At 39.2% G+C, this 144,179-nt stretch overlaps 1 protein-coding gene across 5 annotated transcripts; it reads right to left on the bottom strand.

Moving 5' to 3' along the window:
• Positions 1-60,609: 60,609 nt before the first annotated feature.
• RESF1 (retroelement silencing factor 1) lies at positions 60,610-121,987 on the bottom strand. Of its 5 annotated transcripts, XM_077170459.1 has the most exons (7): positions 88,189-88,301; positions 86,816-86,914; positions 77,185-77,234; positions 75,254-75,384; positions 67,170-72,330; positions 65,463-65,546; positions 60,610-61,338 (listed from the first exon to the last, which is right to left on the bottom strand). In XM_077170459.1, the coding sequence occupies exons 5-7, from the start codon at positions 72,274-72,276 to the stop codon at positions 61,175-61,177; spliced, it is 5,355 nt and encodes a 1,784-aa protein (XP_077026574.1). In that variant the 5' UTR covers positions 72,277-72,330; positions 75,254-75,384; positions 77,185-77,234; positions 86,816-86,914; positions 88,189-88,301; the 3' UTR covers positions 60,610-61,174. The 5 variants fall into 5 exon arrangements, with proteins under 5 accessions (XP_077026574.1, XP_077026573.1, XP_077026572.1 ...); XM_077170458.1 differs by lacking the exons at positions 75,254-75,384; positions 88,189-88,301 and adding an exon at positions 121,887-121,987; XM_077170457.1 differs by lacking the exons at positions 75,254-75,384; positions 88,189-88,301 and adding an exon at positions 121,883-121,983.
• Between the last annotated feature and the right edge of the window lie 22,192 nt (positions 121,988-144,179).

Here is a 144,179-nt window from a genome sequence, read left to right as displayed (position 1 = left end):
ACTACAACCCTTTCTGGGGTGTCCTCGAAGGGCAGTGATGAGAGGAAATCCTCCCAGTGGGCAGAACTTCGAGCAGTGCACCTGGTTGTTCATTTTGCTTGGAAGGAAAACTGGCTAGAGGTATGTTTGTATACTGACTCATGGGCTGTTGCTAATGGTTTGGCTGGATGGTCAGGGACTTGGAAAGACCATAATTGGAAAATTGGTTTTTACAAAGGAGTCTGGGGAAGAAGTATGTGGATAGACCTTCCTGATGGGCTAAAACCATGAAGATATTTGTGTCCCATGTGAATGCACACCAGAGGGTGACCTCAGCAGTGGAAGGTTTTAATAATCAAGTGGATAAGATGACCTGTCTGTGGATACCAATCAGCCTCTTTCCTCAGCAACTCCTGTCATTGCCCAATGGCTCATGAGTAAAGTGGTCATGGTGGTAGGGATGGAGGTCATGCATGGGCTCAGCAACATGGACTTCCACTCACCAAGGCTGACTTGGCTACAGCCACTGCTGAGTGCCCAATCTGCCAGCAGCAGAGACCCACACTCAGCCCCTGATATGGCACCATTCCCCGAGGTGACCAGCCAGCTACATCATGGCAGGTTGATTACATTGGACCACTTCCTTCATGGAAGGGGCAGCAATTTGCTCTAGCTGGAATAGACACTTACTCTGGATATGGGTTTGCTTTCCCTGCATGCAATGCTTCTGCCAAAACTACCATCCATGGGCTTACAGAATGCCTTATCCATTGTCATGGTATTTCACATAACATTGCTTCTGATCAAGGAACACACTTCACAGCAAATGAAGAGCAGGAATGGGCACATGCTCATGGAATTCTTTGGTCTTACCATGTTCTCCATCATCCAGAAGCAGCTGGATTGATAGAACGTTGGAGTTGCCTTTTGAAAACTCAATTATGGTGCCAAATTGGTGGCAATATTTTGAAAGAGTGGGGTAATGTCCTCCAGGAAGCTGTGTATGCTCTGAATCAGCATCTGCTGTATGGTGCTATTTCTCCCATAGCCAGGATACATGGGTCCAGGAACCAAGGGGTGGAAATGGGAGAGGTACCACTCACTATTACCCCTAGTGATCCACTAGGAAAATTTTTGCTTCCTGTTCCTGCCACCCTGAGCTCTGCTGGTCTACAGGTTTTAGTTTCAAAAGGGGGAGTGCTTTCACCAGCAGAAACAACAATGATTCAATTGAACTGGAATCTAAGACTGCCACCTGGTCACTTTGGGCTACTCATGCCCCTGGATCAACAGGCCAAGAAGGGGCTTGCATTATTGTCTGGGGTGATTGATCCTGACTATCAGGGGGAAATAGGACTGCAACTACACAACGGAGGTAAAGAACAGTTTTCTTGGAATATAGGAGATCCCCTAGGGCATCTTTTAGTGATACCAAGTGCTGTGATTAAAATCAATGGAAAACTGCAACAGCCCAATCCAGGCAGGACTATCAGTGGGTCTGAAACTTCAGGAATGAAGGTTTGGGTCACCCCACCAGGCAAAGAACTACAGCCAGCTGTAGTGCTTGCTGAGGGTAAAGGGAACATGGAATGGATAGTGGAAGAAGGTAGTGACAAATATGAACTACGACCACATGATCAGTCACAGAAATGAGGACTGTGATGCTGTTTTGCTCCTATTATATTATTTTAGTTGTAAGATATCAAGTTTAAGAATGAATATTACCCCAGGACTTGCACCCTATTCTGGAGAGTGTTACTGTGTTTCCAGTCATAAGCAGGACAATTGAGTATTGTTAGGTGTTAGGTGAAAGAAAAAAATGTGTGCTTTAATATTTTTTATTTAGAAATTAGGTATGGTTTAATGTCATATATATAGCTTCCAAGTTGACGAGGGGTGGACTGTCATGATCAGGTTCATGTGTCAACTTGACCAAGTGATTGTACCTGTTTGTCTGGTTGGACAAGTGCTGGCCTGTTTGTTGCAATGAGGACATTTCAGAGAATTAGATCATGATCACGTCAGCTGCATCCACAGATGATTCCATTTGTAATCAGCCAAGGGGAGTGTCTTCTGCATGAATGATGCTCAATCTAATCACTGGAAGCCTTTTCAGGAGGATTCAGAAGAGACAGGCTTTCTTCCTGCTTCAACCAGCAAGCTTCTCCTGTGGAGTTAGTCCAGACTCTCCACCAGAATTGTCAGCTTCACAGCCTGCCCTGCAGATTTTGGACTCTGCATTCCCGTGGTTACGTGAGACACTTTTAGAAATTTTATATTTGCGAGTGTTCCCTGTTGATTCTGTTTCTCTAGAGAATTCTAACTAATACAGTTGGCAAAAGATATTTCATGCAAACAACAATCAGAAAAGAGCAGGAGTAGCTATACTAATATCCAACAAATGAAACTTCAAATGTAAAACAGTTAAATGAGACCAAGAAGGACACTATGTATTAATAAAAGGAACAATTCAAAAAGAAGACATAATAATCATAAATATTATGCACTGAACCAGAGTACTCCAAAATACGTGAGGCAAACACTGAAAAGAGAAATAGGCACATCTACCATAATAGTTGGAGACTTCAATCCCCCAATTTCATCAATGGACAGAACATCTAGACAGAAGATCAAAAGAAACAGAGAATTTGAAAATACAATAAATGAGCTAGACTTAACAGACATTTATAGAACATTACACCCCACAGAGCAGGATACAACTTTTTCTCAAGTGCTCATGGATTATTCTCAAGGATAGACCATATGCTGGGTCAGAAAGCAAATCTCAATAAATTTAAAAAGATTGAAATCATACAAAACACTTTCTCAGATCATAAATGAATGACATTGGAAATCAATAATAGGCAGAATGCCAGAAAATTCACAAATATATAGAGGCTCAAAAACACGCTCTTAGCAAACAGTGGGTCAAGGAAGAAATTACAAGAGAAATCAGCAATATCTCAAGGCAAATGAAAATGAAAACATAACACCAAGATTTATGAGATGCATCAAAAAGCAGTGCTAAGAGGGAAATTTATTGCCCTAAATGCCTGTATCAAAAAGGAAAAAAGAGCAAAAATTGAGGACTTAACTGTTCATTTGGAATAACTAGAGAAAGGATAGCAAACTAACCCAAAGCAAGCAAAAGGAAAGAAGTAATGAAGATTAGAGCAAAAATAAATGAAATTGAGAACATGAAAACAATCAAGAAAATCAACAAAACCAGAAGTTGGTTCTATGAGAAAATCGATAAGATTGATGGACCCTTAGCAAGGTTGACAAAAACAAGAAGAGAGTGGATGCAAATAAATAAAATCAGAAATGGAAGAGGAGACATAACCACTGACCTTGCAAAAATAAAGTAGGTAATGAGAGGATACTATGAACAACTTTATGCTAATAAACTGGACAGCATAGATGAAACGGACAACTTCCTAGAAAGGTGTTCTAGTTTACTAGCTGCCAGAATGCAACACACCAGAAATGGATTGGCTTTTAATAAAAGGGGATTTATTTTGTTAGTTCTTCAGAGGAAAGGCAGCTAACTTTCCACTGAGGTTCTTTCTTACGTTGGTCTCTGATGGTCTTCTCTCCAGGCCCCTGGGTTACAACAACTTTCCCAAGGGTGACTTCTCTCTGCATCTCCAAAGGCCTGGGCCGAGCTGCGAGTGCTGAGATAAGGAATGCTGAGCTGCTTAGGCTGTGCTACATTGCGCTCCCTCATTTAAGCACCAGCCAATTAAATGAAACATCATTCATTGCAGCAGGCACACCTCCTAGCCGACTGCAGATGTATTTAGCAACAGATGAGGTTCACATACCATTGGCTCATGTCCGCAGCAACAAAACTAGGTGCCTTCACCTGGCCAAGTTGACAACTGAATCTAACTACCACAAAAGGCATGAACAACCAACATTGACTTGAGAAGTAATAGATGACCTCAACAAACCAATCACAAGTAACGAGATTGAATTAGTCATTATCAAGCTCCTCAAAAAGAAAGTCCAGGACAAGATGGTTTCAGATGTGAATTCTACCAGACATTCAAGAAAGAATTAGTACCAGTCCTGCTCAAACTTTTAAAAAAAATTGAAGAAGAGGGAAGGCTATCTAGCTCATTCTATGAAGCCAACATTACCCTCATACCAAAGCCAGACAAAGATAATACAAGAAAAGAAAATTACAGACCAATCTCTCTAATGAATATAGATGCAAAAATCCCCAGCAAAATTATTGAAAATCTAATCCAGCAGCACATTAAAAGAATTATGCACCATGACCAAATAGAATTCATCCCAGGTATGCAAGGATGGTTCAACATAAGAAAATCAATTAATGTAATGCACCATATCAACAAATCAAAGCAGAAAAACCACATGTTCATCTTGACTGACACAGAAAAGGCATTTGACAAAATTCAACATCCTTTCTTATTGAAGATACTTTAAAAGATAGGAATAGAAGGAACTTCCTCAACATGATAAAGGGAATATATGGAAAACCCACATTTAACATCATCTCCAATGGGGAAAAATTGAAAACTTTCTCCCTAAGATCAGGGACAAGACAAGGATATCCACTATCACCATTGTTATTCAACATTGTGTTGGAAGTTCTATCCAGAGCAATTAGATGAGAAAAAGAAATACAAAGCATCAGAATTGGAAAGGAAGAAGTAAAACTCTCACTGTTTGCAGATGATATGATACTATATGTCAAAACCCCCAGAAAATCCACAGCAAAACTATGAGCTAATAAATGAGTACAGTAAAGTGGCAGATTACAAGATCAACACTCAAAAATCTGTAGTGTTTTTATACACTAGTAATGAGAAATCTCAGGGGGAAATCAAGAAAAAAAATTCCCTTTACAATTGCAATCAGAAGAATAAAATATTTAGGAATGAATTTAACTAAGGGTTCAAAAGACTTATACAAAGAAAACTACAAGAAATTGCTGAAAGAAATCACAGAAGACCTAAATAAATGAAAGGGCATTCCGTGTTCATGGATTGGAAGACTAAATATGGTTAAGATATCAATTATATGCAAATTAATTTGTAGATTCAATGCAATACAAATTAAAATTCAAAAAATTTACTTTGCAGAAATAGAAAAACCAATAACCAAATTTATCTGGAAACTCAGGGTGTCCTGAATAGCTAAAAATATCCTGAGAAAGAAAAAGGAAGTCAAAGGTCTCACACTACCTGACTTTAAGGTGTATTATGAAGCTATAGTGATCAAAATAGCATGGTACTGGCATAAAGATAGATATACCAACTATTGATTCAAATAGAGTGTTCAGAAATGGACCCTCTCATGTATGGACAATTGATCTTTGATAAGGCAGTCAAGCCAACTCACCTGGGACAGAACAGTCTCTTCAATAAATGGTACCTAGATAACTGGGTATCCACATGCAAAAGAATGAAAGAAGATCCATATCTCACACCCTATACAAAAACTAACTCAAAATGGATCAAAGACCTAAACATTAGATCTAAGACTATAAAACTTATAGAAGAAAATGTAGGAAAATACCTTATTAATCTTATAATAGGGGGTGGTTTCCTAGACCTTACACCCAAAACACGAGCAATGAAGCAAGAAATAGATAAATGGGAACTCCTCAAGAACTTTGTCAAGAAAGTAAAAAGACAGCCTACACTATGGGAGGCAATATTTGGAAATGATATATCAGATAAGGGTCTAGATTCCAGAATATATAAAGAAATTGTTCAACTCACCAACAAAAAGACAAATAACCCAATAACAAAATGGGCAAAAGACATGAACGGACACTTCTCAGAAGAGGAAATACAAATGACTAAAAGGCACATGAAAAGATGCTCAACTTACCTGACTATTAGTGAAATGCAAATCAAAACTACAATGAGATATCATGACCTTGAGGACATTATGCTGAGTGAAATTAGCCAGAAACAAAAGGACAAATACTGTATGTCTCACTAATATGAACTATCATTAATGAATGATCTTGGGGAATTTCAGTTATGAACAGAGACCATCAAGAAATAGAAATGGGGTAGTTATTGGGTAATTGGAGCTAAAGGGATACAGATCATGTATCAGAACTGATTGTAAAAATTTAGAAATGTATAGCACAATACTACCTAACTGTAACACAATAAGGTCAGTACACTGAATGAAGCTGAATGTGAGAATGATAGAGGCAGGAGAGGTGGGGGTACAAATGAAATCAGAAAGAAGATCGATGTTAAAGACTGAGATGGTATAATCTAGGAATGCCTAGAGTGTACAATGATAGTGACTAAGTGTACAAATTAAAAAATGTTTTTGCATGAGGAAGAACAAAGGAATGTCAATATTGCAGCGTGTTGAAAATAGATGGTAATTAATATTTTAAAACTTTAGCTTATGTGTGAGACTAAAGCAAAAAATGTTTGTTTGGTACAAAATTTAATTTTGACTAATGCATCTCCTAATATAACTTATATGGACAGTTTAGTTGAACACTATAAGTACATGGAACCTTGAATAGGGCTTGAGATTTTGTAGGTTTGTCCAGAGTGATGCCCCAAACAAATCTCAGAGTGATTTGAACAGTGAATAAAAAAGTATTTGTAAAGGCCCCTTGGGGGAATGGTGAGAAAGAGGGAAAATTCAACTTCCCCACTTGGAGAAGGTTTGATATTATCACAAGCAGCAAGGACAACAAAACTAAAAGGCTGAACCTTCAATCTTGGGGTTTCTTCAAATGAAACTTATCCCCACAAAGGATAGGCTAAGCCTACTTAAAATTAGGGCTAAGAGTCACCCAAGAGAACCTCTTTTGTTGTCCAGATGTGGCCTATCTCTCTCTCAGACAGCATGGCAAGCAAATTCACTGCTCTCCCCCTCTCTACATGTGACATGACTCCCAAGGGTGTAAACTTCCCTGGCAACATGAGACAGAAATCCTAGGATAAGCTGGGACTCAGCATCAAAGGATTGAGAAAACCTTCTCGACTGAAAGGCAGAAGAGAGAAATGAGACTAAATAAAGTGTTAGTGGCTGGGAGATTTCAAATAGAGTCAAGAGGTTATCCTGGAAGTTATTCTTATGCATTATAGAGATATCCTCTTTTTAGCCTGAGGTGTGTTAGAGAGGCTAGAGGGAAGTGCTTGAAACTGTAGAACTGTGTTCCAGTAGCCAGTTTCTTTTTTTTTTTTTTTTGTGATTGTATAATGATATAGCTTTTGCAAAGTGACTGTGTGATTGTGAAAACCTAGCTCTGATGCTCAATTTATCTACAATATGGACAGATGAGTAAAAAATATGGATGAAAAATAAATAATTAATAGGGGGAACAAATGTTAAATTAAATTGGGTTGAGGGAAATACTAGTGGTCAATGGGGGGGTAAAGGGTATGATATGTATGAAGTTTTCTTTTTATTTCTTTTTCTGGAGTGATGTAAATGTTCTGAGAAATGATCATGGTGATGAATATACAACTATGTGATGATACGGTGAGCCATTGATGATATTGTGAGCCATCCAAGTATGGAATGTTCATATGTTAAGAATGTGTTCATATGTTGATTGGTTTTATTCACAAAAATTTTAAAAATTTATATGGAAGGGGGAAGTGCAATCATGGTTCAGTGGCAGACTTCTTGCCTGCCATACTGGGGACCTGGGTTCGATTCCCAGAGCCTGCCCATACCAAAAAAAAAAAAAAATTATATGGAAGGGAAAGAGACCTCGAGTAGCTAAAGATATCCTAAAAAAAGAAGAGCAAACTGGGACATCTATCACTTCCTGACTTTTAAGCTTATTATAAAGCCACAGTGGTCTAATCAGCATGTACTGGCACAAAGACAAAAGGACTGACCTTCTGTGGGATATTCAGTGGAATAGAATTGAGAGTGCAGAGATTGACCACCATATTTATGGACATTTGATCTTTGATAAGGCCCCTATATCCACTGAATTGGGACAAATAGTCTTTTCAATAAATGGGCATGGGTGAACTGGATTTCAATAGCCAAAAGCATGAAAGAGGTCCCCTACCTCACACCCTATACAAAAATTAATTAAAAAATGGATCAAAGACCTAAATGTAAAAGCCAGTACCATGAAACTTCTTGAAAAAAATGTAGGGAAACATCTTCAAGATATAGTAATAGCAGGTAGCTTCTTAAACTTTACACCTAAATCTCAAGCTATGAGACAAAAAATAGACAAATGGGAATTCCTTAAGACCAAAAGCTTCTGTGCCTCAAAGGGCTTTGTTAAAAATGTGAAGAGGCAGGCAACTCAATGGGAGAAAATATTTGGAAACCCATATCAGATAAAGGCTTGATATTTGTACATAAAGAAAATGTTCAGCTCACCAACAAAAGAACAAACAACCCAATTACAAAATGGGAAGAGGAAATGAATAGACACTTTTCTGAAGAGTAAATACAGATGGCTAAAAGGAATATGAAGAGCTGCTCATCTTCACTGGCTATAAGGGGAATGGAAATTAAGATAACAATGAGATACCCCCTCACAGCTATAAGAATGATTGCTATTAAACAAACAGGAAACTATAAATGTTGGAGAGGATGCAGAGAAACTGGAATACTTGTACACTGTTGGTAGGAATGTAAAATGTTTCAGCTGCTGTGGAAATCACTTTGCGAATTCCTCAGAAAACTAAATATTGAGTTGCCCTATGACTCGGCAATACCAATACTCAGTATATACCCAGAAGAGTTGAGGGCAGTGATACGGACAGACTTTTGCACACTGATGTTCATAGCAGCACTATGCACAATTGCCAGGAGATGGAAACAGTCTAGGTGCCCATCAACAGATGAGTAGATAAACAAAATGTGGTATATACATACGATGGAATATTATGCAGCACTAAAATGAAATGAGGTTCTGAAGCGTATTATAACATGGATGAACATCAAGGACATAATGCCGAGTGAAATGTCAGACACAAAAGGACAGATACTATATGATTCCATTATTATGATTCTGATAAAGAAAAATCTGAGTTGAGGGCATAGTAGCCCATGACAAACTCTGAGAACTGTCCTGTTGCTGCTTGTTGAAGTGTGCTTTGAAAATTTTTGCTTTCTTCTTTCTTTTCTTTGTATATATATAATATTTTAAAACTAAAAAATGGTTAAAACAAACTATACACAGTTATAGTAATGTTAGAGAAAATAAATTCCTGAAATAAAAAATTTGAAAATGTCTAGTAACATAGCTCACCACTATAGCAAAGGTGATCTTTGTAATAATTTTTGCTTGATATTTTGAGAATGCGCACAGCTTTTATAGTTAATCAAATGTTTTCCTGTTTGTTTTTTTAGGTGCATGGTCCAGGAATCAAATCTGGGTCTCCTACATGGAAGTTGAACATTCTACCACTGAACCACCTGTGCACCCTCAAATGGTATTTAAAATGCTGTTTAATATTTAGAGTTCAAGTAACTCTGATGTCTGCGTTTACAGATTTTTTTTCCTTCCTTGCTGTGTTAGTTAGATTCAGTTGTCAACTTGGCCAGGTGAGCATACCTAGTTCTGTTGCTGCGGACACAAGCCAATGGTTTGTGAACCTCATCTGTTGCTAATTACATCTGCAGTCAGCTAGGACATGTGTCTGCTGCAATGAGTGACGTTTGACTTAATTGGCTGGTGCTTAAATGAGAGAACGCAATGTAGCACAGCCTAGCAGCTTGGCATTCCTCATCTCAGCACTCGCAGCTCAGCCCAGTCCTTTGGAGATGCAGAAAGAAGTCACCCTGGGGAAAGTTTTTGGAACCCAGAGGCCTGAGAGAAGACCAGCAGAGACCATCCTGTGCCTTCCAACGTAAGAAAGAACCTCAGTGGGAAGTTAGTTGCCTTTCCTCTGAAGAACCAACAAAATAAATCCCCTTTTATTAAAACCAATCCATCTCTGTGTGTTGCATTCCAGCAGCTAGCAAACTAGAACACTTGCTTTAATTTTAAATTGGTTTATGAAACATATTGTACAAACAGGCTTTACAGTGATTACTTAGATTTTTTTAAAATATGCCTATGGATAAGCTAACTAATACATCTATTTTAGGTGGTTAAGATTTCCATATGTTAATGGGAAAAATATTTGTATCTTCATATTTTCCTGAAATAAGGAAAATATTTAGTAACATAGGTCATTATTATAGCAATGCAGGTATTTGTAAGAACTTTCTACTTGATATTTTGAGAACACTCAGTTTTGACAATGGTATCTAAGTTAGTTTTCAATACTGTAACCAAGAAATCAAGATTTAAAGGATGATTTTAATTACTGAACATTATATAAATGTTCCTTTTGCTTTTTTTGGATTTTGGAATGGACAAGGGAGAGTACCTGGAAGCCCTGAACTGTAATTAAGCTGTTTTGACATCTGGAAGGATTGTAAAAGACTTTACCTTTTATCTGGTGCCTGTGTGGCTGTGAAAGTTGTAATGTCCTTTATCTGGTTATTTTCTTTATAGGCATAAACTAGCCTCAGTTCCTTACATTTATAAATTATATCTGCTGGACCCTGCCATTAACAGATAGATAGCTCTGCCTTCTTATGTTAAATTGTGCTAACAATGTTTTCTTTTCAGATCCACTAGGCTCTGCCATTGAAGGATAGAGTTCCTTTCAATTATGTTAACTTATGTGAACAATGTTTTCTTTTCTGCTTTGCTACTTTGAATTTGCTATCTGAAATGACCTCATCTCCTCTTGCTAGAATCCTTAAAAATAGTGAATCCCCTTTGTTCAGGGAGATGGATTTGGGGCCATTAGGCTATCTGCTCTCCTACTATCTTGTAATAATAAACTCTTTCTCTCTTTGAAACCCTGGTGTCTCAGGAATTGGTTATTGAGTGCATCGGGCAGAAGAATCCATGGTCTTTGTCTGGTAACAATACTTAGAATTTAAGGACTTTGCTATCTGAATAAGTAGATTTTTTCCTTATTGCCTTAATTTTAAATTGGTTTATAACCGTACTGTGCAAACACAGGTTTTATAATGATTATATGGATACTTTATTTAAATATGCCTATGGGTAAGCTAACTAAGATATCCATTTTGTGGGTTCTAAATGTATTGTTTGCTTTCTTAAAAAAAAAGTAAACAGGAAGGCAACCAAGTAAAGATAGAAAGGAGGCAAAATGTGGCTTAATCTAGTGTTTCTCAAACTTTCATGCATAAGGATCCCCTAAAGAACTTTTTCAAACAACCCCAGTACTTTTGATTCAGCAGGTCTAGGTTGGAGAGTGACAAGTTCCCACACAATGCTGAAGCTGCTAGTCTGGAAACCACACGTTGAGAACCACTGTCCAGATCCAAGAAACCAGGCCAAAAATCAAGTGGGAAGAGTTGGGAACTATGAAGCATTTTTGGCAGATTAGTCATCTCTAATGGTTAGAGCTGGGTGAGAGTCAGTTACTCTCCTGCAACCTCCCTACCAGGCCACAGTGAAAGCCAGCCTGCAACATGCAGATATTTATTTTCAAACAAACACTAAACAATACAGAAAGCCCACTCTAAATTGAACAAAGTTCTGCTACCTGTCCCTTTAAGTGCTCTAACACACTTAGCATATAAATGTCCCTCTGAAGCAAAGTTAACAATGTTCATTTAATCAGGATGAGAGTCAGCCTCAGACACACCAGGTCCCTTGAACCAATGGCTGGGTGAAAGAGGTTTAGCAATCAAGATTTATATGCTATCCTTAGGGCTCTTAGCTTCCATAACTCTGAATTCTTATACCTTGTTCATGCAAAAATGGAACTAATAAATATTTCAGCCAATCCACATTTCTTAAATTTCACTAACTTTATCAATAAAAAACCATTTCTAATATTCATTTTGATAATTAACAAAGCCTCTGGGTTTGTTCAGAAGCAAAAATAATTCAAGTTTATAGTGGCCTCCCCTGGATGATAGTCTTCCTGATTAGAAAGTCAGATAAGCATCTCTGGTATCAGCATTTTAAATGTAACCTTAAAAACTGTAAGCAAGCTGTGTATTTGAGTTTTGGTCTCACAGAGGGAAAATTTGTAAATGTAAAGTCTGCACCTAGATGTAAATAGGCTTTCATCTTTTGCCCCAGACTTGGAGGCACCAGGCTCCAGGTATCTCAGAGGATGTAAATCCTAAAGGAAGTTGTAAAAAACCAAGATAAGGAACTAATGAAGTTCCCCAGATCCCATGTAATTTACCCAAGATGATTATCTTTCTTTGGCTTTAACTTCTATAAAAGCCATGTGAAAAATCCCTACAGGGAGGCCTGTATTTGGAAGTCTTCCCTGCCCTTCCACAGGCATAAATCAGCCAGTTGGGTATGTCTGTGCATTTAGCTGTGCAGAGCAATGAATCCAGATTTGTAGGGGCCTCAGTAACCCCACACTACCCAGAGGATACCTACTTGAGATCATCCTGCTTTGGCTAATGTGTTTTAACAACAATTGCATTTTAAAAGTCACCCACTATAGTAAAATTTAAAAAGCAGAAAGTGGTTTTTAATGAAAGTGAAGAAAGCCCTAATATTCATGGATTTACTAGGAGGTGGGATATACATGATCTGATTTAACTTAGCGCATTGTTGGTGGCCTAAGGATGACCTGGGGTATGAAAGACAAAGACCAAGGAATTGTCCCAGATTGGAGGAGACCAAGGTGACATGACAACCAAGGAAATACAATGTGTGATACTGGACTAGGAAAGGGACTTTAGCGGAACTACTGCCAAAATTTGAATAAAGTCCATAGATAATCAACAATATCATATCAATGTTAATTTCCTAGTTTTCCTCCTCATCCTGTGGTGAAGCAAGATGATGATGATCTTTGAGAAAACTGGATGAAGGGTACATGGGAATTCTGATCTATGGTTATAACTTCTGTGAGTCTGAAATTACTTCAAAATGGAAACTTCAAAAGTAAAATAATAAAAAAGATCTGGAAAAGGGGGACCTCTTAAAACACTTCCATTGAATTTGCTCTGTAGTAGGTGTGTACTCCTGCTCTTCCTCCTGTGTATTCCTGCTCTTCCTCCCACTTTCTTCTCCCTGACTCAACTCTCTCTTGTCTCCTTTCAATAGCCTGTGAAGGGGTGTGTTTGCTTGTGCCTTCTTTCCATGATTCATCTTGAGCGAGATAATGTGAGAGGCCAGTGAGGCAGCTGCCTAGAGCGTGGATCTATGAAAAGGGAGCGTTATCCTACTATAACAAAAAAAAAATCAGGATTTAAGGGATGATTTTGATTACTGAATCATTATATAAATATTCCTTTTTGCTCTCTGGCATATTGGAGTAGACAAGGAAATACCTGAAATCTCGGAATTGTAATCTGGCTGCCTAGTTCTCTACTAATGGTGGTATAGCCTTTATCTTCTGCCCCTGTGATTCCAAAAATCTCGTGACTAACCTTCCCCTGTACCTAGTTATCCAGTTTTTCACTTTAGAGTCTTGTAATCACTAAAGACAGTGCCTAATGTTGGTGAGTGAAGGGTCTTGAGTCCACCTGGAATGAAACCATCCCAAGTCCAAAATTATCTTGATGATGGAGACAGGATTTAACCTAAATGGGCCCACCTAACATGCACAGTAGCTTAGATTTTAACCTAAAAGTCACCTTTATCTCATTCTGCCATTTTCTTTCATACATTCTCTAAGCATGTAATCAATCTGCACATGCTCAATAATTAGATCACCTCGAATTACATCATCTGGGACCACTGTAGTCATTATCCTAAACTCTGCCCACCTTTTCTGTAATAAAATTATGTGAAGTTTTACTTATTTATTGCAGTTTGGGGAGACAGATTTGGGGCCATCTGCTCTCCTACTGCGTGCCTGGTAATAAACTCTGTCTTTGAAACCCTGGTGTCTCAGGAATTGATTATTGAACACATGAGGCAAAAGAATCTACAGCCTTTGTATGGTGACAATATCATTTATCTTCCAAATTATTACAAACTTGAGATTAAAAGGGTGCCCAAAGTAATAATAATTCTATAATTTTTAAAATATTTTTCTCTTGACCAAGAAATTGGTTTTTATTATTTTGGTGGATCTAAAAATAATTTAATTCCAAACCCATTTTCAAAATAATACTCCTCTTAAGAAAATAAAAAATAGCATATGTGTGTGTGTGGGTGTGTTAAAGTACAACTTGAAACACTTATGTTCATTAGATGAACATTAAAAAATAACATAGGCAGAATAATTATTTTAAATATGTGTTTGCCGTGGTCCAGCCGCAGCAGAGCGAACGGGCTTGAAGGTGTGGAGGATCGTCGGCGCGAGAAGAACACCAAGAGACAGCTTAGAGTGTTCTGAGAAGAGTTGCTTAGATTTATTTTTGCTTAACTGATTTTATACCCTTATTCTTGGCAAAAAAAACAGGTATCACAGGATCATGGTTGTGTCATGGCTTACATTTTAGGTAAAGTTACAGGTTCAGGGAAGCAAAGTGAAAGTACACGTTCTGATTTTCTTAGGAATATTTACACAAGATTTCAATAGCAGCAAGGTATTGGCTTAAACCGCAGACGTTGTGTTTGCAGTTTTCTGAGTTTAGACTTTCTGTTCCTATTATTCTACAGGTGAGGCTATATGTCAAGACCTATTTTAATCTGGTTAAAGGTTAGCTTGTTTTGATTAAAAGGTTACATTGTCTACTTAGATTTTTTATTGTTTCATAGCAATGGACCGGCGCCGTGGTGGGGGAAATTGGGTGGTGATAGGTATCAGTTTTTCTAATTCTTTTATTTCCTCTTGAAGTTTTAGGACAGGTTCCCTGAACCAGGGGCAGCATGTTAAACTCCATCTTAACTGTGATTTCACTAACTGTTGTAAAAGATCTCGTTTCATTTTAGGCCCCAAAAAGACACCAAGGGGGGCTTGCTTTTCTAAGTTTTTCTATAAATGATAAAGAGTTAAATCTAACGTGCCTACCGTTGACATTTACAATTCTATGGCCATCTTCATTGTAAACTCCTGTGTATGGTAATGGAGGGTCAGGGAATCTTTTCCCATTGACATTAGCTCCTTTAGGGGGTTCTCACCATCTGTCTCCAATTTTATATTTCACATTAGGTGGTCCTTGCGCGGTGGGAAGTAAATTTCTAGGATGGTTCAATGCAGGGTTTTTAAATTGTAAGTGTTTACTCTCTATGGGGTACTTTTCTGTGACTTGTTCTAAAAGCGCTTCTGCCTGCTGCATCTGCAGCATGACTTGCTTAATGGGGGTATCCCAACCTAATTTTTGCCAAACAGTCATTAACAAAGTTTTGTAATTTGTACAATTTGTATCATTTTTTCCAGTTCTTAATACAAAATTTTTGCTTTCTGATTCGTTTTGATATAATGCTTGGAGCACAACCAGCAACAAGAAACACACAATTAGTGTCGTTAATCCCAGTATTTTTCTATTACACCATTTTATGCCTCGTCCTCTTTTGGGGCGTTGAAGGCCTTGCCACCGCCCTTCCTTCCAGGGAACCATGTCAAACCGGGGAGGAAAAAGAGGACGCGGCATGTGTTGAGATACCTTAATCAGTTTCTTAACCTCATCTGAATCAATGTTTTTTCAGTATAACATTATTAATGTTTTGTTTTCAGTATAGCATTATTATTTTTAAAACTTTCTCATCGAGTTAACTGCAATTGTCTTCAAGGTTGTATTTCAGGGTTAATAAATTTGAAATCATAGACAATCAATTTACTGCTCTTTCCAGTCCACGTGCTGAGACACTGGGTAAACTCAGAGCAAATTCTGCTAATGGAGGATGTACTTGATTCTAATTGTTTTATATATTGAAATGTGTTTTTTAATATCATTGTGGCAACATATATATTACCATTTCAACCATTTTTAAGTGTACAACTCAGTGACATTAACTACACTTACAGCACTGTGCTACCCATCAACTGTATATTACTGAAACTTTGAAATATGTTAAGTTTTTTAGCCCAAAATTTGTACAGGTCAGTTCTTTTTGCTTCCACTTAGACTTCCTTTGTTTGGCAAATATTTTTTACAGAGTAAAGCATATCAAATAAGTGTTCTCTGTTTATAATTGCTTCGATTGTTTTGGATTTTATTGCTTCACCAAATATAGGCGTTATAAAACTATACACCTTCTCAACTTCATTCATTTTGGTCCAGAATATAATATCAGTTAAAAATAGGAGCTCCATTAAAAGATTTTTCTCAGAAGTCAAGGTATTTTAAACCCAAATCATAGAATTTCAAAGTTAAGCTGTTAAAATTGTTCAGCTTGCAAGTTTTATATTCAATAATTGCAATTTGCTAAAGCTGTGCAAGCTGAATTTTTTGGCACTCTATTTCAGAAATGCTTTGATTAAATGTTTCTTTCTCATTTTAAACAAAATGTACTCAAAGTGGATTCACAAAAAGGTTCAGTATCATTATAGGACACTTGGTCTTACTTACAAATTAGTTCTTGCAAGGCTTTATATTTCTCATGGTGTATGGTAGGGTCACATTTCATTCTTTTTCCATCTAAGTATCCTGTTATTGCAGCACCATTTGTTGAATTTTTTGTTTGTTTTTGTTGGTTTTTTTGTTTGTTTTTGTTGTTTTTTTTGTTTGTTTTTGTTGTTTTTTTTGTTTGTTTGGGAAGTGTATGGATTAGGAATTGAACCCAGGTTCCCCTCATGGCAGGTGAGAATTCTACCACTGAATTGCCATCACACTCCCCAAGGCTCAGATATTTTACATTTTTAATTAATAACAATTTTTATTTGAATTCAAATAAGGTTCATCAACATTTTGTAATTAGTATATGTATAAAATATGTATACATTTGTATAATTATAGCTTCTATTTCTGTTGGTAGATGGTTTCCGCTTTTTTTTGAACAATTATGAATTATGTGTACACTTCAACCAATTCCAAAACCATTTCTGATATACTGGTTTCTAAATTTAATAAGAACATTGTTTCACCATGAAACTATACTGCATTTAAATGTACACTTATATTATCATTGAAAAACTAATCATATTATCATCAGTGCTGAATTTTTTAACTGAACCTATGCTCTACATCATTGTAAATACCATTATATACCATTGTATACTAAACTGCTAAGAGAGCCAATATGTCAGCTGATATAATTTCACTTTTCATAGGAGTACAAGAAAACTTACAACTGAAAAGGAGCAATATTGATTTAAAAGAGCCATCACTTAAACAGATGGTAATTAATATTTTAAAACTTTAACTTATGTGTGAGACTACAGCAAAAGTGTTTATTTGGTACAAAATTTATATTTTGACTAGCGCGTTTCCTAATATAACTTATGTGGACTGCTTAATTGAACATCATGAGTGCATGGAAACTTGGGTAGGGCATGAGAGTTTGTAGGTTTGTCCAGAATGATGCCTCAATAAATCCCAGAAGGATCTGAACAGTGAATAAAAAAATATTTGCAAATTTCCCTTGGGGGGAATGGTGAATAAGAGGGAAAATTCAACTTCCCTAAGTGGAGAATTCTTGGTAGTCTCACAAGCAGTGGGGACAACCAAACCAATAGGCTGAGCCCACAATCTTGGGATTTGTTCGTATGAAATGTAACCCCGCAAAGGATAGGCTAAGCCTACTTAAAATTAGGCCTCAGAGTCAACCCCAAGAGAACCTCTTTTGTTGCTCAGATGTAACCTCTCTCTCTCTCAGCCAATACAACAAACTCACTGCCCTCCCCTCTCTACATGGGACATGACTCCCAGGAGTGTGGACCTTCCTGGCAATGTGAAACAGAAATCCTAGAATGAGCTGGGACTCAGCACCAAGGGTTTGAGAAAACCTTCTCAACTGAAAGGGGGAAGAGAGAAATGAGGCAAAATAAAGTGTCAATGGCTGAGAGATTCTAAACAGAGTCAAGAAGTTATCCTGGAGTTTATACTTATGCATTAAATAGATATCACCTTTTTTAGTTAAGGCATAATAGAGAGGCTGGAGGGAACTGCCTGAAAATGTAGAGCCATGTTCCAGTAGCCATGTTTCTTGAAGATAATTGTATAATGAAATAGCTTTCACATTGTGACTGTGTGATTGAGAAAACCTTGTGTCTGATGCTTCTTTTATCTACCTTATGGACAGATGAGTAAAACATATGGATTAAAAATGAATAAATAATAGGGGGAACAAATGTTAAAATAAATTTAGTAGATTGAAATGCTAGTGATCAATGAAAGGCTAGATTTAGAGCTATGGTATATATGAATTTTTTTGTTTTCTTTTTATTTCTTTTTCTGAATTGATGCAAATGTTCTAAGACATGATCATGATAATGAATATACAACCATGTGATGAAAAAGAAAAGAATGTTCATATTGCATGTTGATTGGTCTTATTAATAAAAATTTAAACAAGAAAAAAGAGCCATCATTTGATCTAAATGAAAAGTCATACTTCCCAGAGTGAGAGGTAATACAATTTCTGCATCTATATGTTATATTGTGATCTTCAGATAGTCTTAAAATAACTACTAATATTAGAAGTAGATGCTGATTCTTCTTCAGAAAATGGTGTCTTCTACTTTTTATGTAGTCAGTAATATTATAATAGCATCCATGGAGGATGGTTAATATTGATAAATATTTTATGCAATTAAAAAATTCATCATGAACTTTCTTGAGAAACCAAAATTCAAATTTAATTTTTCATTCAATAAAAACTATTTTAAAGTTCATTTCTGCTGATAGAGTTTATGGGGAAAAATTAACATGCAATATAACAAATAAGTGATTATAGATTTATATCATACAATACATAATAAAACCACTAAAGCAAGAGTGTCCAGGACCATTTAGCCTATTTTCTCTACTAAACAATCATATACACTATAACATCCTGGTCTGTGGATGTGAACTCATTTGTAAATAGGATCTTTGAAAATGGTATTAGTTAAGTTGAGGCCAAGTTGAATCCAATATGACTTGAGTCCTTATAAGCAGGGGAAATTTGGGCACAGTAATGTAACTGATATATTAGGATTTAAGGGATGATTTTGTTTACTGAATCAGTATATAGATGTTCCTTTTTGCTTTCTGGAATATTGGAATAGACAGAGGAAATATCTGAAATCCCTAAACTATAATTCAGCTGCCCTGATATCTGAAATAATTGTAAAAGCCCTTATCTTGTGGCTTTGTGACTGTAAGAGCTGCTACTCCTTTATCTGGTCATTTTCTTGTAGGGCAAATGCCCTATAACTAAAGAAGAATTTGAAGCCAGCCATTAACTAGTTCCAGCCCCTGACATTTGTAAATAATTTTGGCTAGACTCTGCTCTTGAAAGATAACTTGTCTCCCTTCCTTTTGGCTTATACCTTTAGTACTGAAGTGATAGCCCAGTCTCCCCTCCCTTCTTATTATGTTCTCCTGGTGAAATGATGACTATAACACTGTCTCCTTTTCTGCTTAGAACTTGCTATTTGAAATTGTAATGACCTCATCTCCCCTTGCTAAAATCCATAAAAACTTTGAACCCCCTAAACTCAGGGAGACAGATTTTGGGCCCATAGGCCATCTGTTCTCCTACTATGTACCTAGTAATAAATCCTTTCTCTCTTTGAAACTCCGGTGTCTCAGGAATTGGTTATTAAGCATGTCGGGGAAAAAGAATCCACAGCCTTTGTCCTGTAACTGTGATAGGAGATAGATAGGGAGAGCAACAGCTACATGACAGAGCCAAAAATGGACTACTGATAAGTCAGAATGTTATTGACTTAGGAGAACAAATGAGCCTGTCATCACCCTGATTTTGAACTTTTAGCCTTGAAGACTGTGAAGCAACAAATTCTTGTTGTTTAAGCCATCTAGTCTGTGGTGTTTTGTTACAGCAGTTCTGCAAACTAAGATATAGGCCCAATCTATAATTAGGTGACCTGGAGGCTTTGTGTGACTCTTACACCAAAGCATGGGCCGGGGCCCAGCTAGCAGATGCACCAAGTGGTCAGCAGCAGCAGCATCCAATATTTCTCCCAATAATGCCTGATACCTGTATGAATTCATTGTTCCTAGCCACCAGTGTTGGAGGCTATACTTTATTTAGGGCAAGCACTCTGTTTCTGTCCTTGAAAAGGGTGCTATTAATTAGATAATGTCTGGCAATGGTTGGGAAAAGAAAGACAAGTTTTTGTTCTTTTTAAAATGAATATTCTTATCATGGCACATGTACCTCATGCACTACTAAGTGAGACTATAATAGAGGCTAGAAATGCAAAATGTGCATCTAATAAGCCAAACACAGATGTTTAAATAAAATTTATTAAGATCAATATTTTGTTAAAATATATTTTCAAGAAAAAGTATGAGAGTAAACCATAACTGTCCAAAGCAAACTTCCAGGGACCTAGCAATGTAAGCCATCATGGAGACCTCTTAGGAATGTCCTCTTTGTGGATGGAAGGGATCCTTCCATGAACTGCTTTAGATGGTGGGGTGAAGAGATCTCCCAAAGGTCATATTCAAATAACCAAAACCAGTCTCTGAGGAGCAAAGATCTGGTAACTGTGAGCCATCTGTTTCACTGAGTATCTGCTCTCCAAGTAATGCTTAGCATCTCCTGTAAGAATATGTTGAACATATATTTAAACATTGTTTTGAAAGGGAACCAAATTGACAGTGTGTTGCTTTCCTGACTCCAGCCCCCATATTAATACTGAATGATTTTCACAATATTTTCAAAATATTTCTGTCTCCCCTTGGCATCTCTAGTAATTTGTTCCTATTATAACTTGTCATGGTCAGGTTCATGTGTCAACTTAGCCAAGTGGTGGTACCTGTTTGTCTGGTTGGGCAAGTGCTGGCCTGTCTATTGCGATGAGGACATTTCATAGAATTAAATCATGATCATGTCAGCTGCATCCACAGTTGATTGTGTTTGTAATCAGCCAAGGGGTGTGTCTTCTGCAATGAGTGATGCTTAATCTAATCACTGGAAGCCTTTCAAGGAGGATTCGAAGAGACAGGCTCTCTTCCTGCTTCAGCGGGCAAGCTTCTCCTGTGGAGTTCATCCAGACCCTCCATCAGAATCATCAGCTTCACAGCCTGCCCTGTAGATTTTGGACTCTGCATTCCCACGGTTACGTGAGACACTTTTATAAATTTTATATTTGCAAGTGTTTCCTGTTGATTCTGTTTCTCTAGAGAACCCTAACTAATACATAACTCAATCATGAAAAGAAAGGGAGCTGATTTTCAGAAGTATTCTTTTTAAATGAAAAAGGACCTGGAAAGAAGGGATGATGCCATTGACAAGTGTATTGAGCTTGTATATGCTTTAAAATGAGATAGACTCAAAAAAAAAAAAAAAAAACACACGTAATTTGGGGCTCAAAATAACTTTATAGCCAGTTAAATTTGTTGGACAATAACCAATCCTGCCCTTTACCTTTGATTGTATAAAATATAGTAAAAAAAGAAAATGAGGTTTAAGAGAAAGAATATCATTCAAATTTATTTCACAAACATTCATTGAGCATTTTCTGAGTGCCAGGAGGAATAAACTGTGCACCCTACCTAAAAAGACTTCACACTCCCTCAGAGGATATAGACATTGCCTGAAAAACTATAATAGGGTTTAAAAGGTTATGCTAACAGCATGAGTAACATAATAGAATCTCAGAAATGAGGCTCAATTAATTCCCCCTTGAAGGGTTATGAAATGCTTCACAGATGTGATTTTTGAGCTGGGCTGTAGAGTAGAATGAGTAGGATTTGTTCCATCAGCTGGAGAAATAATAATTGGGCTTTCTTAGCAAAAACAACACCCAACATAAGCAAAGACAGGCAGCCCATACATGCCAGGAGCTGGTTTGCTGTCTTTGGAAAAGTGAAAAGTTTAGTATGGCTGGCACAAAGAGGATGTAAGAAGAAGATCAAGGGCATGAGACTAAAATAATTTTTCCTACATTGGGAATGTAAATAAATTAATACCACTAAATTTGCTAAAACAGGAAATATTATGTTGTATATATGCTTCCATAATAAAATTAAAAAAAAAAAGTTAGTCCTGAATTTTCAATAGCCCTCACTGTCATGATTGAGTATTAGACTTGAGGTGGTTGCTTCCAATCTTATCTTCAATGGGACCCATAAGAAGTGACAAAATATTTTCCAGATCCTGCAAGGTAAGCTGGAATTCCCACCCTTACTCTAGACCAGCTCTGACCAAAAGAATATAATGCAAGCCAGACATGAGAACCACATATCTAATATTGAATTTTCTAGTAACAACATTTAAAAAGATAAAAAGAAATAGGTGAAATAAATTTTAATAGTATATTTAACTGAAGATATAAAATATTATCATTTCAACATGTAATCAAGATAAAAATTAAACTCCTTTTTCCTGATTCCACACTCAATCTATCCCTGAATTCTTAAAAATGCATCTCAAATCCTTTCACCAAAGTCTAAGTTTCTACCTGGACCACTTCAAGTCTCCTAAATGGTCTCTGTGATGGTTAGGTTCTGGTGTCAACTTAGCCAAATGATTATGCCCAGTTGTCTGGTCAGGCAAGCCTGGCCTGGCCATTGCTGCAAGGATATCTCATGGTTGGCTGATAATCTGGAGGGCTGGTATATTAAATCATCAGTCTGTTGATTGCATCTGTGACTGATTACATCTGTGAGCAATGAAGGCATGCCTCCCATGATGAGATAATCCACTCAGTTGAAGGCTTTAAAAGAAGAAAAGAGACTTTTTCATTGCTTCTTCAGCCAGCAAGCCTCTCCTGTGGAGTTCACCCAGACTCTTCATCAGAGCTGCCAGCTTCACAACCTGCCCTATGTATTTTGGACTCTTCCATTCCCACAGCTTTGTTAGACACCTTTATAAATCTAATATTTACAGATCTCTCCTGTTGATTCTGTTTCTCTAGAGAACCCTGAGTAACATAGTCTCCCTCTTCAACTCTTGTCTGCTTCAATATTACAAATGTCTGCCCTGAGTTAAATGCCTGGCTAATTTCCAACTGCCTGAAGGTTTTCTGTGTTGTGGCCTGAATTTAAACTATCCCCCATCTCCAAGTCTTCCATGACCAATGTCTGCAGCTTACGGTATATAAATACCCCAGCTTCCTCACTCCTCTGGTAGGATGCTCTAAGGAACTCTTTCTACACTGAATCCCAGTTCCCTAGCAGGATTAAGCTCCCTTGTTTACAGCAGTAGCTAGCTTGGTCTCTCACTCTTTTCTTAACTGCCTTCTCTTTTCTTCTTTGTCTCCCTTTCTCATACTCTTATCAGTGTTTCTAGTTATCACCTTCCAAACCAATTACTTGCTCTCTATTCCTTTCTTCAGGGTCAGGTTCTGTGGAATCCCCAGGTGATAAATAAAGTGTTAGAATTAGAAATGACCTGTGCCATCTTTATTCTAACAACTAGCAACTACAGAGGGAAAAGAAGACTAAATTCCCCACTCCCCATAGGTTTTGACTGATATATGTGTTTGGGGAAAAAAAAAAGAACAGAGAGAAAAAGGGGAGAAATTGGTAATTCTATTTACATATAAATAATAACAGGTATCTTGATCATTAACATTATTTTCCAAAAGTTAGTTAGTTTTATTACTGGCAGACTCAGAGGAATTCTGCCCAGAGTTTGAGCTCTGAATTTCCTTTACTCCAGATTATATAGGCTTGCAGGATAGGAGTTGCCATGGGAACAGACAGGGGTGGTGCTATAAGCTCTGGCTCAGGGCTAGTTTCTTTTGTCTGGAAAATAGACATTTCATCTTGCTATGCAGGCAGGCCTGAGCATGCCTGGGCATGACTAGGCAGATGTAGCAGGAATTTTGTTTTACTACCTGTTCTAGTTTGCTAGCTGCTGGAATGCAACACACCAGAGATGGATTGACTTTCAATAAAAGGAGATTTATTTAGTTAATGTATAGGTTCCTCAGAGTAAAGGCAGCTAACTTTCAACTGAGGGTCTTTCTTACATGGGAAGGCACAGGGCAATCTCTGCTGGCCTTCTCTCCAGGCATCTGTTGGAAAAGTTCTAACAACTTTTCCTGGGGTGATTCCTTTCTGCATGTCCAAAGACCTAGGCTGAGCTGAGAGCGCTGAGATGAAGTATGCTGAGCTGCTTGGGCTGTGCTACGTTGAGTTTTCTCATTTAAGCACTGGCTGATTAAATCAAACATCATTCATTACAGCAGGCATGCCTCCTAGCCAACTGCAGATGTACTCAGGAACAGATGAGGTTCACATGCCATTGGCTTATGTCCACAGCAATAGAACTAGGCACCTTCACCCAGCCAACTTGACACCTGAATCTAACTACCCCTCTACCTTTTTCAGAAAGCATGTTTTCGCACATTCTTGAGAGTACACAAATTCAAAAAGTCATTTTAGTAAGGAAATACAGCAGTAATACTGGGGCCACTCTTATGAACTACCTCAGGATGAGGGAGCATGGGGGGTTATTATTTAATGGGATCAGGGTTTCTGTTTTGGGTAATGAAATAGTTCTATTAATGGATGGTGGTGATGATACCACATTTTAATGTAATTAAAACCAATTCATTGTACCCTTAAAAATGGTTAAAATGACAAATTTATATATATATATCTCCACATGTTTTTAAAATCCTAACACAGGGCTGCTGAAAAATATTAAAGAAGAACCTGAATAAATGAAAGACATCACTTGTTCATGATTAGAAGACAATATTATCAAGATGTTGTCTCTGTTTGCTAAAACTGCCAGAATGTAATATACCAGAAATGGATTGGCTTTTACAAAGAGGACTTTTAAAGTCACAAGTTACAAGTCTAAAGCCATGGAAATGTCCAAATTAAGGCATCAATGTGATGATGTGTTCACTCAAGAAAGGCTGATTGTGTTGGAATTCTCTGTCACATGGGAAGGCACAGGGTGATGTCTGCTGTCCCTTCTCTCCTGGGTTGGTTTTAAAATGGCTACCTCAGCTCCTTTGGGTCTTTCTGGCTTCTGAGCTTCTCTGGGACAAACACTGGATTTCATTTCTTAGTTTAGCATCTCCTGGGAGCATTTTCTGTCTCCAAGCACCTGTACTTTCTCCAAAATATCTCACTCTTAAAGGACTTTTGTAAATGGATTAAGATTGTGGTATATACATCAGACTACTGAGTGGCTGCAAGAAAGAATGAAGTTGTGAAGCATGTAACTACGTGACTGACCTTGAGGACAGTATGTTGAATGAAATGGAACAAATGAAAAAACAAATATTATCATACCTCACTCATATGGACTAACTATAATGCACAAATTTGGAGAATTAAAGTCAAGAGCACAGGTTATCAGGTTGGGGCCTATTGTAAAGGCTCCTAGATTGTAAGCTCTTATAGCAGTCACATCTAATTCAGAGTTGCAACTATATTTTCTAAATTCTGAAATGCTAAGCTCTTTGTGTATAACCTGGTCATTCACTGGAACTTTGGGTATTTGTATGACACCTAAGACTCAGAGTTAGAGCTCTGAAGCTATGAGAGTCAATATTACCCCATACAGCAACTGTTAAAAACACTGAAAAAGTGATGAGACTTCAAGTAGAGATACAAATGAAGCTGATTTGGATAAGACTAAGGTAAATCAGAATACAGGGTAAAGGATGATATGGTCTATATTTTAAAACTTCAATTTCTATGTATGACCAAAGCAGGAGACATTTATTTGGTGCAAAATTTATATTTTTGGTAGTGCATTATCTAATTTAACATGTATGGTCCATTTATTTGGACACCATAATTATATGGAATCTTGAATAGGGCATAGGATCTTGTTGGTTTATACAGGTTAGTGTGATGTCCTGAAATGTCCCAGAGGAATCTGAGCAGAAAATGTAAAAGTATTTGCAAAGTTCCCTTAAGGGACTAGGGAGAAAGGAAGAATGATTATACTTCCCCACCTGGAGAATTCCTGATAGTCTCACCAGCAGCAGGAACAACAAATTTAAACAGTTGAGCCCTCGATCTTGGGGTTTGCCCCTATGAAATTTATTCCTGCAAAGGAGAAACTAAGCCTAATGATAATTATGCCTAAGAGTCACTCCCAGAGAACCTCTTTTGTTGCTCAGATATGGCCTCTCTCTCTAAGCCAAAACAGCAAGTGAATTCACTGCCCTCCCCCCTACATGGGACATGACTCTCAGGGATGTAAATCTCCCTGCCAACATGGGACATGACTCCCAGGAATGAGCTGGGACCTGGCATCATGGAATTGAGAAAGCCTTCTTAACCAAAAAGAGATAAATGAGACAAAATAAAGTTTCAATGGCTGAGAGATCTCAAACTAAGTCGAGAGATTACCCTGAAGGTTATTCTTATGCATTATATAGATATCCCTTTTTAGTTTGTGGTGTGTTGAAGTGGCTAAAGGGAAGTACCTGAAACCATTGAACTGTGTTCTAGTAGCCTTGATTCTTGAAGATGATTGTATAATGATCTAGCTTTTACAATGTGACTGTGATTGTGAAAACATTGTGTCTGATGTTTCCTTTATACAGGGTATGGACAGATGAGTGAAAAAAATAAGGACAAAAAATAATAGGGGTAATAAGAGATTGAAAAAATGGATAAATTGCAATGCTAGTGGTCAATGAGATGAAGGGGTATGGGGTATGGGATTGTAGGGGTTTTTACTTTTGTCTTTTTATTTCCTTTTCTGGAGTGATGCAAATGTTCTGAAAATGATCATGATGATGAATACACAACTATATGATGATATTGTGAACCATTGATTGTATACATTGGATCGACTGTATGGTGCATGGAAAGGTCTTAATGAAAATATTTTTTTATAAAAAGACTCACCTTGAATGGGCATAATCATATCTCCATGGGGCCAACCTAATCAAAAGGTCCCACTCAATAATAGGTCTGCCCCCACGAGAATGGATTAAAAGAACATGGCTTTTCTGGTGTACATAGCAGTTTCAAATCAGCATATTTCACCCTCTGGCCCCTGAAAAGACATGTTCTTACCATATACAAAATACATTCATTCGATCACAGCATCACAAAAGCCTTAAACCATTTCAGTAACAATACAAATAAACCCAAAGCCTAAAATAGTACAAAATCTCATTAAAGTCAGCAACAGGCATGGTCTGTCTGTGCTGGTTTGAATCTGTGGTTGACTCCAGAAAAGCCATGTCCTTTAATCCTCATTCAACATTGCTGGCTGGGAACATTTTGATTGTTCCCATGGAGATGTGACCCACCCAATTACGGGTGGTAATTTTTGATCAGATAGCTTCCATGGAGATGTGACTCAACCCATTAATCCTTTAAAAGAGGAAACATTTTGGAGAGAGTCCCTTATAAGAGCCATGAGAAAGCCACAGTAGAGCCTTGAGGCTGAGAGAACCACAGAGTCCACCAGCCAGTGAGCTTTGGAGATAAAGAAGGAGAATACCCCGAGGGGAGCTTCATGAAAGAAGAAGCCAGGAGAGAAAGCTAGCAGACTGTCACCATGTTCACTATGTGCCTTCCCAGTTGAGAAAGAAACACTGAACCCATTGGCTTTACACAGTGTGCCCTTCTCTCTCCAAACATAGGGGCAACCATTCCAATATTGAGGAGCACTGGGGAGACATCTTGTTATTGACCCCACCCTCCTCAAGCATCTGGGAAGACTGTACTCTTGGAGCCCTGCTCTCTCCAAACATTGGGGCAGCCATTCCAACATTGGGGAGCATTGGGGAGACCATCTTTTCTTGGATGCAACCCTCTTCAAGCATCTGGGAAAACTGTTTAGCTACACACAAAACAACAAAAGTGAATTCCTACCTTATACAAAGCTACACACAAAACAATAAAAGTTGACCCTTACCTTATACAATATACTACAATTAACTCAAAATTCATCAAAAACCTAAATATAAAGCTAAAGCCATAAAACTGTTGGAGGAAAACAGGGGGAAATCCTTAGGACCCTGTACTTGGCAATGGATTCTTATTTATTACCAACCTCTTCATGGTGTCTTAATTTGGACTCTTTTATAGTCTTTCTTTAATTGGGACATTTTCTCAGCCTTAGAGCTGTAAACTAGAAATTTATTAAATTACTCTTTTTAAAAGCCATTCCATTTCTGGTATATTGCATTCCAGCAGCTAGAAAACGAGAACACTTTCCTAAGGCAAAATTCTCCTTTGGCTGTGGGCCTGTGAAACTCAGAACAGGCTATCTGCTTTCAATATACAAGGGAGGAACAGTCATAGAATAAATATTCCCATTTCTATAGGGAGAAAATGAAAGGAAAATAAGAGTCACTGCACCCAAACAGTTCTGAAAACCTGTAGGGCACACTTCATTTGATTTTAAGGTCTGAGCATCATTTATAGAATGACATTTTATCCTTGGGGGTTGAAAGCACGGCAGTACCACTCTCCAATGGCTTACACAGTGTGCCCTGCTCTCTCCAAACATTGGGGCAGCCATTCCAACATTGGGGAGCACTGGGGAGACCATCTTTTCTTGGATCCAACCTTCTTCAAGCATCTGGGAAAACTGTATAGCTACACACAAAACAATAAAAGTGAATTCCTACCTTCTACAATATATCACAATTAACTCAAAATTCATCAAAAACCTAAATATAAAGCTGAAACCATAAAACTCTAAGAAGAAAACAGGGTAAATTTTCAGGACCTTGAACTTGGCAATGGATTTTTATTTATGACACCAAAAACATGAGCAACAAAAGAAAAATAGATAAATTGGACTTCATCAATATTAAAAACTTACATGCCTCAAAGGACATTATCAAGAAAATGAAAAGACAACTTCCAGAACGGGGTGGGAGTGGGGCGGGGAATACCTGGAAATGAAATATCTGATGAAGGTTAACATCCAGAATATACAAAGAGCTGTTATAACTTGATAGTGAGAAGACAAATGTCCCAACAAAAAAATGAGCAAAGAGTTTGATTAGACATTTCTCCAAAGAAAATACACAAATGGCAAATAAACACATGATAAAATGCTCTACATCATTAGCCATCAGGGACATGCGAATCAAAACCACAATGAAATACTGCCATACACCCACTAGGCTGGCTATTAATAAAAAAAAAAGTAACAAATGTTAGTGACGATGTGGAGTAATAGGAATCCTAGTACATTGTTGGTGGGAATGCAAAATAGTGCAGCCACTGTGGAAAACAGTTTTGTAGTTCTTTCAGAAAGTTAAACATGGAATTATGACATGACCCAGCAATTCTGCTTCCCTATATGTACCTCAAAGAACTGAAAGCAGGAACTCAAACAGATACTTGTACACCAATGTTCATAGCAGCATTATTCACAATAGCCCAAAGATGGAAATAACCATGTCCACCAAAAGATGAATGGATAGGCAAAATGATGTATATACATACAATGGAATATTTTTCATCTCTGAGAGATGAAGTTCTGTTATATGCAACAACATTGATGAACTTTGAAAACAATATGCTGAATGGAGTGAACCAGACACAAAAGAACAAATATTATATGAATTCTACCTATAAGAAATGTTAGAATAAATAAATTCATAAGGATAGAATGTAGATTAGAGAGTGTTAATTTGTCAAGCTGCTGAAAAGCAATATACCAGAAATGGAACTGCTTTTAAAAAGGGAATTGAATAATTTATGTCAGCTGGGAAGACATGTCATGGCTGGTGCCTCCTGGGGTGTTTGGCTTCTGGACACTTCTGTCAGCTCAGAAGGCACATGGTGATGTCTGCTAGCTTTCTTTTCTCAATTCATAAGGCTTCCCTAGAGGTGTTTTCCTTCGGCATCACCAAAGGTCTCTGGAAATGTGAGCTCTGAAGCTTTTTCCAAAATGTTTCACTTTTTTAAAGAACTCCAGTAAACGAATCAAGACCCACCTTGAATGGGCAGAGTCAGAACTCCATCTAACCAAAAGATCACCCCCACAACTAGGCATGCAACGTCTGGGTACAGATAATCTCATCAAAAGATCAGGCCCACAACCAGGAGTGACACACCGCTGTGGAGATAATCTAATCAGATGGGTTTCCTCCCTACAATATTGAGTCAGGATTACAGGGCATGGCTTTTCTGGAGTACACAACAATTTCAAACCAGCACAAGAGGTTACCATAGGCTCAGGGCAGGAATGAGGGAAGGGAAAGGGGGAATTATTGCTTAATGGATACAGAAGTTCTGTTTCAAGTGATGAAAAGGTTTTGGTAATGAATGGTGGTGATGGTAGCACAACGTTGTGTATGATTAATGTGACCATATTGTATAGTTTAAAATGGCAAATTTTATTTTATATTCATATGTATATGCTACCATGATAAAGCACATGCACACATACACACACACAACAATGCCTGTCTGTCCTGCCAGATCTTAAATTTTTAAAGACTTATTTACTCCTAGGTACCCAGATCTTAACACAGTGATGAATAGAAGATGTGTCATAATCATTTTTTATTTTTTTAAGCAAAGGTTTTATTTCAGGAAGATGGGGGAAACTTTTTGAAATATTTGCTAGGGGTTGGTCACATCATAGGGAGAGGGTCCTGTCCTCCAGGCCTAATATTCCAGTCTATTTGGTGATGGGAGAGAATAAGGATGATGGTCAGTTTTCTGTAGCTGCTTTCTGCTGAAATGGGGTGCAGGAAGAAACAGGACCACCTAGGCAGTGCTCAAGAGAGGAGCAACCACTCTGAAGTGGTGGGGAATAGGGTTTTTATGGTTTGGGGGTAGGGAGTTCAGAGCAGATGTTAGGTAGGTTTTCATTGGTTGGTTTTAGAAGCAGGGGGCTAAATTGGGAGTTGGCAGTCCTGCATTGGTGAAGTTTAAAATTTAAGTGCTGTGTTAGTCATGCAGGGTTGTTACTGCCAGAGGGCAGATATTTGAATAAGGAGAGTTTATCACATGAGTGCAGCTGCTGGAGGTTAGAGGTTGAGTAATGGAAGTAATCACAAGAATGCAGCTGCTGGGGGTTAAAAGGTGTGGGCTGGGATGGGGAAAACTTTTTGAAATATTTGCTAGGGGTTGGTCACATCATGGGGAAAGGGTCCTGTCCTCCAGGCCTAATATTCCAGTCTATTTGGTGATGGGAGAGAATAAGGATGATGGTCAGTTTTCTGTAGCTGCTTTCTGCTGAAATGGGGTGCAGTTGTCTTTGGGGTGGGGGCGTGGAAATTGGGAGCTTGGCAAGAGGGGCTGTGGGATAAGAGTAAAAGTTGCTTCTGCTCCTTCTTATATTGGGAGACATGATTCACATATTCTTGCATTGTTGATCATACACAGATGACTCAGTGTATGAACTGGGAGAGGAGTTGTAAGAGACAATGGCCAAAGAGAAGAATTGATAATAATAACAGTAATGGTCTTATAAGGGGTAGAAGGATTGATTTTAGAGGTTGTTCTAGTTTGCTAGCTGCTGGAATACAATATACCATAAACAGATTGGCTTTTAAAAGGGGGAATTTAATAAGTTGCTGGTTTACAGTTCTAACGCCAAGAAAATGTCCCAACTAAAACAAGTGTATAGAAATGTCCAATCTAAGGCATCCAGGGAAAGATACCTTGGCTCACTGAAGTTCAGGGTTTCTCTCTCTTTTTTTTTTTTTTTCCATTCTACGAATGCACTCAGTAATTCTTAGTATCATCACATAGATGTATGATCATCATTTCTTAGTACATTTGCATCGATTTAGGAAAAGAACTAGCAAAACAGCAGAAAAAAATATAGAATGTTAATATAGAGAAGAGAATTAAAATAATAATACTAATAATATATATATATATAAAAAGGAAAAAGAAAAAAAACAAAAACAAAAGATACAAACACACAAACAAACAAACAAAAACCATATTTCAGGTGCAGCTTCATTCAGTGTTCCAACATAGTTACATTACACTTAGGTATTATTGTGCTGTCCATTTTTGAGTTTTTGTATCTAGTCCTGTTGCGCAGTCTGTATCCCTTCAGCTCCAATTACCCATTATCTTACCCTGTTTCTAACTCCTGCTGGTCTCTGTTACCAATGATATATTCCAAGCTGATTCTCGAATGTCGGTTCACATCAGTGGGACCATACAGTATTTGTCCTTTAGTTTTGGGCTAGACTCACTCAGCATAATGTTCTCTAGGTCCATCCATGTTATTACATGCTTCATAAGTTTAGTCTGTCTTAAAGCTGCATAATATTCCATCGTAGGTATATGCCACAGTTTGTTTAGCCACTCGTCTGTTGATGAACATTTAGGCTGTTTCCATCTCTTTGCAATTGTAGATAATGCTGCTATAAACACTGGTGTGCAAATGTCCGTCTGTGTCTTTGCCCTTAAGTCCCTTGAGTAGATACCTAGCAGTGGTATTGCTGGGTCGTAATCCATTCTGCCATTCTATGTCTTTTGATTGGGAAATTCAGTCCATTAACTTTTAGTATTATTACTGTTTGGATAATATTTTCCTCTACCATTTTGGCTTTTGTATTATATATATCATATCTGATTTTCCTTCTTTCTACACTTTACTCCATACCTCTCTCTTCTGCTCTAATGCTCCCTTTAGTATTTCTTGCAGAGTTGGTCTCTTGGTCACAAATTCTCTCAGTGACTTTTTGTCTATAAATGTTTTAATTTCTCCTTCATTTTTGAAGGACAATTTTGCTGGATATAGGAGTCTTGGTTGGCAGTTTTTCTCTTTTAGTAATTTAAATATATCATCCCACTGTCTTCTAGCTTCCATGGTTTCTGCTGAGAAATCTACACATAGTCTTATTGGGTTTCCCTTGTATGTGACAGATTGTTTTTCTCTTGCTGCTTTCAAGATCCTCTCTTTCTCTTTGACCTCTGACATTCTAACTAGTAAGTGTCTTGGAGAACGCCTATTTGGGTCTATTCTCTTTGGGGTGCGCTGCACTTCTTGGATCTGTAAATTTAGGTCTTTCATAAGAGTTGGGAAATTTTCAGTGATAATTTCTTCCATTAGTTTTTCTCCTCCTTTTCCCTTCTCTTCTCCTTCTGGGACACCCACAACACGTATATTTGTGCGCTTCATATTGTCATTCAGTTCCCTGATCCCCTGCTCAAGTTTTTCCATTCTTTTCCCTATGGTTTCTGTTTCTTTTTGGAATTCAGATGTTCCATCCTCCAGTTCACTAATTGTAGCTTCTGTCTCTTTAGATCTACCATTGTAGGTATCCATTGTTTTTTTCCATTTTTTCTTCTTTGTCTTTCACTCCCATACGTTCTGTGATTTGTTTTTTCAGATTTTCTATTTCTTCTTTTTGTTCAGCCCATGTCTTCTTCATGTCCTCCCTCAATTTATTGATTTGGTTTTTGAAGAATTTTTCCATTTCTGTTCGTATATTCAGCATTAGTTGTCTCAGCTCCTGTATCTCATTTGAACTATTGGTTTGTTCCTTTGACTGGGCCATATCTTCAATTTTCCGAGCATCATCCATTATTTTCTGCTGGTGTCTGGGCATTTGATCAGATTTCCCTGGGTGTGGGACCCAGCTGGTTGAAAGGTTTTTCTGTGAAATCTCTGGGCTCTGTTTTTCTTTTCCTGCCCAGTAGGTGGAGCTCGTGGCGCTCGTCTGTCTGCACGGCAGTCGGCCCGGGAAACCGCGTGTGGAGGGCGGGGGGGTGTCGCCGGCCGCCCTGGCTTGGGGGAGTGCCGGTCCTAATTGCCCAGCTGGCCCGAAACGCCAAGCGTGACAGGAGGGCCCCGCTATCCAACATTCCCAGTCAGACCGGGGAGCCACGTGCGTGGAGGGGACCCCAGTCGCCAGCCGCCCCGGCCGGGAAAACGCGCACCCCTCGGGTATCTCACCGCAGCAGATTCTCCCTGCCCGTTCAGCTGTTCCAGAATGGGGTACGCTGTCTTTTTGGTCTCTGTCGTGACTCCGGGAGCTGTTTCGTATTGTTTCTGTTTCTTTAGTTGCTTTTCTGGAGGAGGAACTAAGACCCGCACGTTTTACTAAGCCGCCATCTTCTCCGGAAGTATCCCAGGGTTTCTCTCTTAAGTGGAAGGGCACATGGTGAGCACCGTCAGAGTTTCTCTCTCATCTGGAAAGGCACATGGCAAACATGGTCAGGGTTCTTCTCTCATCTGGAAGGGCACATGGCAAACATGGCAGCATCTGCTAAGTTCTTCTCCTGGCTTCCTGTTTCATAAAGCTCCCTGGGAGGCATTTTCCTTCTTCATCTCCAAAGGTTGCTGGCTGGTGGACTCTGCTTCTCGTGGCTGTGTCGTTCTGCTCTCTCTGAATCTCTTTCTCCAAAATGTTTTCTCTTTTATAGGACTCCAGTAAACCAATCAAGACCCAACCAAATGGGTGGAGACATGTTGTCACCTAATCCGGTTTAACAACCACTCTTGACTAAATCACATCATCCAGGGAGATGATCCAATCACAGTTTCAAACATGCAGTATTGAACAGGGATTATTCTACCTTTATGAAATGGGACTTTGGTTAAAACATGTATTTTCTAGGAGGCATACTTCTTTTCAGACCAGCACAGAGGTGAAATAGGAAAAGAATGAAGATAGCCATGACTGGCTCCTGTAATTATTATTTCAGGCTTTTTGAATGATTTCTATGTTTTCTTTTTAAATTTTAAGGTTTTCTTCTACCTGTCCAGTTAAGGTTTCATTTATGATTGCACAGGTACCTCCTGTGATGGCTGTGAGAACATCTAATACTCTCCTGTTTCATATAACAACTGAAGCTAGGCTATTTATTTCCTGTTGTTGATTATAAATGCTTGTATGGCTGAATTCCAGAATAGTTTTAATGTGAGGGAGATGTTTAAGATTGATCGTTCCAATAGTAGGATTCCTGTAAACCAAAACAGGCTGCAGAAAATGGTGTGCCCTATGCCAGGTTTTTCTAAGATAGGATTGTAATGTCTTTTTTCCATTTGTAGTTGTGTTAAAGAGTTCTGATTTAGTTGCATAAGGTCATGAGGATAGGTGTTTAAAGAACTTTCTATAGGTTGAGAGTTTTCCATTTTGTTTATAGTTTTAATGTGAGGAAAAGTGAGAGGGTAAGATATAGATTGTTCACTGTTAAATGTTAATCAGTAAAGAAAAGAAAGAGGATGGCAAAACAGAAGAAAAGGATGGTTTAGATAGAGGTAGAGGGACAAAATAAGGACTGAATCTGTTGCTGCTGGAAGTTCTGGAAGGTGCCTTAAAGGAATTAGTCCAACAGGAATGTTAGGAATTGTTGTTTTAAGGGCTCTGGAAAGTGAGGAAGTAGAGAGATGATTTCTGTGAGGAAATAAGAGAGTGAAGGCTGGATAAAATGTCACGGCCTGGGAGTAGGGAGGGACAAGTAAGGATTATAGGGAACTGATGGGAGAACATGAGATCTATTGAGCATATGATTGGCTCAGTAATTAAAGGGAAAAAGAATGCCATCAACCCCTTTATTGATGAGATAATGCCATCTCATCAATACAGATTGAGGAAGTGAATAGAGGTCCTGTGTATTCAAGGAGAACTGAATATATGGCCCCCATATCAATTAAAAAGGAGATCGACTTACCTCCACCCTTGATAATAACCCTGGTTCAGACTTACTGATGGAAAGGTGGGGCCACTTCAAACCAGAGACCCATCAGTGTTCTGTCGTCAATCTGAGGAAGTCTGGAAAGGAAGATCCTGGCTCTAGGTCCATAGGGTGTGCTAGAGAAACTTTCTTGAAGACAGGGTTTTCAGGACGGCTTGATTTCCAATGATCCCTATGGTGACACACCGTTCCGGTAGGGGACTAAGATCTCTGTCAGTGTGGGGAGTCAGAAACAGGAACTATAAATCAGGTCCTATCACAATGACAAGTCCCCAAAACAACTAGGGTGGAAAGTTCCCAAGAGCTAAAACTGACTCAGCTTACCAAAACAATAAAACAAAGGGTAGGAAATGGAAGGAACAGGATGTAGTTTGGCATGAGCTAACAGTATTTTCCTGCTTCTGTGGTCAAGCTTGCTTGCTCTCAGCTATGAACCAAGATGTGGTTTTGGACTTTATAAGCTAACTCTGAGAATCTATCGGGGCTGCTCTCTGAATCTCTTCTCGGAGGTTTCTGAGGCAGTTGCTGGTTGGCTAATAAAGACTCCCAACTGGCTTGCAATTTAAATTGTGTGGTCTCTCTTTCAGTGCACCCCACAACATTTGGAGGCCCCAGTGAGATCTTCCCTAATGGGACATCTGGTGACCACAGGTCCTGGGAACCGCCCCCCGGACTGGGGTTTGGCCTAGGGGAAGATGTTACTCCACCCCAGGCAAGGACCAGAGACCAGGCCGGTGCCACAGGACCCTCCAAATTGTACAAATGTCTGGTGGAGTCATCTGTTTCTGGAAATCTCACCGGTGAGTGTGGGTTTGTTACTGGATCCAGTTGGGGACCTCTGGAAGGCTGGATGCAGCACTACTTCTGAAGTCAGGTCCCAGAGTTAGACGTTGCCCAGGACTTCTGGTTAGGAATCATTTAAAGATTGGGTTTTGTGTGTCTTGGTTTAGTCTGTCCCTTCTTTCAAGTGTTGGTCTTGTCACATTCTGTGTTGTCCTTGTTGTTGTCGCTAGGGGTCAATCAAGCTCGTTTATCTGTACTCCCCTACAATGCTTTTTAAAAATTTTTCAGGAATTTCAGTGGAAGGCCAGAGGCTATGGAGCCCCTGTAAACATCTTTGATTTGGAAAAATTCTGCTCATGAGAATGGCCAACTTTTGGTTCTGGGTGGCCTCCTGAGGGAACCACAGACCTACCTATTGCTTATAATGTCCAAAGGGTAATTTTTGGTAATCCAGGCCACCCTGACCAAATCCCCTATATCTCAATTTGGATCGAAATTTTAACAGAAAAACCCAAGTGGTTACAGTCCTGCCTGGACCCCCAAAAAGAAAGACCCCCCAGAGCCAAAACAGCCCTTTTAATAAAAACCTCTCAAAATAAAAAACTAATGGGATCCCAATACTGAAAGAGCCATCAGAGGACCCACTCTTGATAGATCCTCCCCCATATCCAACAGCCCCTCTGCCCCACCTGAGACCAGAAGGGAGAGATGGCCAGGAAATGGCAGGTAGTCCCTCTAATACCTGGGAGGTGACCTTCAGCCCCACCCCCCCATACCAGGAGTGGCTCTGCTTACCACCCTTCTTCTGGTGCACAATCACTAGATTCTTCCGGAGCTCCAATATTACCCTTAAGGCAGGTTGGTTCTGCCCTGGGGGACCACCACCCACCTTTCATGGTCTATGTCCCCTTTTCCTCCAGTGACCTGTATAACTGGAAAAACCAGAATCCCTCTTTCTGTGAAAAGCCCCAAGGGCTCATCTCCCTCTTGGAGACTGTCTATGACTGCCAACAGCTCCTCCAGGTCCTCTTTACTTCCAAGGAATAAGACTGAGTCAGGAAAGAAGCGAGGAAGTTAATTCTTGGACCTGATGGACAACCGACCTCTGAACCAACCCAATAGGAGGCTGTGTTCCCCTCCACCCATCCTGGATGGAACCCCAACACTGATAGGGGTAAGGAAGCTCTCGATCGGTATTGCCAGACTCTGCTCTGGGGAATACAAATGGCAGCCAAGAAACTGACCAACTTGTCTCAGGTAAGTGAAACCATACAAAAGCCAGATGAATCTGTGGCCACTTTCCTTGAGTGCCTCCTTGAGGCATACCACTTCGTACACCCCTATAGATTCAGAGGCACCCCAAAATAAGTGGGCCTTGTCACCCAGTTGGCCCCAGATGTAAGAAAAAAATTATAGAAAATAGAAGGATTTGAGGGTAAAGTGCTGTCTGAACTGGTAGAGATTGCCCAAAGAACTTTTAATAATAGAGATGACCCCGGAACTACGCAGTCCAAAAACATAGCCAAAATTTTGGTATCTGCAATGGCTGAACAGGAGAAACAAAAAGGTAGGTGGGGAACCTTGAAAGAAGGAAGGGAGACCAAGAAAAAAGGTTGGGCCTATGTGCGAATCAATGCGCCTACTGCAAAGAGACCGGACATTGGAAAAATAAGACTAGGATCACTAACCTTGGGGAAGGAACTGTCACCCACTCATTTCTTGTAATGCCAGAGTGTCCATATCCCCTCTTGGGAAGAGATCTTCTCCAGAAATTACAAGCCACCATCTCTTTCAAAAACAATTTTGCTTTCAAAAACAATACAAATCCCTCGGCAATTCTCCTCACTTGTCCCTTATCGGAAGAGTATTTACTTACTACAGAGGTGGCACTGCTGGCCCCAAGCCCATATTTGCAGGAATTTAAAGAAAAAATACCAGCAGTATGGGCAGAAACTAACCCACAAGGATTAGCCACCCACAGGCCCCCCATTGTTATCCAGCTAACTAGCACTGCCACACCAATCAGAGTCTGACAATACCCAATAAGCTTTAAGGCTAAGAAAGGCATTGCAGTCCATATCAAAAGGCTCCCAGAGGCAGGTATTCTAGTTCTCTGCCATTCGGCCTGGAACACCTCCCTTCTCCTGGTCCAAAAACCCGGGACCAATGATTTCCGGCTGGTGCAAGATCTCTGAGAAGTAAATAAAAGAATTGAAACCATCCACCCTACCGTGCCTAATCCATATATGCTCTTGAGCCTGTTACCTCCCAGCCAGCAGGTCTACACCATTTTGGACTTAAAGGATGCCTTCTCTTCGCTTCCCCTGGCCGCGGTAAGTCAACCCATCTTTGCTTTTGAATGGACTGACCCAGAAGGGGGTTTCTCTGGACAATTAATCTGGACTCAGTTGCCACAGGGTTTCAAAAATTCCCCCACCCTGTTCGATGAAGCCTTAAGTCAGGATCTGGCTCATTATAGACAAAAGCATCCAGAGATAACCCTCTTACTATATGTAGATGATCTCCTACTGGCATCTAGTAACCTGTCAGATTGCAAAAAGGCAACTGAAAATTTGTTACAGGAATTAGCTCAGCTGGGCTATCGGGTCTTGGCCAAAAAGGCCCAACTCTGCACTAATTCAGCAACATGCTTAGGGTATGAATTAGAAGGGGGAAAAAAGCCCTGTCTTCTAATCGGATTGAAGCTATCCTAAAAATACCACAACCAAAAACAAAAAGGCAGGTGTGGGAGTTCTTAGGAGCAGTTGGATATTGCCAGCTCTGAATTCCCAGGTTTGCAGAAATAGCCAAACCCCTTTACATTAGCACAGGGGGAAAAGAGGAAGCCCTAACCTGGACTGAGACTGAGCACAAAGCCTTCAAAATGCTAAAACAAGCGCTTGTGTGGGTTCCTGCCTTAACCTTGCCAGACCTGTCCAAACCTTTTCAGCCACACATTGCTGAAACCCGAGGAATAGCAAAAGGAGTCCTCAGACACTAGGACCATGGAAAAGGCTGGTTGCCTACCTGTCTAAAAGACTAAACTATGTGGTGGCCGGGTGGCCAAGCTGTGTCCGAGCCACTGCTGCCACGGCCATTTTAGTGAAAGAAGCATCTAAATTAACTCTGGGACAGGACTTACACATAATAGCTCCACATTCAGTAGAAACATTACTAAGGAGCCCACCCAAGAGATGGCTCTCAAATGCCTGTCTGGATAACCCAATATCAGATACTGCTACTGGATCCCCCAAGAATCCGCTTCTTAAAAACAGCGGCTCTTAGCCCCATCACCTTGCTTCTGGATGATGACCCGTCCGAGCCCATCCATGACTGTTGTGAGATTTTGGAATCTCTCATGAACCTGAGAACTGATCTCACCAACAACCCCTTGCCAGATCCTGATGAAGAATTATATACAGACGGAAGCAGTTATGTCTTGGAGGGTATCAGGTATGAGGGGGCAGTGGTGGTAACTGTGGACCGGGTCATCTGGGCTCAGGCTCTAGGACATGGGACTTCAGCCCAGAAGGCTTAACTAATAACTCTGACCCAAGCCCTAAGGTGGGGAATAGGGAAGGTTGTTAATATCTACACGGACAGCAGGTACGCCTTCACAACTGTGCATGTTCATGGGGCACTATATCAGGAACGGGGCCTTTTGACATCGGGAGGAAAGGAAATAAAAAATGTACCAGAAATACTCGCCTTGCTAGAGGCTATCTGGTTGCCAAAAAGGGCAGCCATTATACATTGCAAAGGACATCAGACTGTTGAAACTCAAATCGCCAGAAGAAATGCCCTGGCTAATAAAATGGTGAAAGAGGTTGCCCAAAAACCAGTGGGAACATTTCAGATACTTTCTGTTCTACCAGGGCGAGTATTGCTGAGCCCTCCAAAATATACCAGGGAAGAGATTAGACGGGGCGAGACCCTGGGCACTAAAACAGACCTGGATGGTTGGAAAATTCTCTCGGACGGGAGAATCCTAGTGCCAGAGCAGCTGGGGAAAAATTTAGTTACCCAGGTTCACCAAAGTACACACCTGGGCAGTATGAAACTAACTGAACTCTTACAGAGAGATTATTATATTCCCTGATCGCAACAACAAGCCCGGCAGGTGTCATCCAGATGCCACATCTGTGCCCAGGTAAATTCCAGCTGAGGGAAAGAAATACCTCAAGGAACCAGGCTGAGGGGACAAGCTCCAGAACAGTGGGAAGTAGACTTCATGAAAATATTACCTGGTCTATATGGACACAAATACCTGTTAGTCTTCATCGACACCTTCTCTGGATGGACTGAGGCATTTCCTATCAGAACCCAGACAGCACTAATAGTAGTAAGAAAACTAGTTTCTGAAATTGTCCCCCAATTTGGCCTCCTGACTGCAATGGGGTCCGACAATGGGCTGGTGTTCATAGCCTAGATTACTCAATTATTAGCAAAGGTATTAAATATCAAATGGAGGTTACATTGTATTTTTAGGCCACAGAGTTTAGGGCAGGTTGAGCGAATGAATAGAACAATCAAAGAAACTTTGAATAAACTAAAGTTCAAGACTGGCATAAACTGGGCGAGTCTCCTTCCATTTGCCCTCCTAAGGACTAGATGTACTCCCTATGTTAAGAGAATTACCCCATATGAAATCATGTTTGGGTGACCACCCCTGCTAATTCCTAAGTTGGGGGAGGAAAAGATGGCTGAATTAAATAACCATTCTCTTCTAAAATCATTACAGGCCTTTGCAGTCTGCCACTCAGCAAACTCGAAAGCTGGTAAAGGCTGCCCATCCAGGACCAACAAATTCTGTCCCTAAAAAAGATCTATTTCAGGTGCAGCACGGAGACCTAGTCTGGATAAAGAAACTTCAGCCAGCCACCTTGGAGGCCCAGTGGACAGGACCCCTGCCAGTGATCCTCTCAACCCTGACGGCAGTAAAAGTTGTGGGAAAACGACACTGGATTCATCAAATCCCAGATCAAAAAAACAGCCCCAGACCAGTCCCCTGAAAAATGGACCATCCAGTGAACCGAAATCCACTAAAGATAAGACTCTCCAAAAATCCCTCTGGGTCCTTCTGATAACCCTGATGGGGGTCACAAGTAAGAGCCCTCACCAGGTTATGAACTATACCTGGGAACTCACTAGAATTGTAGATGGGATCATGGTTGCTAAGACTACCAGTCTGTCCCAGCCGATTCTCCAATTTGACCTTTGTCGGTTGTTTGGGAATCAATGAAACTCTTATCAGGGAAGTCAGAGGATGGGGGTGCATCTCCAGGCGGAGGGCCAACTGTTATTCAAAAATACAGGTGTGGCATTCTCCCCCAAGAAAGGAGTTTACAGCATATGGACCATTATGCCTGTCCCGAAGAGGGAAGTCCGGAGTGTCGGGGGAAGACAAGTACTATTGCACCAAATGGGATTATGAAACACTCACAAGATGGACTACCCGAGACCCATTTATAGCCTTGACAAGGGCCCCGACTCCCAATCCCAACAGCTGCACCCAAGGTGCTTGTAATCCAGTTGTTATTACAGTCCATTCTTGGCATACCCAAGTCCAGGACAGTGGAAGAACTTGGGGGTTTAGATTGTATGTCACAGGTTATGACCCCAGTGTCAATTTTACAATCCCGAGATTCCTTCCCCGTATGCCAGAAAACCCCCATAGGACCTAATCGGGCTCTCAACCCTGGCATAAAACCGGTACAACCCCCCAGATCCAAGGCCCCATCTCTGGCAGACCCTAGCACAGAGGCTACCCCAAATCCCCAAATAAACTCCTCTCCCCCTGCCAGAAAACCCCTGCTAGACATGTTGAACTCTGTCTTTCAGTTCATAAATCAAACCAATTCATTTATTACTGAAGATTGTTGGATTTGCCTAAATCCTGAACCCCCTTATTATATTGGGATAGGAGCTAATGTTTCCCTAGGTCTCGCAGAAACTCATATTAGAAACCTCTCAGCACAGGAAGCACAAAACCAGCATCTATGTAAATGGGGACAGGAACAAAAATTCACTCTAGGAGATCTCCAAGGCCAGGGAACCTGCATCTATTCCAAAGATTTTAATCTAGCAAAATCCCCCTGCAGTAGCTCTTGTGGACTCCTTATATCTCTAGAGGACATTTTGACATCAACCCCAGAAGAATGGGACTGCTTCCTTGTAGCCCCCGACAGTACTTGGTTTGCCTGTACATCTGGCATAACCCCCTGTATAACTCCCCCCAGTTATAGCCGTTGAGAGGGAGTTCTGTGTTTTAATTCATATTATCCCCCAAGTATATTATTATTCTGGGGAAGGAGGTAAGGAACATTTAAAAATCACTCACCAAGCTAAGCAAGCCCCAATCTTGGTGCCCCTCCTTATTGGGCTGGGCATTGCAGGATCAACTGCAATAGGAACTTCAGCCCTCATCACTGGGGACCCAAATTTTAAAACCCTTAGCAAACAAGTTGATCTAAATCTTAGTGAATTAGAAAAGTCCATTAGTTGATTAGAAAATTCCTTGGATTCGCTAGCTGAGGTTGTCCTCCAAACTGTAGGGGTTTAGATCTCCTATTTCTAAAGCAAGGGGAATTAGGCATGGCTCTCGGGGAAGCCTGCAGCTTCTACGCTAACCACTTGGGAATAATTAGAAATAGTCTATCTCTAGTCCATAGCAGGTTACGAGAGCGGGAAGAACACCAAAAAAGTGAAACCAGCTGGTAAGAAAACTTATTTTCCTGGTCCCCATGGTTAACCACGCTCTTGTCTGCCATAGCAGGGCCCCTAATTCTTATATCGCTAGGCCTAATATTTGGATGCTGTGTGGTCAACTGTATAACCTCATTGGTACAAAAAAAGATACAAGCTGTCAAACTATTAGTCCTCAGAACCCAATATCACCAGATTTATAATCAAAATGAAGAAACCATGATTTGAATCTCTCAAAAAAGCAGTGGGGAATGTGGGGGTCAGAAACAGGAGCTATAAATCAGGCCTCACCACAACGACAAGTTCCCAAAAAACTAGGGCGGAAAGTTCCCAAGAGCTACAACTGACTCAACTTACCAAAACAATAAAACAAAGGGTAGGAAACAGAAGGAACAGGATGTAGTTTGGCATGAACTAACAGCATTTTTCTGCTTCTGTGGTCAAGCTTGCTTGCTCTCAGCTATGAAACAGGATGTGGTTTTAGCCTTTTTAGCTGACTCTGAGAATCTATCGGGGTTGCTCTCTGAATCTCTTCTCGGAGGCTTCTGAGGCAGTCGCCGGTTGGCTAATAAAGACTCCCGACTGGCTTGCAATTTAAATTGTGTGGTCTCTCTTTTGGTGCACCCCACAACAGCCAGGACAGTCCAATTATCAATGACCATCATGATGATACACCGGCAAGGTCCTGGTGGGTGTTTAGGATCAGGGCAGGAATGTGCCTGATGCCTGTCCTTTCCACATTTGAAACAGGGTCTGGGGAGCAGCTGAAGAACCTGAAGGCAGCAGCTAGGAAGGAGGCTTTGGCCTAATCTCATTTGTGTTTTTCTAATTTGACTTCCTCCTCCCTATTATTAAAGATCTTAAATGCTATTTTAATTAAGTCTTTTTGAGGGGTTTGAGGGCCATCCTCTAGTTTTTATCACTTTTTTCCTGATACTGGGATAAGATTGTGTGATGAAGTGAGTGGATAGGTACAGTTGGCTAGAGTCTGATTCAGGGTTTAAGTTAGTATTTTTGAGGAGAGACACCACCAATCCATTACATTTCTTTACATTTATCATAATCAACTGCCTTAAGGGCAGCTTTTCTCATGCCTTCTATTATGCAGGTTAAAAAGTGGGCCATGCAGGTAAGGTTGGGGAGTCTGGTTGGTAATTTCAGGGTGAGCAGTGGTTAGAACCACTGCTGGGTGCCTATTGGGACCTTGGGTATGCATGGAATCTGTGAAAGAGGTAGGAGCAGCCTAAATGCAGCTTGTTTCTTCTGGAGTAGTAGAGGAGGTAATGATGATATATGTGTCCTGATAGGTAAGGTCATAAGAGTGGGTGAGGTTGGAATTTTTTTAATGTATGTGGTAGGGTTTTCAGAGAACAACCCTAGTCAGTTTTCTATTTGACTTAAATCAGAATCAAAAAAGAACATGTACTTTAACTATTCCTTCAGATCCCACTACTTTCTGGAGGGGTACAAGAGGAGCCAGCATCCATGCAGAGTTAAGAAGTGGGGGATTGGGATCTGCCTTTGTGTGGATGCAGGGGTGGTGGTGATGAGGAAGGGGGAGGGCACAGTCCTCACAAGCAGGTATGAGGAGGGGAGAAAGGTGAGGCAGAAAGCTGAGTTGGGGATGGGGAGGAGGAAGTGGGGGTGGAAGGAGAGTCTGCAGGTGACAGTGGAGGTGTGTAGGGAGGAGGTGCAGGAGGAGCACAATCCAGTGGGTTAAAGATGAGATTTCCACAGGATTTAGGGAAGGGGAGAGAGGAAGAGGAAGGTTTTTGAAAGGTTTTGATGTAACAGAAGAAGTTGGTAAGAGGAACAGAACTGGCAAAGAGAGGGATGGTTAAGGTAAAAGCTTGAACATAAGGAATTTCAGACCACTTGCCACTGTGCTGGATGAAGTTCTCGAAGTCTTGGAGAATTTGAAAATTGAAAGTGCTGTTTTCTGGCCTATGCTGGTTTGAATGGATGTATGTCCCCTAGAAAAGCCATGTTTTAATCTAAATCCCATTTCATAAAGGCAGAATAATCCCTATTCAATACTGTATGTTTGAAACAGAAATCTGATCATCTCCCTGGAGGTGTGATTTAATCAAGACTGGTTGTTAAACTGGATTAGGTGATGACATGTCTCCACCCATTTGGGTGGGTCTTGATTGGTTTCTGAAGTCCTATAAAAGAGGAAACATTTTAGAGAATGAGGAGATTCAGAGAGAGCAAAGCAGAACAATATAGCCTTGAGAAGCAGAGTCCACCAGCCAGTGACCTTTGGAGATGAAGAAGGAAAATGCCTCCCAGGGAGCTTCATGAAACAGGAAGCCAGAAGAAGAAGCTAGCCGAAGATGCCGTGTTTGTCATGTGCCCTTCCAGATGAGAGAGGAACACTGACCATGTTCACCATGTGCCTTTTCAGATGACAGAGAAACTCTGACTGTGTTTCCCATGTACCCTTCCAATTGAGAGAGAAACCCTTAACTTCATCAGCCTTCTTGAACCAAGGTATCTTTCCCTGGATGCCTTTGATTGGACATTTCTATAGCCTTGTTTTAATTGGGACATTTTCTTGGCCTTAGAACAGTAAACTAGAAAGTTATTAAATTCCCCTTTTAAAAGCTATTCTGTTTCTGGTATATTGCATTCTGGCAGCTAGCAAACTAGAACATGGCCATTGACTTTCATTATCCAATTTGTATTGTGGACACACAGAGGTTGAATAGAAAATGAGCTGTTTGAGTCTGATGTCTTCCTCTGGGGACAGATTTTTAAGGTGATGGAAGAGACAACTTAAAGGTGTGAGTTTTTTGGGGGGGGGTGTCTGAAATCGAGTTCCCCATTTTTGGTGGCATGGGTGAGACTAAGGAATCTCAAGCTGGGGGAGATTCTGAGTGAGACAGGTGTCCCCAAATCAGTCAGAAATTTCCCAAGAAATGGGAGAACACGTTTGGAACTGGACATCTCCAGAGCCAAGGGGTCTTTCCGACAAGGACACAGGTGTCCTGCTCACTGTGGTCCTCAGGGATGGTGACGATCACTGACCTAGTGTTAGGATTTTGGGTGGGTTGTCCTGGACAATGGAGAAAGGAGAGAAAGAGCAGGGTCCTCTGGCAGAAGAATCCTTAAGAATCCTTAATCCCTTGCCTCATGGACTGCCAGGAGAGATCCAGAGGTGGACTGCACCCAGGACAAAGGCATTCTGGCAAAAGTTTTATTTCAGGAAGTAACAGAACTGCCCAGGCAGTGCTCAAAAGAGGAGCAACTGCCCTCATAATATTTTTAGTTGAATAAATGAGAAGATAGAAACATGAACTCTTATGTTTCAGTTTGTAAAAGCTGCTAGAATGCAATCTACCATATTGTCTCAGAAAGAGGTGGCTTTCTGAAAGGGAATTTAAGTTGCAAGTTTATAGTTCTAAGGCTGTGAAAATGTCCAAATTAAGGCAAGTCTATAAAAATGTCCAAACTAAGGCATCCAGTGAAAGATACCTTAGCTCAAGAAGGCTGATGACATTTGGGGTTTCTCTCTCATCTGGTAAGGCACATGGTGACATCTGCTAGCTTTCTCTCCAAGCTTGCCTGGGCACATTTTCTTTATGCATCTCCAAAGGTCTCTGCCTGTGTGGGCTCTGTTGCTTCTGGTGGCTCTCAAGCTCTTTTCAAAATGGTTCCCTCTTAAAGTGGTCCAATAAACAACCCCACCTTGAATGGGTAGAGATATTTCTCATGGAAACCATCTAATCAAAAGTTACCACCCACAAATGGGTGGGTCACATATCCATGGAAACTATGAAAAATATCCAGCAAAACTGAATGAGGATTAAAGAAAGATGATTTTCTGGGGTACACAAAACAGATTCAAACCAGCACATCTTATAACAAAGCAAAACATCAGCTATTACTTCAAAGATAAAGAGGACTTGGGTAGGTGATGCTGCAGTCTATCGCTCTTGCCCCCTTGCATACATGCTGCTTAAGCTTCTGGGCTCCAGCTTGTGTTTAGACATGTGTAAGTGGGATTCAGTGTTTATCCCTGTCTCCTCTGGGTGGTTTTTAGTTTTTATTCTTTCTTGGTCTATCTGTCTCTGCTTTTCTCTATCACTTTTTATTTTTCCCTCTGGTTGTTTTCTCTTTGACGTATATTTTTCTTTGAGTTGTTTGTTGAATAGAACCATATACTCCTTACTTCTAATATCAAAGCGAGTGAGCAAACTAGCACATGAAATTGTACAATACTTTGCTTAACCCTTGTATCAATAAAGAGACCTCTTTTGCTGAAAGGCAAATTCTCCATAACTCTTTGTTCAATGAAAGAATAGTAAACACCTTCCTAGCTCAGTAACTTTCCCTTTATCTACACTGTGTTAAAAGTTAAGGAATTTTTTTTCTTAGTAGGGTTAGAGAAATAATTATCAGTGATAATACAGAGATAAAAAGACACGAAAATAATCTTAGTTCTATGTCTGGCAGATAATGAGTCTTTTTGATATACTCAGGCAAGATTATGGATGATTTTAGATAGCATTAAACTTAAAAATTTAAGGATTAATACTTTTATTGGGTTACACACTGACTCACTGAAAATATAAAGTTTTCAAAGTATAAAATTAACAATATATTCATTCTTTAAATTATTTTATATAAAAGAATTAGAGTTTTTCTGAACCTGCATGTCTACAGACAAAAATAAGATTTTGGCAGTGCAAGTATAATTCAGTAATAGAATTCTTGCCTCCCATGTGGGAGACCGGGTTCAATTCCTGGTCCATGCACTTCCCCTCCTAAAAAAAAAATTCAACAAATGGTGCTACAATAATGGGATAGTCACATGGAAAAAGAATGAAATGTGACCCCCACAATAACAATAATAATAATAATAATAATACTTTGACCTTTAATCAGGGTGTGGATTTTTATTCTTGAGCTGAACTGACTTCCAAAACTAAACCTATATATATATATTTATTTAGAAACCAGAATTGAATCCTAGCTCTGACATTTACCAGCTGTGTGACCTTGGACAATATACTTTACCTTGCCATGCCTCAGTTTATTCATCTGTAAAAGGAGATTAATCAGTACCTCAGAGGGTTACTATGAGGACAAAATGAGTTCCTATTTGTAAAGCATTTAAGATATGCCTAGCAAATAGGAAGTGGCATATATGTGCTCATTACATAAATTAAAATAAGCACTGGAAAACAAAGCAAAGTTCCTGTTCTCATAAATTTAAATTCAAGTAGGGAGGGAAACAATAAGCTAATAGATATATTATATAATGGAGAGTTGTGATAAGCACTATGAAGAAAATGAAGCAGTCCCAAGGATGAGGGTGTGGCTTGGATAGGGTGACCAGGAAAGCCATCTCTGAAAAGTGACATTTGAGTGCCCCAATGAAGGGAGGGAGTGCCCCATGTAGCTATTGGACAGCGTTCCAGACAGCGAGAACAGTAAGTGCAAAGGCCCTGTGTTGGAATGTGTTTGGAACATTTGAGGGGCTGTGAAGACTTCAGTGGAACTGAAGTAAGCTTATGTAGATATCCAACGAATCCAAAGTCAGGATTTTAGGAACCTGGAAGGGAACCAAGATATAAGCTATTTGAAATATACCCAGGTATTAATAATTGCTATTCCATTTGGTGGGATTCTTGAGTGCTTTTAAAAATTTCTTTTGAACTTTCCAAATCTACTGGGGTCTAACTCCCTTGGAATTAGAGGACAAAATGAACCTAAAATTATGGAGTCAAATACAGTGTTGTTTTTGTTTTTTACAGGTGAAGAAAGTGAAGGAAGAGCACACACATCTCTTGACCTTGCAGAAGCTTAAATACGCGTTGGTTTATTCCTACTCCACAAAGCCCTGGCACCAGCATGAAGAGACTGATAAGCTTCAACTGCTTCAGGAAGGTGCTAACTGGTCAAATACAGGACTCTTTTATCAATAACAGGCAGGCAGGAACTAGAAGACATCAGTTAGGAGAGCAGTTCATTAAAATTGACAAACCAAGAAAGCAAAACACTGGAGAATCTCCTTGCCCATAGTGGACTTTAGAGTTAGATTTTGTAATAATAAAAAAAAAGGTCCAGAAAAGTGAAACTCCCTAGAGTCATTCTACCTAAATGTAGTTGTCGCTGGGCCTTCCAAGAGAACTGTCTTAAATTTACGTCTCAAGACTCCAGGATGGAAAAGAAATAAATTATTTTGTTTAACCCACTTTCCTATATTGAGGAAATTATGAGGAAAAGCACTAGATTAAAAATGAGTAGTAGAAATGCATACATCTACACCACAGATTTCTATGGGTGTCTATGAGAAAGGCAATATGCTGTGCAGTCAATAAAGCACCTTGTAAAACTGAGAACCCAATGGGAAAGAACACGGATTTCAAACAAATCATTATATATGTATAATTGAAGGAAAAAGCAGAGTGCTAAAGAAGCCATAAAAGTTGACTGAGACTGGTATTCTGGGGATGAGTCCTAGGAAGTGGTATTTAAGTTGAAATCTAAAGGATGAGGCTTAGAAGTATAGAAAGGAATGTAGAAGGAAGGGTGAGGTAGGATGTTCCAGGAAAGGAAACTACAAAGATAAAGATTTGGAATCTCAAAGGACTTTGGGATGTTCAAGGAAGAAAGGAGGCCTGTTTGTTGAAAAACTGAGAGATGTGAGTAGTGCTGAGAGAGAAAAATTGATACAGGTAAGGACCAAGGGATGCAGTGCCTTTTGACAGCATTAAGGATATTGAAATTCATCTGCAGATCAACAGAAAGCCATTAAAGATCTTACACAAAGGGCTGCCATAATCACATTTGTACAAATCATATTTGCAAAGACCTCATGCTGAACTGCCATATGAAGAATCACTGGAAAATCCAACTATATTTTAAGATTACCATATGAAGTTAGTAATGAGGAATCTGTAGCTGCAAAAGCCCAGGTACAAATAATTATCTAGTTTCTTCATTAAAAGCAAGTTTTAATCTTAATTGAACATATTTACTTTTTATGTTAAGAGAACTCTAATAATTATAAGGTAAAATAAAGATGTGACCTTGAATGGAGGTGGCTGAAAGATACACTGACTGAGAAGTAGAATGGTGAACTGTGGTGTATACATATGATTAAATATTGTGCTGCTACAGAAAGGAAAAAAGTCCTATGACATGCAACAATGTGAATGAACCTGGGGGGAATATTACCTAATGCAAAATAAGCAAGAAACACAAGAAAAAATATTGTATGATCTCATTTAGGGAATACTTATAAGAAAATTGGAGCCAAGATTGTAAGCTCTTATAGGGGTCACATTAGTCCAGAGCTGTAATTGTTATTTCTAGATTTTGAGAGAGTAACCAATATATTATATATATATATATATATAAAACCTGTTATTTCCCTGGAACCCTGGGGACCTGTGTGATGCTTAAGATTCAGAGTAGGAGTTATGCAGGTCTGAAAGTGAGCATTGCCACAGGCAACAATTGTTAAAGAAGTTGGAAAAGAGGTCAGGCTTTAATTAGAGGTAAGAATAAAGCCAACTGGTTCAGGACTAAGGTAAATCAGAATACAGGGGTAAGGAAGACATTGTCTGTATTTTAGAACTTCACCTACTCTATGAGTCCATGTGAAGAGAGGTATATATTGTCCAAAACCTAAATTTTCTGTAGCATATAAACTAACTTAATCTGTCAGTATAGATCATTTAAACAACCAAAGTAGCATGGAGCCCAGAATGGGAATGAGGGCTGGTAATTCTGTATAGCTTAATGTAATATCTGGATGCATCCCAGAGTATGTTAAGCAGATAATTAAAAAGTATTGGTAAAGTCCCTTGAGGAATGGGAGAGAAAATATGAAACTATTAAGCTTTACCACGGGGGAACCCCCTGATACTGTCTCAAACATTTAGGGACTCCCAAGTCAATACGCCAAGCCCTTGATCTTGAGGCTTGCTTTTGTGAAGCTTATTTATGTTAGCAGAGAATCTAAACCTACCTATAAAGAGGCTTAAGAGTGGCCTCTCTCTCTAAGCCCAACCCTGCAAGTAAATCATTACCCTCCCCCCAACATGGAACTTAATACCCAGGGGTGAAAATCTCCTTGGCAATACAGGTTATGCGTCAGAGGGATAAGATTGGCCCTGACACTGTGGGATCGACAGTGCCTTCCTGACCAAAAGGGGGAAAAATTATAACAAATAAGGTATCATTGGCTGAGAGAGTTCAAATACAGTCTAGAGGCTACTGTGGAGGCTACTCTTACACAGCTTCAGCTGGGTATTGTTATTTGTCATGGTTTGCAAAACCCCAACAAAAACTACTCCTGCCAACCCTAAAGAACACCTATGGCTCTATCTAAGATTCTACAAAGGTCCCATGTACTATGATTACTCTCCAGAAAGCTACAACCTCCAGTTCCTAGGCCAGATAAGTCATGAAACTCAGAGGGGTTAGCCTCTCCAGTACATCAACTAGTCCTATTCCCCATCCCATATTACTGACAGCCCTTTCCAAAATGAAAATTTTAGAATAGGCATAGCCCAAATACCTCTAAAGATTGGGAGAAAGATTAAAGGAGAATGTGGAGTTACAACTGAGTTATAACAAATCAGAATGACTGCTGAATCATTTTATTGTTATTTCTTTTAATCTCCAGTGTCTTGGAGCAGCTAGAAGGAAAAACTCAAAATTGTGGAACTGTAACCCATACCAAACTTTGAAATCTGTTCTATAGCTAATTGTTGTGGTGTGCTTTGAGATTTATTGCTTTTTTGCATATGTTATTTTTCACAATAAAGAAAATTTAATCTTTAGAATGTTTACCAATTTTTATTATTTTTAGTTGGCTCAGAATGCTAAATAAACACTGTCTTTCTAATCTTAGAAAAGTCAGTAGGGAAAAAAATGAAAGTAGGATATAAAAGTAAGATTAGATTGTATGTTCTGTATTTGACAGAGAATTTTGCCTGAAAGTTGTGATAAAATGCCAGTTTGCTTTCAAAATTTTATCAACCTCACCATAACATCACCAGTGAAATCTGCTGCTCAAAGTTGAGTTTATTAAATTTATAGCAGTAGAGGAGAGTACAACCTTGAGAAATTTGCAGTTGAATCTCAAAATGGGGGGGGGGGCATTAAAGAAGGATTAAGGATTCAAGGTTTGAGGGTCTAAATTCTGCTCGTTTAAGGAAGGTCCCTTTTTTTTGGGGTGCATGGTCTGGGAATCAAACCTGGGTCTCCCACATGAAAGGCAGGCATTCTAACCACTAAACTACCCATGCACCCTAGGGAAGGTCCTTTAAGGCAGAACCTGGCTGGAAATAAGAAAAACTTAGGACATAATAGTTTAGGATTCATGGACACAGCAAAGTGAAGCATTTGAAATTTTGATAAACAAACTGCTGTCAGATAAGCAAGTTTTTTGTTGAGATGCTATTTTGTAGGAGTGCTGTTTGTGCAGATGACCTGCCAATATACATTGATTTTTAAGAATATCCTGAGGCAAATAATGAATGTATTTATTCTTTTCAGCTTTACCTTACTGAGCATGAATTTCCTGGGACAATGAATTAAGAGTGGTCTGAATTCCACTTCACTTCCAAAATTCTCCTTTTTAAATCCATTAACCAAGAGAACAATGGAATGAATTTCAGAAAAATAATTGCAGCAAATATAACAAAGGATTAATATTCTTAGTATGTAAAGAAAAATATTAATGTCATTCATGAAAGATCAAAGGAACAAAATCTTTGCAGAAAAATGTAAAATAAAAAAATGTAATAAACATAAAAAATATTCAATCTTACTAGAAATTTTAGAAAGAGAAACTGAATTTAGAAAACATTTTCAACTATAAAATTTACCAAATTTAAAACAAATTATAACAACAAGTATTGGAGTGGTTTCCAGGAAATGAGATTTAAATGAGCATGTAAATCCATACCATCTATTGACACAATGTTTTGGAATTTAAATTGTTTATAATTTTGACCAGTAATTACATTTCAAGTCATTTAGCCCAAGGGCTTTTGAATAAAAATGTTAATTACCATTGCTCATAATAGCAAAAAGTTGGAAAGAATCATAATGTCCAAAAATAAAGAAGTAAATATATTAGGCACAAACTTTTGATGGATGTGACTCAGAATCACGGCTTTTAAAGAACTTTCAATGAAGTCAGGAAATATCCATAATGAAACTGAAGCATCAGGTAATTAGGACAAGTTTGTAATCCTCATGGTCACCATTAAGAAAATAAATTAATATATATAATTATATATGTATATGGAAATTAAGAGAAAATCAAAATAGTACATGAGAAAAACACAAAAGAAGGCAGTACTGGAAGAACTGAGGAACATATAAGATATAAGACATAGAAAACAAGCAGTACAATAGCAGGAGGTTTTCATTATCAGTGACCACATTTAATATAAATGGATTAAAATCACCAATGAAAGAAATTGGAAAAATGAATTTTAAAAACATGATCCAACCAAATGTTCTTTACAAGACACTCACCTTAGACTCAAAGACACAAATAGGTTGAAAGAAAGATATATCATTCAAGTAGCCAGGAGAGCTATACAAATATCAGACAAAATAGATGTTAAATAAAAAATTTTTACATGAGACAAAGGACAATTTGTATTGATAAAAGGTTCAATTCATCAAGAAAATACAATCATTAGAAACATATATGCACCAAACAATAAATCCGCAAAATATATGAAGGAAACTTTGACAAAATTCAATGGAGAAATACACAGTTCTACAATACTAGTTGAGACTTTATTTTTTTTTAACTTTTTTTAATTAATTAAAAAAATTAACAAACAAAACATTAAGATATCATTCCATTCTACATATATAATCAGTAATTCTTAATATCACATAGTTGCATATTCATCATTTCTTAGTACATTTGCATCGATTTAGAAAAAGAAATAAAAAGACAACAGAAAAAGAAATAAAATGATAATAGAGAAAGAAAAGACTATACATACCATACCCCTTACCCCTCACTTTCATTTACCACTAGCATTTCAAACTGAATTTATTTTAACATTTGTTCCCCCTATTATTTATTTTTATTCCATATGTTCTACTCTTCTGTTGATATAGTAGCTAAAAGGAGCATCAGACATAAGGTTTTCACATTCACAGAGTCTCATTGTGAAAGCTATATCATTCTTTCACCATCAAGAAACATGGCTACTGGAACACAGCACTACATTTTCAGGCAGTTCCCTCCAGCCTCTCCACTACATCTTGAACAACAAGGTGATATCTACTTAATGTGTAAAAATAACTTCCAGGATAACCTCTCAACTCTCTTTGGAATCTCTAAGCCATTGCCACTTTGTCTCATTTCACTCTTCCCCCTTTTGGTTGAGAAGTTTCTCTCAATCCCTTGATGTTAATTCTCAGCTCATTCTAGGGTTTTTCTCAGTCCTTTGATGCTGAGTCTCAGCTCATTCCAGGATCTTTGTCCCACGTTGCCAGGAAGGTCCACACCCCTGGGAGTCATGTCCCCGGCAGAGAGGAGGAGGGTGGTGAGACTGCTCCTCACGTTGGCTGGAGAGAGAGGCCACAGCTGAGCAACAAAAGAGGCTCTCTTGGGGGTGACTCTTAGGCCTAAATTTTAAGTAGACTTGACCTATCCTTTGTGGGGTTAAGTTTCATGTGAACAAACCCCAAGACTGGGGGCTCAGCCTATAGCTTTGGTTGTCCACACTGCTTGTGAGAATATCAAGAATTCAACTTGGGGAAGTTGAATTTCTCCCCACTCTCACCATTCCCCGAAGGGGGATGCAAATACTTTTCCAGTCACTGATCAAATCATTCTGGGATTCATCGGGGGATCACTCTGGACAAACCAACAAAATCTCATGTGCTACCTGAGATTCCAAGTACTTACGACATTCAATCAAACTATCTACATGAGTTATATTAGGAAATGCTCTGGTCAAAATAGAAATTTTGTAACAAATAAACATTTTTTGCTTTAGTCTCACACATAAGGTGACATTTTAAAGTATTAATTATCATCTATTTTCAGCACCCTGCAATAATGACATTCCTTTGTTCTTCCTCATGCAAAAACATTTTTAAAATTTGTACACTGTACATTTCACTATTATTATACACTCTAGGCATTCCTAGATTATACCATCTTGATCTTTACCATCTTTCTTTCTGATTTCATTTATGTCCCCAGCCCTCCTCCCTCTATCATTCTCACATGCAGCTTCATTCAGTGTTTTAACATAATTACATTACAGTTAGGTAGTATTGTGCTGTCCATTTCTGAGTTTTTGTATTCAGTCCTGTTGCACAGTCTGTATCCTTCAGCTCCAATTACCCACTATCTTACCCTATTTCTATCTCCTGATGGTCCCTGTTACCAACGACATATTCCAAGTTTATTCACTAATGTCAGTTCATATCAGTGAGACCATACAGTATTTGTCCTTTAGTTTTTGGCTAGTCTCACTCAGCATAATGTTCTCAAGGTTCATCCATGTTGCTACATCATAAGTTTATTCTGTATTAGAGTTGCATAATATTCCATCGTATGTATATACCACAGTTTGTTTAGTCACTCGTCTGTTGATGGACATTTTGGCTGTTTCTGAGACTTTATTAATGTATAGATCATATAGACAGAAGATTACTAAGGAAAGGAAGACTCGAACACTATAAACCAACTAGACCTAACAGATATATATAGAACATTGCACCCAACAAAAGCAGAACATACATTCTTTTCAAGTGCACAAGGAACATTCTCAAGATAGACTATTTTTTAGGCCATAAAAACATTTCTCAATAAACTTAAAAGATCAAAATAACACAAAGTATCTTCAACTACAATGGAATGAAACTAGAAATTAATAACAGAAGGAAAACTGGAAAATCTGCAAATACATGGAAATTAAACAACACACTTTTAAACAATAGGTCAAAAAGAATATACTAGGGAAATTGAAGATACTTTGTGACAAATAAAAATGAAACACAACATATACATAAGGTGAAGTAAATGCAGGGTTGAAAGGGAAATTTATAGAAGTAAATACCACTGGAAAAAAGGTCTCAAATCAATAACCTGATTTTACACTTTAAGAAGCTAGAAAAAGAAGATCAAATTAAACCCAAAGCAAGAAGGAATAAAATAAAAATAATTATAGCAGGGATAAATGAAATAGAGAATAGGAAAAAACAACAGAGAATCAATGAAACCAAAAGTTGGTTCTTCGAATAGATCAACAAAATTTACAAACCTTAGCTAGTCTGACAAAAAAAGAAATGAAATCTAAAATCAGAAATGAAAGCAGGGAATTTACTAACTTACAGAAATTAAAAGGATCATAAAAAGATACTAGAACAATTGTACACCAACAAACTGAATAATACAGATGAAATGGAGAAATTTCTAGAAACACACAATCACTAAAAGTTACTCAAGAAGAAATAGAAAATCTCAGCAGACCAATAACAAAACAATGAATCAGTCACCAAAAACTTCTCAACAAAGAAAAGTCAAGGACCGGGTTCACTTGCAAATTTTATCAATCATTTAAAGAAATAACACCAATTCTTCTCAAACTCTTCCAAATAATGAAAAGGAAGGAACACTTTCTAACAAAGTCTGTGAGGTCAGCATTACCCTGATACCAAGGTGAGACAAAAATATAGACTAACATCCCTAGTGAAAATAAATGCAAAAACCCTCAACGAAGTATTAACCAAGAGTCTAGCAGAACATTAAAAGGATTATATGCTACAACCAAATGGAATTTATCACAGGAATGCAAAGGTGGTTCAACCTATGAAAAACAATCAACACACCATATTAACACAACAAAAGGAAAAAAACCACATGATCATCTCAATATGCACAGAAAAAGCATTTGACAAAATTCAACCTTTCATGATATAAACACTCAGAATACAAGGAATAGAACTTCCGCAATAGAACAAAGAACATCCATGAACAAAACACCCCCCACCGCAACTAATATCATAGTCTAATATGTAAGACTGAAGACTTTTCCCCATTAGAACAAGAAATAGATGCCTGCTTTCAGCACTGCTATTCAACAGACTTAGACCAATTGGGGAAGAAAAAGAAATAAAGCATTCAAATTGAAAAGAAAAACTATTTGCAGATTACAAAAAAAAATCAGAACTAATAAAGGAATACAGCAAAGTTGCAGGGTATAAAATCAACAACCAAGAGAAATGAAGACTATGTCACATACAAACTTGTGCACAGTTTATAGCAACATTATTTGTAATAGCCCAAGGGTGGGAACAACTCAATGGCCATTAATGGATGAATGAATCAACAAATTGTGGTATACGCATACAATGGAATATTAAGCAATAAAAAGGAACACAGTATTGATCATACTACAACTTGGATGAACCACAAAAAACATTGTATTAAGAAGCCAGACATAAAAGGTCATACATTGTGTGACTCCTTTTACATGATCCATCCGGTACAGGCATATCCTTAGAGACAGAGAAGAGACTCATGTTACCGTTGGGTAGAGGACAAGAAAATAGGAGTGAATGCTTAATGGGAACAGGGTCTTTGCATGGAATGATGAAAAGGTTTTGAAACTAGAGAAACTGTGGTTGCACAACATTGTAAACACACTAAATGCCACTGGAACTGAGTACATTTAAAAATGGTTAGTCATGTTATATTAATTTCACCTTAAGGACAAACTGATGATTTCTCTCCTAACCCTCTCCCCACTCAGTATATTCCAGTGACTGCCCGTTCCCCACTTTGGCAGATGACTAGAGGTTAGTCCATGTGTTTCACAAAGCAGGAACAGGCAGTAAGAGATGCCATTTGGCTAATTATTTATTATTATTTTATGATCAGATTAGTAACTCACAGGTAATAGTCAAATTAATCAATTAACATGCATTAACATACAGTACTAATATTGTTAAAAACTGCTGATAGCTTCTTTATATGCCAACCTGAAAATTACAAAGTGAAAGTAAAAAATTTAGAAAGAATTCTCACCAAACTGGGGAAAGTCCCCACATCTGATGATACTTCTGGCTGAGGAAGTCCCGAACTTCAGCCAATCACACGGTCCCAGACAGAGCATCCCCTCCTGAGTGAGACTCCCAAAATTCTGCGTGGGCTAGGAACAGTATTTATAGGGTTTATTTCAGAAGTTTAAGTGTCTCTCTGCATGTATCCAGGAAGGGCTAGTTCCTTGACATGGGCACATGACCTTCTTATCACAATGTTCTTTCACAAGGTATTTCAAAAGAGGGAGCCACTCTCCCCGTGAAGGTGCCATGCTATCTGTAATTTAACTTCATTGTAACAAGGAGTCGGATCAGCATGTTCAGAGTTCAAAAATGGTGTCATCCGGAGATGTGCAACCCACAGTCTGGGTTACGAATCAGTCTTACTTCCCTATTCAACTTTCCTGAAACCATGGAAATGTTAAAAGAGAGGATCTCTGAGCTGGGGGAGATATAAGAAATAAAAAATGAGTATATATACTATACTACTAGGAGCTACTGTACAAATTCAGGGGCCTGTACATGAATCCATGCATACTGGAAACCAAGGATGTCCCGAGCACTTTTCCCTGACTTAGCAACTAAACACTGTCAGCAAAGCCTTGACCCCAAAGGCTGGCAATTGGAAGCCTGGGGAATTTGATATAACTGTTACGGGTTAACCAACAAAAGAACAGTCAGACCACCTTTCTTTGAAGCCTAGAGAGGCCAATTCCCATTTACAGATTCAGAGATTCCAATGCATTTTAAATTTATTCATTCTTAAGTATGATCAACAACTGAGGAACACCAGATATCTAAGAAAAACTTCTAATATGAAGGGTTGATGTATAACCAAATGTATTGAAAAAGAAACTGCATAGGAAACACAAACTTAAATCATTAAAATCTCAGAAATAAGGCACTGCAAACAATGAATTAAACAATGAATGCTATGGACATAGAAGAGGGCTCTAAGATATTATAATGTGGCAGCAGACATGAAAAACCACAATATATTTGAAAAATAAAATTAAGGACATCTCCCAGAAAGTAGTGTGAAACATGCAAAGGTTGGAAAAGCGAATGAAGAGAAAAATTCAAAGAATACAAATTTTTGGTCTGAGAATAACCTTAAATCTTAAAAAATTGAGAAACCCCAAGAGATGTTTATATGGGCTGTATGTCAGTATTTACCCCATTATAAATTAAAACTGAGAAATTTTTAAAATCTTTAATTCACTTAAAAATAAATACATCAGAGAGACACAAATAACATTTTTTTAACTTTTCCAAAACCAAAAATCTTGAGAACAGTAGTATGTTACATTTATGCAAACCTGGCTTAACAGTGGATTGCTAAATTCTCTTATCGGCTTGTGCAAATCAGTCTGTTGTGCTATGCTGTTCTGGTTGAAAGTTTGTGAAGAAAACTCGACTGAACATCTATACATACTTTTTTACCTGGATAATCATGCATGTCTTCTATGATACTATGGCAAAAGCTGGTAAGTAGTTTCCTAAAGGTAGGATGCAATGTGGAAGCTGAAAACACAGCAAACCTTTTGCACTGTTACATTAAAATCCTTCAGTCTATCTTTCATTTTGAATGGGTCTTTTATCACTTTGCATTCATTACTGGAAAATACTTGTTTAGAGTTATGCAGATCTTTCAAATGTTGACACATTTCAGTATATGATATTAAAAAAAATTAATACCCCCATACTGATCTCATCAGAAAAATCTTTAAGCATTTCTGGGACGCTATCAAAGTTTCAGTGTCAGATAAAATTTGTCCCCAAATTTTAGTTTTTGTTGGGAAACTCCAATTTTATTGACAAGAATTTTTTTTTAATTTAAAAGTTTTAATTATCCTTCAAGTAGCAAGCATATTTAGGTTTACCTGAGAAAATGTCTGCCAAATATCCAAGACTGAATAACCAATTTGTCAATTTTTCTTTTAGGTAAAAATGACATGCCATGATAAAGTGACTGGTTCAGTTTGTAACTCAAGCAATTATACAAAAGCTTTCCAAGCTCACCATCACACCAAAATAGTTCTGCATCTTTCTGCTTCAAGTTCTTCTCATATATACTTCCTATTTCTTCATCATCCAGAATATTTAAAAGATGTATACTGAAGGGCTGAGATTTAAAAAGTGTCACTGCATCATTAAGGATACTGAGACAAAAAAAAAATTCTGGAGTTCTTGGCAGTGAAGAATACAATGACTATTAATACACTATGGGGGCATAACTTTGATTTGGGCTAAGGCACCAACAATTTTACCCACCACGGCTATTCTGACTGAATTTTTTATTGCTATTGAGCCATCAAACATTCAAGATGAGCACAGCAAAATTTTACCATGGAAATATGCTGCTTAACATTTTGTGAGCATAAAAACTATTTCTGAAGTCCTATTATCCTTAGAAATGTAGTTTTTAAATGAGTGTTAAATAATGTGTCCTGCAGTGAGTATAAAACCAAGAATAAACCAAATCATCAATCAAATTTAATTTCTTAAAAAAATCAATGTTTATTTCAAGTATGAAAAGTAATGCTTAAACATTATCAATATTATCCAAAAATCATGTTCGGTTTAACAAGTAAAAAAAACAAGACTTCTGAAAAAAAGTTAACAATTAGGTATAAAATACTTGAGAATATACTTTGACATTCACAGTGCATATTTTAAAAAATAAATTTTGCTAACGTTGCTCAAAAATATATATATATATACACATGTATCTACAGTTCCAGGTAAAATAAACAAGTCCTTACTGAGGAAGTCTGTCCTCCCTCAAGATGGATAGTTAGCACTTCAAAATAATAAAAAACGGTAAACTTAGTTCAAAAATGTAGAAGTTCAAATACCTTATGGTCTCCCTGACAAATATTAATCCATTTTTTAGATCTGCTGATCCAAACAAGGTTGTTCAAGACATTTTAATGAAATTTAAATCAAGCACATAACCTAAGCAGCTCCTCTGTTCTGGCAGAGAAAAGCTTCATCATGGCAACTCTGAGTCCAACAAAAAAACTTCTGAACAGAAAATGAAATTTTCCAGAAGCAATTACACAACCATGTTTTATAATCACTTTAAAGGACTGTTATCAACGCTTCTGCTTTTCTTCATGTACATCTTTTTGTAGGTTTGAAACACTGCTTTTGAATCTTTTTCTGGGTTTTGTAGAGCCTCAAATCCATCTGCACTGATGCTTCTTTTGGGGGGTCTTGGATTAGGCAAAACACTGTTATCTAAGGAAACAAAATATCTTCTATTAACCTTCAAGTTAGATGTGGTCAAATAAAATCAAGAAGGAAAATATGTATCAAACATTGCTGACCGACTTTTGAGAGAGAAAACTATGGCAAGGAGTTAAACAAAACTTTGACAAATGATAGCTCTTGTACTCACGAACTGTAAGTCATACAAACATGACATCTCGCCTCTCTTCAGGGGATGTTTTTTTACCACCCAGGGTTGCTCTGATCTACCTTTACTGTAGTTCAGTAAAATTCTGTATCACTTGCACGCTTTATTTGAAGACACTTTCAGCACCGCCGTGGCGTCACTGTCCTTGTTTGGATGGGCCTGGTGTTTCCTACTTCACTGCACAGCACAGTCCCCATACTTTCCATTCCTGCTCTAGTCCCTCCTTTCTTGATAGTGCAGTAAAGTAAAAGTAAACCTAAGTGTGCCATAGGTTACAATTCAGTCAAGTATTCCATCCTCACTTCTGAAGGTCTCTGCTTCAAAGTCTTTTTCGATTTCTACTTTCTCACATATTTTCAACTTTGGGGTAATGCTGATCCCTAAAGGTGAGTCTCTAAGTTGCTTTCCAATGGATTTTATCACTCCTTTCTGATCTCTCTTTATTTGCCCTGATTATTTCACAATTTGCTCCAGTCAGATTTCAGCTTTACTATCAAATTTAGATATACTATCTGAAATGTTCCTTTACAGCTGTTTTTTAATGTGACATGTTTCTGTCTTACTTTTTGCTGGTTCACTGTTCTCTAGCCTTTCATCTTAAAATATGTTGTCTTTCACCCTTTCCCAGAGCCAATTTAATTTGCCCCAGAATGTCTTTTTTTAAACCATCGACTTTTTTCTCTTTTGTGGAAAATAACATACATACAAAAAAGCAATAAATTTCAAAGCACAGCAACACAATCAGTTATAGAACAGATTTCAGAGTTTGATATGGGTTACAATTCCACAATTTTAGGTTTTTACTTCTAGCTGCTCTAAAATACTTGACTAAAAGAAATAATCAATTTAATGATGCAGTAATCATTTGTTAAACCCTACCTTCTCTGTATAACTCCACCATCATCTCTGATGATTCTTCCACTCTTTGGGAAGAATCTTTGGGCTATGCCCATTCTAACTTTTCCATGTTACAAAGCGGGGTGGAACTACTTGATGTTCTGGAAAAGCTGGCCCCTCTGCTTTTTAGGACTTATCTGGTCCAGGGATCCATTTGGAGGCTGTAAGTTTCTGGAAAGTTATCCTAGTGCATTGGACATTTGTAGGATCTTATATAATATCCTAGGTGTTCTTTAGGATTGGCTGGAATGGTTTTGATTGGGGTTTGGCAAGTTATGATAGGTAGCAATGTCTAACTGAAGCGTAGGTAAGGGTGACCTCCAGAGCAGCCTCTCAATTCTATCTGGACTCTCTCAGCCACTGATTGCTTATCTGTTACACTTCTTTCCTCCCTTTTGGTCAGGATGGTACTGTTGATCCTACAGTGCTAGGACCAAGTTCCTCCCTGGGAGTCATCTCCCACACCGCCAGGGAGTCTTTATCCCTGGGTGTCATGTCCCACATAGAGGGGGAGGGCAATGGTTCCACTTGCAGAGTTGGGCTTAGAGACAGGACACATCTGAGCAAAAGAAGAGGTCCTCTGGAAGTAACTCTCAGAAATACCCATTGGTAGGCTAAGCTTCTCTGCTACCTAAACTTCACAAAAGCAAGGCTCAAGATCAAGTGCTTGGCCTATTGATTTGGGTGTCCCTAATGTTTGACACAATATCAGGGGATTCCCTGATGGTAAAGTTTAATATTTCAATAGTTTCTCTCCCACCCCTCAAGGGGCTTTGCCAATACTTTTTGATTATCTGCTTAATATATTCTAGGATATATACAGGCATTACATTAAGCTATACAGGATTAAAGGCCCTCATTCTTATTCTGGGCACCCTGTGTTTCAACTGTTCAAATGAGCTATATAGACAGGTCCAGTATGCCTTTTAATAGCCACACTGATGGCCCATTTGAACCATCTCATTTCTTTCTTCATCTTTGAGTCTTATCATATTTTTACATACTCTATGACTAGCTCTTGGTTTTCTTTTCTCTCAAACAGCCTCAAATCATACTGTGCTTGTGCCTTGGTACGTTTCATCATGATTCTGAATACCTGCAACCCATCTTGATTGTGTACTGCTCATCCTATTTGTGGCTATCTTTATGACTGACATTTAGCTCATTCTTATTTCTGAGCTTCTTTGCCAATCTGTGCTTCCGTGTTTTTGAGTATTATTGGGTTCATTTTCCAAATACACTTCACTTTCTCACTGATGTAATATTTTTGTCTCCCCTGTTTCCAGAAACAGGGCTTGCCCCAATCTCATGTCTATTTCCATCTCTTTATTTTGGGTTTCACAGGTCCCAACTTTAGAAGTGCTTTTATTTTTTTTACTTTCATATTTCCCACTGTTTCAGTTTTCCTTCCTTCAGTTGTTTTCCTATTCCGATTAATAGTACCTCTTCTCTTTGATGCATCTTTTTTTTTCCTACATGCATGCTTCAATGAGTACATCATTCAATTTCTACAAAACTATTTACATGCATTTGTTTTAAACTCTTCCCTCTTTGCTACATCTTTGCTTTTTTTTAAAAATGTGCTTGAAATTTTGCTTGTCTCCAGTTTCAACTGACACTGAACCCATGTCTTTGTCTATTCAATTAACCAAAACAAAGGTGAAACTCCCAAGCCTTAGCTTATACTTCTCAGTGCAAAACAAAATGCATTCATACTACTTATTACATTGAATACCCTAAAAGCTGTTTGTTCTGACTGACCCCCATCCAAAACCTTTCTTTGCAAAAGGAATCAGTCTTTTATTAATCACCAAAATAACTCCCAAATCCTACATCTAATTCAAAGAGAGGGACTGCATTCACATCTATACTCATTTACTAGCAATGTTAATACAGGGAAATTATACTGATAAATTAAGAATTAACAAATGATTATGATTACTGAATCATTGTAGAGATATTTTTGAGGCAGAGGTTAATACTGAAATTGCTGAAACTCAAATAGTCAGTTTCACCCATGTTTATACTTACTGTTATAATTATACTATAGGTATAATTACTACTATAATTCCAGACTGGTCTCAGTCTTATGTATACTTACTATTGTAATGGATATGCTAGCCTGGTCTCAGTCCTGTTCACATTTTTGTAATGGTCATTCTAGCCTTGTCTGAGCCCTATTTGTACTTGATATTATAATAGTAACAACTCCATCTCTCTCCCCTTGCTTCAATCCATAAAACCCTGAAGTCCTTAGACTTGGAGAGACAGATTTTTGGGCCATGTGATCTCTGGCTCTGGGTATAGTACTAAATTCTTTCTCTCTTTGAAAACCGAGTGTCATGGATTGGCTGTTACGTGCATTGGGCAGAGAACCCACCACTTTTGATCAGTATCAAAATGAGTCAACCTCTCATCTATAAAATGAGGATAATTTCTCCAAACCTGTTTTGAGGATTAAATGAGATATCATGTAAATACTCTAACCCCAAGGTTGGCCAACTATGACTTGCAGACCAAATCTAGCCTGCAGTTTGTTTTGGTAAATAAAATTATATGGGAAAACAGGGTGGGCCACGGTGGCTCAGCAGGCAGACTTCTCGCCTGCCATGTCCAAGACCCGGGTTCAATTCCCAGTGTCTGCCCATGTTAAAAAAAAAAAATTACATGGGAAAACAGCCACAATCCCTTTCATTTAGGTTTTATTCTCCATGCCCATTTTCCTACTACAATTATCAGTCAAGTACCTGCAAAGCTTAAAATACGTACTGTCTAGACACTTGCAGAAAAAGTTTGCAAGGTCATCTAATCAGTTGTTTTGAGCTTTATTTTCTTGATAAAAGGAAACAGATCATAGCTTTCCCCTGGAGAGGCATGAAAACAGATGTCCTCCCACTAATATATACAAACAATGAAAACAAAGAACACGGATGAAAACCATATCTAATAATACTTTCATGATCACAATCTCCCTTATATGACAATGAGTGGTAGTATAAGTAAAATAAATGTTAAGTAAATGAACATCTTAAATAAATGAACATCTTACCTATTTCTTGCTTGGTTTCCTGTATCCTTTTCTCCAGATCAACAGATTTTAGCCAGGCTTCTTTTGTACTTTTTATTCCTGAAACTATTTAAATATTCATTTTCAGATCTCTAGATATTGTTAGTCATCCCTTTTAGTACTACAACGAAAGAAAATCACATAAGCCTAAAAAGATTTTAGGGGGCTAGATACATTCATATATAACATAATCTCAAAGTAGGACCTGGAAAAATGATTTTTACCACTGAAAGGGCTTGAGTATCTCACATTCGAAAAATGAGTTGCTTTAAAAGTTTATCTTCTCTCTGTATTATGTTTCCCCCACCCAAGCTGAATACTGACACATCAAAGTATTTAAGGATACATAAGATAAGGTCTTATCTGCCCCACCCACCTCCAATATTCTCTTAATACCCCTGCCTCAGATTCTAAGGATCCAGTTGAAAAGACCTAGTCATTATCATTGATTTTTTAAAACATGAATTTTGTAATCAAATGTCCGCATTACTTTCCAAGATAATGCACACTGCTTATATTGTAGCTTATGCACCCTAATAGAAAGTATAAAAAGCAAGGCACTAAGATTTCCATTGAAATCCTTTTTTGCAGTGTTTCTCAATACAATGCTTTTTTACATATAACAGCCACAACAAATGAATACCATGAATGACTGGTCATCTGTTTTCTTCTTCCTTCCTACACAATTTGAGAATTCTATCATAATACTCCCTAATACTAGTTTACCATTACAGCTTTAGGGATACAATTTAACACTGGACAATACTGCTTCCACAATCCTCACATTTCATGAGTAGACTAGACATGACGATTTTACCTTCAGCAATAAAAAGATCAGTATTTCCCACATGGAAATTAGCCAGAAACAAAAGGACAAATAGTGTACGATCTCACTGATATGAGCTAACATTAATGAGTGAACTTGGAGAATTTATTTTTACGCATTATAGATATCCCCTTTTTAATTTATGGTGTATTAGAATGGCTAGAGGGACGTACCTGAAACCGTAAAGCTGTGTTCCAGTAGCCATGTTTTTTGAAGATGACTGTATAATGAAATAGCTTTCACGATGGGAAAAAAAATGCAGCAAAATGCTAAAATTGGGGGACTTTGGTATCTTGGGGGCAGGAAGGGGTATACTGGAATCTCTATATGGGATTTGTATTATTGCTGCAATTGTCCTGGAAATTTGAAATTATTTCAAAGTAAAAACTTCAAAAAAAAAAAAACATAAAAAATGTATTTTCCACATGAACTTAAAGAGATTTTCACTAATAATCATTACATGCTTCAATAATTTAGACAAAATTTTGAAATTACAAAGTCCAAAGGAGAATCAACAAAAGCCAGGCTCTTGGTGCAATAAATATTTGATTGACACTATGCAGAATCTTTTACACAATATAAGCTTCTCGGTATAAAGTGAAGTATGTGTATTTGGCAACCTTACTACTTTATATACATCTTGTAATACTACTTTTTTGTGTATTACTACTAATTTATTACAATTTAAACAAATAATGCCCAATGAAGCAACGATTTACTGAGAAAAACAAATACTAAGTAAAGGCAAAACACAAATTTTTTTGCACCTAGCCAGGTAACACGAGAGGTGCTAACCTACTTACACTGACCTACAGGTAACCCTTTACAATTTTGTAGACACCATCAAGAAAATTATACTGGACCTTGCACAGGTGCTTGTTCCTTCCTAGGACAGGGCTTCAGATCCTTCTGCTCTTCAACTCCATCTGTACCATTAAGCAACCCTTCTGGGCACAGCTTAAACTGCAGAATTCCTGTTCTTTCAGTGGTACCTTCTGGAAGTAAAACACTCTTCAACTGATGTTTCTGGCTCTTTTCCTTATCTTCATTAAGCTTCCTCGGAGAACTGTCTAATTTTGTGAGATAAAGGCTTTGACGTTCAGTGCATTTAAATGCAACTCTATTCAGATATAGCTTCCCTTGATTCTTTGTTTGGTGAGATGTTTGGCTGAATTTGACTTCATTATTTATATTAATTAAATTATTGTCTAATTTGGTTTTATCAGTATGCATTTTATCAGGCTGCTTTTCAACCACTTTTCCTTTAATATTCTGAGAAGTGTTGTGTATTTTTGAGCCCTCAGAAAGATGGGTTTTAAGGTTTTTAGCATGGCTTAAGTTTAATGATTCCTTATCAGTTTGCACACTGCTGTATCTTTCATTCGGTTTCCCACAACTCTCTGTTTGCCTGGAAAGTTTACTGGGCTTCATGCACTCAGATTCAATTGACATGTTTTTCACTTTCTCAATTACACAGCCATTCTTTCGTGCTTTGTTACCTACCACTTCTTTACGCTTCTGCCTTTGTAAACAGTCCTTCGATATTAAAACTCGATTAATTTTGCAGGAAATATCCTTCAAGTCTGAGGACTTAATATTTGCATTGGAAGATTTTATTACATTTTTATGCATATTAATTTCCAGGTTTGTGAACTCTACTTCTAGTGATACTGTCTTTTCTTTAATATTGGCTCTTTCATTCGGATTTGAAGTGTTACATAATTTAGACGTGCTCCCCACATTTTTATTCTGTTTCTGTTCGTCCAATTTCTTTCTCTTTATTTCCCTATCAACTGTGGCTCCTAGGTTCAGCCTCCTTTTTTCCAAAAGTTTGTATCCAGAGACACCTACTTTAAATTTAATCTTTTCTGGTAATATTGATTGTTTCAAAGAATCATTCTTATTCTTCCTATGAAGATTATTACTTGTCATTAAAGCAGTCTTTGGTTTTATTGGTCTTAAGTTTTGTGCTGTGTATTTCTTCTGCAGGCTCTCTTGAGAATTTTGGTCATAAAAGTTTATCATATTACTAGAGTGAAAGGTCACCTCATGGAACTTCAGTTTTCGTTTCCTTTTGTGACTGTAGAAGGAGGAGTCTAGTTTTTTATCATTCTTAGATAAAGACTGACCAGATAATTCTTGTTCTCTTCTTTCTGAGATATGTTTCCTTTTGGATTTATCTTTTGTATTTTTGCCTTGTTCTCTTTCAGGAAAATGATTTTTCTTATCTGCAAGCCCAGGAGGAATCTTCAAATTGCTATCTGAAGCACTCTTAAATTCAACAATAGGGACACCTCTATCAGAGGTTATCTTTCCTTTATGACTGCTGATCTCCAAAGAGAAACACTGATCTTTCTTTTTTTCTTTCTCTGAAGGTGAAGTGTCAATGGCATTGCACTGACACTGGGGTACTCCTTCATAAACCATAGAGAGCCAACCCAGTGCACAGCAGCGCACATCATCTTTGTCCGAGTCTGATAGAAAAGAATCCCGGCTTTCTTCTGTCTGCACTTGTGGATCATTCTGACTCCCTACTTTTGTGACAGGTTTCTCCACCTGAGGTCCTGCTGAATTCTCTATGTCACAGGGTTGATCATCCTGTTCAGGAAATAATTCTTTCATTTGCTCTGAGCTTAATATCGTAATTTGTATTTGGTCAGTTGAGTCTTTAGAGTCACAACTGGTTTTATCATTAGTTTCAGCTGTTTTTGATTTTTCATCTGCTATCTGCTGGCCCACAGAGCCATCTTGTATGTTTACAGGTTCAATGCCATAAGGAAACTCTTTTAAAAGTTCCGACAGTTGATCATGCAGGTATAAGTCAGATGTCTTATCACTGGAAATCTCACTGCTTGTAGGATCTTGGGGAATATAATTAGAGGATGCATCAATTTTTTGAAGACAAATTTCCTTCTGCAAAGGAAGTAATGAACATGAATCAGTAGTTGTGCTCTCCTCTTTAATGATACACTCCAAATTGTGTTCTGCTTGAACGCCAGTATCTACATTGACATACTTTAAAGCTGATGATTCTGAAGGTAGCTGTGACTTTGAAAGATCGGCAATTTTAGGTGAAACATCTGTGAACTGTACAATTTTCTCTTTTTGAAAATCAAAGTTTTTATCTTCAGTGATTTCATCTAATTGTTCTTTTTCTTGCCCACTATATACCACTTGGTGATCAGATAGAGAAAGTTTCTGTGGCTCAACCCTTTTCAAAGGAGGAGAGCTGAACATCTTTGCTATTTGGGAATTATAGGATGCATCACCTTCAACAAGAGAACAGATACTGGCAATCTGTAAAACGTCACCACTACTCACAGAAATACTGTCCTCTAATTTATACAAGACTTTCTGATTATCACTCACACCCAGGCAGCCTGAGGTATCTGTATTTGGAACAGAGTGGATATCTGGTTCTGAATTGATGTCCTCTTCCTGGCTGGCATTAGGTACTCCTTCTGAATTGTCATTTGTTGACTCCTTCTTGGTTGATGATGTAGTACTTTCTACAAGTCCATCAACATCAGCTTTCAAAGAACCAGTTAATGTTGTATTTTCTGCTGGTTGATCTTGTAAGCTACAAACACTGCCTTCTTTAATAACTGGATACACTGTTTCAGGTAAAGCCTCAGGTGTTATTCCTTTGACAGATAATGTTTTGACATCTAAAAGAATTAAGGGTGGCACTACAGCAATCTGGAGTTCTGTTCCCTTTGCTGTATTTGTACCTGAAGACTCATAATTCTGCACTATTGATGATAAAGCTGTTTCTTGTGACTTTTTTACCATTTTATTCTGAGAATTCTCCTCAACTGCGTAAGGACTTGTACCATCGATGACCTCTACGGGTTTTGGTTTTCCAACTGCTGCTGTGTTTATTCCTGATTCATTACACTGTTTTTTTTCAGAAGGTTCTGAAGGTTGCTTTTTCCACAGGGAAAGACACGTTGCTAGCAATTCCATGGAACAGTGATCATTTCTTTTATAAGGCATTGCATCTATTGAGGACTGAGGCTCAAGGCAAACAGAGCTGTCTGAAACTGTGTCACTTCTATTAGAAGGACTAACAATTTTCAAAGTTTTCAAATTTGGTTGGTTACCGGTGGTTTGGGTATTCTGATTCATTTCAGAACTGTCTGGTTTAGAATCCTGAATAGTTTCACTAACGTCTTTTAACAAATTCTTCTCAGTTTTATCTTCAGATTCAAGGAGGCTGAGAAGTAGTGGATTTTTTTCTGGATGTTTTAAAGCATATTCCTTAAAAGGTGCCGAATGGGGATGAGAAATCGTTTCAGAATTTGTTGGTAGATTTTGTGCATCTCTGACAAAGTTTTCTGATGAGAATTGGGTATTATTCAATGCTGTCTGAGTTATGTCAACTGGTGCCTTCAAAAAAGGTGAAACTTTCAAATCATTGAACCAGTCTAGCATTGGCAATTTTTCTGAACAGACAGAATTGGGTAGAACAGAATTGACTTGGTTAAATTTTCTGTAATTCATTTCCTGAATGTTGGAAGTCAATGTACAAGGTGTTTTATTTGTTTTTTCTGCAGATTCCATTACTCTTTGTACTTTATTCTCTGAAATCTCTTGAGTTACTGGGGTTGTCTGTGGCCTGGACTGGATTTGGGCATTTTGCTTCAGAGACAATTCAGAATTCTGAGCTGATTCACTACAAGAGGTATTATTTGTTTTATTACAACCAGCTGCTACTAAAAGATTCTTATTTATCTTAATTTTCATCGCAAGTTCTGAAAACTTCCTTTTCATTTCTACTAATGCTTTAATATCCTTCACTAAATTCTCTTTTGTAGCATTTGTGTCCAGTACTTGATTTGAAGTTGGATTACAAGAATCTATTCTTTTATCTTGATTATTTTGAGCCAGAGTCTGGACACTATCAACAAAAGGTCTAACGCTGGCATTTTCTTTCAAATTACATGAATTTCCAACCATGCTAACTTTTTCATTAGGAGCTTGCCACTGCTGTTGAAAGCCTCTACAAAAGTCTTTTCTTTTTTTTGATAAATGTGTTTCCTGATTCCAGGGAACTTCTGCAGACGGATGTTTGACAACATGCTGAGTGCTCTGAAAGGGCTGGCTTGCACAGTGATAATCATAACTAGGAGGAGGAGGTCTACTGTCAGCCTGTATAACCACATACTGATGTGACTGTATAGCTGCATTTTGATGCGACTGTAAAGACAGTGCAGGATTTGGAAACTGATTATTTTTGACTCGTAACGATGTAGATGACATGGGGTTTTGTTTCTGAATAGGAGGATCTTGCAAATAACTTTGCTGTGAAAAAGAATACTGATTTGGAAATGGTCTGGGCAAAATCAGTCCATTTGATATCTTATGAACTGACTGTTGTGGCCAGTCAACCTGTCGCTCTGAAAAAGATGGGTTAAGTTTTTTATTTCCTTGATAAGGAACTCTTACAGAATTAGAAGGGGGCATTTGTAGCTCCATAGAATAGGTACCTGATGTTACAAATTGATTCGGTAGTCCATGTAAATTGGATGTATTAGCTCCAAAACCAGCCTGATTTGATATAGTTGTCCTTGTATGGGAAAGCATAGGATTCCTTGTTGTTGAGTTCATCCATACACTTTGTGTAACTCCTGAAGACGTTTGCAAATTATGATTTAGCTGTTTGTGGCCTTTAACGTTTGTATATGTTATTCTTTCTACTGAAGTTTGTGAGGCCGCAATTGTCCCATTATGCTCTTCAGAAATAGGGATTTGTTGAGTTTTATGTCTGATGCTGTGCAGTGGCTGCGACATTGGATTTGAATTACTGGGAAACATGCATGCTTCTTGGTTATTTCCAGCATAGTGAAAAGAACTTTGAGATGCTGAGGTAAGTGGGTTTATTAATGCCTGCTGCAAAAAAGATGCTTGGCTTTTAGGATACAGTGGTGGTAAGGGAGCACTTTCTGGTTTTGCATTCCAATTCATCATTCACTTGGTATAGTTGCAAGATATTAAAAACCAGTTGTTCTGAATGTCAATAATCTGTAAGAAATTAAAAACCTTTTATTAAAAACCTGCTTTGCCCAGACAGAACTTATAAGAAAATTAGTTTACTGCAACATCAATGCTGACTACATCTATCATACTTCCTGAAACCTTAGACTAGACAAAACCACATCTTTAATCTGGGAAAGAGTAACCAACAATAGAAGAAATGCAACAATAAAGAACACAAATGTCAATAATAGGAATTCACTGTAACAGCACAGCTAGCATTCTCGTTTTGTGTGTTGGCAATTACGTTTTGCTTTTCCTTATTTAACTATTTATTTATTCGAAGTGAAAAAAAAGTTCAAGAACAACAAAGCAGTATGTAGTAAAAGTGCTTTTTGTCTACCCCCAATATCTCCCTCTCCGGGGGAACCCATTGTTACCTTACACTTCAGAAAACTTCCATACATAAATGCAAATTTATAAATAAAAACTCATCTTTTCTAAAAAAGTGGAATTCCACTTCTATAGAATATACCCATACCCCACAAAACTAAAACAGGGCTCCAGATCCTGTTTTATGAACAGCAACGTTCATGGCAGCACTATTCACAATAGTAAAAGCTGGAAGCAACCCAAGTATTCACCAATAGATGAATGGATAAACTGAACGTGGTGTATCCATACAATGGAGTATTACTCAGTAATACTCAGTATTACTCAGTATCCATAAAAAAGAATGATTTGGATAAATGTGATAACATGGGTGATCCTTGAAGACATCATGTTAAACGAAAAAAAAAAAAAAATTTGTCCAGTCACAAAAAGACAAATATTGTATGACAGGTATAGAGTTTCTGTTTGGGATTGGGATAATGATGGTAGCACACTGCTGTAAATGTAATACAACTGAATTGTACACTGAGAAATGGTTAAAATAGGAAATTCTGCTGTAGTATACACTACTACAATAAAACTTAAATTAAGTTACCTAAATAATAAAATTAAACAATTTCATAAACATATTAATAGTATACCCAACAACTGCAGAATACACAACCTTCCCAAACGCATATGGAATTTCTGGCAATATTTACCATATGGCTGGGCTATAAAGCAAATTTCACCTTTAAAAGGATTAAAATAATTAATTCACAGTGAGATTAATCTACAAATTATAGAAAAAAGATAACTGGAAAACTACTAAATAATTGGTAAATAAGCAATGCACTTCCACATAACTTGAGCACGATTTTTAACATTAAATGCACGTTAAAAAAAAAAAAAAGAGGGAAGGCTGGAAAACAATCTCTATATTTATCTCAAGAAGCAAGAGTATGAATAGCAAATTAACCCCAAAAAAGGAAATGAAAAGCAGAAATTTAAAATAAACATTAAAATCCAGAAAACATCACAAGATGATTAAGAGTAGTAATAAAAATTCATAATGACAATAATGATCATGGAAAAAAACACAGAATAGTATCAAGAAAAGCAGCTATCACAGGTATTAAAATAGTAAGTATTATCTTATAGTGAATAACTTTACTGCCCTGATCATGGCTCAGTGTTGGGACTGAAGGGAGGCAAGGGGGAACTGAGAAAGAAACACAAGAGACAAAGATACAGTTAAAGTTGGGGCCAGGTGGGACTCTGAGCTGGGATGGAGACTCAAAGACTCCAAGAGGTTCAGCACTGTTTATTTTATACGGCTGCTGAGATAAAGAAAGTCAAAATGTAACTAAAGAATGGGGAAGGAAGAAACTGGTGCTGGAGATAAATGGTCTGCTTCCTTGTAGTGGGATGAGTCAAAAGTTACCTTTTCCAAGGCCTCTTCCTGCCCCAGACTCAAGCAGCTTTGCAAGCTTTAAAGTCTCTTTAGGACATCAGGTGTCTATTCCCACAGAGACAGCTTTGCTATATCTCTGCTGTGAGCAAGGGACCTCTGTCTCACCCACACCTGACACTTTACATCAATGTACTTGAAATGGGCAACTTCCTTGAAAAATACAACAACCAGGAATGAGACAAGAAAATAAAACTGTAATTAAAAACCTTTTTCACAAAGAACTCCCAGGCTGGGACTTTATTGGGGAATTCTGCCAATCACTCAAGAAAGAAAGAATGCATTATTTAGCCTCTTACAAAGGTTAAAAGAAAGGACACTTCACAACTCAATAATTAAGAGGCTGCCACACTTTTGATACCAAAAATTGAAATGAAGGAAACGAGGTCAATCTCCACAAGAACATACATGCAAAAATCCTAAACAAACGTTAGCAAACCAAATCAAGTGATATATGAAAAGGATAATATGTTACATGACCAAACTGAATTTATTTCAAGAATAAAAGGTTTGTCATTTGAAAACTTATCAAGATAATTCACATAACCAAAATAAAGAAACATCAGATGATCATCTCAATAGATGTCCAATAAGAACAGTTGATAAAATCCAACATCTATTAAGAAAAAGTTTATATCAAATTAAGAATAGGAACTTCCTTCATTTTGATAGTGACAACAAGATAAGGATGCTACTACTAATCCCTCTATTCTTAACTATACTGGAGATCCTACCTAGCAAAATAAGAAAAAGGACTAGGAAGTATAAGAATTGAAAAGGAAAACATAAAATGGTGATTTTCAGTAGAAAACCTAAAAGTGATCTATTACAAGTAAATTTATTAAAATCACTGAAAAAAAAAAGGTCAGTAAAATATATCAGCAATAATTAGGGAAAAAATATTTTCAATACCATGATAAAAATCAAATACTTGGGAAACCTAATGAAAGATGTGTAGGACCTCCAACTAAACTGGAAGGCTATGTTTCAAATTCCTATATTTAAAGACAATATTAAAGATGTCAATTATCTCAAAATTTACCTACTAATTTAGTGCAATCCCAACAAAAATCCTAGCGGGTGTTTTTTTTTCCCCCCAGAAATTAGCATCCTGATTAGAAAACTTACATGAAAATGCAAAAAGGAAAAAATGGCAAAGACAACTTGTTATCAAAACTCTGGTATTGGGTGGACCACGGTGACTCAGCCAGTCGAGTTCTCGCCTGCCATGACAGAAACCCGGGTTCATTTCCTGGTGCCTGCCCGTGCCAAAAAAAAAAAAAAAAAAGCCTCTGGTACCGGCAGAATGACAAACATAGCAACAGAACAAAACATTTCAGAAACAAACTCATATACACACACACACACACACACACACACACACACACACACACACACACACACACACATGACTTATGACAAAGACAGGGAAAAGATGATCTTTTGATAAATAATGCTGGGTCAGTTGAATCTTTATATGCCAAGAAATAACACATTTGTGTACTTAGGTATGGTTTGCTTTCATAAAGTTTTTATTAAAAAAAAAATCTGCTAACATCATGTGACCACTCTTGCCCATGTTAGAATTATGTTCCTCACATTATAGTTTTTTCGAGATTACAAAGTCAGAGGTAGAACAGATCACAGAGAACACAGAAGAAAAACAAAGCTGAAGGCATATGCTCTGCTAGATTAAAAAGAAGGTCCTAAAGTAAAAGATGTATTTCTCACATGCCTTCTCCTTCTCCCAGGAAAGGTCCTTAATAAGACAGCTGATTGTTCAGGTAGAATTATAATGTATCAGGCAGCAATGCTAAAGAGAATGAACCTCAACTCCCCATAGCTCTTAAATGAACTTGTGGGTTGGGACCTATGGGTAGGAATAGAAAGGATCTTTATGCGCCTTTTGGGTTATTTACAATTTCTCTCTCCCCTCTTCTTTGCTGGCAACAGAATAAAACAGAGGCCCAAAAAAGTATCCCTGAACTGTCTGAATTGGAGGAAAGGAGAAAATGTAATGGGGGTCAAAAGCTTTCTTTAGACTGACTAACAGGAGTACAAGTGCAGGTTTAAAAGATTTGGGAATAATATGTTCAGAGAACATATTTGGGAATATACCATGTGCTGATTTGAAACTGCTGTGTACCCCAGAAACGCCATGTTCTTTAAACCTCATTCAATATTCCTGGGTGGGATCTTTTTGAATAAGCTGTTTCCTTGGAGATGTGACCCACTCAATTGTGGGTGAGACCTTCTGATTAGATGATTTCCATGAAGATGTTATCGCTACTCATTCAAGTTAGGGTTGCTTACTGGAACCCCTTATGAGGGAACCATTTTGGAGAAAGCTTTAGAGCCCACATAGTCCGAGACCTTTGGAAATAAAGAGAGAAAACGTTCCAGGGGAAGCCTTATGAACTGAAAAGCCAAAGACCCCAGGAGACGCCAGCCATGTGCCTTTCCAGCTGACAGAGGTGTTCCACACCCATCAGCCTTTCTTGAACCAAGATATTTCTTACTGAATGCCTTAATTTGGACATTTTTATAGCTTTAGAACAGTAAACTTGCAATATAATAAATTCCCTTTTTGGGCGGGGCCGCGGTGGCTCAGCGGGCAAGAGTGCTTGCCTGCCATGCCGGAGGACCCCGGTTCGATTCCCGGCCCCAGCCCATGTAAAAAACAAACAAACAAACAAAATATAATAAAACAAGAAAATGTTTAAAGATGTTTCCCTTTCTTCCTTCCATCCTTCCTTCCTTCTCTCTGTCTTTCCTTCCCTTCCTCCCTCTCTCTTTAAAAAAAAAAAAATAAAAAAATAAAAAAAATAAATTCCCTTTTTAAAAGCCGTTCCAATTCTGGTATACTGCATTTTAGTACTTTAGCAAACCAACACACACTGTAATGTAGATTACCACAGAAAATTTCCAGGGTCTATCACTATAATTTCTCCCTGGAAAAATTAACTTTTTTGTTTCAAAACCTTTTGCAAAACCCTTCCCCTACCCCCACCCCCGCCCGATTATCATCACCCCACTCCTGTGGAATCAGGAGCACTCACCTGAGAAAACCCCAATTGTAGTTTCTTCGCACAGGACTCACTGAAGTTTCCTGGAGAAAAAAAAATCAGAAGACTGTAGGCTGATTTTACTTCATGAAGAAAAAATAATTATATCAAACTAAACAGTATGAAACAATTCTATTTTATTTAAGTAATTCCTTCTGCATTCTCCAAAGCAGTTCTCCCTCCCTGATCTCCAGCTGCCATCCAACGACCCTAACCTGAGCAGTTGTGCCCCCTCACCCCACGAGACCTTTCCCTGCTCTTTTAGAACATTTGCTGAAAAGTTTCTGATGTGCCAGAGCCTACTAAACAAACTACACATTGTTTCTACAATGTACTATATAGCAACTCCCTCCTCATACTCTTATTTCAAACTATCCCTATTAGATTAGATCACACACACACACACACACACACACACACACACACACACACACACGCGACTCTAGAGTGGCCAACATTAAAAAATACAACCACTTGTCTAGGCCCTACATTTTTCACCTCTCTTCTCCCACCAGTGAGTCTGACTCAGAATTCTATGTCCCTTCACAGAAATTATCTTTAGAGGAGAATCAACATTTGCTGCTTGAACTGCCTCTTATCCTGGTCCTTTTGTCTTTTTAAAATCTCAATTTTAAAAAGAAAACACAAGAAGTTATATCGGCATAATGCTTGCACGCTCTCTGTCTTGGCAGGTACTATGGATTATTAGAGTCCACAGCCTAAGGACTCTTTGTCAAGCGGTAGAAGAGTAAAGGGCTTAGCAAGCACCTCTGCAAGGGGAGCATGTGGCACCACGTCACCAAAGCACAGGGTTCTTACACTCTGTTGAGGGGAATCTCTCTAGGAACATCTTTGTCATGACTGGCTACAAGTAAACAAGCAAATCCTAAACTTTTATCCTTGTTACAGTTAGCACACAATTTGGCTCTACAAACACCACCCATCTGGGTACAGGCTTTACAGAACCATAAAATAGGCAATTCTAATATGCTGATGCTGATAGGGTGTGGTGCTCCCCACTGTGAAGCAAGCAGTCCTTGTGTACTGATGTTGCTAAGAACCCACAGCCAAAACTGGGGGACTTAAGAATCATAATTCACACATACATAATTTTCTGACAGAATCCACGGAGGTTTCCTGTTGGTCATCTTGAAAATGTTATCGAAAACTCTTTTTACCTGGGACTGTGACGAACAATTGTCTCGTAAAATAAAAGTTTAAAAAAAGTAAACAGCTGATAGGAAGAGAGTCAAATCTAAGACTGAATTTCACTAAAAATTTTTTTGTTTTATTTATTTATTGTTTACTTAAAAATTTTATTAAAAAATTTGATAACCTAGATTTATCTTTACATGTCAGTTTTGGGATTTAAATTTCACATATTATTATTACTCCCTGTGAGAATACTGGGAAGAAAGCAAGCCACTAATTAATGAATAAGAAATCATAAATAGCAAGTTGTGAAATGCTAAATTTGTGAAGCAGAAAAAAAAGTGAAAGTATTAAACTATGTATGTGGATTTTCACATAATGATTTTATTAACTAAGGTTAAGAAAAGATTAGTGAAAAACACTTTTCATTTTAAATATTCTATATCCAAACAATACAAACAATGTTGATTTAAATGAAAAAACTATCAGCCCAGCAACTTCCTTTACATAGAAATCAGATTATATTACAGAATATTAGAGAGCCAAAAATAATATGGAATAACACCTTAAAGGAATAACCAATATTAATATCTACTGTACACACACACACATACACAAATTAACAGAAGTAACTTTATAAAAATGAACCTATTATATCAGTATGTAAAACAGTACCAGCTCTAATTAGAAAACAGAGAAGGAATTATTCCACTGATGAAAACATTTCTAAAATATTAATTAATACAGCCATGTCAATCTCTGATTATACCCTAATGTTGACAGCATGGAAGCCAGGCACTCTGAATGAATACAGGTTTGTACAAGATCATTTAATGGACAACATTTTTATTTACACCAAAGCACCTAGTATGGAAGAGAGGCCATGCACCAATGGGTGAAAGATTATATTATAGGACCTAAAATGCAGAAGTCCATCCAGAAGGTAACTCAAAGTTGTTTAACTTGTGCCAAGAACAATCCAAAGACTTGACATCCTTTTACTATCATGAGAGTTCAAACAAGAAAGACAACTCCAGGCGAAGACTGGCAAGTATACTTTACTGTTATGCTTATGGAAATTATAAATCTCTTATTTTTGTAGATAAAACACAGCATGGTGGAAGCCTTTCCCTGAAGAGCAAAACAAACTTCAAACGAGACCAAAGCATTCTGCCAAGAGATGCTTCCAAATTCTGCAGTTTGGAATGCCATTCTCAAAACAAAGCGACAGTGATGGGCTTTTTTCTTTTTTGCATGGGCAGGCACTGAGAACTGAATGTGGATTTCAGGCATGGCAGGCTACAACTCTGCCTGCTGAGCCACCGTGGCCTGCCCAACGGTGGGTTTTTATATCAAAAATTTCACAGGAGCCATCAGGAGCTTTAAACATACACAGGAAGCTACATGCATCGTGGAGACCTCAATCTACAGGAAAAGTAGAGAAAATGAACCAAACTTTGAAGGAAACAGCTAAACTCTGTCAAGAAACTAATATCACATGGGACAACTATGGGTAAGAGTTAGCACCCAGAAGCAGTATCCTTTAAAGACTCTTCAAAATGGTATATGGAAGACTGTTTCTAAAGCAAGGGGGGTATGTATTCCTGGACAACTAGTCCAAGAATTAGAAAAGTCTAATCATTGTGAGCTCTGTTAGATGAAGTTCACCAGTATGCTTCAGGTCAGCTCCCCTTTCCTACAGATGTTCCTTTTTAATTTTCTTTTTTAACTTTTTAGTGTATCATATAACACATATACAAAGCAAAGAAAGAAAAAGTTTTCAAAGCACTCTTCAACAATTAGTTATAGGACAGATTCCAGAGCATGTCACGGGCTACCATACGATCCTCTCAGACTTTTCCTTCTAGCTGCTCTAGAATATAGGAGGCTAAAAGGCATAACTATGTTTTTATCAACACAATTGTCAGAAGGTCCGTCTTTGTTGGGAAATAAGAAACTATTCCCGGCATAATCCTTATACAAGGAGAATGGGATGGTTACTTTCAGAACAATGTCTCCAAATCACAGTATTACAGGAAAGTGAGTGTTCTGGGACAGGGGTTAAAAGACCTTAAATTTACTGGGTTGCTCCAAGTAGGACCCAATGGATATGTGGTTCAAATTTATTGCCTAGCTATCTTCAGGCTGGATTGGCCAGTGTACTTTAGGTCTACCTTGGACTCAAAGAAGTATTCATCAGCAGCAAATTTACCTTTATTAAAAACTCAATGAGCTGAGCTGAGACTCAGCATCAAGGGACTGAGAAAAACCCTAGAATGAGCTGAAACTCAGCATCACGGGATTGAGAAAACCTTCTAGACCAAAAGGGGGGAAGAGTGAAATGAGACAAAGTGCCAATGGCTGAGAGATTCCAAACAGAGCAGAGAGGTTATCCTGGAGGTTATTCTTACGCATTGAGTAGATATCACCTTGTTATTCAAGACGTAAGGGAGAGGCTGAAGGGAACTGCCTGAAAATGTAAAGCTGTGTTCCAGGAGCCATGTTTCTTGACGATGATTGAATAATGATATAGCTTTCACAATGTGACTGTGTGATTGTGAAAACCTTGTCCCTGATGATCCTTTTATCTACCTTGTCAACTAAGGAGTAGAACATATGGAATAAAAATCAATAATAGGGGGAACAAATGTTAAAATAAATTTAGTTTGAAATGCTAGTGATCGGTGAGAGCGAAGGGTAAGAGGTATGGTAGGTATAATTTTTTTTTCTCTTTTCATTTTCTTTCTTTTTCTATTGTCTTTTTATTTCTTTTTCTGAATGGATGCAAATGTTCTAAGAAATGATGAATATGCAACTAAGTGATGATATTGTGAATTACTGATTATCTATGTTAATATTTTATTTCATTTGTTAAATTTTTTTAATAAATACATTTTTTAAAAAACTCAATGAGCTAGATCAGTATTCTATTGGTATGATCATCTCTAGTTGCTATACTTCTACACTCTTAGATATAGAAGACATTATCTTGAGGACAGATGCCTTAAACAGTTTTACACAGCATGATTTTAACAGTATGAATGTTGTACTTATATGCCTGATAAATCTGATAACATAAGTATTAAACCACATGAGAAATCAAGTTCATGCAATAGACACTAGTCCAACCTCCTTTAATATGTATGATTTATTCAGCTGGATCCCTATTGGGATAGGCTCACAGTTCCATTCTATATTGAAAGTAAGACTAATAATCATTTTAAGCACTCTCATTTTTAAAACTTGTCTTTGCCTCCTATCCCAGCCTTATCAAAACAGACCGGCAGAGAAAGAGCTAGTACTCCAGCTAAAACCTGAAGTCAGAGAACATGCACAACTATAGTCTAAGAAGTTCCATTCTCCCTTAGGATCAACGCTCCTTTTCAGCATGAGGAAACCAGAACAGGTGCTGCCCAAATCTTTTAAAATTAAGGCACAGACAAAAGGGGGGGAATTTTAACCGAGAACATATAACTATAATTATGACTCACTCAACGAGGCCCCAGCTGCTTATTGGCCTCATGTATTTTAACACAGCCAGAAGCAAATACTTGTAACTACTGTAGCTCACTGAACTGTAACCCAGATGCCTTGATGCTTGCTCTGTAACTGTAACTGAACAACCTCATAATAATCTTGTGACCCTGTATTTACCCTCTTATCTTATTTTGTAACTTACAAGTCTTGTGATTCAGCTAATAGCCCCTTAATATTTATTAATGAAGAAACGTGAGTCAACCCAGCCTAACTCCTGGTTTATTCTCACTATATAAAGCCAGTTCAAGTTTTAGCAATGGAAGGTTGTGAGGATACCACCACCTGATAAACGTGACTAATTCTACTGAGTGGTATGCTTAGGAGTGGTTGGGATGGGCAAGTTAATGTTGTATAGATGCTCTCAAAATAAAAAAAAAGAAAAAAGCAAGTGATGAGACAATGACAATTAAAGCCATATATGATTCTGCACAGGATCTAACAAGGTGGTGAGGGAAGGCTCAAAAGGACATTGTTGGGACATATGAAAAAACTGGAACATACATTGTAAGCTTAATATCTATTTGAATTTCTTGAGCTGGATAGCTGCACTTAAGGTGGATATATAAGTGAATACCCTTTTTCTTAGGAAAGATACATGGCTGTATTAAGTGTTCAAAGAACATGATTCATACAACTTATATTCAAATGTTCAGCAAATGATTGATAAAGATAGATGGACAGGTTGATAAATTGGTGGACTGACAGAATGAAATGGCAAAAGAGGCAAAGCATTAATATTGGTTTATCTGGGTATGAGAGGGAACAGGTGTGTGCTGCAGTTCTCAGTATGGGATTTGTATTATTTTTGTAACTGTTCTGTAAGTTAAAAGTATTTAAAAATAAAATGTTTAAAACTATTAAAAAAATTACTATAAAGCCACAGCAACCCATACCATGACATACCAATCTAAGAATAAACACATAGATCAATGGAACAGAATTGAGAGTCCAGAAATAAACCGTGACGTTTGTGTTCAATTGATTTTCAACAAGGTTATCCAGACAACTCAATGGGAAAAGAAAAGTCTTTTCCACAAAGGGTGCTGGAAAACTGGATATCCAAATGCAAACAAATCATATTGCATCCCTTCTTCATGCAATGTACACAAATTAACTCAAACTGGACCAGATGGAGGAGATAAGATCGTAAGATTCTTAAAAGAAAAAAAAGGTGTAAATCTTTAAGACCTTCATTCAATTTGGCAATGGTTTCTTGAGTACATCAAAAGCACAAGCGACAAAACAAAACAGATGACTTGGACTTCACTGATATCAAAACCTTTTGAGTGGCATAGGATATTGCTAAAACGAAAAGGCAACTCATGGAATGAGAGAAAATATTTACAAAGGGTATATCTAGCAAGGAACTAGTATTCAAAATACATAAAGACTCACACTCAACAATATAAAGCAACTCAGTTAAAAATGGGCAAAACATTTGAATACACTTCCTCAAAGACAAATAATGGGCCAATAAGCACATGAAAAGAAAATCACTGGTCATTAAGGAAACTCAAAACCACAATGCAATACCACTTCACACTCATTTACGGCTATAATTAAAAAGAAAGACTAGTGTTGGTAAGGAAATGAACAAAGTAGAACTCTTCATACATTGCTGTTTGAGAATATAAAATCATATAGCTCCTTTCTTTAACCATTTCAGCAGGTCCTCACGTATTTTTGTTGTTGTTCCATTCTGGGTTTATACTCTAAAGAACCGAAAATATCCACATAAAAACTTGTATATGACCACAGCAGCATTATTCAGACTAACCAAAAAGTAGAACCAAATCCAATGTCCACTACCTTACGAATGGATTAACAAAATAATTTGCAATAAAAGTGAAGTACACACATTATTCAACATGAATTACTCTTGAAAATATCATGCTATCATGCTATTTAGGTGTGGCCAAACTGAATCAGGGTGGGTCTTAATCCAAATTACTGAAAACCTTATAAAGGGGGGAAACTCAGAGGCATGAGTCAGACATCATGCCTCTGAAGATAACAGAACAGAGGCAGAAATATAAGCCAAGGAACCCCAAGGACTAGAACACTAATAAACCTGAGACAAAGCAGAAGCCTTACCAACATCCTGACTTTGGACTGCTCGCCTTCAAAATCACGACAATAAATGCTCCTTGCTTAAGGCAATCCATTGTGTGGTATGTGTCATAGCAGCTCTGGTAAACTAAGACCGGGAGAATGGGGAGTGACTGGAAATGAATATGGAGATTCTTTAGGGGGTGAAGAAAACGTTCTAAAATTGATTGTGGTGATGGGTGCACAAATCTGAGAATATACTAAAAAATCACTGAATTGCATATTGTAAATGGGTAAATTGTACTGTTTGAATTATCTCAAAAACTGTAGTTTAAAAAATTTGTTTCTGAGTTTTGACAACAACAACAAAAAAAAGAAAACAGGTGATGAGCACAAGGATGCACACAGGACCCAACCCGAGCCAATGAAATTTAATGATAGGATTCTGGTAGAGCAATCAGAGAAGCAGCATATGCTTTATGCAACTTGAAGCTAGATGGACTTGAACCTAGATATGCCAGGGCCACCAAGAGGAGGCGAGTGGAGTGGGGCTCCGCCTGAGAATGAAGCTAATGCAGACAACAGCAGAGCTCAAAGATACAGTGTTCAAGTCTTCTAAAACATTCCCTCAGACCCTGGATCCAGCTAAACCTGCAGGTCATGCAACCTGAACTTACAAATTATTTAGTCCAATAAACTCCCTTTTGAGGCTTAAAAAAATAATCTGCATATGGTTGGTTTCTTAAAACTTAAGTGCCGGATGTAATATCAGCCTCATCTCAAAAACCCTCTGCCTAGCAACTCCTGACATCACTGCCGGATGTAAAAACTCGTCTTCTTCTTGCTAGCCCTCTACCCAGTAACTCATTACCTCACATCGCACCACTCTCTTCTCACTCTCTGACTGGCACAGCCCTTATTTCGACACCCTCCTGACCCATATTATTCACCAATCACAGCATCCCCCGTACCCCCCTCCCTATTTCCGCCACCCCGCTATATAAACCCCCGCACTTCCCCTAATAAACGTTCGATGTGTGCATCTCCACTCGTTCCCGCGACTGTTCCCGCGACTGTTTCTTTACCGTGGCGCGCCCTCCAGACCTTCGAGCCCCCAGGGCTGCAAGGTGGATCGCGACCACCCCAGCCCCCCCACTCGCCGGGAGGAAGACCCCAAGTGGGAAAGCAAGAAAGCTGCCCCGCACTTAAGCAGACAATAAATACAATTCCTTAATGCATTTTATAATTTCAACTACAAGTTAACGATTTCATTTACAAACGAAGCCCTGTAATTTGTTACATGTCAAGAGAATCTCAGTTCTTGTCATTAAATCTTCCCAAAACATTATCATTATAAGTAGAAAATGTATAGTTCTAATCACCCTTGAGGCTTGTACCTCAACTGGTCTGCCTTCAACTTTGCCCTTCATTAACAAGTACATTAGGATCACAACAATGTAAGCAATGCATAGCTACCTCTTCCTTATCCTGATAAGGAAAACCTCAATAAAGCATTCAGATTTCTTCAAGATCTACAAGATTACTTCTTTCTTTACAAGATTTCTTACGAAGTAAATTTTAACTTACATTTCTAAAAGCAGAGTTCATTAAATAATTAATCTCAATCTCACAATCCATTCTCTTTATCTCAAACTGAATGCTTTCCATGAATGTTTTACACAATGGAGTATGCTTCCAACTTTCTTATCCTTTTGGGAGGGGGATCTGGTTAATATAACTTTAAAAAGCAAACTCTTCGATATTCAACTTCCATAAATACCTTTTTAAACCATAATATTAATTCCTTAAACATATGAAATTCTATTGTGCACAAAACACTGATAATCTAGAAGGCAAAACAGATTCTTATATGAATATGTTACAGTGCTATCTAAATAAGTACAATGCAGAAGTAGTGTGGAAGGATAAAGATTTGGGGCAAGTTTGCCTTAGCCAGAGAACATTTAATGGAAGCACTGTTGATTTCAAATAAGAAAGCCAGAGTAGTATCTGGTATTTCCTAACCAAAAACAGATTCTGCAACAGGGACACAAAGCTAATGAAACAGATTTGGTGCCTATATGAGCAAAATGAATTTCCTATAGGACAGTGTTAATTGTCTGAGGCTATAACATATATTTTCTCTAACAAATATAATAGTTAAAACTTAGCACACACAATGTGCCAGAAGCCATTCTAAGTTCATCATATATATGTATGTATATGTGTGTGTGTGTGTGTAGCTACCACAACAATCCTACGAGGTAGTGAGCACAGATATTCCTATTTTACAGAAAGCTGGGGTAGAGAGAATTTAAGAGACTTTCCCAAGGCTATTTAACTAGTGAGTGGTAGAGCCAAGATCTGAACCTCAGTCATCTGATTGCAGGGGCCATGGTGTTCAGCATTACAGGTTTCCTTAACACTAGCTTTGTTGTTACTGAATGGAAGCCCAGGAGACCACGATCAGAACACCTTGGCTGCCTGCAACCATTCTCCCAGAGTAGTGCTCTGTGCTATGTTCCGCCCACTCCGTGTACTTGACAAAATAATATAAGAAGTAAAAACAATAAAATAAGAAACAGAGCATGTAGAGAATAATCTTAATAGAACCCTATTTCCTTCAACAGTAGGCACCTCACTGTACACTCCTCTTTTTATGGTGCTACAACAGACAACTGAATTCTCAGAACCATGTCATCAATATTATTTCCTCTCAAGTTTTGTCATCAAATCCACTGTGTCTTGTAGTTTCTTTAATTTTTAACCAAGTGCCAATTTATTTTGAATTCAAAATTTTCTTCCACAAAAGGTAAACTATCCCATAGCATAGTGTGAATAATCATTGGTTAAATCAGTAATGGCTTCACAAAGGTGGCATGCTTACCTTTAAATACGATTTTATGATTCAATTATTTTGTTTCCATCTCCCTCCAAACGTCAATCTCAGTTCTCCTCCACACATTCACTGTTTACTTCTTTAGTCCTAGGGACAGCAAGAAACATTTTATAATTAATAAAAAGCACATGCTAATCTGATTATTTGGTATGATACTGCCGCTGTACAAGGTTATATGGATAACTGCATTATTTAAAGTTGCACCTACAGTAGACTGAGTCTGAGTTATTATGTGTGCCAAGTATCAGAAACTGAAAGTAGGTCTGGCCTCAAAATACCACTCAGTTTTTAAGTTAGAAGAATTCATGGGTGCTCCAGGTTCACTATTAAGTACTTAATTTTATCAGTGGGATTCATAAGAGAATCGAACTATACAGGAAACAAATCTGTAACTCAAACCTTAACATGCACGCATGTTAATACTTAATGAGTAATATTTAAATATAATTTACAACTAACATATTTAGCAAAAACATGTAATTTCAAAAACAAGCTCTGCAGCCCGCCTATAAAATTCACCTCAAGCTCATACATATCACCTGCTTTCTATTTTGAAGGTAGGCACTGAAAGTATTACAAATAAATTGTTTTCACTAAAACAATTCCCCGAAAGCTTGCTGCTAAACTCAAGACCCTAAGGACATTTGTTTGGGGAATCCTCGTCCCTCGAGAACACCTAAACTCGGGACGCATTTGTGCATTCAAAAATGTCTCGAGGAACTAACTATTGCTGAGTAACAGCAAGCATCTTCGGCACAGGAGCATCCGCAGGCCACTTGGAGATGCGAGCAGAGCAACTCTGCTACTGGAGGTTTCAGCATAATGGAGTCGGGGGAGGCGGGGAACACTCAGGAAATGGTAAATGCCAAACAAAGATTTTCTTTTCTTTCCCCCTTCACTCCAGCGAAATACAAAATTAAAAACATAAGCAACTCTCACATGCACTCAATTAACCAACCGCTTCGCAGTATCACAAAATGCGTAACGCCCGCTCGCCACGGCGACCTCTACGGTGAAGACTAAGACAATTTAAGAAAAGCGGCCAGAGAGGCACCGCCCTCCGCGTGGAAGGGTGCAACGCCTGTCGCGGGCTAGGGCCGGCCGCAAAGGGCCGTGAGAGCCGCGGGGGGACCGAGCTCCGGGTAGCGGCCGCAGAGACGTGCGAACCTGCGGGACTGAGGCCCGGGGCCGCTCGCCCGCCGGCGCGCAACCCGCGATACGCTCCTTGCAGCAGAACAAAAGCGCCCGGCCGCCGCGGCCCCAGACCTTCCCCGAGGGCACGCCGGGGTCTTCGCGCCCCACTCCCGCCGCCAACCCCAGAAAACAAACAAGGGGCCGAGGATACCCGTGCCCACACTCACCGACCAGCATGAACCCAGGCCTGGCAGGCGAACGGCGCAGCCGACCTCCCGAGCCCCAGAGTTTAAGTCAACTCGGATCCGCCTCCAGGGGCGGGTCGAGGCGCGAGGCCCCGGCTCCTAGAACAACTGGCCCCGCCCCGGGTCCGCAGCGGCAGCAGAAATGTCTGCGCCGCTGCGGTCCTAGTGCCGCCTGGGAGAGTTGGGGCGCCCCCGACCGACAGCATTCGGGGTTGCAAACAACGTTCACACGTTCACACATAGGCCCTTTTGTCCTGTGTAAGTAATACAGTATCACTTGCTGAAAATCTGTCTTGAGCTTGAGCCTGTATTTCCATGGTGCACCGTGTGGCAACTCGCTTTACACCCACTTCTAGATGTAGACTCAAATGAATTGGAAAATGTTGATAGAGGAAAATGTTTCCAGTGCTGGGCCGGAGAAGTCACGGACACTCTCAGCAGCCATCCTCCAGCCCTCGCCTACCCGCTCCTTTTCCCCTCTTGTTTGTTAAGCATGAAGAGGTCTTGACACATTTCCATTTGGCAGTTGGGGGAGACATGAGGCCTCAACAGTGAAATAACAATCTACCCAGAAATGGAATGGCCTGACTATACATTGAACCGGAACAGGTGGCAACTATGCACAAAAGTTGCTTGATAGATGTTTTTTTCTGAACACCAGGGCCTCCTCCCCCTGGGATGTATAAAAACCCAACACTTGCCCATCATGGCGTCCCTCATCTCTGACATGAAGCAAGACAGACATATGGAGTCAGCATCTCCTTACCCTGACTAGAGTAGTTGGTCTTTCTAGGGCACTAGCCATATGGGACCTCTTCCCCTGCTCTTTTGGCCCTTTTGTCCTATGTAAGTAATATAGTATCACTTGCTGAAAATCTGTCTTGAGCTTGAGCCTGTATTTCCATGGTGCACCGTGTGGCAACTCGCTTTACACCCACTTCTAGATGTAGACTCAAATGAATTGGAAGCAGGGTCTCAAAAGATATTTACACAACTATATTCAAAGGCACATTATTCACAATAGCCAAAAGGTATATGCAAGCTAAGTATCCATTAACAGGTGAGTAGATAAACAAAATGTAGTATATACATCCAGTGGAAGGTTATTAAGCATACATATTACAATATGGATGAACCTTGAATCATAATGTTGAGTGAAAAAAGTCTGACAAAGGGACAGATAATGTCTGACTCCACTTATGTGAAATAACTAGATTATGCAAATTCATAGAGACAGAAAGTAGTGTACAGGTTACTATGGGTGAGGGAGAAGAGGAATGGGGACTTAATTGCATAATGGAGTCAGGGTTTCTGTTTGGGGTGATGGAAAGGTTTGGGTAATAGATGGTGGTAAGGGTTGCACAATACTGCAAATGTGATTAAGCCCACTGAATGATATCCTTGGGAGTGGGTGAGATGGGAATGTTTGTGTTATGTGTATGTTTCCATGACTTATTTTTAGGTTGATTAGAGATCTGCAGGATGAGCCATACAGCTGGCTTCAGGGCTTGTTTGTCACATGAGAAAGTCAGGAAATCCCTTGTTTTTGTTGCACAGCACTGAGGTCAGGAATGTGCTCCAACTGGAATATACTAGATTTCTGAGAGTGATTGATGATGGGGAAGTGTTCATGCCTGAATATTTTATAGCCACATTGTATATTATAAAACTTCTAGATTGATGTGGGACACTTGGCTCAGGTTAGAGTTTTCCAGTACCTAGTCACACAGGTTGCTATGCAAAAATGAACCCAGGGTACAATGAATCTTATTGCCAAAAGTCTGCTAAGGGGCCAATTCCAGCACAGCCTAAAGAAGGCTTAATGTCCAGCAAGGCTAAATTCCCAGAATGCTACATCTTTCTCCTTTCTCTGCACTTCTCCCGTACCTTTGAATAAGTAAACCTTGTTTGATTTTCAAAGAATGTTAGGTATTTTCACTAATCCTAACCCACAACTGACATACATTAATAAAGTAGTCCCTAAAGGTTAAAAGTAAGGAGATTTGCAAAGAGAGGCCCCAATCTCAGGAACCTGTTACTTGAGGATTGGGCTTTACTTTATCTTTCTCTTTAAGATATTTACAACCCAGTGTGCTGATCAGAGTCCCTTATTATCTAACTGGTGAGGCTAGAAAAAGATGCCCTTAAAAGATTATGTTGTTCTATACTATGTTAGTTAGATTCAGTTGTCAGCTTGGCCAGGTGAGCATACCTAGTCTTGTTGCTGCAGACATAAGCCAACGGTAGGTGAACCTCATCTGTTGCCAATTACATCTGCAGTCAGCTAGGAGGCGTGTCTGCTGCAATGAATGACGTTTGACTTAATTGGCTGGTGCTTAAATGAGAGAACGCAATGTAGCACTGCTAAGCAGCTCGGCATTCCTCATCTCAGCACTCGCAGCTCAGCCCAGGCCTTTGGAGATGCAGAAAGAAGTCACCCCAGGGAAAGTTGTTGGAACCCAGAGGCCTGGAGAGAAGACCAGCAGAGACCATCTTGTGCCTTCCACGTAAGAAAGAACCTCAGCGGAAAGTTAGCTGCCTTTCCTCTGACGAACCAACAAAATAAATTGGCTTTTTATTAAAAGCCAATCTGTCTCTGGTGTGTTGCATTCTGGCAGCTAGCAAAATAGAACATATGCTATGTACCCTATCATAAATTATGGATCCTCTCCTTATATTTCCCTACAGTCAAAAGCAAAGAGTCTCTGAGATGGGTCAAATTACTTGGATTACAGATGCTATATTAAATTTTCAGGAGCATAATATGTAGCCTCAAGGTTTCTGTTAACCCTGAAGTGTGCAAAACATGCTTTTGGAAATTTCATGACACCATAAGTATGTCTTTAATAAGAAATCATGTTGGTTTATAAAAGATGCCTTATTATTCATTTAAATTGAAAATTAGGTCATTGGCTTGTTTCTTTATTGGTTGTACGCTATAATCTGTTCCCCTTCCTAGTAATACTTAGCTGGCTAGAAGTCATTCAACTTGAGTCTTTACTCCCAGCCTCTCTTGCCACTACGTATTGCCCTGTCAGATGAAATATGAGCAGGAACATTGTATGCAACTTCTCCCTAAGGGGATGGTTTGCCCTGAAATTTGCTTATCTTTCTCCGGTCACTTGGATTAGAATATAGTAATGATGGTAACCTGATTTCAACCACACAAAGAAAACTCTGAGGGCAGGAATTCTTAAAGCTTTTGTGCCCAAGGACCTCTTCAGCAGTTTGGTAGAGCCGATAGACCCATCTTAGAATGTTGTTGAACGCATAAAATAAAACATACAAGATTGGAAAGGTAATTAATTCAATATGAAAGTTGTCAAAATATTGAAAAACAAGTGTGTGATATGGTAATATGCATTTCTTTACTAATACAATAAAAAGATTAAGTTACAGATCTAATAACTGTGATATTTGATATTTATATATAAATGGTATTTGAATATTATATGCTTAACTATAATATTGAGGCAGACTAGAACAGGTCATTATTGGCTGAGCTCCTGTAACAGATTTTGGCAACTCTACTGGGATAGAGTATATTTTTGCTGACATCAAGTGAGAAGACATCCTGACGTAGGCCTCTCTCCTTCCAGACCACAGGCAGTACATCCAGCATCCCAAATGACAGTGCTCTAGGATGCCTCTTGAAAAACTGAAGTGACTTACCCACCAATGAACAAAAAAGAAAAAAGCTTATCTTCTACTGTAATGTAGTTTGGCCTCAACGTAAGTTAGAATGTGGAGAAAAGTGGCCCCAAAATGGCACTCCTGGTCTTAATACATACTTCAACTAGACCTCTTCTGTAAGAGAGAGGGGATATACTCTGAGATCCCATATATACAACTCTTCATGGGCCCTTTACCAAGATGAGGTGATGATGAGAGGAACTTGTAAAGTTTGCTATTTGAAAGGAGGATTTAGGAAGAATACTTTTTGGGAGGCGGACAGAGAGAAGTATGTATATTATATGACTCGTTGCTGGCTTGTTCCCCTAAGGGAGACCCAATCCCAAACCTTGAACCAGGACCCATCTGACAGATAGACCTTCTTTAGAGGGGGATGAGGAGCCCTGAAACTCACTGCGCCTGCACCAGCACCCCCTTACTCAAGCTCAGCAGGACATACTCACAATTGCACTTACTATCACCCTCCAGAGAGGAAAGAAAAGCCTGGAAGCACTGGATTTTACCCCCTTAGAGAAGGGGCTAATGGGGAAAGGGGAAAATAAGAGTCCATGTTCCCTTCAATGACAGATCTAGCCTAGTGTAAGGGACAATTAGGAAAGTTCTCAGAGGACCAGAGGACACCTCCAAGTTCATGCAAGATTCAGAAATTTAGTCATCACCCATGAGCTCACTTGGGGAAACATACTAGTCATATTTTCCTCCTGTTGCTCTTCAGAAGAGAAGTAGAGGATTTGGACTGAAGCCCACAGCATGCAAATAGGCTGTAAGGAAGAGCTGAGGCAGTCCCAAAACACCCACTCCAGGTGGAATTACCAAAGAGGTGCGAGACCTCGAAGCTTGGAATCACATGATCACTTGCCTGATCAAGGGCCTGAAGAAATGCATCCTCAAGCCTGTAAATTACAATATGCTAAAAAGTATAACAAGGATGTCAAAGAAAACCCAGCTCAGTTTCAAGGGATTAGAAGTCATGAAAAAGTACATCAATGTAGATCCTGACTTGGAGGAGGGGCAAATCATGTTAGATACCTATTTGATAGGGCAATCAGTTTCAGATATAAGAAGAAAATTGCAGAAAATGTCACTAGGAACCCAGACACCAATGAATGAGCTCATGAATGTTGCCTTTTCTGTCTTTAACAATCGAAACAAGGCAATGAGGAGGAGAGAACTAGGAGAGATTAGAACAAAGCGTGACTCCTTGTTTGGCTGTACACAGTAAACAGTCACCTCAGGGCCACCCTGGCCAGAAGTTGGACAAACCCTGTTACCAACATGGACACACAGGACATTGGAGACATGAATGTCCCCAAGGACAAAGAGACCCCAGATGCAGGTGTGTGTGTGGGGGGTGGGGGGTTGGCCACTGGGCTGGAGCGTCAAGCCCGGAAGGGGGAAAGAAGCCTCTCCACTGGCCATGTTGACTACCCCCAACCTTGCCTGATGAGTTGATGATGGCTCCCTGGACATAACCAATGGACATCACTCTTGATGAGCCCTAGGTGACTCCAGATATGGAGGGTAAGACCATTGAATTTTTCATTGGTATGGAAGCTGGTTTTTCAGTCTTAACCACTCAGTCTGGACCTCTTTTCTCTGAAACTCATCCCATAGTTGTAGTGGAGGGAAAACCTCAGGATTGAGAACTACCCCTCCTCTCCCCTGTCAAAACGGCAACACTCTTCTCACTCATCAGTTTGTAATTGTATCAGAGTGCCCAACCCTGATTCTGGTAAGAGATCTACTTGAAGTAACAGGTGCCCAAATTCCATTAACTGGTTGTCTCTCAAGTCAGGACCCTGAAAACATCGTAGCCCTGACTCTAGCTCTAACTAGAACTGAAGATTCTTTAGAGTCCATCCCAGCTGAGCTGACAAAAAAAAAAAAAAAACAAATTAACCCCAGACTGGGAGAAGGACCTACCCTGGAAAGCAATTCACATCCCTCCTATTGTAATCCAATACAGAAGAGACCTGTCCTTTCCCAGAAAAAGACAGTATCCTCTCAAACCAGAGTATTGAAGGTTTATGGCCTCTCATCCAGAAATTTCTAAAGGCAGGACTTCTCGTTCCTTGCAAGTCTCCCTGTATTACTCCCATAATGCCTGTTAAAAAACCAAATGGAACCTATCAGCTAGTACAGGATCTAAAGGCAGTAAACCAATTTATTATTCCTCTCCATCCCATCATGCCTAACCCATACCCTCTCCTTAACAAAATCCCAAATTTCACCAAATGGTATTCAGTCCTTGATTTAAAAGATGCTTTCATTTGTATATCCTTACACCCAGAATCTCAATTTTTATTTGCCTTTGAGTAGCAAGGACCAGATGATGTGGTCCCAACCCAGCTTACTTGGACTGTTCTGCCCCAGGGATTTAGGGAGAGTGCCCATCTTTTTGGAAATGCACCAGCACAAGACCTAGCCCTCTCACATTTAGGAGTTCTCTTCTTCAGTATGTAGATGATTTGCTAATATGTAGTCCTACCAGGAAAGCCTCTCTTAAGGACACCATTATCACCCTTAATTTCTTGGCCAAATGAGGATATTGAGTTTCAGCCTCAAAAGCTCAGGTTGCCTCACAGAAGGTTCTTTACCTTGGGTTTGTCCTCACCCCAGGGGAGCTCTTGTTATCATCCTGCAAACTCCAAGCTATACTCTCAAAAATGGGATATAGCAGAATCTGGATACCCCAATTTAGGGAAATTGCATGGCCTCTCTATGAGGCTGTTGGGGGACTAGATAGCACCCCCTTAGAATAGGGAACAAAGCAGTTTATTGCCTTTACCACTCTTAAGGGTGCTTTTACCAGCCTATCTGCCCTAGCCCTGTCAAATTTAGATAAGCCCTATATGTAACTGAAAAGAAAGGAGTAACGTTGGGAGTCCTAACCCAAAAGCTTGGAAGAAATCCCCCAGCTGATGACATACTTTTCCAAACCATTAGATGCCATGTCCCAAAGAGAGCAACTCTGCCTCAGGGCAGTTGGGGGCCACAGTATTGTTTATAGACCAAGCCTCCAAGCTGATGCAGGGACATACCTTAACCATGTATACTCCCCGCCACATTAGAGATGTTTTGGAAGCAAATGGACATCAATGGCTTTCTAACAGCAGGCTCCTAAAATATCAGGCCCAACTCCTAGGCATGCTAGAGGTTCAAATTCAAGTCTGTTTTTACTTTAAACACTTTAAACCTAGCTACTCTGCTGCCTTAGACTAGGGGATGTCCTCCTTGAGCACTCTGGTTCTCACTCAAAATTACTCTAGTAGAACAGACTTACAAGATCAGTTCCTGAGTAACCCAGAGCTAGAATGGGTTACTGAGAGAAGCAGCTTTGTTAAAAAAGGGGTTAGAAAGGCAGGACATGCTATTGTTTCACTGCAAGAAGTCACAGAGACAAAACCTTTGCCCCCAGGGACCATTGCCTTCACTCAAGGACTAACTTTAGCAGCTGGGAAGAAAGTTAATCTCTATACTGATTCCAAATATGCTTCTCTTGTGATGCATGCTCCTTTGCCATCTGGAAAGGAGGAATATTTACAAATGATAAATCTCCTATGAAGCATAGACAGGAAATTTCCAGCCTACTTGAGGCTGTCCTGCTTCCCCAAGAGGTCACAGTGATTTACTGCCAGGGGCACCAAAAATCCAATACTGTAGTAGTCCAGGGAAATGACAAGGCTGCTGGTAGATAAGGCTGCTAAGATAGGGCTGCTAAGGTGGCTGCCCAAAGCTCAATTTCAGTGTTAGCATTAGTTTCTGATATCTCTCTCATGCCTACCACTACTACTTACACCAAGGAGGAAAGAGAGCTAGCAACCAAATGGTTGTTTCACTAAAGGAGGAAAAATCTTCCTGCTTAGTGAAGTCCAATGGAAAGCCCTTCGTGGCCTCCATCAAGCCATCACTTGGGCAGTGAGGCTCTTACTTCCCTGACACAGGAAAATTTTGAAGGAAAAGGCTTAGCCTTACTCAAAGCTGTGCCCTCTGTGCTATTAACAACCCCAATTCCAGCAACCTAACCTGGATTCCAGCCTTAACGGCCCCATCCAGAAATGGCAAATGTACCCTGGAGAAGACTGACAAGCCAACTTACATGTCACTGTGCCTGGGATACGAATACCTATTAGTATTTGTAGACACCCTTACTGGGGGGATAGAAGATTTTCCTACCCGGACAGAAACTGCTAACTTTGTCTCCAAACTGCTTCTCAAATAAATAATCCCTCAATTTGGATTGCCTGTTTCTATTCAAAGTGACAATGATCCAGCCTTTGCCAGTCGTATAACTCAGGAAGTGGCCAAAGCTCTTGGCATAAACTATCACCTCCATTATGCCTGGAGAAGAGAATCCTCTGGAAAGGTCGAGAGAGCCAATAGAGATTTAAAACAGACATTGGCCAAGTTCTATCAGGAGACACATATACCTTGATTGCTTAATCCGTGCTTAGCACTTCTTAGAACATGCTTAGTGCAAAAGAGCCCCTTCAGCTGAACTCCTTTGAGATGATGTAAGGAAGACCTTTTCTGACTCAGGACTTTTATACTGGAACCAGAAACACACAATCTAACCAGATATTTCACTTCTCTGGCAACTCAAAAGCTCTTTCCCTCACCAGAGCCACAATCCTCTTTTCCAAAAGTAAAATCATAGGGCTCACTCAGTCTTAGTTAAATCCTGGCAGGAAAACTGGCCCAGTATTCAGCTGAAACCAAAATGAGAAGGACCTTACATTGTAATTCTTGTTATTCCCACAGTAGTTATAAGTTAGTGGGGTTCCTAGTTGGATTCACCTGTTCAGAGTCAAATTTCCTTCCCAGGAACCAGCTGAACCCTTAGAAGGGCTGAAACTCTTGTTTAAAAGGCAAAGATAAATATGCACTTCCTTACTATCCCTTCCAGTTTCCTGTTGATTAGCTACCTGCTCTCTGCCCCAATCCCTATCCACCCATTTTAATGTAGTCAAGTATGTCTCCCTACAATTAAACATATCTCACTTCTGGATACGCTCATGGCTGCACTCTTCTACTTTGGCATGGCCAGCCACTATAACTTACTGGAGAACCGGTGAACTCTCAACATATTTATATCTCAGCACCACAGGGTCCTCGAAAAGCAAGCACTTAGTAAATTTTCCCTACATCATGCCTGCTGCTTTTTCTCAAACCACCAAAAAGCCGGTCACCCCCATCTATGGGCCCATTTATTCTAGGGTAACGATGGCTGACAATCTCACTTTCCCCATCTGTCTCCAAGCAGAAATGACAGGAAAATTAGTAGATAAACTTTCCCCATCCCAGTATCAGACCACCATCATAATATCTATTCCCCAAGGCAAAGGACAGGCCATTGACCTTAAGCCATTCTTCTAAAGGGTCAAGCTACCTTGGCCTTCTTCTTCCAAAGTTGGGGTAGGTGTGTGTGTGGGGGGGGGGGAGGGGACAAATACCAGCTATCCCAGGACTCATACTTTTAGTATGATTCTTACCCCTAAAGATGGTATTTTCTTCCTCTTTGGGAATAATACCTATCTATCACTTCCCCCTTCATGGATTGGTCTGTGTACTTTGACTTATGTTAGCCCCCACTCCTGCCCCTTACCTGAATGGCTCTATACCATAAAAATCCAAAAGTTCTCCACTTTCACAATGAAAAAGCAATCCCCATGTGGGTTGGTTTGAAGCTGTTATGTACTCCAGAAAAGCCATGTTCTTTTTCCTAATCCAATCTTGCGGAGGCAGACCTATTGTTTAGAGTGGGACCTTTTGATTAGGTTGTTTCCATGGAAATACGACCCATCCAATAGTGGGTGGGACCTTTTTGACCAGGTGGTTTCCATAGAGGGCAAGCACTCTGTCCATTCAAAGTGGGTCTTAATTCGCTTACTGGAGTACTTTAAGAGGGAACCATTTTGGAAAAAGCCAACACAGATGGATGTTTGAAGATGCAGAAAGAAAACACCCCCAGTAAAGCTATTTGAAACTAGAAACCAAAGGACTGGCAGACACCAATCATGTGCCTTCTCAGCTGACCAAGGTGTTCCGGACGTCATTGAACTTTCTTAAGTCAAGGTCTCTTTCTCTAAGAGCCTTAGTTTGGACATTTTTATGGCCTTAGAACCATAAACCTATAACTTAATAAATCCCTTTTATAAAAGTCAGTCCATTTCTGGTATGTTACATTCCAACAGCATTAGCAAACTGAAATACCATCCTAATATATACCTCTTATTGGATCTCTCATCGGTACTGGCCTGGAAGTGGGAGGAATTATAGCAAGTAATCAATTCTTCCATAACCTCTTGCTTCAGTTAACCCACAGATCAACCACACTGTTCGATTCATAGAACAATTGTATGATCAAGTTGAATCCTTAGCCACAGTTGTCCTCCAATACAGGTGAGCTATAGATGTGATCACTGCAGCCCAAGGAGGGACATGCCTCTTCCTGGTAGAAGAGTGCTGTTTTTACATAAACCAATCTGGAACAAATACAAGAAAGCACTTGCAATCTTAGGGACCTTTCTCAAAATATCTGGGAAAATGCTGGATCACACAGGTGGCCTAACTTTTCTCTTCCCAGCCCAACCTCTTGGATCCTCCCACTCCTCAGTCCCCTCATACTCCTACTTGCTATTCTTATGTTTGACCCCTGCCTGTTTGACCTTCTTGTTAAATTTATATCCAACAGGCTGAAAACTTTTTGAACTAAATTGATAGTCAATGTGTTCCTGGACCAGAACCAACCCCTCTCAGTAGACTTGAGAAGGAAATTTACACCTGGGCAGACAGGGTCAATTGCCTGCAAACCAGTTGGAAGTAGTTCCAGAAGACAGACCATTACCCTTTGGCTTCTCTGTGAGAATAAAGGGTGTAAAATGCTTTCAGAGGGAAGTTGAGGCAGGCTAGAACAGATCAGTTCAGGCCAATGGTGTCTGTTGACCCTGCAAGGGAGCCATGGGTTAAAATCAAATTCTAAGCCACAGCATACAAGTTAAACAAAGAGGGAAGAGAGGAGGTGTCATACTGAGAATTAAAACAAGGTCTATAGGAAACTGGTTAACGACAAGGCTAGTGCACGAGATGTAATAATGTTTTTGCATCCAAGTTCTCAAAAGCAGTGGAGAAAACAAACAGAGGAAGAGAGGGCTTACCAAGGAGGGTGAATTGGAAATTTCCACTGCTAGCGTGAGACTTTTGACACCTAGCTTTAAGCCCATCAGCATGGTAGCAAGGCACATATATAAACCCAACCCTAAATTCATTGGGAGTGTTTTTCATCTCAGAGGACACCCGTGGTATACCCTTTCACTGTGTACTTTGTTTTCAATAACTTTGCTGTTTGATACTATCTGCTTTGCTTGTCTTCAAATTATTTTAAACCATGAGAGACCAGACCTGGAATGGAGGTTGGCCCTGGTGCCAGCCAGTGTTGGCCAAGCTCTGGTAACAATATGAAAATACCTGTGAATTTTATGATTATAAGGCTACTATTAAAACTAATATTACTACTGTGGTCTTGTTGCCAATGCTCATAATTGAAGGAAATGATAACATTTGAGTAAAACGTTAGTGAAAATAAAGAGGTAATTGTTTTGCTATTCAAATTCTTAGTACTCCTGAATTCTGTCGATGGAAGCGGTAGGCAGAATTTGGCCCCATAACTTGTGCATCCTGTCATTACTCCATGGTTATGTGGCTTACATACAAAAACGATGTTGCAGATTAAGATCATTAATCAGTTGACCTTAAAATAGGGAGATTATCCTGGATTATCTGTGTGGGCCCAGTATGCCTCTAAGAGGGAGGCAAGAAGGTCATAGAGATGTGGCAGATGGGGAAGTCTGAGAGATTCAAAACATGAGAAGAACTCAATCTGCTGTTCCTGGCTTGAATACAGTTGGGCCCACATAGAAAGCATGAGAAGGAGATTAAAAAGTGGGTGTTCACTGTTCATAGCAGCATTGTTCACAATTGCAAAAAAATGGAAGCAACTCAGATGTGTCCATCATTATAAATAAAGTGTGGCAAATACATACAAGTATTCAGTATTATTCAGTATGAAGAGGGATAAAGTTTTGATGCTTGTAACAGAATGGATGAACCTTGAGTTCACATTCAGTGAAATAAGCCAAACACAGAGGGATATAGTGTATGATCTCATTGTGAAATGAAGCAATTAGAATAAGCAAATTCATAAAGTCAGAAGTAGGAATGCAGGTTGCCAAGGGCCAGAGTGGGGTTGGGGGATGGGAAGTTTATGCTTAGTTGTACAGAATTTTTGTTTGGTGTGATGGAAAGGTTTCGGTAATAGATGGTGGTGATGGTGGCACAACATGGTAAATGTAATTAACACCACTGAATTATATATTTGAATGTAGTTAAAGGGGGAAATTTTAGGTGGTATATATATTATCAGAATAAAAATTATTTAAAAAACAAAAACAAAAACATGAGAATGTACAACATTAACAGTGACCCCTGATGTAAACTATGGTAGTTCTCCCCAAATTGATCTAGGTTCAACTCATTTCTAACCAAAACTCTGGCAGGACTTTTTTGTAGAACTTGTTAAGCTGCTTCTAAAATTTGTATGGAAATACAGAGGACCAAGAATAACCAAAACAATCTTGAAGAAGAACAAAGTAGAAGGACTGTACCTGATAATTCAAGATTTACTATGTAAAGCTATAGTAATCAAAAAGTATGGTGTTAGTATAAGAATAAATAAATAGGTCAATGGAATATAATCCATAAATAGACCTATAAATAAATGGTCAACTGATTTTCAGAGTTACCAAAGCAATTCCATAGGGAAACAAAGTCATTTCAACAAATGGAGATGAGACAACTAGCTAGTCATTTATGAGAAAAGATGAATCAATATCTAACTCACACCATGCCCAATATCAATGAAATGGGTGATTACTTCCCATTTACCTTTATTTTTCCCAGTACCACTGAACCACCAACTTCACCTAAACCATGTATTATTTCAGTATTTCCCCATGCTCATTTAATCATGTATAAATAAATATATTTATAGAGGAGTTTTAGTCATTATTTTATTAACTAGCATATGGTACACACTTCTCTGGCCCTTGCCTTATTCAACAAGTCACTGAAATCCCTCTGTTCTAGTTTGCTACCAGTAATGGAATGGCTTTTAAAAATGGGATTTAATAAGTTGCTAGTTTACAGTTGTCAGGCTGAGAAAATATCCCAATTAAAACAAGTCTTTAGAAATGTCCAACCTAAGCCTTCCAAGGAAAGATACCTTGGTTCAAGAAGGCCGATGATGCTCAACATTTCTCTCTCAGCTGGAAGGGCACATGGTGAACATGGCAGCATCTGTTGGCTTTCTCATGGCTCTACACAAGGAACTCTCTCCAAAATGTTTCCTCTTTTAAAGGATTAATGGGTGGAGTCACAACTCCATGGAAGCTATCTGATCAAAAGTTACCACCCACAATTGGGTGGGTCATATCTCCACGGGAACAATCAAAATGCTCCTAACCAGCAATATTGAATTAGAATTAAAGGACCTGGCTTTTCTGGGATCCACCAGATTCAAACCAGTACACCCTCAAAGTCAATGGGAATAGTTCTAAGTCAATTTTAATAGTTACTTAAAATTCATCATTATCCTATTGAGAATCATAAACTTTGTTTCCCAATTTTTGCCTCTGTGAACAATTCGTCAGCCTTGCAGAGATTCCCAGAAGGGGTAATGCTATTATGGTAATTTTACCATAAATAGAAATTGCCAGGTTACTTTTCTTTTATGACTGTAACAGTTCTCATTAACAACCAGAAAGAAATCCCTTCCCATCCCTGTCAATAATAGATTTTAACTTTTCAATCTATACAAAGTTACATTTATTTGAACAGTCAAAAAGTTCCCATAAGTTAAATTACCAACTGGAAAACAAAGTTCATGACCAATTTGAAAACAGAGTGAAAGGTGGAGAAGATAGTAAAAGAGTTCAGCAGTCAAAATGGAACATGATCCACTAAGTCAGGTGCTAAAAGCTTTGGGTTTAGGAAACTGAATTTGAGATGCTACTCAGGTAATCAGTTCAACCTTTGTTGAAACTACTATTTTGTTCAGATTCAGTACAGGGAGCTGAGATCTTTAATATTCTTTTATACAGTCCTGTTATGTTATGTCTGTCCATTCTCAGTGGGGATATTCCAGGTGATATTTAATGTTGTGAGAGACACTGAAGGACTGAGCATTTTCCACAATGGCTCTTCCATATCCTTGTCCCCCAAGGCTGATCCTCCTCACCCTTTTTTAGCCTTTACCTTTTGGTTCCTTACCCCTCTAGATCAGACAATGGCTGCAATCCACAGGAACAATCCCTCCCTTTCTTAAGGACCCATCTTTGACCAATTATTCCCCCAACAAGCTAAACTTCACCTGACTCCTCCTGCTAAGCTACTATCCTTTCACAAGTTAGACTGCTCATTTGGAGTCTTTTCATAACTGATATTCTCCAATAAAGATTTATGCTAACAGTGTTCTGACTTATTTTTTCTAAAGTTGTGGTATCTTGACTCAAAAGACTGTATCATCTAGGCATCCAAATTGAAAAGGAAGAAGTAAAACTGTCATTGTTTGCAGATAATATTATACTATATGTCAAACCCCCCCAAAAATCCACAGCAAAGCTACTAGAGCTAACAAATGAGTACAGGAAAGTGGTAGGGTACGCCACTTTGTACACACAAACTTTGTACATACAAAAAATACAACATTCAAAAATCAGTAGTATTTCTATACACTAGTAATGAGTAACCTGAGGAGGAAATCAAGAAAATAATTCCATTTACAATTGCAACCAGAAGAATAAAATATTTAGGAATAAATTTAACCAAGGATACAAAAAAACCTATACACAGAAAACTATAAGAGATTGCTAAAGGAAATCAAAGAAGTCCTAAATAAATGGAAGGGCATACCATGTTCATGGGTTGGAAGACTAACTATAGTTAAGATGTCAATTCTACCTAAATTGATTTATAGATTCAATGCAATTCCAATTAAAATCTCCAAAACTTACTTTGCAGAAATAGAAAAAACAATAACCAAATCTATTTCAAAGGGCAGGGTGCCCCGAATAGCTAAAAATATCTTGAGAAAGAAAATGAAGTGGAAGGTCTCATATTACCTGACTTTAAGGCATATTATAAAGCTACAGTGGTCAGAACAGCAAAAGACCTGGCATGAAGATAAATCTACTGACCAATGGATATAGATCCTCTCATCTATGGACAATTGATCTTTGATAAGGCAGTCAAGCCAACTCACCTGGGACAGAGCAGCCTTTTCAATAAATGGTACTTAGAAAACTGGATATCCATATGCAAAAGAATGAAAGAGGATGCATATCTCACACCTTATACAAAATTAACTCAAAATGGATCAGACCTAAACATAAAACTTTTAGAAGAAAATGTAAGGAAATACCTTATAAATCTTGTAAGAGGAGGCAGTTTCCTGGATCTTATACCCAAAGCATGACCATTGAAGAAAGAATAGATAAATGGGAACTCCTCAAAATTAAATACTTTTGTGTATCAAAGAACTTTGTCAAGAAAGTAAAAAGGCAGTCTACACAAAGGGAGGCAATATTTGGAAATCACATATCAGATAATGGTCTAGTATCCAGAATATATAAAGAAATTCTTTAACTCAGCAGCAAAAAGACAAACAACCCAATTAAAAAAATGAGCAAAAGGCATGAACACTCAATTCTCAGAAGAAGAAATACAAATGGCTAAAAGGCACATGAAAAGATGCTCACCTTCCCTGGCTATTAGGGGAATGCAAATCAAAACCACAATGAGATATCATCTCACACCCACCAGAATAGCCATTATCAATAAAACAGAAATAGCAAGTGCTGGAGAGGATGTGGAGAAAGATGCACACTTACCCACTGTTGATGGGAATGTAAAATGGTATAACAACTGTGGTAAGCAATTTGGCAGTTCCTCAGGAAGCTAAGTATAGAATTGCCATATGATCCAGCAATCCCACTGCTAGAGGACATGAGGGCAAAGACACAAATGGACATTTGCATACCTATGTTTATAGCAACATTTTTTACAATTGCCAAGAGATGGAAATAGCCCAAAGGCCCATCAATGGAGGAGTAGCTAAAAAGTTGTGGTATATGCATATGATGGAATATTACACATCTGTAAGTAAGAATAAAGTCATGAAGCATGTAATAATAAGGATGTATCTTGAAGACATTATGCTGAGTGAAATTAGTCAGAAACAAAAGGACAAATGCTATATGGTCTCATTGATATGAACTAATATTAATGAGTGAACTTGGAGAATTGAAGTTAATAACACAGGTTATCAGGTGATAGAAATAGGGTAGAGATTTGGTAATTGGTTCTGAAGGGATAAAATTATGCAAGAGGACTGATGGTAAAAATTCAGAAATGAATAGCACAATACTACCTGATTGTAGCACAATAATGTAAGTACCCTGAATGAAGCTGAATATGAAAATGAGGGAGGGAGGAGGGCTGGGGACACATATGAAACCAGAATGAAAGATAGATGATAAAGACTGAGATGGTATAATTTAGGAATGCCTAGAGTTTACAATGATGGTGATTAAATGCACAGATTAAAAAATGTTTCTGCACGAGGAAGAGCAAGGGATGTCAGTATTGCAGGATGTTAAAAATAGATGGTCTTCCATATTTTAAAACTTCAACTTCTGTGTGAGACTAAAGGGAGAAATGCTTATTTGGTGCAAAATTTATATTTTGACTAGTGCATTTCCTAATTTAACTTGCATGGTTAGATTAATTCAATGCCATAAGTACATGGAACCTTGAATAGGGCATGAGATTTTGTTTGTTTGTCCAGGTTAGTGTGATGCCCTCATAAATCCCAGGGTGATTTGAACAGTAAATAAAGAAGTATTTGCAAAGTGCCCTTGGGGGAATGGGGAGAAAGGAGAAAATATTCAACTTCCCCATTTGGAGAATTCCTGATATTCTTGCAAACAGTGAGGACAACCAAATCAATAGATTGAGCCCTCAATCTTGGGGTTCACCCCTATGAAACTTATCCCCACAAAAGGATAGGCTAAGCCTACTTAAAATTAGGCCTAAGAGTCATCCACAGAGAACCTCTTTTGTTGCTTAGATGTGGCCTCTCTCTGTCTAAGTCAACATGGCAAGTGAACTCACTGCCCTCCCCGTCTGCATGGGACCTGACTCCCAGGGGTGTAAACCTCCCTGGCAACATGGGACAGAAATCGTGGGATGAGCTGGAACTCAGCATCAAGGGATTGAGAAAACCTTGAGGGAAAGGGGGAAGAGAGAAATCAAAATAAAGTGTCAGTGGCTGAGAGGTTTCAAACAAAGTTGAGAGGTTGTTCTTACATGTTATATAGATATCCTCTTTTTAATTTATGCTGTATTAGAGTGGCTAGAGGGAAGCACCTGATCATTGTATATGGATATAGCTTTACAATGTGACTGTGTGATTGTGAAACCTTGTGTCTGATGTTCCTTTTATCTATGATATGGGCAGATAAGTAAAAAATATGGATAACAGACAAATAATAGGGGGAACAAAGAAAAAGAAAAAAGATGACCATCTGCTGCTTGAGCCTGGGTCACACTGACCAGAACTGAATGCACCTGAGACACCTTGACATTTGCTCTCCTCAGTTGCAGTGACCTGCTGGCTGATGGAGACCTGCTCCTGACTCCCTCTCTAAGTTGAAATGCCACTTAAATATTAATTCTTCTCTTTATTGTCCTTGGTATAAGCTTTTGATTTGTTTCATGACTCAGAGTTCTCATGGATGAGGTGAATTCATAGTCCCGAGTAATTCTTGGGGCCTACTTAATTTTTCTTGTTTGTTCTTTTCATTTGAAAATAGGCTCAAAGCTGTGGGGCAGATAGCACTGAACATTTGAAGCTCTAGTAGGATCTTACTAACAACAGATTAGAACTTCATTAACCACTCTAGGGAAATTGGAATATGGATGACATTCCATTTTCCCAGCACATTGGAAGAGTCAAAGCGTTCAAAGATTCCTAATATTCAATGGTCAGCATTTCTTAAAACGGGAAGAGTCTTGTAAGAGGAAAATTCTAAAACGGCTTCCATAAAGGACGACTTTATGGAAAGGCTAGTAAAAACATGGAGGTTCTAAAACTTAAAGCTCTCCTCTCCTCCTGAACCAACCCTGGAACGACCTCTTTCCTTGACTCCTTACTTTGACTTCCACCTCCCCCTTGCTCTACTCCTCTTCCTCCTGTACCTTCCACAGGTCCTCTTCACTTTCCTCTATTGATCCTTCCTAGATATAACCTTCTCACTGGGCAATACCCCTTCATAATATCTTACAACATCGTTAGAGATGATGACCAACTTCAAAGACCTTAGACCTTTAAACCTTGGTCAAAATCAGGTTTGCAAAATCTAGTTAAGGCCTTTCTAAATTCTAAAAAGGAAAGAGAAATTCACTGAGGAATTTTGAACCATCTTAGCAGCTTGTATGACTCCTCTAACCTCTATCAATTAGTTCATCTTTTTATGGCACCCAGAGATGCTAAAACTCTTATACAATGTGTGGAGCCTCCATTATGCTCTCCAGATAGAATGCCTTGAAGGATAAATTTCCTCCACAAATTGGCAGCATTATCTCCAAAGAACATAATGTCTCTCTGTCAAACCAAAGTGCAGTATGACATCATCCTACAAAATGGAAAGCCACTTTTCCTTCAAGAATGGAAGCTCTTCATGACTTTATGTGGCTAATTATCAATAATTTAGAGGATTTCTTGGATTCATGGAATACAGTAGAAATGGATGCCTAATTTTTCCATATTGGCTGCTCCTTTATTTATCTAGTTGACACACCTGATCCCTTGCCCTGGAGAGATACACTACGCTTGGACTCTATAATTGTCATAAGCTTTTCTTTTTATGGACATGAGGACATAATCCAGAGAAGCTATAAATTCCTAGATAAGACAATTAAAAAAAAAAACCCTCTGTAAGTGTATTATAAAGTGCAAGTGCACATTCCTAAGCATAATAGCTAGCTGTACTTAAACTACTCCTGCTATATATATCAGTAACTTCAAAGAGACATATTGACCATCTTGCAAAACTTGAAATGGCTCTGTCCTTCTTTGTCCTTGCCCTATAGGACTCTCTGTTACCCATTGGTGGTGCAGCTCACTACTCTGAATGTCCTGCAGCCACCCAGGACAAGCTTCCCACTCCGTAAGTTCCCTAATAAACTGTTACTATTATACTATATGGAGTGGCCTGCTTTGTTTTTCAGTCTTAAGTGCCCATTTAACTTTGATGGGACCTATCCTGTAGGTTCACAGGCAGACAAGGCATATATAAAGAACTCAGGACAAACTCTAGGGGCTTTAACAACAGCACAATGGATGTCAGAGACTCATTGCTTATTATAGCTTCTCACTTGACCTCTTGGCAAAAGACTGCCTTTCTTGTTTGAGTGCAATGACAAGAGATTCAAAGTTACTTGATGGTCCCTTATGCTGTTTAGACCTTATTCTTTATTGGAAATACTCAGCATTTTTCTGCCTCTAGATTGGCTCCCCGAAAAATCTTCCTCCCTGTTCCTCTTCTTTCTTCTCCTGATTATCATGGACATTTTCAGAAATTTACCTGTCCCTGACTTCCTTGAGACTCCTTTGGATAATCCATATTTAAAACTTTATGTGAATGGTGAAGAAAGATGTTTGTGGAGTGATCGGTACCTGCAGGTGATAATAATAATAATAATAATAATAAAATTTATGTGAATGGGATCTATATGATGACCAAACGAGGAGAATATCAAGCTGGATATGGTATCCTAACCCTCTTAAGGCTTTCTCAGATCCAATTCTCTCCCAGAAGCCAAATCTGTACACTTGCTGAGACTGTGATCCTTACAAGAGCCTGAAAGTGAGATTGCAAATGTATACACAAAAAAGAAGATACGGTTTTGGAGTGGTTCATAATTTTGGTATGCTTTGGGAGCATGTGGCTTCTCAACTGCAGCTGGTACTCCATTAAAAAATGGCAGCAACATAAAAGTCCTATCAGATGCCTTGTCTCTTCCAAAAGTATCACCCATGATTAAGGTTGAGGGCCATGCTAAAAAAAGACTTAAACTCAAGAAGCAAAGAGTAATGCTCTTGTACAATAAGATGCTAAGATGTTCAAGAGCTGCTTTAACACACCTCCAGACCGTCCTACAAGTACAACAATCAAAGCCCAAACTGATCCCTGTTGGTATTGGGTCTTTAGTTAACTCCACCATCATACTAGAAAATATCATATTGTCTTCTCTACCCAGGTGGTCTCTGAAAACATTAAAATGGTTGTTTGTTCTGCCCTCAGACATTGAGAGAGAGCCTCTCATAAATGATACGTATTATATATGTATGCTATATATAACCCACCATAGAGAGGAAATTTTAAAACCACCTTCAATAAGCATTCATAAGGAAACTTCAGTAAGATTACAGAGGATGACTGGTGGGAATCCCAACAATCCTGGGAAAACAGTGGCAGGGCCCGGAGCAGGTCCAGCACCTCAGTCCCAGTACCCCACGCAGGAGTACAAGCACATGATGTCCAAGTGCAATGGGCCGGCCGGAGGCTCATGGTCTTCCCCCCACTACTTTACCAATGTTCTATAGTTGTTACCTTATGTTAACTAAGCAATTAGTCCCAGATGCCTTCTTTGGCCTTCACTTATATCCATTTGTTTAGCTTATTTCCTTTACTTTCACTGTACTTTATGTTAACTGAGGGGATTATAACATTGCTATAACCAGATGCCTGGCCCATATTTATAGCCAATTTGTGTTTTCGTCAGGCTTTTGTCAGTTTTCAAGAGTTTTTTTGGCCCTCACCTGCACACCTTCTGTGAAATATAATTGAAACATAACCAATCAATATATGCCAATTTAAATAATGTCACTATCTCTATCCCCATCCTCCCTTGTTTAAATCCCAAAAAAATCCTAAGCTCTTTAGATTCAAGGAGCTAGTTTTGAGCTTTTTTTTTTCTGTCTCCTTGCTTGGCTGCCATGATGATTTGAAACTGTTGTGTATCCTCGAAAAGTCATCTTCTTTAACCCAGATTCAGTATTGCTGAGTGGGATAGTTTTGTTTCCATGGAGCTGTGACCCACCCAGTTGTGTGTGGGACCTTTTGATTAGGTGGTTCCATGGAAATGTGTCTCCACCCATTTAAAGTGGGGTTGATTACTGGAGTTGGTTAAGAGGCAACCATTTGGGAAAAAAGCTTTAGAGCACACACAGGCAATGCAGAAAGAAAATACTCCTGGGGAAGCCATTTGAAGAAGCTGATAAAGATAGCTAGCAGATATCACCATGTGCCTTCCCAGCTAAGAGAGAAAACCTATACATCATCCATCCTTTCTTTGGAGTTAAGGTATCTTTCTCTGAATGCCTTAGTTTAGACATTTCTATGGCCTTAGAACTGTAAACTCGCAACTTAATAAATTTCCTTTTTAAAAGCCATTCCACTTCTGGTATATTGCATTCTGGCAGCTTTAGCAAACTAAAATAGCTGCCTTATAATAAAACTCTTTCATTTTTCAAAAGCCTGCTATCACAGCATCAACTTCTGTGTACATTTACACAATGAGCTCTTTCTCAGTAGCAAAACTTGGAAAACTAGGGATCTTCACATGCCACAGTCCAAACATTTTCCTTCAGCTCTCAACAACAAGTTGGAATTCATGGGTCACTCTAATAGGAACTCAGAAACAACCCCAATGAACCGATCACAGAACATCTCACGCCATTGAGGGATCTCATCCCCATCTTTTTTACAGGCCAATTTGGCCAAATTTTTGTAGTATTAATCAAGTGTGTCCAAACATAGGATCAGCAGGCTAACCTTTTCCAAGAATAAACCCAGGAACTCTTGCTTGACTGGTTCATACTAAACAACACACAACTAGGACTGGTCTTGAACCTCACTGAAAGGGACCCTACCTGGTACTGCTAACCACAACCTTAAGTAAGATTCCAGGGACTTGGCCCTTAGATTCATGTCTCCAATTAAAAATATATCACTCATGTACCTCCTGAAACTTCATGCCAATGGGGAATCTAGAACAGAGAATCTCTTGAGATTCTTCAGAAGTAAATGACACCACAAAGGTAATAGGATTCCCAAGAAACTTAACCCAAGTAGAAGACTGCTATAGGAGGGTAGCTTCTACCCAAGACTTTCTAATCAAGACCTCCACCTGCACAGACCAGGAGTGACAGATTTAAGGTCTTGATTTAAGGCCTTAGGTTATGAAAATTAAATCCTTAAGATTTCTTCCCCTAATTTTGCTACTTCAAGACCTAGGGTTTCAATCAAGATGTTGAATAAAGTATTAAACAAACTTGTTGAAATACAACTCCCGTCTCTACAGACACAATGTAGGGATGGAATCTCTTCTCTTGGCTAATGCCAGCTCGGGCAAGGTAGTAGCTAAGAGACATTGTCCAGAGCCTGATAATTCTCATGTTAATACTTAATGTGCCCACAGTCTTTCACTGTCTTTCCACTAGGCCTGAATGCTTCTGTATATCCACTCACTGAACAAATGATTAAAATTCAACTACAGAGGCAAAAGTGGCTAAAATTCCTGATGGCAATCATCACCTGAAGTAGCCAGAAGCTGCAACCAACAGTAGTGGTGTGGATTCAGAGAACTGACAAACCAAGATATGGTCAAATGATGAGACTCATTTGTCTCATCTGTGAGACTGTGAGAGACCCTGAAAAACTGTATTCTCACATATATTTGTCCCACACAGCTGTAGCCCCTCTACCATCTCTTGGACATGAACTTACTTTTAAACTGTTCCTGGTTACCCCTTGATAAAATCCAAATCAGTCCAACAATGGCCACTAATCTACAAGAAAAATTCCTCCCTTTCTGAGAACCATCCTTAAACAGCTATTCTGAAAACTAGCTGAATTTAGGCTGATAGTTCTTGCTAAAGTTCTATACAAACTTTCTCCCTCTTCTCTAAATTAGAATGCTCTTTTGGAGCCTTCTCATGCCTACCATTTAAAAAAAAAAATCTTAAACTAAAACAATGCTTTGATTGATTTGCTTCTACAATTATTCTCATCATAATTACTGCTAAGAGGAAGCTGGAAACCAGCCTACCGGCTTTGAACCTGAGCTACACTGCCTCCTCATACTGAGCCTTACAGAGTGTTTGACAATCCTTTTCAAACCAATCTTCTGTATGTTGTGACACAAAATTTACTCAAAGTTACATGTTTTTAGGAAAATGATAGGTTTTTTCCTTAACTACAAATTCATTGAATAGAACAGCGATAGCCGTTTTGCTACAAGAAAGCCCAAATTCCGAAAGAAAAGAGGTAAACTTTAAAAATCTTTGAATGCTAATACTTCTTCCTTCAGGTTTCCAGTTTCGGACTAAAGCAGACAGAATCATAAGCAATACAAGACAGTGATTGCTTTGTACTTTGTCAGCTTAGCTAAATTCAAAATAGGCGTGCCCCCCCAATAGATAAATGAATAAGCATCCCAGAATTCCTTTCCCTGTATGAGTCCAAGTTATAGTTGGCCACAAGAAAAAAAATGTTTTGGAAGGCATAAGGGAAGCAGCTGTCATTTTTTACATATGAAAAGTCCATATACGGTGCCAGGCATTATGGCATTTGTGTGTATGTCATCCACAAATCTATTAGCCCACCTTGTTGGGCTGGGACAATTCTCAGCCCACAGTTCCTCAAGTTCCCAAAAGAACTCCTCCTAGTCCTCAGCCAGACACATGTGCAGGGCGCCCTGGTGAAGGGCACTCACTTCTCCTACAGATCACCCAATATTACTGTTTGCTCTTTCAGATTCTAATTTGGCTTTCTGGATTTCAGCTCTTGCACCTTCTCTGCTTTGCATCCAATTTTCCTGATTGCCAGCCTAGGTGACCTCTATCGGCTTCAGACTCCACACAACACCAAAGAGACTGTCCTTGTTTTAGGTTCTCAAGTATCCACTACATTGTCTAAGATCTAATCCCCATAGTAAACTCCATATTCTTTATTCCCCACAGTGTTTCTGCTTCTCTGATCAACCCCTGATTGATACAAAGAGTCGATACATCCATGAAATAAATACCTTCTAAAGAAGGACATAACGTTATATTGGTAGCATTTATTGCTTGCTATGTGCCTGACACTTTGCTAAGAGTGCCTTATCTCATTTAATCTGGACAACCACTCTGTTTTACAGATGAAAAAACTGAACTCAGATTAATAAATTTGACAAAGGGTACACTGCTAGAACACGAAAAGCCAGCACAATGTGAGTTTCTGCTCATAACTGCTTTATCATCCTGCCTCCCCAAAGAGCTTAAGCTCTGCAGAGTTTTCAGAATGAATTTTCCCCCATAGGTGTTTTGACTTTATTTGTTTCTGTTTAGGCTGAAAAAGAATGTTTCCCAAGTAGATAAACCATGTGAAACAATTCCTTTGATTAACAACGCAGCGTAGAAATACGTTGTCTTCATACTTACAAGTTCTGATGAAGAGACCAACTCTCTAATATAATCAGTTTAAAGTGCTTTCCCTCCTTTTAAAAAGCAAACAATCAAATATTCATGATGTGAGGTAAAATTCTTAAATGTGGAAGAGAACAAAAATGGCAACTTTTTGTAAAATCCACAAGAGGCCAACCTATTGCATCACGCATCCTTGAAGTAAAGAGTCCGGGCATGCTATATTTTGTTTTACTAACATTTCCTTATTATAAAAATAATACATGCTCATCAGACAATGAGAAAAATACTGAAAAAATAGCATAAAATTTTATCAATAGGCCATTACCATTACCCAGAAAATGCTATCACCAATAATACATTGATTGATTTTCCTCCCATGATTTCTCTTCTTAGTTTTTGTTTCCTTTTAAAAAAAGTTGTGCATGTTATAATACAACCTTCATAAACATAATTTTAATGATTGAGTATTTTTCCAAAGGAAAGTGGTAACATAATTTACTAAACCATTTCTTTAAGTGGTGGACACAGAGTTTACAGAGATATTGTTTCCTTTGCTTTTACTTAAGCACATAGTATTTTTAAACCAGGACTTTTTAAAGATACAAAAGTAATGCAAAAGTGATGTAAAATTCAGTTTCCCACTCCCAGCCCCAGAAATAACCACTGTCCAATTTTCTTCTGTTCATACCCTTCTGAGTCTTGTCTGTGAAGATACAACTAAAAGGCAAAATTCCTAGATAAGTTTATTTATTAGCACATCTAAAGGTTTTATTGAATTATGAGGAAACCGGCAGGCAAGGGAAGGGTTTGAGAAGTATTTGAGGAGCAGAGATTTACGTATGCAGTCAGAAGGGAAAGAAATGCCAGATTGCTAAATTAACTATTAGACTGGTCAGCTTTCCTTAGGGCAATAAAGCTCTATCACATTTGAGGTTAGCTTCTCAACCAGATAAGCATCTGGTTAGCCTCTAATCTTCTAGAGCTGCAGTATTTCTGCACCTTTATCAGATGTGGGTTGTACCACATTAGGGAAAGAGAGTTATTAGTATAAATGTTTAGGGATGATATAAAAATTAATTAAACATCATTTTGCCTCTTTCTAAGTTTAGGATGACTTTCTTTAAATACAACTATGAAATGTATATGTGCGCTTATACACCTTTTCACTTCAAAATTTCACTTGAAAACTTTCCTACAATTTTCCAGATATTTATTTATTTATTCCAGGTACTTTTACATTTCTATTTAACTTTAAATTTTTAAGTGCCCCTTTCCTGAAAATATTTTTTTTATTTTTATCTGATGTAAGATCTTTTTATTCCAATATAGATAAAACACCACATGTTGAATCATTCATCTACTCGTTATTTACTAGATAGTGCACACACACACATACGTACTTGAGTCTATTTCTGGATTCTATTCTCTTTCAGTGGCCAATTTTTCTATAACTGCTTTAATACGACAATGGTTTTTTTTTTTTTTTGCTTGTTTTCTAATTAAAAAAACTTTATTGTGGGAATGTAATAGAACATGGAATTCCTCATTTTAACCTCCATCACCTATACTATTAAGTGGTATTAACTAGACATAATGATCTTCTTTTTTTTCTATTTTATACGAACATTCTTTTTTTCATCACATAGTTGTATATTCATCATCATGATCATTTCTTAGAACATTTGCATCAATTCAGAAAAGGAAAACAGAAAAAAAATTCATACATACCATACCCCTTACCCTTCCCTTTCATTGATCACTAGCATTTCAATCTACTAAATTTATTTTAACATTTGTTCCCCCTACAATTTATGTAGTTTTAATCCACATGTTTTACTCATCTGTCCATAAGGTAAATAAGAGAAGTATCAGACACAAGGTTTTCACAATCACATAGCCACATTGCGAAAGCTATTTCATTATATAATTATCTTCAAGAAACATGGCTACTGAAACATAGTTCTACATTTTCAGACAGTTTCCTCCAGCCTCTCCGTTACGCCTTAACTAAAAAGGTGATACCTATTTAATGCATAAGAATAACTTCCAGGATAACCTCTCGACTCTGTTTGGAATCTCTCAGCCATTGACACTTTATTTTGCCTCATTTCTCCCTTCCCCCTTTCAGCTGAGAAGGTTTTCTCAATCCCTTGGTGCTGAGTCCCAGCTCATTATAGGATTTCTGTCCCACATTGCCAGGAAGGTCCACACCCCTGGGAGTCATGTCCCATGTAGAGAGGGGAGGGCGGTGAGTTCGCTTGTCATGTTGGCTGAGAGAGAGACCCCACATCTGAGCAACAAAAGAGGTTCTTTTGGGGGTGACTCTTAGGCCTAATTTTAAGCAGGCTTAGCCTATCCTTGGGGGATTAAGTTTCATTTGAACATACCCCAAGATTGGGGGCTCAGCCTATTGCCTTGGTTGTCCCCACTGCTTGTGAGAATATCCAGAATTCTCCATTTGGGGAAGTTGAATTTTCCCCCTTTCTTACCATTCCCCGAAGGGGACTTTGCAAATAGTTTTTTATTCACTGTTCAAATCCTTCTGGGATTTATTGAGGCATCACTCTGGACAAACCTACAAAATCTCATGCCGCACTCAAGGCTCCATGTATGTATGGTGTTGAATTAAGCTGTCCACATAAGTTATACTAGGAAATGCACTAGTCAAAATATAAATTTTGTACCAAATAAATATTTTTTGTTTTAGTCTCACACATAAGTTTTAAAGTTTTAAAAAATGAATTACCATCTATTTTCAACACCCTGCAGTATTGACATTCCTTTGTTCTTCCTCATGCAAAACATTTTTAAATTTGTACTTTTAGTCACTATCATTATACACTGTAGGCATTCCCGGATTATACCATCTCAGTCTTTATTGTGTATCTTTCCATCTGATTTCATTTGTGCCCCCAGGCCTGCCTCTATCATTCTGACATTCAGCTTCATTCAGTGTTCTAACATTATTGTGCTACAATCAAGTAGTATTGTACTATCTGTTTCTGAATTTTTACAATCAGTCCTGTGGCACAATCCGTATCCCTTCAGTTCCAATTGCCCAATATCCACCCTATTTCTATCTCCTGATAATCTCTGTTCTTAACTGAAATTATCCAAGTTCATTCATTAATGTTAGTTCATATCAATGAGACCATAGAGTATTTGTTCTTTTGTTTCTGGCTAATCTCACTTAGCATAATGCCCCTAAGGTCCATCCATGTTGTTACATATTTCATGACTTTATTCTGTCTTACAACGGCATAATATTCCATTGTCTGTATATACCACAGCTTGTTTAGCCATTTGTCTGTTGATGGACATTTGGGCTGTTTCCATCTCTTGGCAATTGTAAATAATGCTGCTATAGACATTGGTGTGCAAATGTCTGTTTGTGTCTTTGCCCTCATGTTCTCTGAGTCGATAATTAGCAATGGTGTTGCTGGGTCATATGGTAATTCTGTACTTAGCTTCCTGAGGAACTGAGGAACCACCAAACTGCCTTCCAAAGCAGTTGCACCAACATTGGATAAGTGTGCCTTTTTCTCCACATCCTCTCCAGCACTTGATATGACAATGTTTTAATAGCTTTATATTTTTAGCTTAAGGAGAATTCCTCCATGTTTACTTCTCCACTCAAATATGTTATTTGCCTGAATCTACTCTTTTGTTTATTAATAATGTATATTTTTTGCATTGGTAGAAGGCATGATCAAAAAGGTAAAGGGAACTTTCCCACCTAGTCAGGCAGAATGGCTCCCACAAAGAAGGGTAGTGGGATGAAGGGCCATTCTGCCATCAATGAGGTTGGTGATGACCAAGGAGTACATCATCAACATTCACAAGTGAATCCATGGCGTGGGCGCCACAAAGCATCCTCAGGCACTCAGAGAGACCTGGAAATTTGCCATGAAGGAGATGGAAACTCTACATGTGCACATCAGCAACAGGTTCTAACAAGAAGATTCATCAAGCAAACTCTATGTGTTGGTTATCTATGTGCCTGTCACCATTATCAAAACTCTAGTCAATGTGGATGAAAATGAACAGCTGATTATCAAATAAAATTATAAATTTTAAAGGGAAAAATAAATCATCCTTCTAATTCTGTCCCCCAAGCCATCCAGTTCCTGTCTACAAAGGAAACTAATATTTCTAGTCTCTTGGGTATCATGCCATAGACATTCTATAGAGGAGTATTTGTGTTGTTTTCATCTTTTGGCTTTCATAATGCTAATAGGAACATTCTTGAATATAGTGTGGTATACATATACATGCGTTTCTTATGGCATATTACTAAGGTTGGAATTTTGGGGTCACTGAGTTTGTTCAATGACAAACTCTTCTTCAAAAAAGTTGTACCAATTTATACTCCCAAGAAGAGGGCTGGAAGGGTCCTGTTTCACATTCTCATCAACACTTGGTTTTATTAGCCTTTCTAAATCTTAGTCATTCTGGTGGCTATATAGCAATAATATGTGGTTTTCCTGAAACTATGGAGATTAACATCTTTACATGCTTATATGCCATTTGGAACTTATTTTATGTAATGCCTGCTTTAAGTCTTCAACATATTTGGGGGAGAGGGAGAGGAGAAGTGGGGCTATCTATCTTTGCCCTTATTTTCATTGTGGTTTTGTTCACATTTTTGGTCCATTTGGAATTAATTTTTGTGTAAGGTAAGTGGTAGGAGTTGGGCTATCACTTTCCAGATGGCTACTCAGCTGTCACAATACTACTTATAGGTAGCAGGCAGCCCCTGTTTGCCCAAGGCATTTCCCCTTGCAGCAGGCTGGCCCCTCAACCCTCCTTGCACATTTAAACTACCTCCTCTTTAAAAATTCCCCAAATTCCTCTGTGCAGTCAGAACTACACGTAAACAGGATGCTTGCCTCAAGAATGGGTAAGACTGCACGTAAGTAAGCAAGATAAGACAAATTCCTGTAAAGAAACCCCTCCCCTAACCGCTCATCCACTTCTGTAAACTCAGCTTCGTGCCCTTCCCAATTTAAATCAGCCAATCATTTCCTTCCAACACCACCAGTTCATCCCTTGTATTTAACACATCATCCTGACTTTAAAACCTTTTGTCACCTTTTGTCCAGGGCTCAGACTTTCAAGGTGACTTGGCTGGGTCCTGTGCACATGGACAAATGAAATCTTGCTTCCTGAAGCTCCAGAGCCTCCGTCCCAACTCCATTGGTGTCCCACATAATCTTCCTGGAAGCTCTTGCAGAGCTTCCCTCCTGGTTTCGCACAACATTTCTGGGGGCTCATCTGAGATTGAGAGCCAATGACATTATCACCTCCCTCACCTGCAGCAGCGATGTCACCCAGACTGGAGACCTGATGGAATCCAGTGCTGGCATCGGGGACTTCCCCGTCTTTCAGAATCCCAACCTACCTGGCTGGGACGCTCATCACCACTGGAGCTTCGGGAACCAGATCTCGGGGAGTGCTGCCCGTCTGTCTGGTAAGCACTTATATGTGTTCAGGTTATTAGCCTACTCGTAGAAGGCCAGGGCCCTGAGTGGAAGGGAGTACTGATCAACCTCCAAGACTCCATGCACTGGTCTCTGTCCAGATAACAGAAGTCTTCATGTTCAGTTTTGGGAAGGGTGGTAAGGGTGGTGCAGGAGGAATGTTGATTGACTGTGTGAGGAAAAGGAAGTCCTAGGCCACAGGAGCCAAGCACCAGGCCGCGAGTGAGTTCGGATTCTGCAAGTCTGTGGTGATCCTTATACAGTTAAGGGTGGGAAACCCCCTAAGGGGGGCTGGCCAGAGGTTATACTAGACCACCAAAGCCAAGAGGCACCCAATGTCCCCACTAGGGGAGTGGCCAGGCAGAACAAAGTGCTCGATTATCTAAAATCCCTCTGTTGTTTGTCTGTAAACCCTTACCCTAACCACTGGCTCCACTGATATGGAGGGGTGGAGTGGGAAATCTAGTAAGACAGCATTGCGGTGATGATGTCCAACTTTAACAAGGCTTTTACTGATGACTGGAGAGTCAAGCTGACCCCCAGTCAACTCAGGAAATTCTGTATGCTAGAATGGCCCACCTTTGGGGTAGATTGGCCATCTGAGGGAAATTTTGAGTTAGAAAAGGTAAAGGCAGTTTATAGTATAGTGTCAGGGATGCCTGGACACCCAGATCAGTTTTTCTACATTGCCACCTGGCTGGAGGTCACAAAGAAGAAGCCAGGGTGGATAAAGACTTGCCCTAATGGACAATGCCAGGTGTTTCTCACCCAAGTGGTGGAGAAGTCCTGCAAGGAACCAGGTGGCAAGCCCAAGGTCCCGGTTTTACCCAGTGCACCAGAAGAAGGAGAAAACCCCCACCTTACTTCATGCCACCAACACCTGTGGCCCTACTGAGCTCCTCCACAGCAACCCCTGACCCCCCAGCAGCCCAGAACTATCACATGAGGCTCTGCTGAGCCCAGCCATCCCTGGACTCCCTGAGTCATGGCAGCTGCAGCCCCAGCCAGGTGCAGCTGCTCTACCCGTTGCCACACCCTTAATGCCTTTGAGAGAAACCTGAGGGCCTCCCTATGTCGATGCCCAAGGAGACTTTCAGGAAGGGAGAAGAAACTTCTTATATATTCCTTTCACTTCTATTGACCTGCTAAACTGGAAAAATTATATGCTATCCTACACCGAGAGGCCTCAGGTGATGATCGACTTGTTCTAGTCCATTATACAGACTCACCAGCCCACCTGGCCTGACTGCAACCAGCTGCTTGTAACTCTCCTCAGCACTGAGGAATGTCAGCGCATGGTAGCAGTGGCATGGAAGCACCTGGAGGAAGGTGCTCCCGATGGCACCTTAGACCCTCCCCAATATGCCATCTGCATATTTTCCAGGAGACAACCCAGAGTGGGACCCAAACACTGACGTGGGGTTACAGTCCCTCCACTGGTTCTGTGATGCCCTGCTCCAGGGTCTCCGGAAAGGCAGCTGAAAAGCCTACCAACATGGCCAAGGTCAAAGAGGTCTTGCAGAAGCTAGATGAAACCCTGAGCAAATTCCTTGAGTGGTTGATGGAAACCTTCCGCCAATACACATGATTAGATCCTGAAGCCCCAGAGAGCCAAATATTGGTAAACACTGCCTTCATGGGACAAGCAGCCCCTGACAGTCAGCATAAGCTCCAGAAACTAGATAGATTTGCAGGTGTGAACATGAGCCAGCTGACAGAGGTGGCCACGAAGGTGTTTGTCAACGTCAATTGGGACCAAGTAGGGGCCAAGGAAAAGAAATGGGAATTCAGGGAAAAGGCTCAGATGATTGCTACCACCTTTGAGAAGCAAGACCAAGAGCTCTGGCCAAAAACAACCCGACCAGCCCGAACACCCTTGGGGCAAAATCACTGTGCTTTCTGAAAGGAGGAGGAGCATTGGAAGAATGAGTGCCCCAATAAAGCCATCCTGTTAAAAGGCAGAGGAAGGTGGGACACTGGCCCCAGGCCTCATCCAGATCCCAACACCATTGCCTTGGCTGTTAATGAGCTCTCTGACTAGGACAGACCAGGTTCCATGTTTTTAGGCCCTTGGAAACCCATGGTCAGAGTAAAATTAGGGGGTCTAACAATGGACTTCATGGGGGATACCAGTGTCAAACACAGTAATAACCCAGCCCCTGGGAGATGCTCGCCCCACTGGTATAGTGCAGAAGAAGCCATTCCTGAAGACCAAAGAGTGAAGCACTGGGGGTCATTTGGTGTCACACCAGCTCCTGTACATGCCCAAGTGCCCACTGCCACTACTGGGACAGGACCTCCTCAGAAAACTGCATGCCCAAACTACTTTTGGTCCTGAAGGAGAAGCTTTTTAAAAAACTGATGGCCCACAAAAGAGCCTACTCCCAACCACACCAGCTGGTGAAGAGTGGTGGCTGCACGAGGAGTCTAAAGTAGAAGAGGAGGTCTGCCCTAGCCTGCCATTCGAAGACATTCCAAGTGTCTGGCTGAGCACAACCTGCCAGGCCTAGACAAACACTGCCCCCAGTGGTAACTGCCCTGAAGCCTTTGGCATGCCCCATGACAGTGCAACAGTACCTGATCCCTCAGAAGGCCCTGAAGGGGATTCAAGGCCATTTGGCATGACTGGAATCCCACTAGATTATCAGGCCCTGCAACTTCCTGTGGAACACCCCCCTGTTACCCGTGAAGAAACCTCAAATAGGAATTTCACCCAGTCCAAGATCTGCAAGCAGTCAATGCAATTGCGAAAGCCATTTACTGTGTGGTTCCTAACCTGTATACCCTCCTCAGGCTGGTCCCAGAGAAAGTCAAATAGTTCTCAGGCTTAGACTTGAAGGACGCCTTCTTCTGCATCCCAGTAGCCCCAGTCAGCTAAGAAATACTCACCTTTGAATGGGAAAGGCCCTCCGTGGGAACCAGAAGTCAATATAGTTGGACTTGGTTGCCTCAGGGGTTCAAAAACTCCCTGTTCTAGTTTGCTAGGTGCCAGAATGTGATATACCAGAAACAGAATGGCTTTTAAAAAGGGGAATTTAACAAGTTGGTAGTTTACAGTTCTAAGGCAGAAAAAATGTCCCAATTAAAGCAAGTCTATAGAAATGTCCAATCTAAGGCATCCAGGGAAAGATACCTTGGTTCATGAAGGCTGATGAAGTTCAGGGTTTCTTTCTCAAGTGAGAAGGCACACGGCAAACACAGTCAGAGTTTCTCTCTCGTCTGGAAAGGCACATGCTGAACACGATCAGGGTTCCTCTCTCATTTGGAAGGGCATGTGGTCAGCACGGCATCATCTGCTAGCTTCTTATTCTGGCTTCCTGATTCATAAAACTCCCCGGGAGGCATGTTCTTTCTTCATCTCCAAAGGTTGCTGGCTGGTGGACTCTGCTGCTCGTGGCTATGTTGTTCTGCTCTGCTCTCTCTGAATCTCTCATTCTCCAAAATGTTTCCTCTTTTATAGGACTTCAGAAACTAATCAAGACCCACCCAAATGGGTGGAGACATGCCTCTAACTAATCCAGCTTAACAACCACTCTTGATTGAATCACATCTCCAGGGAGATGATCTAATTACAGTTTCAAACATACAGTACTGAATGGGTATTAGAAGAAACAGCTGCCTTTACAAAATGGGATTAGGATTAAAACATGGCTTTTCTAGGGTACATCCATCCTTTCAAAACAGCACACTCCCCCACTATTTTTGGGCAAGTGCTAGGGAAGGACTTGCAATTTTCCCAGCCAAAAATTATAACTGCACTGTCCTAAAATATGTAGATGACCTCCTGCTTGCCACAGAATCCTTCATGACTGTGAGTGATGGCGAAGCGCCATCACTGGACCAGATAGGGTACCATGTGTACCAGAAAAAGGCCTAAATCTGCCAACAGCAAGTCAAATATCTGGGTTTTTACCTACAGCAAGGGACCCAAAGCCAAGGGCCAGAGTGTAAGCAGGTAGTCTGTGCCATCCCCACACCAACTTCCAGGAAACAGGTCAGGGAGTTTCTAGGGGCAACCAGGTTCTGCAAAGTCTGGATCCCGAACTATGCATTCTTAGTGAGACCCCTCTATGAAGTCACAAAGGGGGGTGACATGGACCTATTCCAGTGGGGAAGTGAACAAGAGCACACTTTCCAGAATCTACAGGTGGTACTCATGCAGGCCCATGTCTAGGTCTCCCAGACTTGGAAAAACCCTTTACCCTGTTCACCCATGAGCAGGAAGGGATGGCCATTGGGGTCTTAACCCAGACCCTTGGATCATGGAAAAGGCCTGTGGCCTACCTCTCCAGGCATTGGACAATGTAGCACTAGGATGGCCTTCCTGCTTAAGAGCTGTCAACACCACTGCCCTCCTAGTCCATGAGGTCAGAAAGCTCACATTTGGGCAAGAATTGACTGTGCTGGTTCCCCATTCAGTCAACAATTTTATGGAGCAAAAGGGGCACCTCTGGTTATCAAATGTAAGACTCACCAAGTACCAGGCCACTCAGTGTGAAATTCCAAACTTTCACCTTGGCATCTGCCAAACCCTGAACCCCTACCGCCTGTTGAATTCAACTGGACTGACTGTTGCCTCCAAATAGACAAACAGGGAAAAGCTATTAGAGAAATAGCCAATGAAATGAGAAAACTAGCCCATGTCCCCATACAAACATGGAAAGGGTGGAACCCAAGTGATCTGTTTGGAGCATGGTTCTCCATGTTCAGGTAGGTTCAAAACCCTAATTGCTAGTGTCCTAGGCTTGCTAGGCACATGCCTCCTTGTCCCATGCCTCCTGCCACTCTTAATAAGTAGCTTATGATGTTCAGTTGAAGCCTTAATAGAAAAGCATTACTCGGCAAAAATCTTGGCAATATGGAAGCACCAATACTGGCCCCTGCAACTAGAAGAAAATGAAGTATAAATGATGCAATTATCCACTAGCGTGGACAAGCATCAAAGAGGGGAATGTAACAGGCAAGCCCCTTTGCCCAAGCCATTTCCCCTTGCAGCAGGCTGGCCCCTCAACCCTCCTTGCACATTTAAACTACCTCCTCTTTAAAAATTCCCCAAATTCCTCTGAGCAGTCAGAAATACACAGAAACAGGATGCTTGCCCCAAGAATGGGTAAGACTGCACGTAGGCAAGATAAGACAAATTCCTGTAAAGAAACCTCTCCCCTAACTGCTCATCTGCTTCTGTAAACCTAGCTTCATGCCTTTCCTAATTCCTTCCAACACCACCAGTTCATATCTTGTCTTTAAGGCATCATCTTGACTATAAAAGTTCTTGTAACTTTTTGTTTGGGGCTCAGGAGTGACCCGGCTGGGCCCTGTGCACATGGACGAATGAAATCTTGCTTCCTGAAGCTCCAGAGCCTTGGTCCCAATTCCGTTGGTGTTCCATGTAATATTCCTAGAAGCTCTTGCAGAGACAGCTTCACTCCTCATTTCACACAATAGAATACCACATTCTAGATAAATGTGGAATCAATTTGTACATGTGTATGTAAATTCTACTGAAGCTTATTTTGACCTACATGACTACATGTAGGTCAGTGCGGGAGAATTTCCATCTTTTTAATATTGAGCCATCCATCCAGGAACATAGTATACCTCTCTATGTATACAGGTGTTCTTTAATATCTTTTTTGTTTGTATGCTGTATGATGGAGTCACATTTCATTATTTTTCCTTGTGAATGTCCCATTACGGCAGCACCATTTGTTGAATTTTTGTTTGTTTGTTTGTTTGTTTTGCTTGTTTGTTTTTGGGGGGAAGTGCATGTCCGTGCGAACGAACCTGGGTCTCCTGCATGGCAGGCAAGAATTCTACCACTAAACCATTCTTGCATCCCCCTTTTGTCTTTTTATATGGTTTTATAACTTTCTTCCAAGATAGTCTATAGTTTTTCTTGCTGTTACAAGGAAGATTTTCTGCATTAAGTTTTCTGATTAATATCATTGCATTTATATCTGTATTTATCTTATACCTGGCCACCTTACTGAAGTCTACCAGTTCTAATACTGCTTTTAACAAAAGTTTGAAAGCATCATAGCAAATTTATGTTTTTCTATAAATTATTTTGTAGCTGAGTGCTTTCCATCAAGTTCAGCACAAGGCAATGGAGGCTTTGGTTATTTGTGGGGCCTAGTTTAATCAGCAAATAACGAACAATTCAATAATCTCTAGTTGGAACAAGGCTCTAACAAGTCAAATTACAGACCCTGAAGCTGATAATGCCAGATATGGACTCTTCCCTTTTGCCTGAACCAGCATTGTCCCTAGCCAACTTCCTTTTCTTTGTCTCATGACTGTTAGCTAAGATTAGAACTATTTGGCACCCTGGAACTAGCTAACCACAGAGAAAAACATTTCCTGTTCAGATATCCCCCTGCTTACAAAACAACCCCAAGCATAAATCATTTCACCCATAACTTCAGTAAAAGTCTAAGGCAAAACCACCTTGTTGAGATACTCTTATCTTACAATCTTTGGTGCTCTCTGTATTTGTCCAGTTTTATCTTTTGCAACTGCAATGAATAGTATATCCTAAAAGGAAAAGTCTTCATGCTTAACCAACACAAATCCATCCTTTCTTAAAATTTTTGTTAGCCCTTCTTATTCACTATTTTAGCAAGAAGTATAAATACAAATATAAGCAAAGGGTATATTTATAAGAGCCATCCATAAATGATTTACCTTCTTTCTAGTGCCTAGCAAACCCCAATCAAGTGAGGTAACTAAGGAATTGAAAATTTTACTTTTAGAACTCCAGGGAAATATTAATTGCATACTCAAGAATTCATCCAGAGAGATAATTTTATCTAGAATCAAGATGTAGCTAACATCTTTTGTCTCAGTTTGTGCCCTCTTACCTAGTGACTATTGAACTAAGTGACTTGAAAGGCAGCGGTTCAGCTGTCTATTGAGGCATATTGGACAGCATATGCCATGAGTTTATGAATCAGAAGACCTGAATCATAATTCTAGCTCTGGTTGGAACTAACTTGAGCAAGTAATTTCACCTTTATTAACCTTTAATTTTTTTTTCTTTAAAAAACCAGGGAGTTGAACTAAGTAGCTTCCAGATATTTTTAATTCCAAAATGATTGCATTATATAATTAGCCCATAACTGACAGAGCACTTTCCTCAAGTAAACCCAGACTTTCTCCTTCCTACACAACATTCAGTTCACTGAATGTTTCTAGGATACTTGCTTTCTCTCATTTCTTTTTTCGTCCCTCCCTTCCTTCCCTCCTTCCTCCCTCCCTCCCCTTCTTTCTTGTCTTTTCATCATAATGAGGAAATTTATTATCTTACATAATGAGAAGTCCAGATGTAGCTTATGCTGCCTTTTAATATAGCATGCACAAAATCTTTTGGGGAAAGGAAAACACCTTATGACTTTGATTACCCTTAGGATGTCCTAGGTATGGCTTGGGATTTATGCCCCGCTAGGGACCAAACCAAAATAAGCACATTAATTATGGTTACTTTAGTTTGCTAAGTTCAAAAGTAACCATTTAAATAAAGTTGCCACCTGAGTCCTCAGTATTCTAATCTTCCTTAGGGATTTATTAAGTAAGTTCAGTTGTTAGGGGCTCTTACATGACCAATCTTTATGTTTCAACCATCTCACCTTACTAAGATCCCATAAGAGAACTCTATACTATTTGTAATCCTCTGAAGAATTAGTTCCAAATAAGTGGGCAGAACTATTCAAATTAAATATGACTAAAATTTGTGTTGCTCAAGAGAATTAGTTTTTTCAAGTTAAGTTCTATCAAATTTGGTTCTTCAATTAGTTTTTCTTAAATATTTTCTAACATTTTCATCCAGGTCATCCTTGGTTTAGATTACCCCACCAGCTAATTTCTATCATCTCTCACCCTTAGCTATTACTGTTCCAATTGAGGCTTCAACTCATAAATGCACATCACCATGTTATCTGCCATGGAGGTGAACATGATATAAACCCTGGCCTCATGGAGCTTGGAATCTTTGGTGAAAGCAAGATATACAAACATGAAGCTATCACGGATCTATAGAAAGGCCTAAGGTTGCTTTGAAAATGAAAATTAATGATAAAGAACAGAAAGATCCTCATCATAGACCATGCGTGGTGAGAGATTTTTAAGCTAAAATGATAGGAGACATGAAGTCAAGGAGATTTGAACTACAGATTTTTACGTCTAAAGAATCCTTAAGTCAGAAGACAACTGATAACAAAAATTTAAACATGACGAAGTTTAATATCCCTAACATAGAGAGCTGAGTATTAAAAAGGCCCCACATTTCTAGGAAAAACCAACAGTTCTCTAGCCATGCTAACAAGTAAGTACCAGAAGTTTCACCCTCTAATTGATGGCAACTTGCTTTAGTGAAAACACCTTTAAAAGCCAACCAAATGCCAAGCCCCAACCAACAGTATTCCTGTAAACCCTAAAGAATATCCAGGGCTCAATCTGAGATTCTATAAAAGTTTCACTCACTGTGTTAATCAGGAAGCTGCCAGAATGTGATATACCAGAACTGGAATGGCTTTTTAAAAGGGGAATTTAACAAGTTACAAGTTTATAGTTCCAAGCTTATAAAAAATGTCCAAACTGAGACACCAAGAGGCTACCTTCATTCAAGAAAGACCGATGGGTCAGGAGCATCTCTGTCATCTGTGTAGTCATGTGACAGGCATCTGCTGGTCCCTTGCTCCTGGACTCCATTGCTTTCAGCCTCTGTTCCCGTGGGAGTTCCCCACTTTGCTTCTCTGGGGCTGGCTTTCATCTCTTGGCTTCCCTTGGCTTCTCCGGGTTCTGGCTTGCTTAAAATCTCATGGTGATCTCTGCTGAGCTCCAAATATCTGTGTCTCTGTTCTCCAACTGTCACCATCTGTGTCAACTCTGCTCTGAAATTTCTGTCAGCTGTCTATTGATTCTGAGGTTTCTGTCATTTCTGACTCTCCAAAATGTTTCCTCTTTTAAAGGATTCCAGTAAACTATTCAAGACCTACCTGGAATGCCTGGAGTCACATCTCTACCTAATCAAAAGGTTACACCCACAATTGGGCACACCACATCTCTGTGGAAATACTATAATCAAAAGTTTCACACTACAGCACTGTATCAGGATTAAGAGAAACAGCTGTTCTCATAAAATTGAATTAGGATTAAGATACAGCTTTTCTGGGGTAAATAATACTTTTAAACCACTACATTCCACCCTCTGGACCCCCTAATAGACATGTTTTTTCCATATACAACATACATCCACTCCATTACAATATCATAAAAGCCTTTAACCATATCAGTAACAACACAAGATTAAAACCAGTACAAAACCTCATCAAAGTATATTAGACACATGGTCTGTTATAAGGCAAAAATTCTCTTCTGGTTCTGGACCTACAAAACTCAGAATAAGTTACCTGCTGCCAACATGCAAAGGAGGGACAGTCAGCATGCATGTTACATTGCTATAGGGAAAAACTGAAAGGTAAACAGGGGTCATTGGACCCATACAGTTCTGAAAACCTGCAGGGCAAACTAATTGGATTTCAAAGTCTGAGAGTCATTTATCCTTGGGGCTTTAGAAAGTTTCATTCCCACCCTTTCCAAGGGCCTATGCAGCAGCCTTGCTCTTTCTCCAAATGCTGGAGTGAGTTGTAATACTGGGGCTTGTTGGGGGGGACCACCTTTTTCTTGGGTCCATCCTCTCCATACATTGCGGCCACACCTGGGCTCTCTGTCATCTCTGGGACACACACCCAACCCCTTCAGAACAATAGCATGGCAGCCATGCTTCCCCAATCAAGTTTATGCACTCCACCCTCTCCGAGTCTGAGGTGGCACAACCCTTCCTGAGCACTGAGGTGGAAAACCCACCTTCTGCTTCTGGGTCAAACTCACCCTCTCCACATGTATGGGTCTGTCTGCTCTCCTGGTCCAAGGTTTCTTGACTTCAGACCCTAGCTTCCAAGGTTCTGCCTCTGAAGCTATTTTTTCCTTCAATTTGTCTCTTTTCTCTCCCTTTCATTCCAGACTGGCAGTGGTTCCATTTATACAGATCCCACAACAGTCTTGTGGCTTCCTGTGCAATACACTGGGATCATGCTCATCAGACAAAAGGACTTTCCACAAATCCTTCCTGGATAACTCCATCTCAAATCCTCCCTTGTCCTGTAATTGCTGACTGATCCCATGTTTGGTTAAATCCTCATGTGAAGCACTATTCTCTCGGGTCTTCCTTGCTGGTAGCCCAGAGTTTTTCAGACCATCAATTTCTGGTTTCTTTATACCTAAGAGTTCAGTTCTCAACTTATCTCTTTCCTCTCACATTTTATTATAAGCTGCAAAGAGCAGCCCGGCTGCATTTTCCACATTAATTTGGAAATTTTCTCAGCTAGGTATCACGGGTTGTTGCCTTTAAATTCTAACTTCCATTCAACAGCGGTACACAATTTTGCAAGATTCTGTGCCACTTTAACACAAGGATCACCCTCCTTCCAGGTTGCAATAACACCTGCATCATTTCTGTCTAAACCCTTGTCAGAGGTATCTTTAGAGTCTACATTTCTACGAACAGTCTCTTCAAGGCATTCAAGGCCTTTTCTATCAAACTCCTTACAACTCTTCCAGAATCTTCCCCTTACCGTTTTAAAAAAAAAACATTCCAACATGTTTAGTATTTGCAAACCACAGCAGCGCCCCACTTCTCTGGTACGAAAATCTGTGTTAGCTTGTAGGCTGCCAGAAGCAATATACTAGAAACAGAACAGTTTTCTAAAAGGGGAATTAAGTTGCAAATTTGCAGTTCTAAAGCCATGAAAATGTCTAAATTAAAGCTAGGCTATAAAAGTTTCCAAATTAAGGCATTCAGGGAAAGATACCTTGGTTCAAGAAAGCTAACAATGTTCAGGGTTTCTCTCTCAGCTGGAAAGACACATGGTGATGTCTGCTAGCTTTCTCTCCATGCTGCTTCAATGGCTTCCCCGGGGCTCGGGGGTGCGTGTGTGTGTGTGTGTGTGTGTGTGTGTGTGTGTGGTATCTTTCCATTCTGTTGGCTCTGTGGGTTCTGGTGGCTCTAAAGCTTTTTCAAAATGGTTTCCTCTTAAAGGGTGCTAGTAAGTGACCCCACCTTGAATGGGGAGAGACACATCTCCATGGAAACCATCTAATCAAAAGTTATCACCCACATAAAGAAGGGTATTGTCAATATTCTAAAACTTTAACTTCTGTGTGATACTAAAAGGAGAGAAGTTTATTTGGTGCAAAATTTATATTTTGGGCAGTGCACTTCCTAAATTAATTTGCAAGGTCAGTTTAGTTGAACACCATAAGTACATGGAATTTTGAATGGGGTATGAGATTGTATTGGTTTTTTATGGGTTAGTGTGGTGCCACAATATATCCCAGAGTAATTTGGGCAGTTGCACCATTTTGAAAGGATTTATGTACCCTAGAAAAGCCACGTTTTAATCCTAACCAATCTTGTGAAAGCAAAAGTTTCTTCTAATCCCTATTCAGCACTATAGGCTGGAAACTTGATTAGGTTATCTCCATGGAGATATGACTCAATCAACTGTGGGTATTAAATTGATTAGATGGAGACATCCATTATTAAATTTCTCTTTTTAAAAGCCATTCTGTTTCTGGTATATTGCCTCCCAGCAGCTAGCAAACTAGAACAGCAGTGAATAAAGAAATATTCGCAAAGTCCCCTTGGGAGACTGAGGAGAAAGGAGGAAATATTCAACTTCCCCTTTGGAAAATTTGGAGAATTTCTGATATTCTCATAAGCAGTGGGGACAACCAAATCAAAAGGTGAAGACTTCAATGTTGGGGTTCACCCCTGTGCCAATTTGAGGGGATTGTGTACCCTAGAAAAGCCATATTTTAATCCTGATCCATCTTGTGGAGGCAGCTGTTTCTTTTTTATAGTTTTTTGGGGGTTTTTTTGTATGCTGTATGGCAGGGTCACATTTCATTCTTTTTCCATGTGAGTATCCCATTACTGCAACACCATTTGTTGAATTTTGTTTGTTTTTATTGGTTTGTTTACTTGGGAAGTGCATGGCCCAGGAATCAAACCCAGGTCTCCTGCATGGCAGGCAAGAATTCTATCACTGAACTACCCTTGCATTCCCCTGGCAGCCATTTCTTTTAATCCCTATTCAGCAGTGTAGGTTGGAAACTTGACTGGATTATCTCCACAGAGCTATGACTTGCCCAGTTGTGGGTATTAGTTTTTGATTAGAGGGAGATGTGACTCCACACATTCCGGGTGGGTCTTGATTAATTTACTGGAATCCTTTAAAAGAAGAAGCATTTTCGAGAAAGCAACAGAGCCATAAGAGCCACAGAGCCCATGCCATTAGAGACCTTTGGAGATAAAGAAGAAATACATCCCTGGGGGAGCTTCATAAAATAAGAAGCCTGGAGAGATAGTTAGCAGATGTCGCCATGTTTGTCGTGTGCCTTTCCAGTTGAGAGAGAAACTCTGAATGTCTTCAGCCTTCTTGAACTAAGGTATTTTTCCTGGAGACCTTAAATTGGATATTTCTATAGCTCTTCTTTAAAAATTTGGACATTTTTACAGTCTTAACTGTAAACTTTCAACTTAATAAATTCCCCCTTTAAAAAAACCATTCCATTTCTGGTATATTGTATTCTGGCAGCTTACAAACTGAACAGCCCCTGTGAAACATTCCTGCAAAGGATAGGCTAAGCCTACTTAAAATTGGGCCTGGGTGGGCCACGGTGGCTCAGAAGAGGACCCGGGTTCGATTCCCAGTGCCTGTCCATGTTAAAAAAAAAAAATTGGGCCTAAGAGTCACCCCCAGAGAACCTCTTTTGTTGCTCAGATGTGGCCTCTCTCTCTAAGCCAACTCGGTAGGTGAACTCACTATCTTCCCTCCTATGTGGGACATGACTCCCAAGAGTTTAAATCTCCCTGGCAATGTGGGACAGAAATCCCAGGATGAGCTGGGACCTGGCATCAAGGGATTGAGAAAGTGCTCTTGACCAAAAAGGGGAAGAGAGAAATGAGACAAAATAAAGTTTCAGTGGCTGAGAGATTTCAAACAGAGTTAAGAGGTTATCCTGGAGGTTATTCTTATGCATTAAATAGATATCCCATTTTAGTTTATAATGTACTGGAGTGGCTGGAGGGGAGTACCTGAAACTGCTGAGCTGTGTTCCAGTAGCCTTGATTCTTGAAGATGATTGTATAAAATATAACTTTTACAGTGTGAATGTGTGGTTGTGAAAACCTTGTGTCTGATGCTCCTTTCATAGTGGGTATGGACAGATGAGTAAAAAATATGGATAAATAAATAATAGGGGGGACAAAGGGTAAAATAAATTGGATAGATGGAAACACTAGTGGTCAATGAGAGAGGGGGTAAAGGGTATGATATATATGAGTTTTTCCTTTTCAATTTTTTCTGAAGTGATGCAAATGTTCAAAAAAAATGATCATGGTAATGAATACACAACTATGTGAAGATATTGTTGAGCCATTGATTGTATACTATGTGTGGGATGTATGTGTGTGAAGATTCCTCAATAAAAATATTAAAATTAAAAACAAGAAAGTTACCACCCAGAACTGGGTGGGTCACATCTCCATGTAAACAATAAAAAAGATACCACCCAGCAATATTGAATGAAGATGAAAGGACATGGTTTTTCAGGGGGTACTTAATAGCTTCAAACTGGCACACTCAGTTTATTTTTCAGAAACCTTAAAAATCTCCAGATGGTTCCTAGGTCAGATAAGCCCTGAAACCCAGACTTACCAGACTCTCCAAGAACATCAACTAGTTGCATCCCCCTACCACATAATGTCGACACCCCTTCTCAATATGAAGAAGTTAGGATGGTCATTGCCCAAATATCCCTAAAGACTGGAAGAAAGCTCAAAGGAGAAGGAGGTGTTATAAAAAAGAAGATAGGATTTAACAAATGAGTATGACTACTGAATCATTATATTGTTATTTCTTTTTAGGCTCCAGTGTCTTAGAGAAGCTAGAAGGAAATACCTGAAACTGTGGAACTATAACCCATACCCTACTTTGAAATCTGTTTTATAACTACTTGTTAAAATGTACTTTAAAATTTATTGCTTTTCTGTATATATGTTATATTTCACACAAAAAATGTAAAAAAAAGCCAACTAATCAGTGATAAGCCAATGTTCTTGAAAGTCAACTAGTCAGCAACAGTCTTGCCAGAATAACCCACTCTCGTCTCTGTAGCTCTCACAAGCCACTCTTCTAAGATTAATGTAAACCCACTTTTGCCTCTAATATAAACACAACCACAAAACAGAGTTCCCAAGAACCTCATAAGAACAGCATTTTGCTTTCCTTGAGGAGGCTGTACCTGATGAGTATGGTTCTCCCTTACTTAAGTCAGTTTTAAATTCACCTCTTTAGTGTCAGATATTGAGTGGTAGTTCCTCCTTGGACAGAGCCAATACAAATATGCAAAGATACCATTAGATAAATGTGCAAAGGATGTGAGACAATAATTCACATGGAGGAAGCACAAATGCCAGAAATATTGGGGAAATGTTCAACATCATAATTAATCACAGAAATGCAAACTAAAACATGAAGATACTATTTTTTCCCCATAAAGTCTAACGCTGATAAGGGCTTGCTGAAATATTGTAAAATTTAAGCCTTGAAAAATCTTTATTTACTTTTTCCCAGTAATTTTATTTTCATCCTCCCACTTCCCCACCTCCACCACCAGAGAAAGAGAAGAAAAAGGGTCAGAGAGTGTGGGAGTGGGGAGAGAGGAACAGGAGGAAGAAAAAAAGAAAGAAGCTCAAATCTTTGCTATGACGATGAATGATAGTCAAAAGAATAGAACTGACAATTTCCATAAAAAATTTAAAAGTCTAATAAATAAAATATTCAAACTCATTATTATCACATACGAATTAAAATTAGATATACCATGTTTTGATGACAAGAGTAAGTGAAGCAGTAAAAGATGTTCTTATCTTGCTGTCACCCCAGGCCCTCTATTTCCAATAACAGTGTTAGTATTGAACCCCCCTTTCTTTTTCTGATTTTAATATAGCCATCTGGCTCTTTTGATTAGAAGTTGCTTAGCATACCTTTCTCACCTCTTTACTTTCAGCATTTTCGGACTTGTAGACAACTGAGATTGATTTTTAAATCCAATCTTTGTCTTTACTAAGGCATTAAGTTTTTACATTTAATGAAATTAGTTACATTAAAAAAAAAACTACCATCCTGGTTAATGCCATTTCTTCTTATTCCTTTCTTGCCTTCCTTTGCATTAATCGGAAAGGTTTTCTAGAAAAAGAAAACCAAAAAGAAAATTTTGGTGATTCCTCAACAGCTATCTCCTCTAGAACATGGACCTGCATATATTTTAATGTCGTCTTCAGTTTTTTCTTTCTTTCTTTTTTTTGGGGGCATGTTTTTTTGGCATGGGCAGGCTCTGGGAATTAAATCCAGTCTCCAGCCTGGCAAGCAAGAATTCTGTCACTTAGCTACCATTCCACTGCTCGGTTTTTTCTTTTAAATACCACTAAAATTATCTTGATTTATCATATTTGTTTAGATTTACCAAAACATTTACTCTTTTTCTCTTTTTGTATCTTAGACTTTCCATCTGGGATCATTATTCCTTCTGCCTTAAGTATATTCTTTAGATTTCCCTTTAGAGGGTTTGCTCGTGGGAGACTCAGTTTCTGGCATGAAATCATTTCATTTTCCCCTAATTTTTGAAAGATATTTTCATTGGGTTTAGAATTCCAGGTTGCCAGCTGTTTTCTCTCAGCTTTTAAGATAACATTTCACTGTCTTATAGATTACACTGTCCCTAAGACAGCTATCACCAATTTTGCTTTTTTGAAGATTACCTCCTTTCTGTCTTGCTGTTTTATAATAGTTTCTTTGTGACTATTTTTATGCAATTTCACTACACTGTGTCTTGGTATGGATTTATTTTATACGATTTAAAATTTCTCGAATAACATGACTTAAAGCAAAGACTGACAGAATCACAAGGAGAAATAGACAAATTTATAATCAATCATAGTGAAGGATTTTAACATAACTCTCTAGCAACTGATAGAAAATGTTCAGCAAGAACATAGAATATTTGATCTATATAATTTGACACAATAGAAATATAGAACACTGCATAAACAACTGCAGAAAACATTCTCTTGAAGCATAGTGAAACATTTATTAGCTGAACATATATCTGACATCTGGTCATGAGACAAATCTCAACAAAATTCAATTATTTTACACCTAACACTCTTCAACTATAATGCTATTAAGCCATATACAAATAAAAAGAAAACCAGAAAATCTGGTGTGTGCTAGTAATCAAGACACAAATTAAGAACTCAAAATGGAAATTATGTCAAACCAAATTATTACAAATTACATATGACAACTTCTGAGATACAGCTAAGCAGTATGTAGAGGGAAATGTATAAACTTAAAGGCCTGTATTAAAAAAAGAAAAACTGAAGAACTGATAAGGAAGTATCTACAATAAGAAAGAAAAACTGCAAAATAAATCCAAACTGGAAAAAACAAGACAGTAAATACCTATGTGCAGGTTTGAAAGTATTATGTACCCCAGAAAAAACATGTTTTAATCTTGATCCAATCTTGTCAGGGCAACCCTTTTGGTCAAGAACACCTTCTCATTCCCACGATACAGGGCTAGATTCATCCTCAACCATCATGTCCCATGTTGCCAGGGAGATTTACATCCCTGGAAGAGCAGTGAGTTCACCTACAGAGTTGGCTAAGAGAGAGAGGGAGGCCACATCTGAGCAACAAAGGAGGTTTTCTAGGAGTGACTCAGGTATAATCATAAGTGGACATAGCTTCTCCTTTGCGGAGATAAGTTTCATAAGGACAATCCCCAAGATCAAGGACCTGTTCCATCACATTGGCAGTCCCCAAATGTTTGTGAGAATATTAGGTATTCCTCCCCCAGGAGAGGAAGTTTAATATCCCCACAACCCCACCAGTCCCTCAAGGAGACTTTGCAAACATTTTAATCTTCTGCCCAGTTTAATCTGGACTATATTGGAGCATCACACTAACCTGTACAAACCAACAAGATTTCACTTCCTATTTATAATTCCATGTAATTATAGTGTTTGAATAAGCTGACCATACAAGTTAACTTAGTGTGCTACCAAAAATATAAACTTGCACCAAATAAACATTCCTTCCTTTGGTCTCACATAGTAGTTGAAGTTTTAAAATACATTCAATATCATCCTTTACCCTTTAGTCTGATTTACCTTAATCCTAACCAGATCAGCTTCATTCATATCTCTGAAGTCTGATTTCTTTTTCAGCTTTTAAACAGTTGCTTTATGGGGCAATGCTGATGTTTATAGCTGTAGAACTCTAGATGTGGTTAACTAGCACAGGTTAGTGTGATGCCCCAATACATTCCAAATTAAGCTGGGCAGAAGATTAAAAAGTATTTGCAAAGTCCCCTTCAGGGACCGGGGTGTGTGTGTGTGGGGGGGGGGGTAGTGGTGGGGGTAATATTAAACTTCCTCCCCTGGGGAAGATCTGATATTCTCACAAGCATTGGGAACTGCCAATCTGATGTCACCCAGATGACTGAAGTTCCAGAGAACCACCAGGTTGTACATAAAGAGCTCAGCATCTCAGAATTTAGAAATAAAATAGTTACAACTCAGGAATAGATGTGACTGCTGTATGAGTTTATAATCTAGGAATCTTTACAATAGGTAAAAAAAAAAAAAACCTAGGCTCTAGAATTCAATTGGCCAGCATATCTTTAAGAAAAAAAAAAAAGATTTATTATCCCATAGTTTATGTGGCTTAAGAATCCAAGCAACTTAAGTGGGTGGTTCTGGTTCAGGGTCTTTCAAAAGGTTGCAGGTAAGACCTTTCTGTGGATGCTGTCACTTGAAGGCGTGTCTGGGACTGGAACAGCTGCTTCTAAGATGGTTCCCTCCCATGGCTGTTGGCAGTTGCTCATCACGTGGACCTTTCCATAGGGTTGCTTGAGTGTCCTCACGACATGGTGGCTGGCTTTCCCCAAAATGAGTGATCCAAGAGAGAATAAAGTTGGAAGCCAAGATATCTTCTATGACCTATTGTGGGTCCCAGGGTATTTGAAAATGTAAACAGCCTGCTGCAAAAAATGGCTGCCTAAAGAGCTTCCGGATCTGAAGTTCCAGGAGAGAATGATTCAGCAATGTTAGATAACCGCGATTCAGCAATGTTAGATAACCGCGATTCAGCACGTTATATACTCTTTTGGCATTTTGCCATCTTTGTGTAACTTGGTATAAAAACCCGTTGCGGTGCAGCTGAGGCCAGGAAGGAAATGATTAAAGTATGGCCACTCTACCTGCAGCTCCGCCTGCTTTCTTTGAATTCGCTGCCGGGCCGGAAAGAAGGATCCTTGAGCTGGGACCGGACACCTATCCTCAGAAGCCATGCTCGGTCATCTGATACACAAGGCTACCTTCAAGCCGTAAGGCGAAGGCTGCTCAAGGTTTCCGGCTCCGGCGGCATCCACCGGCGGTCTCCCCTCGGCAGCTGCGCGGCTGTCCCCGGCAGATCCCTGACGCCCGGCCCCGCCCCCGTTCAGAGCCGGGGCGGACAGCCGCTCCACCCGCTCCGCCCGCCGGGAGCAGTGGACTGCTGGGCCGGGCGGCTGCGGGAAGCGACCTGTTCAGCACTGGCCGCGAGCGCTGAGAGCGCTTCCAGGATGTCTTTTGAAAGAACCAATTTACTCCATAATATCCTTCAAGACTCGTTTAAATCTGTCTTCTCCTGGAAGCCTACCCTAAATCCGTAAGTTAGAGTAAGGGCAGAGGTGACTGAAATTCTGTCTAGAAGGATCTTAGGGATGACAATCTGTTTGGATGGTTTTGAGTGCCTAAGAGACTTGTTTTGAAATCCTCCTTGCAAAGGATGGACACCTCTTTTCCTTAGAAGGAAGGGTATACTTCTCAAAAGAGGGAACAATGATTGTTGTTTCAAAATGAGAATACTCTTGTGTGCCTTATTTGAGTTCTGCGGTTCCCAAAACACAGCCCGGGTAGGAGGCCCATCTCTCATCATCCACACCCCACCAACACATTTGCTATTTTTTTTCCAGCTTCAAAATCAATTTATTAAAAACTCAGTACAAGACAGTAATTCAATAATAGTTGCTTAAAAATAAAACAGATACGACCCCAGTAGCTCTATATGAGGAATTTACAATAGCTAATAAACAAAGTCACACAAAAAGAAACACAAAAGCATCAATGGAACCAGTGAAGTGATCATATAAAGCTCAAGTGACAATCTAAGCATCTGAATACAAAAATGTAAAAAGGAGCATCAGATTAATATTGTAAAACTTCTAGATGAATGGGAAGTATTTCTTCATCACCTAATTGATTTTATCTCCTAAGGAGTCACACAACGCAATGTGAATGATAAAAATAAGCAAAAGGTACAGTACGCATATCAACAAAAATAGCTTCTAAGGAAGTTTCAATTGACATTTAACATTGATTATCTATATTAAGGATATTTGAAGAGGCTTTAGGGAGCCTGATAGAGTTTTGCCAATTTATTCCTTTGCAAAGTTATTTGCAATCACTTACTAGTTACATGAAGAATATCTGTCCTCTGCTGAGACTGAGAGTTCTTTAAGGGCAAGGATGCTTGCTGTTTTCTTCTGACTCCACAGCTGGTATCCAGTAAATATTGGCTTGAACTATCACTTATTTGGAGAGTAGCAGGATAGTAGCATTGTGTCAACCCAGAAGGAGAACGATCAGTGTTATATCCTGAAGGATGTTGAAGCCAAAAGCTTGAGTGCGCTGGCTGCTGTGGAAATTTTATAAGAGGAACCAAAATGAGGGAAGACCAGAGCACTGAGATCCTTAGCAGTCTGATCCAGAAGATGGCAGGACAACTAGGCAACTGGAATTATAAAGAGGCTCTATGATGAGATTATGTAGGCCTATAATGGGAATTAACCAGGTGTTCCCCCCGGGATTAATCAGGGCACTCACCTCTGGCATTTCCCTTAAAGCATCACTTAGGGAAATGCCTTCGGCAACTCCCTTTTTCTGTTGTTAATCAATTCTAGGTTACACCTCCTAGCATGTTTCAGCAGATCAGAATGACTTTACATTTTTAAATGGTTAGTGAAAAGAAGAAAAATTACAGAATTTAGTGAAAATTACGTGAAATTCAAATGCCGATTATTATAAACAAAGTTTTACTGAAACATAGCAATGCTCATTAATTTATGTTTTGTCTATGTATATTTTTGTGTTATAATGGCAGAGGTAATTATTTGCAGCAGAGGTAGTATGGTCCATAAAGCCTAAAATATTAACTATTTAGCCCTTTAGAGGAAAAGTTTCCCAACTCCTGAACCAGATTAACCCAGATGGAAGGTTAGCTAGATAAATATTATAAAAGATAAAAATTCACAAGTTTTCTTCGCACTCTTGTTGAAAGAAGGACGCCTAAACCACAGATTTTGAATACCCAGTTCCGTTTCAGCTTGATAGCAAGAAATATTTGATCACCAAGCTCCTTTTAGTCTGCTTGAGTTTCCTAGGAAAGTCAGTCTGTGGAGACAATACTCATGTCATGATGTCCCTGTTTAGTTCTCATTCCTTGTCACATTACTTTGCCTTGTAAATTAATGATAGGGTCTCTGGTTGGCTTCCTATATAGTCTGACTACAGGAAAAGAATGTGCTGTTTACACAGAATTGAGCATTTTGAACTTGATGCGATTGTAAACTAATACATTTACTTTCCGAAGTTTTAGGACAATCTTATTAGCTTACTTAACATTGGTCCATTCTAAACAGATGGGCTAGCTTTTGGTGAGCTCAGGGAAATATCTGAAAGATCCCAAATTCTTGATCAATTATATTGACTTACTAAAGGTTTTCCTCTTCCTATTTAGATTTTGCCTTCCCTATGACAAGCCCCACCCCAAAATCGTCCCTTCCTTAAATACCATCAAGCTCTGATGACTTTATAAGAGAAAGGAGATAGAATAATGGATGTGTTGAGTGGCTTAAAAGGATAATTTGAGTCCAGAAGAACTGGATAGCTCTTTCACTTTGCTAGCTGTTAATTACTCTCTTAGGATTCTGTCTGAGAAGGTATTTATTTAATGTACTACAGATCCTTGAAATTTCTGGAATAAGTCTTGATTTGAAAAACTCATTAGCAATATCCTTTTAGGCCATTTGGAATTTTTCTGAGTTACAAATTGGTTTCTTTAAAGGATCAAGCAAGTCTCGAAATTCAGAGTTAAATTTAGATCAAAAGACACACGTCAGGAAAATTTTTTCTATTAAATTAAGACCCTCCTTCATCCTCAACTTTCCATGAGGCAGGCATGGTCGCTATCAGGCGGGAGCCCCGCGGCAGTTTACAGACTTCCGCCCAAACCGCGGCCCGACCCTCCTCTTTGCCTTCCCGGTCCACGCTGGGCTCACATTGGGCCCAGGGGCCCCACTCATGCTTGGGCTTAACGTCGCACTCTTCCCGGGAGGGGTCGCCAGAGTCGTGAGTGACCCTGTTCTCTCTACCTCCGGGGCCACCTTCGCACCAAAATTGAATAAGGCAGCCCCGGGTCCCCACTGAGCAGTAGTACCCGTGTTTAGGCAGCGACTTCTACACCACCAAGCGTGTGGGCAGGGAGACCCTTTTATTCTCAGCAAGAAGCTCTACGACAAGAAAGCAGGCTATGTCACAGCATAGAAGAAGCAGATTCAGAGAGGCCCAATGAGAGGTAGTAGGAGACCCTCATTTTGGTCCCTCTTACCAGGTTTCCATAGCAGGAGAAAGACAGAGAGTTATGTTCCTGAGTATCACCCGTGGATCTGGAGACCACTGAAGTGGATTCTGACACTAAGGAAATGCTGAAGCTCTTAGAGTTTGGCAACCTCTCCACCTTGATTTCTGACATACCTACATGCTAACTAACAAATAAAGCTTTCTCTTACCTCATCACTATATTTGTGATCTTACTTTAAGATGCTGGGCAAACTGTTTATCATTGGGTGTTGACTATTCAGATCAAGGAGAGGCTTGGTTGAATTGGAATTGATACTGTTAGAGAAGATAACATAATTTGTTCAGGTGATCATCTAGAAAAATATTTGTAAATGTTTCCAACTCTGAGTTAGACTCAAGATGAGTATGTTCTCCCATGACACCAATGGGACTTGTAAATTCGGTGAAAATACCCTTAAATTCTTCAGTCTCTAGCTTCTTTGGATCTTAATAGATAAGGGTTACTGAAACTAACACACTTCCCTGACTCCATGCTAATGTTACCCAACAAAGGCCGTGGATTCTTCTGCAGGATGCACTCAATAACCAATTCCTGAGACACCAGGGTTTCAAAGAGAGAAAGAGTTTATTATTACACATGTATCAGGAGAGCTGACAGCCTAACGGCCAAAATTCTGTCTCCCAGAGTTTAAGGGTTTCAAGATTTTTAAGGATTTTAGCAAGGGGAGATGAGGTCATTTTTGATAGTAATTTCAAAGCAGAAAAGGAGACAAGTGCTATCATTTCAAAAAGAGAACATAAATTGAAAGGAGGGGAGGCAGAGCTATCACTTCAGTACTAAAGGTGTAAAGCAAAAGGAAGTAGTTAATGACCGACTTCATTAGCATTAGGGCCTTTGCTCTACAAGAAAATGACCAGCTCTTACAATCACAAAGGTACAGGATAAGGGCTTTTTACACTCATTTCGGCTATTAAGGCAACTAGACTACAATGCAAAGATCTCAGGTATTTCCCTGTCTACTCCAATATTCCAGAAAGCAAAAAGGAATATTTCTATAACGATGTGCTAATTAAAATCATCCCTTAAATCCTGATTTCTCCGTTACACTAATTTATTCTGGAATGAAGCAGTCTTTCCTATTTTTATGCTAAACAATACTAGTAAAAAAGCAAAAATAACTTACCTACCGTCTCTCCAGAAAATACTTTTTCATAGAAAATAAATGTATGAACTCACTAAAAGAGCTTATTCATCAAGCTTACTCATGAACACTACCTCAAAAACCTTTATCTGGCTCTCCCGAACAATTCAAAGATATTGTGTCTGATCCCATTCAGTTTCCCACCTTGCAAGATCACCTTGCTTGATCAGTGGGTCTTTTCTGGTGGTCTTTTAGGAAGTGGACAACATTTACCAAGTGAAGAAGAAAGTTTTGATATTACAAAAACAATTTGCCTACAGTATCTCCTTCTTTTCCCTGCAAAGGAAGCACTCTCCCGGCTCTTCTTCTGATCTTCATGTTAATTCCTTTGCCTTTCTTTATAATGTTTACAACTTATGTACTTATCTCTAAACAATATCAGGAAAAAAACCTTTTAATAAGAATTTCGGTATAAAGTAACTGGCGCTTTTGGTTCCCTGATCCCAGAATTCCCAGCAGGCTGACTGTGCAGGCTCGCCTTGTCATTTCATTATTCTGGCAATAATAAGACCTAATATCCTTTGTGACTTGATTTTATGGGCCACTGGTCATGCGTTCAGGAAGAATTTATAGTAGTTTTTAGTTCTGAAACATTGATAGCAAGAACAAAATTATCTGGATGAGAAAAATGCAGTGCTGCTACTGTTTGGAGAAAACTCCCAAGAAGAAACTGTGTTTTTCAGAATTTACAAAAACTTCATCTGGGTAAGCTTGAAGACGAGGCCATGAGTACCGAGAAATACAGACAGTGCTGTAGTGTAGGCCCTGTAATGGGTATTCAGTAGGAATATGATCAGGGAGTATAAGATGTTCTGCATTTTCTATTTCTAGCCAATTGTAGTCTACATCTAGGTCTCAGAAATAGATCATACAGAACCCTTCTATGGGTGTCATGGAAGATAAATGAGGATCCAGGCAGCTAAAAAGAAGGCACTAGCAGTACAGAATAGCTGAATCCACACAAGAATCTATCCTCAGGCTAAAAATCTGGTAGACATCCAAAGTGATTCTGTTTCCTGTTCCTCCTTTTTTCCCTCCCTCTCTGGAAGAATGAGAACCTTTTCTTTGACCTAAATGTTTCAGATTTCGCAACGACATGCCTGGGGTAGAATAAGTATCTATTATGATGGAATCTTTCATCTGTAAATTTTTGTGCGTCAATTCTGGGAATTTTTCTTGAATTATTTCATTGGATTCCCTTACCTCTATTCTTCAGATAATGGATTCCCATTATTTGGTTGCTGAACTTCATAGGGAGGAATAGGGAGACAATGCATGATGGGTGGAGAGTTTCTGTTTGGACAATTGGGAAAGTGGAAATTTACATAAGAGGCAGGTCCTTAATTGTGTGCTAAAAAGAATCTACCATTCTGTGACATGAATGTATCTTACTAAGGCACAGAGGATACTTGTAACTCTGATTCATCAGCTCTGATTAAAAATCATGTCATCAATGTAGTGGACTGGTATCATGTTCTCTGGGATAAAAAGAAGAATAAAGTCCTTCTGGCCCATATTATGATAGGGAGAAGGAAACCTGTAGATGATGACTTTCAATGGCCAAACTCTACTGGAAGCCAGAAGGCAAAGGAGTGTAAGAATTCGAGAATTCGAGAGTTTTGCCACGCAAAGGAAGACTCCAAGAGACGTTCTCTCATGCAACACGCAAGGGGTTTATTTACCACACATGCGTGGGGCTCACTGAACACACAGGAACAGAGAGCCCCGAACCTGGGTTTTGGGAAGCCTTTTGAGGGCCAGGATAAGGGTGTGGGGTTTGAGGGTTGAACATTAGTTACAGGTTCTGCTTTATGCAGGAAGTAGATAACGAACATTTTGCAAGAAGCAGATAACAAACATTTTTCGCGCATGAGTCATGGGAGCTGCTTCTTGCAAGAAGCAGCTGTCTCGTGCAAAACTCCCTTACTCAACCTTCTCAGTTGCATTCTTAGATAAACTTTCTCCGGCAGTTACAACCTTGCATAACCAAGGCAGCAGAAAACCTTGCATAACAAAGGCAGCAGATAACCGCCCCTGGGAAGTCCCGGGTTGTTTTAGCCTGATGGGGCCCATAACTCTTTTCTTTATAAAATCCTTCTTTACATAAGAAAAGTTAGCTACTGTTAAGTTTTATAAAATCCTTCTTTACATTCCCCACTCCTTTTTGTACATATCTCTAATCTTAGAGATTTTCTGGGTTATTTAATACTGAGTACTGTTGTCTGATGAGCATTAATTTGACATTTCCAATCTGCCTCTGTAAAAACTGTATAATTCTATTTAGAATATATGGTCCTATAGTTATTATTATTAAAAGTAACACAATTAAAGGCCCAGCGAGAGCAGATAATAGCGTTGTTAACCAGGGGGACTTAGTAAACCAAGATTCAAACCACCCCTGTTGCACCTCTCGTTCTTTTTGTCTTTCATGAAGGCGCTCTCTGAGTTTTGTCATGGACTTTTTAACAACACCAGAGTGATCCGCATAGAAACAGCACTGTTCTTTTAAAGCTGCACATAGTCCCCCCTCTTTAAGGAAAAGTAAGTTAAGTCCTTGCCTATTTTGCAGAACTACTTCTGAAAGGGAGGTTAGAGAGTTCTGAAGGGCTGAGACAGATCGCTCTATTTCGTTTAAGTATTTCCAAGGCTTATGCGGGTTGGAATTGGGTTCCCCTAGGGGAAGGAGGAGAAGGAGTAGTAACCCTACGAACCCGCAGCTTGAGAGGATTGTCAGTCCTTTCCAGTTTCCATTGGGACCCAGAGGGCGAAGGCGCAGGTTTGAGATGAGACGCATGGATCCAGGATGCGATGCCATCGACCTTGACTGCGGTGGGGGTGGTCAAGAGTACCTGATACGGTCTTTTCCAGCGAGGTTCAAGAGTCTGTACCTGGTGGCGGCGGACATAGACGAAGTCTCCCACCTGATATTGATGTGGAATTCTGTTATCTCCTGGCTGGAAGGAGGTGGAGAGCTGCTGCCACAGGAACCGCTGGGCTTTTTTCAAGGCTCGCAGCCTGTCAAGCAAGGGGGTATGAAGGGAACTATTAATCTCTAGAATGGAGGACATGTCTTTGACTGGAGGTGGCGCTCCATACAAGATTTCATAAGGGGTTAGATTACACATGAGAGCAGAGGGGGTATTCCGGGCCCTGAACAGGGCATAAGGCAGGAGCATGGTCCAATCTTTCAAGCCAGTCTC

The sequence above is a fragment of the Tamandua tetradactyla genome, chromosome 7 (assembly GCF_023851605.1).
Source record: "Tamandua tetradactyla isolate mTamTet1 chromosome 7, mTamTet1.pri, whole genome shotgun sequence".
NCBI lineage: Eukaryota > Metazoa > Chordata > Mammalia > Pilosa > Myrmecophagidae > Tamandua > Tamandua tetradactyla.
Note: the sequence above shows the minus strand (reverse complement) of the source record. Positions and strands in the feature narration are given on the sequence as shown.

Bases quoted from the DNA above. Each gene is read 5' to 3' on its own strand.
- RESF1 (XM_077170458.1), bottom strand. From the start codon at position 72,276: ATGATGAATTGGAATGCAAAACCAGAAAGTGCTCCCTTACCACCACTG. The intron at 65,547-67,169 runs GTCCAGTATAAT...ATATTTAAATAG, and splicing joins GGAACAAGCACCTGTGCAAG to TTTCAGGAATAAAAAGTACA. The intron at 61,339-65,462 runs GTAAGATGTTCA...TTGTTTCCTTAG, and splicing joins GGAAACCAAGCAAGAAATAG to ATAACAGTGTTTTGCCTAAT.